Source organism: Eucalyptus grandis, chromosome 1 (assembly GCF_016545825.1).
Source record: "Eucalyptus grandis isolate ANBG69807.140 chromosome 1, ASM1654582v1, whole genome shotgun sequence".
In the NCBI taxonomy this organism is placed as follows: Eukaryota; Viridiplantae; Streptophyta; class Magnoliopsida; order Myrtales; family Myrtaceae; genus Eucalyptus; species Eucalyptus grandis.
The window spans coordinates 42,646,093-42,764,682 of NC_052612.1; the positions used below are offsets into that span (position 1 = coordinate 42,646,093).

At 42.2% G+C, this 118,590-nt stretch overlaps 7 protein-coding genes and 2 pseudogenes across 8 annotated transcripts; 7 read left to right on the top strand and 2 right to left on the bottom strand.

The window, feature by feature from the left end:
- Nucleotides 1-25,797: 25,797 nt before the first annotated feature.
- LOC104414483 (BRASSINOSTEROID INSENSITIVE 1-associated receptor kinase 1) lies at nt 25,798-27,510 on the top strand. The gene has a single exon (XM_018868890.2). It carries the CDS (start codon nt 25,873-25,875, stop codon nt 27,253-27,255), a length of 1,383 nt encoding a protein of 460 aa, XP_018724435.1. The 5' UTR covers nt 25,798-25,872; the 3' UTR covers nt 27,256-27,510.
- Nucleotides 27,511-31,617: 4,107 nt separating this feature from the next.
- LOC120286828 (circumsporozoite protein-like) lies at nt 31,618-32,013 on the top strand. The gene has a single exon (XM_039299370.1). The coding sequence runs from the start codon at nt 31,618-31,620 to the stop codon at nt 32,011-32,013; it is 396 nt and encodes a 131-aa protein (XP_039155304.1).
- A 1,850-nt stretch (nt 32,014-33,863) lies between these two features.
- Nucleotides 33,864-35,141, top strand: LOC104444445 (BRASSINOSTEROID INSENSITIVE 1-associated receptor kinase 1). The gene has a single exon (XM_010058118.3). The coding sequence runs from the start codon at nt 33,864-33,866 to the stop codon at nt 35,139-35,141; it is 1,278 nt and encodes a 425-aa protein (XP_010056420.2).
- Nucleotides 35,142-45,257: 10,116 nt separating this feature from the next.
- LOC104414490 (LRR receptor kinase BAK1) lies at nt 45,258-46,633 on the top strand. Its single transcript, XM_039299379.1, has 2 exons — nt 45,258-45,725; nt 45,788-46,633. The coding sequence occupies exons 1-2, from the start codon at nt 45,258-45,260 to the stop codon at nt 46,631-46,633; spliced, it is 1,314 nt and encodes a 437-aa protein (XP_039155313.1).
- An 11,368-nt stretch (nt 46,634-58,001) lies between these two features.
- On the top strand, nt 58,002-59,689 carry LOC120292193 (LRR receptor kinase BAK1-like). Its single transcript, XM_039310323.1, has one exon. The coding sequence runs from the start codon at nt 58,265-58,267 to the stop codon at nt 59,648-59,650; it is 1,386 nt and encodes a 461-aa protein (XP_039166257.1). The 5' UTR covers nt 58,002-58,264; the 3' UTR covers nt 59,651-59,689.
- An 8,774-nt stretch (nt 59,690-68,463) lies between these two features.
- LOC120286839 lies at nt 68,464-70,579 on the top strand (annotated as a pseudogene).
- Nucleotides 70,580-76,892: 6,313 nt separating this feature from the next.
- On the top strand, nt 76,893-78,443 carry LOC104414518 (BRASSINOSTEROID INSENSITIVE 1-associated receptor kinase 1). Its single transcript, XM_010025668.3, has one exon. It carries the CDS (start codon nt 76,983-76,985, stop codon nt 78,357-78,359), a length of 1,377 nt encoding a protein of 458 aa, XP_010023970.3. The 5' UTR covers nt 76,893-76,982; the 3' UTR covers nt 78,360-78,443.
- Nucleotides 78,444-101,829: 23,386 nt separating this feature from the next.
- Nucleotides 101,830-102,856, bottom strand: LOC120286843 (annotated as a pseudogene). The gene is made up of 2 exons (XR_005545547.1): nt 102,739-102,856; nt 101,830-102,669 (listed from the first exon to the last, which is right to left on the bottom strand). The product of XR_005545547.1 is annotated as a probable calcium-binding protein CML36 (transcript).
- Nucleotides 102,857-108,980: 6,124 nt separating this feature from the next.
- On the bottom strand, nt 108,981-113,025 carry LOC104444463 (triacylglycerol lipase SDP1). The gene is given in 10 exon segments (XM_010058138.3): nt 108,981-109,480; nt 109,483-109,958; nt 109,960-110,168; nt 110,369-110,512; nt 111,038-111,342; nt 111,345-111,710; nt 111,713-111,757; nt 111,760-112,116; nt 112,119-112,582; nt 112,891-113,025. Coding segments are annotated over 9 exon segments (2,538 nt in total). The 5' UTR covers nt 112,453-112,582; nt 112,891-113,025; the 3' UTR covers nt 108,981-109,178.
- Nucleotides 113,026-118,590: the final 5,565 nt, after the last annotated feature.

The window sequence follows — 118,590 nt, forward strand, 5'->3', positions numbered from 1 at the left end:
TGGCGAGGTCTTGCTCTTTCTAGTCGCTTTTGCTATTCTCCATGGCTTTTCCTATGTTTTCCATCTCTAATGCCTACACCATTTCTATTATGACTTTCGAACCCTCTTTTATTACTAAAAAAGGCACTTTCATCCTTTTTAACCGAGACGTTAGATATATCTTTATCTAAGCCCTCTTGATTGGCTAATATATTAGTCAACTCTGTTAGAGTTGGCTTGTTTGCCCATCCATGACTTGTTTGCCCATCCATGATTGGCCATAACAATAACATTATACTTCAGCCTTAAGCCGTGAATTGTTATCATTCTCATTCTTGTCTCAGAGATAGCATTATGAGGATCTAATTTTGAAATTTCTTCACATATAGATTTAACTTCGGAAAAATATTGACTTACCGTCATATATTATTGCGAAATTAAGAGGAGCTCATTTTCCAATCTTTATAACTTAGCATCATTCATCCTCACGAATAGTGAGGCCAAATTATCCCAAGCCTCTTTCGAGGTCGTTGCCATCTTTATGTGCTGCAATAACTCATCTTCAACAATTACAGCAAGAACGTAAAGAGTCTCACCTGATTTGATGTTCCATTTCCTCAATTCGCAGTCACTCATGGGTGGTGTGGTGTTACTGCCACCAACGATATCTCATAAATCTTGATCTAGTAAGTAATATTGCATACATGCACTCTAATTATTATAATTGATGTTGTTGAGCTTCTTGACACTGTTTACTGAACTCAAAAAATCTGCCATCACGACTTTGTAATGCCTAGCACTAGACTCAAGGGGCAAGAGCCCCCATTTATAGGAGGCAAAGTCGGTACATTAGCCGGCTTCCACATTAAATATCTTTAGAATATTAATATTTTATAGCTGGCTTTAATAAAAAAATTACGGCTGGAAAAATCTAGAGAGAGAAAGCTAGAAAAAGAGAGAAAGATCTTAGACATGAGAGAGGCGATGCTCTCTAACATTTTAATCCTGCCTTTCCACCTACTCCATCATCATCACCCTCAGTAACACTCTGTCAGCCGTGCGAATACAATTCCACTTTCCCCAGAGCCCTTGTCAGCCGACTCATTGCTGTCGTTGCTTCTCTTATCTCAACTGCCCCAAGTTTTGAATTTGATGGTCATGAGATTCGAGACCGATGGGCAGAGACTCCACTTCAGAGTATCAGTTTGGATGTCCGACCAGAATTTCACCAAAGACAACTTCAAGAGTTTACTTTGAAGGGGTTGAAGGTGGCTACCCAAAATTTTAGCTACAAGAAACTTATAGGTAGAGGTGGATTTGGCAGCGTCTATTAGGGTCAGTTAGCTAATGGCTCTCCAGCGGCAATCAAACGATGCAAGGAACTCACTCCAGATCATATGCACCAGTTCGACATAAAAGTGATGATTGGTAACATACCCTCACATCACAATCTGCTTCCCATGCTCGGATTTTGCGGAACATCAAAATGCAGAGACATATTGCTGGTCTCCCCCTTCATGATCAATAAATGTGTGGCATCGTGCTTGAGAGAGCGACTCGAGACACAACCCCCTCTGGACCAGCCCACTCGCAGAAAAATAGCCGTGGGAGTTGCAAGAGGGCTCTCCCAATATTCTGTTGGATGAGGAATTTGAGCCTCACATTGGAGACTTTGGGTTGGCTAAGTTCATCAATCGCGAGCACGATGGATACTTGTGGATTGCATCGAGGAGGCACCCGTACTTCTAGGGAACGAATCTGAAGTAGGATACCACAGTGAATATTCTGATGTCACGATAGGGGTACGTGGCACAGTAGGACATCGCTAGAGTATCTTAGTACTGGAAAATATTCAGTGAAGCCCGACGTCTTTGCTTTCAGGATAACGCTTCTGGAACTCGTGACCAGACAAATTGCTCTTGATCTTTTAAGGCTTGCAAACGATGTGGACATGAGATTACTATATTGGGTACTAGGGCTTCTGGTAGGGCGTAGCTTGGAAATTCCAGTGGACCCCGATCTATAGGGTGAATATGACCTAGGGTGAATATGACCAGGAGCAAATGGAGAAGGTGATCTAGCTAGCTCTTTTTTGCACATAAACGGTGCCAAGAAGACGACCATCCATGGCATAAGTAGTCCGAATGCTTGGCCATAGCATCCAGGAGAGATGGGAGGAGTATCGTTACCGGAAGGGGTATCAGAGTTACTTGGAGGGTTTGAGTTACTCAGGGCAATTCCGAAGCCAGGAATGTACTCTAGATCACTCCTCTTCGCTATTCAGTCCTGAAGAACAATCCGGACCCAGATAATTTAGTTGACATAACAATCCGGTCTGTTCTTCGTGGATGAATCCCTCAAAAAGAGAGCTCTTAGTGATGAGGGTGGATTTTAACTTGAATAATTGTGCTTCTTGATTTGGTCAAATAGAGGGTGCGCTTAGAAAAAAAAGGGACTGGTCAACAAAAGAAAACGAGAAGTGGACTCTCATTATAAAGGGCAAAGGAGAGCACGCACAAAACAGAGGAAATGAAAGGAGGAGAAAAAGAAAAGAAAGAAAGGGAAAGAATAAGAAATGAAGAAGAAAAGAGAGAGGAATACACACCCTTGAAACCTCGCCAACAGGATCAACTTCATTTCGCCTAGGATTCAAGCCATTTTTCGTCATATCAGAGTAATTTTCAGAGTTATGCATAATTTCGAAGTTATGTCAATTTTGAAGTGCAGGATCCGATTTTCAAGCCGTCAAGCTATAGAATTTTGTGAAAATGATAGTTTAGGGAGTTATGGAGCTATGGGTTTGACAAAAATTGATTTGGAATTATGCTTTAGGCGCAGCCAAACTTTAAAGTTTCACGCTTGTGCTCCACATAGAGGATGGTTTTGAGTATTTACTTAGAGCAAGCGTTTTGTGGGTGCATAGAGGTCATTTTGTCCGGTATTAAGTTTAGTTTTGTTGATTTGTAGTTGAGGTAGTGTTTTCCTTTTTTGGTATTATTTCTCACTTATTTGATAGGATTATGAATTCTGAAATGATTTGAAAAATTCTTTTGTGAAAGGTATTTTGATTGATGACCTGAATTGTAAAAGCTCATGTTTTAGTTTATAAAGAGCATTCTAGTTTATGTATTCCAAGTATTTTGACGCCCATTATTGTTGTGAACTCGATTAGGGGGATGCAGCATGCATCCTTATTATAGGATATTCTTCAGGACTAAGCCACCCGGTTGATAATAGGTGAGGACCTTGCCTATGAGGGAATCTTTTCATTAGATGTTATGTTGTGAACACATGCATTGAGTTGTTATATGAGTCAATTATATTGAGTATATGGGTCACAAGTGGGTTTAAATATAATATTAGTGTTAAGCGGTTTATAAATGGGTTTACAACTTATTGAGCCCCAACTCACTAGATTCTCTCTTCGTTCTCTCTCGATCTCACACTCACGCACTTTGCACTATCACTTCAATTTGGATATGAGTTTTCCCACTTGGATAAAAATATGAAAGTGTTATATTAATATGGGTTGGCTTTGGTACAAGTCAATAGATTTGCATTATGAATAAATGGGTCATAAACAAGTTGACAGGTCAATTTAGATCAAATCATCATGACCAAACTCAAACCCGACCCGACCCACCAATTTGATAGGTTTAAGGCCGGGTTTTCTTTTTTCTTTTTTGACAACCCTAGGTAGTCTTCGCCTTTTCCTAAATCCACATTTTCCTTTTCATTTAACCCTAACTTTCTTGAGATACAATCTTCTTCAAACCCCAACAATGGCCACTTCTCTAAAGTTATACCTCCAGCACTTTTTGAATGCAGTGGTGTGTGGCCCGAGCCAAGTATGATAAGGCCGTCATTCAATCTCACCTCCAACACTTATATATGATGGAGTGAGTTGTTATATGAGTCAACTATATTGAGTAATAGGGTAACACATGGGTCGAAGCATGATATAAGTGTTAAGTGAGTAATAAATTGATGATAAATGGGTTTACAACTTATTTAGGTCAAAACTACCTTTATCACTCTCACTAAATTCTCTCTTGCTCTCATTCAATCTCACGCTCACTCACTCTACACTCTCACTTCAGTTTGGATATGAGTTCTCCTATATTGGGTTAAATATAGAATTATTTTAATAATATGAGTTAGGTCAAGTATGGGTCAATAGATTTGCATTATGAATAAATTGGGTCATAATTGAATTAACAAATCAATTTGGATCGAACTACTTATGACCCAACTCAAGCCCAATCTGATCCACCCGTTTAATAGGTTTAGTGCCGGGTTTTCTTTTTTTGATAGTCTTTTGTAGTCTTTGCATTTTCCTAAATCATCATTTTGCATTCAGCTATATTCCTTTCTCGAGATCCCATCTTCTTCAAACCTTGGCTACACTATCATTCCTCTAGCGCAACGCCTCTAGCACACTTTAATTGCGGTGGTGCGTGCTTGAGCCAAGTATGATGAGGCCGTCCTTTGGCTCACACCTCCACTGGAAAGGAGGATTGCGGAAATGCCACACAAGAACTGTGCTATGATGCGAAACATGTTCAGAACTTACTACTAGCAGAACTAAGCCGAGAATTTTTATTAGTACACGCCATTGAGCAGGCTAAGGCATTAACCGTTATTTAGGATAGGGAACTTGGTGATCACGGTCACCTTCGCAGAGCAAAAATAGTGAGTACCATGAAGGCAGTTGAGGTGAATATACATTGCACATTGATTCCTAATGAATTTTGAGTATGTTTTCATTGATTTTGTGGTTTTATTTGTGATTTTGAGTTTGTTTTGTTAGCTAGTTTTATTTATTATACAGTGAATATTACCTTCTGAATGATCTGCTTGTGCCGTAACAACCTAGGGCTGGAAATGATGGGAATGAAGCTGAAAATAAGAATGAGGCATAATAGATAGAATTAAACAAACTGAAGGTTACTTTTTTTAGTAGGCTACAATTTTTTTGCTGGATTAATTAGCTGATTTCCTACTGGATTAATTAGAGGTTTGACGATTGCTCATTCGAGGAATTACTTTCATTTTAACTTGCACTTAGTTAATTAATAATTGAATCGTAAACTGACAATATTACTCCGCTCTCTTTACTTTCATTCTAATATTACTTTCATTCTAATTTTCTAAGAGATGAACTTTCATTCTAAATAACATGTTTATAGAGACACTTTTTAGAAAAGAAAAGTTCAGTTATTAATGAACTAAATGCATTCTCTATGCAAATAGAATTAGAATAAAAGTAACATATATAATAAAACTACTTATAAGATCGCACACAAAATCACACCCAAAAAAAGGTGAAATCCAAAACAACTTACTGCAAATCACCCTTGATCAACATGCACCTCATATTCACCTCAACCTCTTCAAAGCTGAGCACTATCCATATGCTCCAAAGGTTACCATGGTCCCAGTTCCCTCCCCACAATAACCGTGAATGCTTGTGCTTCTTCAATAGTGTGTATTAGCAAAAACTCATGCTAGCACAATTTCGTCAATAAAAAATCCAAATAATGTTACGCCACGCAAGATAATCTTTATGAGGCACAACATTATTTGGTAGTATTGCGCCAACATCAGTTTTTGCCAATTAAGCAAGCACAAGTATTCACTATAATTATGGAGAGCAAACTAGGGGACGTAGCCTTCAAGGCACAAGAATAGTGCACCGCATTTGAAGGTTTGGAGGTGAATATAAAGCGCATGTTGATCAATGGAGAACTGCAGTAATCTGTTTTTTATTTCGTGTTTTTATATTATTTTTGTGTGTTTTTGTGTCTGATCCTTTAAGTGGTTTTATTTATTACGTACGCAATGAACATTTACTTGTCGATGATCTTTTTGTTGGGGCTGCAAATCAGGGGAATGGGCTAATGGGAATCAGGGATGGATGCTGGGAAGCAAGAGGCCACGAGGCTCCTGCTAGGAATAAGGAGAAGGGGCTGATGGGAATGGGATTGTATAGAAGGTAATACACATTGTATAATAAATAAAAACATTTAAGAATACTTACTCAAAATCACAAATAAAAACACAAAATCAAAGAAAACATACTCCAAAAAATAGATTATCAACATGCGCAATATGTTCACCTCAACTGCTTCCACGCTACGCACTATTCTCAGGGGGAGGTGACCAGGTCATCAAGTTCCTTATCCAAAATAATGGTGAATGCGTACTTATAAAAATTCTTGTTGGAGTGGTTTTATTAGTATTAAGTTGAGAGCATGTTCTGCATCATAATGCCTTTTTCGAGCAGCATTTCCCACAATCCTCAATTTTGGTGGAGTTACGAGTCGGAGGACGCACTCATCATATTCGGCTTGGGCACATGCCACTACATTCAAAGTGTGCTAGAGACACAACCCTAAAGAAGTGGTCATTACTTTGGTTTGAAGAAGACGGGATCTCGAGAATGGGTTAGAGTTAAACGAAGAAAAAATGAGGATTTAGGGAAAGGAGAAGACTACCTAGGGAGTAGGTTGCCTTGGGTTTAGGTTAGATAAAAAATGATGCGACCCAAATTGATCTATTAACCCGTTCATGACCGATTTATTTATGATGCAAATCTATTGATCCAAACCTGACCTAACCCATATTACTAAAACACTTCCATATTTAACCTATTGAGACCTACCGTTTGTGTCTAGAGGGGAAAAAGATATATTTAGGGATGTTGCCTAAAAGTCGAGCCTGTGGTCCTCAACTAGATATGAGCTCTCCCAAGCCAATATCATGCGCGACATTATGATGTTTAGTTATAGTTTCACTTATCCCCATGACAATTTGTAAATGGGGAATCGTCACTAACCCATTGAGGTCGGTTGGAAACCAATCGAAACGTGAGAGTATCATCTTACGCAGTCAATATATAAGTGGGGACTTGATTACATTAATTATCTAACTAATGCCCCTTTGGTACCTATTCTTGATCATCCAAACACTAAAGTGTCCAGTCAGTCTTTTTATCAATTATGAGCCCCAAGGTCCTCATCTACTAGGTTTCCTTATAATCATTGTTTATGTCAATCCTAGGATTTATCCTAACCACACCAAAAATGGAAAATAATAGCCAATGTATTGAAAATGCACACACAAATATATAATCAAAATAAAAATACGACCAAATAGAACAACCTATGCTTTGCCTCTAAGAACAAACAATAGCCTATTTTAAAACCCTATGAGCTTGTTCAATTTTGAGGTCAATTTTTTGTCCAAAGATTCACACTTTTTTTATATCATGCTAACCCTGAGTTGTTTATCAAAATCCTAAACTATGTAAATTTTAAATCGAGAAAAATCTAAAGTTAATTCTAAACTGGGATTAACACTAAAATTTAGGAAAACTACTCAAATCTAATTTCTAGATTTTTCCCTGATTTTTTTTAACATTTTCGATTTTTTAATTTTCATGTAAATTTTAAAAAATCTATTTTTTATTCCGAAAATAGGGACCTCGGGCTGGGCCCTAGGGCCCTGAGAGAATGAGGGCTGACATAGGCCCTCGGGATGGGCCACAGACACAAAAATGGGTCACTATATCAACCCCTCTCAAATGGACCTAACCTGTCAAGAAGCAAGCCCAATATAAAACTATCCAAACTTAATCAAGCCCAACGTTAACACTCATCAAAAAATTCTGAACGCCCATGACGCACCTTCTCCCAATTCGTCCCACAAAATGCCAACATACTCATCTAAGCCCTAAGCCCATTCCATTATTATCTTTTCCTCTTTTCTATTTCATATTCATTTTCTGCTTAAAGCCCAAGGTCTTCCTCAAGACAAACTAAGAACACACCAAAACCAGACCAACGCTCATCACTCCAGAATGTCATCAAACGCATCCCCCCACACCAAAGCACCAGTATATTGAACACATATACTACATTATCGATCGCTTGTATTCATCTCAGATTTCGCCCTCCATCTCCGACTGCTTCTGATTACCAGATCAATGCTCATCAACAACAACAATCACCATCGTTAACGGCTGCCGCAGGCGACCACTCCGAACGCCAATCTTTGAACCTTTATGAACACAAAAACAGTCCATCGTTCACTTCCACCAGCCACGTCAAACAAAATAGCAACTAGGAAATAAATATAAAAGACGACGTGCCGTTTGAATTTAAAAACAAGGATTTTAGCTGAAATCGTAGTCGTTTAATCAGTAGATTTTTCCTTTCATGAAAACAAACATGCTTGTAATTGCTCAAGATAGAGCAGAACCAGATTGAACCATTTGAATGTTTTAGCAAACACGTTGTGAGCACAGATTGAGGAGAAAGTATGGACGGCTCGAGAGCTTGAACTCACACCCGGATTTGAAGGGAATCGACAAACAAGGCTCGAAATCAACAGACGATGGCTAACTCAAACTCAAAACGCATATGAACTAGAAATAGCAAAGCCTCGGCCTCACGGCTCGGCCAAAACAAGGTAAGGCAACAACGATTCACAAGAATGAGTTTTGAAGGCTTTATTTGATTTGGGCTTAAGGCCCGTCCGCCCAAGTTGGGCCCAGAAAGCCCGGCCCACGGGAATAGGGCCCGTGGAAAGAAGGGGGTATAAAAGGGAGGAGAGAGAGAGAGAAAAGGTACCGTTTAATTAAAAGAAACGACGTACGCTTCTCTCCCTCCCGCTCTCGTTGTTTTCCTCCAAAGGCAAACAAGTGACTCCCGAAGGCGTTTTTCTTCACCGGATCAACAGGACTAAGATTTCTCTTCCTCCATTGGCGTCGGTGTTTAATCTGTGGCTAAAAGGTACGCTCGAATCCGTGGTGTGCTTTAGGATAGGTGATGCGTGTTCGTTTTCCCGGGCTTGTCTTCCGCTTGAGTTTAGGGGTTCGATTTAGTGTCGAATCTGGTTTTTCGGGATCGCCATTCCCAACATTGGTATCGAGCCCTAGTTCACGTTTTCCGATCAATTTGATGTTTTTTGTTTGAGTTTTCGCGAAGAAACTCTCGGCTGTACGGATCGGGACAAAAATCCCGACACCCGAGCGTTCTTCGGCCTTTTTGCAGTTTCGTATGTCGAAACTGTTTTTTGATTGCATAAGAAGAAGCGCGACGTCGAGACGAGTCCGGCGATGTGTCGACCGCCGCCGGCGCCCCGCACGCGCCCACACGCGCGGCCGGAAGGCGTTGCGCGTGGGCGCAACGCACTCGGCGCCGGCATTGGCCGGCGCGTGTGGTGCACGCGCCGGTCGGCGGCCGGCGCGTGCACGCCGCCCGTGGGCGAACCGGCACGCGCGGTCCGCGGACCGACCAACGTGCCGGCGTCACGTGATGACGTCACCGTGACGTCATCCAACGGCCGGTACCGCTCGATGACGTCATCACTGACGTCCCCCGCACACATGCGGCACGTGCGTCGGTCCGTGCGAGCGGTCCGACCGGCCCGACCGGTCCGATGACCGACGACCGTTGACCCTCTGACCGTTGACCGTTGACCACGTTGACCATTGACCATTGACTTTGACCGTTGACCGTTGACCCAAAAAAAAAGAGAATGTGTTTCTTTTTCAATTAAGTCTATGTGGATTATAATGTGATCCCTTATTAGTTCTGCATTTGTTGCGGGAACAATGCCTCCCTTGAGGTTGCGCACACCTATTCGCGCGCTTCTGGATGAACAAAAGGATAGGCCGTCTAAGTTGATAGCCGAATGACCGATCATCGATGGGAGAGAGGTGACTTAATTGATCATGTCCTTGAAGTCAACGGGAAAATTCAACAGGTCGTATGGAATGGTCGTCCTATGTCACAGTCAGAGATGGTGCGATTTTTCATAAACACTCTTCCACCTGAATGGCAAGATGTGTTGAATCGCATAAGGGATGTCAACGAGTCGCTTCCTATAAGAAAATTGTGATTGATTTTGTAAATGAATATTACTGTATTGTTTCAAGGGAAAAGATCAAGAAATTGAACAAAAGAGGATCTTTCCCGTTCGTGTGCTTTGACTTGGTGTTAGTTGTATTGGCTGATATGTGTTAAGTGTGATTTGTGGACATATTATGTAATGATTACTACCTAATTGTGTTAATTGAAAGCATTATTGTTTTTATTGGATGTTCTATTATATATTGCTTTCTATTATTGCTGGTTGCTGTGGGTAATTAGCTGTGGGTAGTTTTAGAAGTTTTTGTAGCTTCATAGAATTGATTTTGCATAAGACAATTATATTGATGATAGTTTAAAGTTAGGATTTTGGAGGATGATTGGAAACATAGTGACCTTTTGATTCTGAAATCTTACTTGAAATTATTCATTAATATGATGGGTTTATGTAAATAGGGATGCATAAATGATAGACATTAATAATTCGTGCATATTTGTCTGATTTGTTCGGATCAATGGCTTGACACAAAGAGCATAGTTGCGAGCTGAACAAAGGTGAAAAGCTCAATGGAGACAACTATGAAATTTGGCAAATGAAAATCCAAGATGTGCTGGAAGAGCAAGAAGCACTTGAGGCTCTTGTCATGACCATGGTAGAACCCGAAGAGGGAACCACTGCACGACACAAAAGAGACAAAGAAGCTTTTTCTCGTGGAAAAGAATGAACTCTAGCTCGCATCACGTTGCCGAGCAGCATGGAAAATGACGTCATGCGAGAATTTTGGCGTTTTGACAATGCCAAGGAAATGTGGGAGGCATTGGCAGCTAGATTTGGTCATACTTCGGTGACTAGACTGAGGCAGCTCACTATCAGGTTTGACTCTTATAAGAAACCTCATGGTCGACCATGAAGCAACATCTTAGAAAGATGTCAAACATGATAACGAGCCGAGAGATGCTGGCCATGTCCTCACGTATGAGCAGCAGTGCAAGCAAAGTGATTCGTTCCTTGCCTCGAGTTGGGAGCACATGAAGGTGCACCCGACTCACAATGAAAATATCAAAACCTTTGAGGATGCAATGCGTCATCTTGAGCTGGAAGAGGACCGCCCGTTGGCGGCTGCCGGATGCTGAACTTTATCATGCTAGTTCTAGCTCAAATGGAGCTTCGAGCTCTAAGCGCAAGCGCCCTAACCGGTTTGATAAAGGAAAAGGCAAGGAAGAAGCGGTCCTTCAGGGAAGAAACCCAAGTTTAACCAACATGAAAGAGGGAAGCGTCCCCGCATGAAAAAGCTTGCAAGGGTGAAATGCTACACCGTGACAAGAAGGGTCACTATGCTCGCGACTGTCGTGAGCCAAAGAAGGTATGCACCCTTGTACTTTTCAGAACTTTACTTTTGTATCGAGTTCTCGTATTCTTAACCGAGTCTAATCCTTTGTGGACTCGTGGATTCGGGAGCGACGGACCATGTAGCGAAAGATAGAGGATCCTTCGTGGAATTCCGACGAGTACCAACCGGAACTAAGTGGATCTATGTGGGAAACAACTCCCGAGCCGAAGTGAAAGGAATTGGCACATGCCAACCGAATATGCGTGGTGGACGCACTTTGTTCCTTCATGATGTGCTGTATGCTCCGGAGATTCGTCGGAATTTAGTGTCTCGTATTAGTGTTGGTTAAATTAGGTTTTAATATGAACTTCTGTAATAGAGGTGTGAATTTGTTTTTGGATACAAATTACTATGGTTGTGGTTATTTTCTGGATGGTTTTATTGTATTAGATATTGATTATGTTAATACCAATGTTTGTTATTCCCTTCTCACGTCTCCTAATAAATATGATAATGATGTGAATGTGTGGCATGCTAGACTTGGTCACATTGGCCAACAGCGTATGAATAGACTAGCCAAAGAGGGCTTGTTGGGCAATATTGAAAAAGTCGATTTTTCCATATGTAAGCATTGCCTAGAAGGGAAAACGACAAGGAAACCATTTGGAAAAGGAAAAAGAGCTGAATTTCCTTGCATTTAATCCATACCGATATATGTGGTCCAATGAATGTGAAAGGAAGGCGTGGGGCTGTTTATTTCATCACTTTTATAGATGATTACACTCGATTTGGATATGTCTATTTGATTTCTCATAAATCTGAAGCAATAAGTTGTTTCAAAAGGTTTATGAACCTTGGTAGAGAATCAATTAGACAAGAAAATAAAAGCATTGAGATCCGATCGAGGTCGAGAATATTTATCTAATGAGTTCAGAAAATTATGTGATGAAAAAGGAATAGAAAGACAGTTGTCTATTCCATATACTCCTCAACAAAATGGTGTTGTAGAGAGAAGAAACAGAACCCTACTGGAAATTGTTAGGTCCATGATGGCGCATGCTAACTTACCCATTACCTTTTGGAGTGATGCTTTGTTAACTGCTGCCTATATACTTAACCGTGTGCCTTCCAAATCGTTACTTCCACTCCATATGAGTTATGGACGGGTAGAAAACCGGACTTAAGTTTTCTTAAGCCATGGGGTTGTGCTGCCTACACACATGAGTCCTCTCACAAGTTTGGGAAATTGGGTCCCAGAGGAAAGAAGAGTATTTTCATAAAATACTCAGAACACTCAAAAGGGTATGTGTTCATAGGTGAGCAGGAAAGTGGGAGTATAACTGAGTTTGAATCACGAGATGTCACATTCTTAGAGGATGAATTTCCTAAGAAGGGCGAAATAGGGGAAGATTGTTCCCTATTTGAAACCTTGGATCAAGATAATGACCTTAGTGGACTTCGTCCATGTGGGAGTAATATGAGAAGTGATGAATTAAATTCAACTCATTCTCAATTGCAACCACGTGATGAGACGACATCATCATTACCAAATCCAAGTGGGAGCATGATGGGGGATGATGTGCAAAGTGTACAATCTCCCATACGACGAACAAGTCGTCAAAGTATTCCCCGTCAACGTTTTGACATTGAAGGGGAAACTTTTATGGTTGCTCCACAAGATGAGGATGAGCCAAGAAATATTAATGAGGCTCTGAATTGCCCTAGTAAGGAAAAATGGATTAATGCAATGGAAGAGGAAATGGAGTCAATGAAATCAAACCAAGTCTAGGAACTGGTTGATCTGCCAAAAGGACGCAGAGCTATTGGGAACAAATGGGTTCTCAAAATAAAGCGAAAGGCTGATGGCTCGATTGAAAGGCATAAGGCTCGCCTTGTGGCGAAGGGGTATAATCAACAGAAGGAATTGATTATGAAGATACGTTTTCTCCCGTAGTGAGATTTACCTCAATTCGCATTATTCTGGCAATAGTGGCTAGTCTGGATCTTGAATTACATCAAATGGATGTAAAGACTGCTTTCCTCAATGGAGAATTAGAGGAAGAGATATATATGGAACAACCTGTTGGTTTCATAGTGAAAGGCCAAGAAGAAAAGTATGTCGACTTTTGAGGTCGATATATGGTCTTAAGCGATCATCAACACAATGGTATATACGTTTTCATAATGCCATAATGGCATATGATTTTACGATGATTGATGAGGATCATTGTGTATATATCAAAAGATCAAAGGATCAATTTGTGATCATATCATTATATGTAGATGATATACTAATTGCTGGAAGCAATATGGAGTTTGTTAAGACTGTCAAGAGTTGGTTGTCTTCCAACTTTGAGATGAAGGATATGGGTGAGGCTGCATACATTCTTGGAGTTAAGATTTCAAGAGATCGTTCGAAGAGATCGTTGTCTCTTTCGCAAGAAACTTATATAAACAAAGTTCTAGAACGGTTTCGTATGCAAGATTGTAAACCCATAGACACTCCTATTGCAAAAGGTGAAGGGTTGAGCCATAGACTGTGTCCAAGGACTCCACAAGAGAAGGAACAAATGAAACATGTTCCTTATGCTAGTGCTGTTGGGAGCTTGATGTATACTATGATGTGTACAAGACCCGACATATGTTTTGCAGTTGGAATGGTGAGTAGATACCAATCCAATCCAAGTCCAGCACATTGGAAAGCCGTCAAGAGAATACCGAGGTATCTAAGGAACCGGCTAATTTCAAGTTGAATTACCAAGGAAAGGATCTGCGACTTGAAGGCTATTCGAGATGCTGATTGGGGAGGAGATTTAGATGAAAGAAAATCTACCTCGGGTTTGCTTTCTTACCGAGCAATGGCGCCATATCATGGAGTAGTAAGAAGCAAACATGCATAGCCTTATCCACGATGGAAGCTGAGTTCGTGGCATTATCGGCAAAGCAATACAAGAAGCAGTTTGGCTTAAGAGATTCTTGGATCATTTAGGTGTTATTGAGAAAGCTGCAAATCAATTATTGGTTAATTGTGATAGCCAAGCAGCTATAGCATACACCAAAGATCCAAAGTATCATGGCAAGACCAAACATATAGATACCAAGTATAACTTTGTCAAGGATATAGTTGCACGAAAGGATGTGAACTTACAGTACATATCTACGCATAGAATGGTAGCAGATCCTATGATAAAGCCAATACCTAGAGATGTGTTTTGTGGTCATGTAAAATCTCTAGGATTGCGTAGAGTCTGATGTACTGAATTGTAATTTCCCTGAGTTGTTCACATTTATGAACTAGTGTTGTTTCATTATTAATGCCTATGAATCTTTGTATGATCTTTATGCATCTTAATACTTAGTGTATTATTTTAAGTTGAGAAGTATGTCGGACAGATAAAAGATTAGCCCACTCACACGGGTAATCGCCTCATTTCTTGTGTGATAAATAGAGATGAGACTGATTTTAAGCTTATTATCTAGGTGATAATCGAGAGCTCAAGCTTAAAATACGTATGTCGCCTTAACTAAGTGTTAAGATGAGGACATAATACTTACGATGTCCGAAAGTAAAATACCCCACATATTTTACTTTATCTGTCTAAGATGCCAGATGTGAGTTCTGATGAATTTTGTAAAAGAGTAGGTACGTGAACTCAAGTTAAACATTGGGTATGTCTGAACTATCATCTGTACGGTATTGAAAGGTGTAGACATACACTCCATGGGAAAGGAGTAAATGCCGTAATACGTATTTCATACTACGTATGCATGAGACGACCAATAAGAGTGGCAAAAAGTTTGATCTCAACTTTTATGATGTGTGAGACTCTTGAGGAAAAGAGTTCCTCAATTTTTAGTCCCCTCAGGACTCTTACTTATTCTCAAGATTTCTATTTAGTGTTTGCTATCTTAGGATGTTGCCAATGGTCATGAGATGATTCGATCTAATGAGGCATTTCTAGAAAAGCAAGCTGGACTGAAATTGAGAGTTTGAAGGAAAGAGAAAGATCGATTTTGGAGAATCACATTGTAGTTTTTGTATTAACTGGTCGACCAATTATGAGTGTCTTTGTGATAATTATAATTGTGAATACAATATATATATATATATATATATATATATATATATATATATATCATGTTTAAAAGAGATCAAGGGAGATATAAATGTGATCAATCGATCTAGGGTACTGCATACTAAATCTACTCAAAGTGTGACGCCCAATTATGAGCTGCTACATATTCCTAACAGATGTATAGCAACGAGCTCTCAAAGTATGCTGGTCGCACGGATTATTCACCGGTATGAAAGTTGAAGAGAGGTAAAGAGAATCCTGTTCGGCCCACCATGTGCGAGTGGGAGATGAAGGCTTTATTTGATTTGGGCTTAAGGCCCGTCCGCCCAAGTTGGGCCCAAAGCCCGGCCCACGGGAATAGGGCCCGTGGAAAGAAGGGGGTATAAAAGGGAGGAGAGAGAGAGAGAAAAAGGTACCGTTTAATCAAAAGAAACGACGTACGCTTCTCTCCCTCCCGCTCTCGTTGTTTTCCTCCAAAGGCAAACGAAAGACTCCCGAAGGCGTTTTTCTTCACCCGGATCAACAGGACTAAGATTTCTCTTCCTCCATTGGCGTCGGTGTTTAATCTGTGGCTAAAAGGTACGCTCGAATCCGTGGTGTGCTTTAGGATCGGTGATGCGTGTTCGTTTTCCCGGGCTTGTCTTCCGCTTGAGTTTAGGGGTTCGATTTAGTGTCGAATCCGGTTTTCGGGGATCAGTCATTCCCAACAGTTTTGACTACGTATATCCCTACCCGGCTTGGAGACGGTGGCGAGAGGGAGAGTACGAGACGAATAGGACTATGGCCGACCGCCTCGCGATGTCTCCGAGCCTGAGATCCCTGGGAAAAGGGACTCGAACCGAACGATTCAATTGACTCACCAGAAATCCCGGGATACGGGAGTGAGAAGCCGTGAGAAGCCGCGAGAAGGGCGCGATGTCTTCCCTCGAGCGAGCGAGCCTTTTGGCCGAACGTCCTCTCCCACGAAAAAAAAGTCCCCCTTCCCTGCGTGTCTAAAAATGAGGTCTCTCAAGTGTGTGGATTTCGTGGTAGACGAAGATGGTGGGTGGAGATGGATGGAGGGGTCACGATGGAGATGATGGAAGAAGCTTCAAAGAGGAAGGAAGGAAAAAAGGAACAGGACGTTCAAGGTTTTTCTCTCACCCATTCCTCCTGCCCCGTGAAGAGACCCCCTATACGCGGAGAAAATACACGAAGAAGGTAATAGAAGGGGAAAAAAGGACTCGCGTTTGGAAACTACCCTTGGCCGTTCAAAGCTTTTAGGTCAAATAAAGGGTGTCGGTAAATTTTTTTTAACTCCATTTCTAGCCTTCAAAATGCTGAAGGTCAAGGCAGCTTTGGCATTCTCGGCATGCTGGTTGTGGTTGTGGAGGGAATTTTAAAAAAAAATTGAACCAAATTTCAAAATTTAAAAAGTTCGAAAATCGTGTGATTTTGGAGCTGCTAATTTGTTGAACGGTTGAGTGAATATCTCACCTGCAAAAACAAATTGGAGTTTTTCTCTATAAATAGAGAAAAGGGAGCTTCGGTTCATGGGGAGGAATTCGAAAAAATTCAGAGCAAAAAAATTCTGTCGTTCGGGAGGCTTCTCTTAGTTCGAAAATCAACACAAAAGAAAAGAAAAAAAGGGGCTTTTTGAGAAGAGAAGCAAAGTCAGCAGCGAGAAGGACAAAACTTGCTGAAGGTACAACATCACTGTGACCTGCAGAGAGAAGTGCCGTGAGGGAGAGAGAGAAAAGGTAAAGAAAAAGGAAAAAAAAAAAGTTACTGTTCATCTTGTCCGGAGCTTCCCCCATCCGCATCCGCTCGACCGGTCATCCGGACCTCCGCCGCCGCACGTCCCAGGCGTCCAGCCGACCGCACTCTCTGCCGGAGCGAGACGCCATCACCTCCACGTCCGCCCGGCGCCCGACGCCCCGCCGACCCGCGTCGCTCGCCGCCCGGGCCAGCCGCGACCGCCGCGCCACCCCGAGTTCCTCAAGTTGCAGCCCACCGTGACCCGCGACCTCCTCACTCACTCGCCACCGTGCCGGAGTGCCACCCGATTCACCTCCTCGCCGCGTCTCCGACCCGCGTCGCTCGCCGCCCCAAAGCCAGCCGCGACCTGCTGCTCGCAACCACCGTGGTCCGCCCCGCCTCTGCACCATCGTCATCCCTGAGGCCCGTCAGCGACGCCAGCAGACCACCCCGCAACCCGCGAGCGCACCTTCGTCACTCCGGCAGCCCATCCCGCGGCGGCTCGCCTCCCCGCCGTCCACCGCCGCAACGAAGCCCCGTCGCTCCGCCCGCACCGCATCCGAGGCTTGCTTCACCGCGACCTCCCCGCTTGCTCGTGCATCCGCAGGCACCGCTGCCGCTACCACGGCTCGCATCCTCACCTCTGCAGCAACCGACGCCGGCTCCACGCCCGAACAGACCATTTGTTGCCTCCTGTCGTTTTGCTTTGCGGGTCCGGTTATTACCGAACCTCGCCGGAGCTCCGACGGACAGCCCTTGTTCCGAACGGCGACCCATCACCCCCTCCAGACGCCGATCAAGCTGCCGGACTCCGCCACCAACGCCAGAGAAGCTGGTCCCGCTTGCCCTTGCTGCTCTGCCCCGACACCTGCAGTGCCTCCGCCGGAGTCCGATCCACTCAGACTGTTGGAGAAATCTTCGTGAAGTGTTTTGAAGTTGACAAAACGTTTCCATCGATCTAGTCGAAGGTCAGCGGACTCGTTGGTTAAAGTCGAAGACTTCCGACAGCCGAGACTCAAGACTCAAAGTCTATCCTCATTGTGAGTCTCTAATCCGTTGAAGAAAGGTTATCCCGTAACCGGATGTTTTGTTCGATTTAACCTTATCATCCGGAGAAGATCTCGTGGTTGGAGAAGACGTATAAGAATCCTTTGATTGATCAAGATTGATTCAATGACTGAAGATTCGATGATTATCTAAATATTATTGGAAGGTTCTACTTATGGAAACCGAGATCCCGATTGTATGGGCGAACGGGATTGATGGGCTATCAACACGTTCCTTTAATAGCTCGAACAATCTTCCTAATTGATTCCGTCCAACGGGTAGATTGGAGGAATTCCTTTGGTAAGTGCCAACGGGTATGATGGCATAAAGGAGTATATAAGGAAGACGTTCTTAGTTGTTCGAGGAGTGCGCGATAGAAGAATTCCAAAGTCCAAGCTCCTATTTGTTTAGATAAATCTTTTGAGCGAATACTTGTATACAAAAGAGAGAGTCCATATTTGTGAGAGACCTTGAGGAGGTGTGGTAAAACATCTACACCGTTGAATCAAGGCAAAGCATGTCTTTGTAACTCCTCTTTTGATCATAGTGAAATCCAGCCGGTGGGGCAATCGGTGCGGAAGAGTGGATGTAGGCTTGGAATAAGCCGAACCACTATAAATCCCGTGTTCAATTTTCTCTTCCTCACTCTCTCTACCTCAATCGTATTTCATTTTGCTAATTAAGAGAGAATTTACTTTCTATCATATGTTAAGAATCGCTTCCGTATATCGATAAATTGTTTAGGCACCTATTCACCCCCCCTCTAGGTACTCATACTAGCAATATCACAGACCCTGCGCCCCGGATCCGCTCGAGCACCAGCGGCACCCCCTCCGAGTGCCGATCTCGCCGGAGCTCCGCACCTCCGCAACCTCCGACCGCGACACCCCCGTTCCGCCGGTTGTCCCGCCCTCGGGTGCCGCCCCGTTCTGCTGTCGGTCCGCCTTCGCCGGAGTTCCCGGTGACCGGTCGCACGAGCCGCCGAGCTTTTCTTTTGGAAGCAAAGGAAAAAACAAAAACAAAAACAAAAGAAAAAGAGAAAAGCAAATTAGGTAGTTTGTTTTTCTTTATTTTATTATTTATTCATTTTAAATTTTGTTATTATTGTTTAAGTTAGAATATGGTTTGTCAATATTAATATTTGTGCATTTTGTAGGCATTATACGTCGGATTTTGTCCGAACTTATTGTAATTATTAATTTGATCCGAGACATCGGATCAATTTTTTAATTATATTAAGTTTCAGGCTTTTTGATGGTATTTTGGTTGTTAAATCAATGTAATTATTAATTTGATCTCGTAAGACTTCGGATTAGATTTTTAATTATTTTGAACTCTTTGTCGTGATAATTAGGTTTAAAATAATCATTAATTTGACCTGTGAGACAACGGGTTATTTTTTCGGTTATTTTAATCATTTATTTATTGAATATCTTGATTTTTTAGATTTAATGTTTAGTCGATAATTACTTGTTTTGGAAAAACGCTAAAACACTAAAAAAATCAAAAATCAAAATCTTGCATCAAAGCATGTAGGTTTAATAAATCAAACATGTAGGATTAGGTTTATGAAATTTTCATCATCTAGTAATTATTGTTAAGTTCATTTAGTTAGAAATTGCTCGTCATTAGAATTAGGTCATTTAATTAATTTAGATTGCATATTTAATCATTGCATTTCTTTAATTTTGAATTTCATGGAAAATACAAAAACAAAAATAGAATAGAATAAATTCATTTCATGCTTTAGGATAGATTGCATGCTTATTCATGTTATATATTTTAGGTCATATTGCCACGTCATATCATTTCCTTGGTTAGATAATATGTTAATTCATAATTAATCTCATTTCATATCATCATTATTTAGCATAGGTTGCATATATGCATTAAAAAATGAATCATCATAAAAAAAAATCATAAAAGAACGTGCATATAGAATTACCACGTCATACATCTCATATCATACAAAGATATGCATATTTATGGTTATATAAATTAGATTGCATATATATAGTGATAAGTTTAAGTCATACCATATGAATTGCATCTCTCATGTCATTAAAATAAATTCATGCATATTAAGTTAAATTAAGATTGCATATAATTAACATTTTTAAAAGAAAAAGAAAAATTAGGTGTCATGTCATTTAGAAATCATGTTTAGGGCATGCATTTTTATTAGCATTTTTTTTTATTGAATGTTATTTTATTGATTGTACACCCGCATGACCACCATTTGTATGTTAGTAGCTTAAGTTTAAATTAATCAACATTGCCTGCAAAATATTTTTTTAAAATTAAAATAAAAGGTACCGAAAGGGCGTTAAACTAATCTAGCGTAACCATGTCCCGAACCTATTGAATCTCTGGTTCGCAATAATAAAGTATTCTCCCATACTTTACTTGGGTTTCTAACCAGCCCTAATTGGTTAGTGGCGACTCCAAATTGAAATTGCAAGTTTAAATGAGTTAATTTCTATCAAGTTGCAATTGGTAGGACTTGGGAGGTTCCGTGCCAAGTCTTCGGACTTAGTAATCCATTAACTTAAACTTTAGAATTGCCCAAAAATTTTAGGTCGCGACACCGGCCTTGGGCTAGTGAAAAATATTTATCTAAAATTATTTTTGCTAATCTTTTGCTTTTTTTATTTTGCCCCGATAACTATTCATTTCCATTTTCTTCCCTTCTCTCTATTAAACCAGACCAACATCTACTCATGGTTGCTAGAGAAGGGTAAGTGGCCCAAGAAAGGGCAAGCAATTTGGCTAAAATCACGCAGCCTGGCAACCTCCGTGCACAGGTCGCGAGGTCGCAGTGCAGTGGGTTGTGCAATCATCCAACAGGGGTCACAACAACCTCGCAAGATTTGGGTCACGGCATCGTGCAACTTAATTGCGATCTAGATCACCATGACCATCGCATAACTTGCCATGCCATGAGCTCTAACTTGCGGCAACCCTAGCCGCACTGCGACCTTGCCGAAGTGCCACCCTTCACTGGACCGCCTACCAAGTCCTTGGCTGACCAACTCTTTTTTTTTTCTCTTTTTTGTAATGATAAAAATCTTTTATAATTTTAATTTAGCTAAATACTATTTTACTTAAAGTTATTTTATAATTGACTTTTATAAATATAATTTACCGAACATATTCTATATTAAAAAAAAAAAACATAATTTATATTTTAAAAATTTTCTTTAACTCAATGCTCTTTATATTTCTCCAAACTAAAAGTCTTTCCAAACGAGTCTGAGCCCTTGCCCCTTTCCCTTGTCCTTTGTCTTTTTTCTTGATTTTGCCTCCTCGTCTGCACTTGATTATCCGAATGGTACAATTATTGCATGGAGCAGGTGGAGGAATCGGTCGGAGAAAGGACGGAACGCCCATGTGATTGCCTATGAAGGTGAAATAGCCTCTTGGAGCTACTATTTTAGCAGCCAACTCTAAACCCTGAGAGGATAAGAGGAGGTTTCTTCTAGTGTTTTGTGCCATGGCGCCTCTTGGCGCGACAGTGAAAAGGCAAGCCTTACGATGTTAAGTCGATCAGCTGCCTAGGCTGAAAATTCTTTAATTGGATTCGAGATCTTCCAAAATTTATAGTTCTTAAGGCAAAGGTCTAAAACAAGATTAGCAACTAACGAAATAAAAATATTTTTTTAAATAATATTTTTCTTTTTCATTCCTTTATTTTTCTTTTAAAATTTGTAATTTGAAGGCCTAATTTTGCACGCCTATGTAAATCGATACCTGTGTGCAATTGTAATACGAAAACCTATCTAACAGGAAGCAGGGCCACAGTGCTTTGGAAAATTGGCTATACAGTGGGAAAATCGTGTTGCACGTCTAGGGCCAAACTCGAGTGGGCCAATTCTATGATTAATCCTTTCAGGTTCGCTCATCCTGTGCATTTTTCTTTTGAAGGATACTCAGATGAGTCTCACACAGCTGCGAGCAGCTTCATGGTCGGCTGCAGTTCCAAACAAAAGTGGAATCGGGGACGGGGATGCTGCCGCATCGGAATCCACTCATGGTCAAATGGATGCTTGTGTACCCACTCATGGTCAAATGCAAGAGGCCTTTCCCATACGCATGGGGACTCTCTCCATGGGCTAGAAAGCCCGTTTTGGCGAAAATTATGAACAGTGCCCCCGCAAGATCAGGTCTGAGGTTCGTGGGCCTAACACATATCCAAAATCCAAATAGCTAAAAAATATCTACAAATTCTTAAAATGCCATTTAATTTTCCAGTACATCAAAACATAAATTTTCTTCCGAGCCAGTTCAAAAATTGAATTTCCCAAATTCTGAGAGTTTGAATTTATTTTCCAGACCAACACCGGAACCTCCAAAACTCACTTTTAAGTAATTTTTACACTTTTTATAGAATAATAAGCATTTGAATCAGTAAACACATTTTTACATACGCAAATAGGTCCCGTTGATAAAAAGAAACTTATCAAAATTTGTAAGTTTTGAAATGAAGATACTTGAAGTATTTATTCTATGAGGATGGATTGATCTTCAAATATAAAGATACAAAGTAGAGTTAGGATAAAAACAAATCTCGATAAGTTGAGCCTAAGAGAGTGAAATATGAAAAAATCATCATGAGATGCGATTGTACAAAGATGCCAATCAAATTGACGGATTCTTGCATCATCGTGTGGACGGTGGTAGTCACGACATGACATGCCTCCTTGACCAAAGCAAGTTCAATAATCTACTATGTGTAACTTCCAGGAGGGTCCCAAGAAAAGCCAATTAGAGTACTTCTTAGATACTGCATTGCAGTTTCTACTATGTGTAACTTTCAGGAGAGTCCCAAGAAAAGCCAAGTAGAGTGCTTCTTAGATGCTGCATTGCAGTTTCCATTATGTGTAACTTCGAGGAGAGTCCCAAGAAAAGCCAATTAGGCTTGTTTGTTAACGTTCTTTATTTCTGTTTATGAACAAAATTTCTGTTTTTTTGTTTCAAGGAACAAAAAAAAAAAAAAAAACGCGTTTGTTTGCGTTTTTGTTCCAAATCTATTTTTTTTGTTCCCAAGAACACATTTGGAACAAAAACAAGAAATAAGAAAAACATGTTTCTTGTTTTTGGAATAATTTTTAAAAACAAAATTTTCTCTCTCATCTTTTTTTCTTCTCTTTTTTTTTTTCTTTTTTTTTCTTTAGCCGATTGCCGGCCTCGACCATGGCCGGCGACCTCGCTGGAGCATTGCCGGCCCCTGGCGAGGCTTGGCCTCGCCTTAGCTAGGCGAGCTCGGGCTCACTCAAATCCGGCGAGCCCGAGCTTGCCTAGCCACCGGCGAGGCTCGGCCCAGCCTAGCGGTGGCCCCCGGCGAGCCCGAGCCTCATCGGTGGCTGGGCAAGCCCAAGCTCGCCTAGCCAAGGCGAGGTCGAGCCTCGCCCAACCACCGCGAGGCTCAACCTTGCCATGGCTGGGTGAGGCCGCCGGCCCTCGTTGGCCCATCACCGATTATGACCGAGGCCTCGGCGACCGGCAAAAGAAGAAAAAAAGAAAAAGAAAAAGAAAGAAAATAAAAATAAAAATAAAAATATTAAAAAATTAAAAGAAACAAAAAAAAAACACAAATTTACAAAACGTGTTTCTGTTCATTTTTATTCTAGGAACAAGTTTACCAAACGCATTTTTTTTATTCAAAAATTGTTTCTCGGAACAAAAATATTTTTTTCTATTTCAGTTTCCTGGAACAATTTTTAAACAGAAATGTTACCAAACGCGTCCTTAAAGTGCTTCTTAGATGCTGCATTGCAGTTTCTACTATGTGTAACTTCCAGGAGAGTCCCAAGAAAAGCCAATTAGAGTGCTTCTTGGATGCTGCATTGCAGTTTCTTTTGTGCTGTGTTCGCGACCATCACTCTTGCCAAACATCCCACCATTCTTGTTCCAATTCCACGACATCCACATCAACCTGTCGTGAATAGCGGGATCACCGTCGCACTAAGAAGATAGCCATCGTCTGGTTTCTGGTCAATGCTTCTCTCATCTTAACAACCCCAACTGCACAGGGAGTGCAAAATCCAAAACAGCTAAAAAAATATCTACAGATTCTTAAAATGCCATTTAATTTCCAGTACATCAAAACATAATTTTTCTCCTGAGCCAGTTCAAAATTGAATTTCCCAAATACTAGAGTTTGAATTTATTTTCCAGACCAACACTGGAACCTCCAAAACTCACTTTTAAGCAATATTTTCAATTTTTATAGAATAATAAGTATTCGAATAAGTGAATATATTTTTACATACGCAAACAAGTTCTGTTGATAAAAAGGAATTTATTAGATTTTGTAAGTTTTGAAATAAAGATACCTGAAGTATTTATTCTACAAGGGTGAATTGATCTTCAAATATAAAGATACATAGTAGAGTTAGGATAAAAACAAATCTGGATAAGTCGAGTCTTACAGATTGAAATGTGAAAAAATCATCGTTAGGTGTGATTGTACAGGGATGCCAATCAAATCGACGGATTCTTGCATCGCCGCGTGGACAGTGGTAGTCACAACATGACATGCTCCCTTGACCGGAGCAAGTTCAATAATCTACTATTGTGTAACTTCTAGGAGAGTCCCAAGACAAGCCAATTAGAGTGCTTCCTAGATGCTGCATTGTAGTTTCTTTTATGCTGTATTCACGACCATCACTCTTACTAAAGATCCCACCATTCTCGTTCCAATTCCACGACATCAACATCAACCTGTCGTGAATAGCTTGGTCACCATTGCACTAAGGCGATAGCCATCGTCTGGTTTCTGGTCAGTGCTTCTCTCCTCTTAACGACCCCAACTGCACAGGGAATGCAACGGACAAGGGGAAGAGTGAACAAAGAGGATATTGTGGGAGAACTCGAAAATTTTGGACAAGACAAAGAGTTCAAGAAAGCTCTTCAAACACATGCAAAAAGAACTAATTACCTTTTGTAACGGAAAGGGAATTCCGCCGAATAACTTTCATTGTAGAAGATGGCACACTTACCGGTTTTATCATCTCAGTTCCTAACTAAAGTACTTATTAGCTCAGAAAATGAACATTACTAATAAATTAACATATCTTTATCTTAAATTCGCTTTGAAAAGGTGGGTTCCTCCACTGGAGATCCCGGAATTACGGTATTACCAAAATGCTTCTTTTAAGATAGAAAAGTGCTAATATTTATCTCACAGCAAGGGCTGGTGGATCGTGTGGGTTTGTTAGGATTCTTAAATATATCTACACCATCCAGGCAACACGCACTGGAAAAGCCCCTGATCAAACTATTGACTTGAAGTTGTTTGTGTGGGGAATTGCTCCATGGAGCCCAGGCCCATGCTTTGCTCTGCTCGTACCCGCAACCTGAGTCATCTTCTGGATTGATACCCCATTTGAACTCATTGGTCGCTAAAAGATGGATGTGGGATCCAAGCATCTGTTGGACCATTTTTCTTAGCAATAAAGCTGGAATTGACGAGGAGAGGGGCCCTTTTGTGCTTGGAAAGAGGCAATTACCGTTTGGGCACACCCGCGCACACCGCTTCCAGGGGACTCCTAATAATTTAAGGATAAGAGTCTTCTCTGGACTAACTGAGTGCTCACTGCTCACTTTATATAAAGCCATTTACACTGCCTCTTGGAAGCTGCCGTGGCAGTTTCCTCTGCAGTTTCCTCTGTCAAATTTCCAAGTTGATTCTTCAAACTTCTATATAAGGGCTCTCGCCCACAAGACGAAGGGGCACAGCCATCTCTCACAGTACGCATTCATTTATTAAGCTCGTGATTAATCAAATAGGGTTTGATTTCTAGGGAGAAGGGAAAAGGAAGGAAAATGGTGTTCAAATTTGCCACCTTCGATCCCAGACAAGATCCCGATGATTTCAACCCTGCTTTTCCACCTACTCCATCATCATCATCCTCAGCAACACTTTGTCAGCCATGTGAATCCACTTGCTCTTTCACCAGAGCCGTCATCGGCCGACTTGTTTCTGCCGGTGCTTCTCTTGTCTTGACATCTCCAGCTGTTGCAGTCGATGGTCATGAGATTCAAGACCAATCCCCAGAGACGCCATTTCATAGTATCAATTTCGATGTCCATCCAGAATTTCACCCAAGACAGCTTAAAGAGTTTACTCTGCAGGAGTTGAAGGTGGCTAGCCTAAATTTCAGCAACACGAAACTTTTAGGCAAAGGTGGATTTGGCGATGTCTATGAGGGCCAGTTAGCTGATGGCTCTCTAGTTGCAATCAAAAGATGCAAAGAACTCTGTCAGGTTCTTATGCGCCAGTTCAATGCAGAAGTAATGATTGGTAGCATCATACCCCCACATCGCAATCTGCTTCCCTTGCTCGGATTTTGCAGAACGTCAGAATCCACAGAGTTACTGCTCGTCTCCCCCTTCATGATCAATAAATGTCTGGCATCGTGCTTGAGAGAGCGACCTGATACACAACCTCCGCTGGACTGGCCTACCCGAGTAAAAATAGCCACAGGAGCTGCAAGAGGGCTGTGCCATCTTCATGATCTGAGCATATTGCACCGAGATATCAAAGCTGCAAACATTATGTTGGATGAGGAATTTGAGCCTTGCATTGGAGACTTTGGGTTGGCCTTGTTCATCGATCGCAGGCACGATGGATGCTTTGAGGATTGCGTCCAGGAGGCACCCGTACTTCCAAGGGACAAATCCAGAGCAAGATCCTACCAGGACTATTCTGATGTCACAACGGCGGTACGTGGCACATTTGGACATATTGCACCAGAGTATCTCAATACCGGGAAATGCTCAGTGAAGAATGACGTCTTTGCTTTTGGGGTAATGATTCTGGAACTCGTGACTGGACGAAAGGTGCTTGATTTTTTAAGGCTTGGAAAGAACATGGATCTGATGTCATTCGATTGGGTAAATAGGCATCTTGAAGAGCGTAGTTTGGAAAATCTAGTTGATTCCGATCTGAAGGGTGAGTATGACGAGGAGGAGATAGAGAAATTGATCCAGCTGGCTCTTTTGTGTACACAATTAGCCCCAGGAGAACGACCATCCATGGTACAAGTTCTCCAACTACTCGAAGGACATAGCATCGAGGAGAAATGGAAGGAGTATCAGCTTAAATATAGGTCTCAGGAGCCGTCTCTTCATAATATACACAGAGACTGGATTATACCGGACTCCACTTCGCATCTTAGAGCTGATGAGTTATCTGGACCCAGATAATATAATTGTTAAGGGAACAACTTGGCCCATTCTAAGTAGAGCGAGCTCCCATTCTAAATAGAGCGAGCTCTCATATATCTCAATAAGGTGTCCCACCTGATTCGGGATTTAAGATGATGTCATTGTTCATATGTAGCTAAGCTAAAAATCACCAATGACGAGAATGTCATCGCTTATAATGAGAAGAAATTTATACCGACAAGCATGTAATCTACCTGCCTGAGTTACGAGACTCCACAAATTCTGTTGTTTTTATATATTTTTATTCTGTCTTCATGAAAAACTCATCACAGTGAGGATGTTGTACAATACTATTATCTTCCTTGGTAAAAGTTGTCAAACCCTAGATTCACATAAGTAAAAGAGGTTGACACAACTGTCCATTAAGAAAAGGATAAGGTCTCAGAGTAACTATACCTAACAAAAGGCCAGCAAAAGTTGATCACAAGGTCTCAAGATTACAAAATCTATACAAAAGTCCATGCTCGAGCGAGCTACCATCATTAAAAAAAACGTAAAACAACTAAACCAAAAACACGTATCTTTAGCCATTATCTAATACCAGAAGAATACCGAAAAATCCCATGTCGAAGCGCTCCTCCTAAATGTCACCTCGTATGGAACATGAAATGTTGAAGGGCTGGAGTGAACGTTCTCAGCACAATAAATGATGCTTATCTCTGTGGGAACGAAACCCAACTATGCACATTTTATAAACATCATTTTCACTACGAAAACATTTAACAAAGTCCATGCTTAATACTTAAAATCACGCATTTTGTATTCTAGAACATATAACTAACATTTGAAGCGTGAACAAAGAAAACACAGTCTATGGTTTCTCAGCTACAACATTACTATAGCTCGAGCTGGAATTCCCGTAGCAGTCTTTCGGAGCAAGGACCTCTGTTTAGACACGGAGAGTTCGAGAAGGTTCTTGACTTGCGCTTGCAAAAGATGTATTCATGGGAATGAAACCCAATTTGCCAGCTTCCCCGTTTGAAGTCTTCAAATAAGGTTTCTTAACACAATGGAAGTTTTTTAATGGGAGGCGGTGATCAACAATGTTGACACCTAATTTTAGAAAAATAAAATTGTATTTTGAACAAATAAAAAGAAAAAAAATGAAAATGGATTGATTTGATTGAATTACATAAGAAAATATGAAATTTTGATGGATGTCCGGATTTTGTTAAATACAGTAATAATTTTAAAATCAAATGAAAAATGGATAAGAGTTAAGCTAATTGTCAAATTATACAGATTTGATTTAATGTGATTAGAAATGATAATTCGGAAAATGCTATATAAAGATATCGTTTTGAATCACTATAAAAGAGAGGCTCATTTTTCATAATTGGGGACGAGAAAAAAAATTGGAGAGAAAATTCGTTCTTCGTTTTTCTCTCAAGTCAAGAGAAAATTAAAAAAAAATATATAGAAGACAAGAGGGATTTGACTTCTGCAGAAAAGGACACCAGCAGAGGGAGAGAAGACCTACGAAGGGACGTGAGAGTGAATAGAAGAGAAAATTAAAAATAAAAATAAAAAAGAGAAAAGAAGAAGGTTCTTCTTCTTCCTCGCGGGGTTTCATCCGCCGAGCCCGACATAGCCGCCGCGCCTGCATCAGCCACGCCTTCGGCCGCTCGCCACCGCGCGTCCGTTCTTCGCCAGCCCAGCCGGAGCCGCGCCGACCATCGCCGCGCCACCGTGACACCAGCCGCCTCCGCGACCCGAGCGCCCCAGCTCCGCCTCTGCCGTCGTCGATTTGCAGCACCGGAGACCACACCGCCCCTGCTCGCCTCCGCCCAACGCTCAGCCGCCGCCGCGCCGCTGTCCCTGCCGCGACCCGACGCCACCGGAGCCCGCACCGCCGCCCGACAGCCAGCCTCGCGCCCACGCCGCCGCTGCAAACCTCACCCGCGTCTGCACCAGCGCCCGTCGTCCGCGACCCTCCTCTGCTCCGACGCCGTAGCCTCCCCGCGATGTCCCTCGCCGTCGCCCTGCTTCGCCGGAGTCCCTCGCCGGTAGCTACCCTTGCTGCTCTCGCCGGACTTGCTGCTTGCCGTGAATCCCCTCACCGGAGCAACCATCATCTTTGCTTGGAAAAAGAAAAAACAAAAAAGAAAACACATTAGGTAGTTTTTTTTTTAGTTTATTTTATCTTATTATTTTTAGTATAATTATTCTTTAATATATGATTGGAAATTCCAACATTCGCAGCCGCATAAAAAACTCTATAAAGCTTTAAATGAAGAAATTAATCGCGGGAATAAAATTGATATTTTGATCTTTAAGGCTTAAGATTAATTTATTGATTTTACTAGCAAAATATTACCCTATGATTTGAATGATGTGTGATATTTTCGATAAGTTTGGATGATTTGTTTTGTCTTAATTGCTTTAATTATCTTTAAAATATGTTTGAGTCCGAATATTGCATGCTTTAAGATCATTTGCATATTTAGACTAAACATTTCATTTTCGAAAAAAATAAAAATAAAAGACATGAATCTAGGATGTTAGATTTTTTGTTTCATTAGCTTAAATTACATGTTTAATTATTTGACCTTTTTTCGAAATTAATCAAACAAAAACACAACAAAAAATAATCATGCATATGTCATGTAGATTTAGGGTATATTTTGTACGTCACTGCATATTAGGGTAAAATTGCACTTAGTTTAATTCTAGATAATAGTTCTCTTAATTTATTATAAGTTTAGATATTAGATAAATTGCATTTTAGGATTATTTGGGTTAAGATAATATTTTAGTTTAAATTAGGATTTGGCTTAACTAATTCCTAATGCAAATTAAATATAATCTTAATCTAGTTAAATAATTTTCACATTTTTTCTAATTCCGAATTTTCATGAGAAAAATACAAAAATGACTTAGGATAAATTAGTTTTAATCCCTAGGATAGATTTGCATTTTTTTTTTTTTTAAATGTCATAGCATGTCATTTAGAATTAGATTCATGAAACGCATGCCATTTAGTGGAGGTTGGGACACTTGGAGTGTCATAACTTGGCACGGAGCGACAATGCTTAAGTGCGTCGTAACTTTAAAATGATACTTAAATGCCAATATCGGAGTAAAATGTGACACTTAAGTGCCACTCCGGCGAAAATCCGACCAAATAGCTGACGTGGCAATTTTTCGGCGAGTTTGGTCCAAAACGGCGTCCTTTAGCATGCTGATGTGGTGGAGAAAACGCAAAAACGACGCCGTTTCGTGTCTACGTGTAAATAATTATATATAAATGAATTAAATTAGATTTAAAATATTCAAATTTTAAAGAAAAAAAAAGAAAAATTTTAAAAATTTTAAAAATTAAGAAAATTTTAAAATTTTAAAAATTAAGAAAATTTTAAAATTTTAAAAATTTTAAAAAATAAGAAAAATTTTAAAATTTTAAAAATGAAAAATTAAGAAAATTTAAAAATTAAAAAATTAAAAAAAAAAAAGGGGGATCGAACGGGCGCTCCCTCATCGTCGCCGCCGGAAGGGCCGACGACCCGTCGCAGCCCTCGCCCGGATCCGGCGAGGGCTCACGGCCCTCCCGCCGCCGGGGAAGGCCGGCCGACCCTCCCACTCCGTCGCCGGCCTTCCCGGCGACGGCGGGGAGGCGGCGGCGGCGAGGGAGCCGCCCGTTCGACCTCCCCCTTTTTAAATTTTCTTAAACTTTTTAATTTTTAATTTTTTTTTTTTAATTTTTAATTTTTTAAAAATTTTGCTTAATTTTTAAATTTTTCTTAATTTTTAAAATTTTAAAATTTTTCTTAATTTTTTAAAATTTTAAAATTTTTCTTATTTTTTAAAATTTTTTGAATATTTTAAATTTAATTTAATTAATTTTTATATTATTATTTACACGTAGACACGAAACGGCATCGCTTTTGCATTTTCTCCGCCACGTCAGCGTGCAAAACGACGCCGTTTTGGACCAAGCTTCCGCCGAAAGTCGCCACGTAAGCCATTTGGTCGGATCTTCGCCGAGTGGCACTTAAGGGTGCGCATGAGAACATTTCTTGGCTGGGAACAATTTCTTTTCAAAAATAGTTCTTTTCTATTTCTATTCGGGAACAATTTCAATGTAAAAAACCCGTTTGATAACTACATAAAATTTTTACTCTAGAAATAGAAAAAAATAGAAATGCGTTTGGTAAAAAACAGTTTTTTTGTTATATTTATTTGTTTTTTTTTTTTTTTGTTTTAGACCGCCGGACGCCGCCGCCGCCGCACGTCCGCCGGTCGACCGCCACCGGCCGATCCGCCGCCGCCGATTGTCGCCGCACGGCCCATCGGCCCGCCGTCGACCGCGGACGCCGTGCGGCAATCGGCGTCCGGCGGTCGATGGCGGGCGATGGGCCGTGCGGCGGCAATCGGGCGGCGGCGGCCGGTCGGCGGCGGTCGGCCGGCGAGGACGTGCGGCGGCAGCGGCGTCACGCGGCGTCCGCGACGGCGGCGGCGATGGCGTCCGGCGGCATCCGGCGACGACTCGCGGCGGTGCCGATCGATCGGCCTCCCGGCGGCAGCGACGGCAACTTCGCCGCGCGGCGACCGGCGGCGGCGGGCGGCGCGGCGTCCGGCGGCGACCCGGCGGCGGGCGGGTCAATCGGCCTCCGGCGGCGGCGCGGCCGCGATCGGCCGGCGGCGGTCGGTCGGCCTCTGCCCGGCGGCGGCGGCGGCGACGTCGGCCGGCGGTGGCGGCGGTCGGCCGCGGCGCGGCGGCGGGGCAGCAGCGAGTAGCGATCAACATCGGTCAATGATAGTCAACAAGAGAAGAATAAAAGAAAAAAATTAACTTATTTCTTAAACTTGTTCCGGGAACAAGAAGCAACTTTTTTACTTCTCATTTCTATTCCAAAACCATTCCCGGGCTAACTTTTTGTTCCCAACAAAAACTAACTTGCAGTTATCAAACAGGTTTCTATTCTTTTTTGTTCCAGGGAAGAGAAGAATAGAAATTTTGGGCTGGGGAAGGTTACCATGCAGACCCTTAGTAGTTAAGACTTGTGCTACTCTTTATATAGCACATTATCTCACCACATCTAGGCAATGTAGGACTCAATTCATTCCTGCCTCCAAGCCATCCTAGAGTTGGAACCGCATCTTATCCAAGCCCTCTCTAGCCCTAGCAATGACTCCCGCCCTCGTCGGATCGGATTGTTACACAAAGTAGCCCAACAGCGGGATGTGCTGGGTGAAGAGCGATATCCATAGTTATGGGGTGACCACCTCGAATTCATCAGCGGTAAGGATCAGTTCTCCGGGGCTGCTGCTACCTAAATTGGCACGCGTGCTTTTCGAAGATAAAGAATTGGAAAGGCGGAGTTGGAAAGGCTAGTCGATGCTGAAAAAAGGAGCGGAAAGCGAAGTCAAGAAAACCATCCAGCTAGCTCTACTTTGCACGCAACTCAACCAGAAGGACAACCTAATATGGTTGATGTAGTCCAAATTCTTGAAGGGGCTGTTAGCTCGAAGAAGAAGTGAGAGGAGTACCAAAATGATGGCAGCCCAAACTTCAATATGGACATGGCAGACTCCGCATCTTCTCTCTGCAAGAAGACTTACCAATACCACATCCCCGAAAATTGTTTCGTGGAGTTGTTGCTCAGCTAAAAGATCACCGATGAGAGTGTCCTGATTCTAAGAATTGCACCTTCTATTGTAACCTAGATAATGATTGTGCTGTTTTTATGCTATTCTAATTATGTTCATTTGGTAGTTCTTTGGTTGTTACACAGTGAGACACTTCGTCCATTTTCTTTGACTGTGTTAAAAATTTGGGTGTGTGTGCATGCAAAAGCATGATTTTGATATTAATTATAGTTTTTTATTAGTGATGTGTGCAAGTGTATAATATAGTTTGTAGTGAATGGATAAGGAACAAGATAGGATAATTGAAGGATGCAGAACATGGGATATGGGAAATTATTTTATTAAATGAACAAAATAGTTTGATGGAGGTATTGGTGCTCACCCCAACATGATTCATGGTGGAGGTTTAAGACCTCTCACGGTGGAACCACATAAGGTGGAGGATTCACCTCACACCAGGTGCATGAATTATTCTAGGCTCTTTTTAAAGAGCAACGCCACCTACTACAAGCATGACAATTTGACTTTTTCACCGCCATAGTACAACTGCAAGACATTAAACGTGTGGAACGCCACTAGGCTTGTTGTGTCTGAATGCAATTCAGCCCATTTCATCGGATGACGCTGGCATGACAATTTTGACAGAGTCATGAATCCAACAAGTCGTACATCATGCCTGTTATCTCCCGCCGACCCCTTGGACAGAGTCATGAATCCAACAAGTCGGCCGTCTCCACAAAACGTGTGGAACCCCACTAGGCTTGTTTTCATTGGCTTGGATAAGAGCAGGCGTGCCTCGTTTTAGGATTTTACTAAGAAGCATCCTCTGCAGGCTTGACAGACCACCAAAAATAGAATTCTGAATATCCAGACTCACCTCAGGCTCACCTCTGCAGCTCTTCTTCCGTCCTTCTTCTGTTCCCGTCGGCAAAAAAATAAATTCGAGCAATCCAAGCTTAATTTCGGAGGAGAGTGGTGTTTCAGAAGGGCGACGAACCATGCCGTTCAAGTTTTCAACAATCAATCTCACTGAAGATCCTCCCGATTTTGATCTGCATTCGCCACCTGCTTCTTGGTCATCAACGATTTGTCTGCCACTTAATTCCGCTGGCTGCAGTTTCATCAAATCTAAAACATCCTGCCAGGTCGCTGCTGGAGCTTCTCTGCGCTTGGCTAAGCCAGCTTCCAACTTTGGTTGCTGGAGTCCAAGCGAATCGATCCAATGTCCCGAGGAAGGACGCCTTAAAAGGTTCACTGTCCGTGAGCTCAAGGTCGCTACCAACGACTTCAGTGAGACAAAGAAGGTAGGCAAGGGTGGGTTTAGTTGTGTGTACGAAGGACTCTTGGGGAACGGCTCCAGAGTGGCGATAAAAAGACTCACTAGACATCCCGCTCTGGGATTGATACTCCGTGCTGAAGTGAAGTTGGGGAATATGATTTGGCATAGGAATCTGCTTCCTGTTCATGGCTTTTGTTTGTCATCGAAACATGGAGAATACACGCTCGTGTACACTTTCATGGTGAATGGAAGCCTAGACTCCCTTTTAAGAGGACAGTCAACGAAGAAGCCCTCACTAGATTGGCCCACCAGGAAGAAGATAGCAATTGGAGCTGCGAGAGGGATTTCCCACTTGCATGATCTGAGAATCATTCACCGGGACATTAAACCAGCTAACATACTGTTGGATGAGGACTTTGAGGCTCGTATTGGAGATTTTGGATTGGCCTTGTTCATGGACGACCACAAGGAGAAGGCTGTTTCCGTAGGAGAACCGAATGGTGAAGACGCTTATTTCATCTCCAGCACAATGGGGACAATTGGTTACATGGATCTAGGGAGCTTTAGTGGAAGATACTCAGTAAAGAGCGATGTTTATGGGTTTGGCATGACGCTTCTTGAACTGATAAGTGGTCGAAGTGTTTGCGAAACAACCTGCCTCGATGGAAATGAACTGGTGCTGCCTCAATTGGCCCATGCCCTTCTGAAGAACGAAAAGCTGGAAACGCTAGTTGACACCAACATGCCGGGCGGCTATAACGAGAGTGAAGTCGAGAAAACTGTTCGCCTGGCTCTACTTTGCACGCAATTCAACCCCATAAAACGACCTTATATGGCTGAAGCAGTCCTATATCTTAGAGGTATCATTAGCTTGGAGGAAAGATGGGAGGAGTATCAAACTGATGCCACGATGCAATCTGGGAAGCCAAACTTGGATTCGAGTTCAAGCGACTCTACTTCTTGTCACAGTGAAGAAGAATTATCTGGTGGTGGATGACCCTTCCAGGAACATCTTACTTGAGATTCACCCGTAAGATTGTGGTTGCCTCAGCTTGAGCATCGGACAGATTAATCTGTTGGTTCATGGTTCATGGTGACTATATATATATATATATATATATATGCCACGGATTTCATTTCGCTGTTCAATTAATGTTAATAGTTTTAATATCAATTCATTATGTTCAATCAAGAATGAAATAATAACACACATGCGTGCATGAAAAATAATTGGGATAAGGGCATTATAAGTTTTAAAATTTGTTACAAAATTGCAATATAATTTTAAAATTTTAAAAAAAATGCAATCAAGTCTAAAATTTGTCATTCTTCTTGAACATTCTCGGCTTGAGCATCAGACAAATTAATCTGTTTATTCATGGTGAGATGGTGACTTTTTCGCTTTTCATTTCCTTTTCTTCCCCTTAAGGTGGAGCGATCGTAACTTGGAATAAGGTACTACGTTTATACTGATCTAAACCTTTTCAATGAAAGCAAAACGTTTTATTTTTTTTTTTGCACATTCAACTTGAATAAAATTTAATAATTAAATTGTCCATTTCGTATTCTTGAACACAGGACCAGAATTTTAAGCGTCAACAAGAAAACAGTCGCACGGTTTCACAGTTAAGATATTACTTAAGCTTGAGCCGGGGCTACTGTAGCAGTCTTTCAGAACAAGAACCTTTTGCTTAGACGTGGAGAGACATTGAGGAAGTTCTCGAGTTCCTCTCGGGGATGAAACCCAATTTTGCGGCCTTCCTTGTTTGATTGAGGTTTCTTCTACGCCAAGCAATTCCAGTATTTTTCATCCCTAGGGCAACACTCCCCTGCTACAACCGGAGTTGAAAGCCTCTATAAGATTCAGGAATATTTTGCTTTCCTGAGAAGCAAAAGAAAAGCAAAAGGCTTCATTAGGCCTGTCTTTACAACACCCCGTTGACCCACCTACCGCTACACATTAGATAAATCCTTCCTTGTTCTCTGACCGATTACGCTTGCTTGAAGCCGACTTGATAGATACTTCCTGGGACTTGTGAGGCAGTTTCCATGAAATCGCACATCCTAAAAAGCCAATGGAAATGTTTGTCTTCTACATTGAGTTAATCAATTATTTCATCGCTTGAGGTTTCTTGTTATGCTAAGGGCCTGTTTGTTTGTATTTCTTTTTTGTGTTTTTAAACACTTTTTCTGTTTTTTTGTTCCTGGGAACAAAAAAGGAACAGAAACACGTTTGGACGCGTTTCTGTTCCTTTTTTGTTCATTTGTTCCTAGGAACAAAAAAGAAACAGAAACAAGAAACACAAAATTTGTGTTTCTTGTTTCAAACACTTTTGAGAAACACTTATTTTTTTTTTTTTTTCTCTTATTTTCTTGTTCTTTTTTTTTTTGGCCGGTGCCGGCCTCGCCCGCCACGGCGAGGCTCGCCGGCCCCCCGGCGAGGCCGAGGCTCGCCGAGGCTTGCCCCGGGCGAGGCCGAGGCTTGCCGTAGCTCGCCCGGGCGAGGCCGACCTCACCCGGCCGGCCGGCGAGCCTCGGCCTTGCCGAGCCACCGCCAGCGGCGTGACGCCGCCCGGTGGCTGGCGGCGAGGCCGAGGCTCGCTCGCCGGCCGGGCGAGGTCGGCCTCGCCGGATCTGGGCGAGCTCGAGCTCGCCCAGCCATGGCGAGGCCGACCTCGCGCCGGCCCGGGCGACCTCGATCTCGCCCGATCCGGCGAGGCCGACCTCGCCCGCCGGCCGGCGAGCCTCGGCCTCGCCCGGTGGTGGCCCGGCGAGCCGCGCCTCGCCCGCCGCTAGGCGAGCTCGGCCTCGCCGGATCAAGGCGAGGCCGACCTCGCGCCGGCACCGGGCGAGCTCGATCTCGCCGGATCCGGCGAGGCCGAGCTCGCCCGCGTCGGCCTCGCCGGATCCGGGCGGTGGCGGTGGCCGGCGAGGCCGCGCCTCGCCCGCCGCTGGGCGAGCTCGGCCTCGCCGGATCAAGGCGAGGCCGACCCTCGCCCGACGCGCCGCCGCCAAGGCCTTGGCCAAAAGAAGAAGAAAAAAAAAAAAGAAAAAAAAAAAAAAAAGGAAAAATAAGAAAAAATAAAAAAATAGAAAAAATAAAAAAATTATCCAAATTTACCAAACATGTTTCTGTTTATTTTTTATTCCCGAATAAGTTTACCAAACGCGTTGTTTTGTTCAAAAATTGTTCCTCGGAATAGAAACATTTTTTCTATTTCTTCCCCTGAACAATTTTTAAACAGAAACGCAAACAAACGCACCCTAAGCAATTCCAGTATTTTTCATCCCTAGAGCAACACTCCCATGCTACAACCGGAGTTAAAAGCCTCAATAAGATTCAAGAATATTTTGCTTTCCTGAAAAGCAAAAGAAAAGCAAAGGGCTTCATTAGCCCTGTCTTTGCAACACCCCGTTGACCCACCTACCACGACACATTAGATAAATCCTTGTTCTGTTTGCTTGAAGCCGATTTGATAGACACGTCCCGAGATTTGTGAGGCAGTTTCCATGAAATCGCACATCCTAAAAGGTCAAATGGAAATGTTTGTCTGATACGTTGAGTTCATAAACTATTTCACCGCTTTCGACCAAAAAAAAAAAAAAAAAAAAATCAACTATTTCATCGCTCGCCAAGCGAACAAGAACGATTCTACAATGCATTTGACGTATATGATATAGATGGCCCCTTTTATCAGAACCCAAAAGTGATATTAAATTAACTCATTTGGGATATTGTCCATTTTAACATGTCTCATACCGAGTCTCATGGTTTTATCCTTTAACATACCGTCAGACACTTTCAAAGGAGGTCACCCATCTTGATGGTACTCTAACCTAGGCTGTCTTAATTTTGGAGTTTCAAAATAAAGCTTGCCGTTACGTTAAAAGATTTCTTTGTGAATTAATTCTAATTTTCACATATATATTCTAGAATCGTTTTTCCCTTATCTAGTGCATAGTTCGGTTTATTCTTACCACATTCGCCATCTTAGAAGCCTATTAGGAGCTACTCTTTGTCTAAGCTCTCTAGTCTCAACGACCACTCTTTGCCCTCATCAAACTGGGCCGTTACAGCCCACCAACTTCTGCCTAGGTCGTCCCCGAACCACACATCTACTGGAGGGGGTCTCGCTCTAATACCAACATATGTCACACCCCAAAACCTTAAAAAAATGGGAGATGATGCAGCCGTTCTTTCACCCAAAGGACACAACCACAAACCACCAAAATTCACCTTCCAAAAATCTCCTCATCGATAATGCTCTCGTATTATTCATCACTAGCTAAAGAACCTGGAAAAATATTGGAAGTAATAGAGTGAGCAACCATGGCTCAGTGACAATGAGTAATGCATTTTATAAAACATTTCACAAATCCATGCCTATATGTTATGGCAATTCCTTCACGAAGCAATTAATCGAGTCATTCAAACTTTTCAAATAATGGCATTTGCAATTCCTCATAAACCAAAACGTATAATTAACAAAAGAGTTCTTTTCATAAAGAATATCCTCAATTCATTTCACAATAATCAACTTGTAAGCCATTTCCAAAAATGTTGTACCATACCTTTTTAAAATCAACAGGTAAGTAAAGGCCCGATTCAAATTTATGCAACAATTATGCATTAAAAATCATTTTTTCCACTTTATAAATATAATGTTGCGACATGTCTTTCATACTCATAATATTTACAATTATTACTTGTAAATGTGAGTTTACAAATTTATAGAAGAGAAGGCACCACTTACCTAGAAAAGCTGAAAAGCAATTGGTTTTTCGAGCCAACGTACTTGTAATCCTAAAAATTACTTGAAAAATAATGTCAAAATCCGAGTAAAACACTATTGCAAACGAGCAACTCAACTAAACCACATTCAACCATCAACGTGTTGATTCCCAAGCAATACAAAGAAGCTCGTTTGTAGCGTATGTTTGTCTTTCGCCGTTACGTGTATTATCTGTTACGCATAACTCGCACGTAAAACTTCAAAATTTCATTCCAAACAAACCATAAATGGAAATCGAGTCTCATCATACTCCTCCACTTCTCAACGTCCTAGACAACTATTTCCACAAAAATAAAAACTCCAGAAACTCTTAATAAAATCTCATAGTTCAAAATTCACATAATTCTAAATTTGTGCCATAACTTCCAGAATTACTCTTATTAGACTTATAATCGGTTTGAATACTTATCAAGTGTTATGATTCGCAATTGATTTGGCTAGTCAAGGTGTTCGGATCAACTACGCGTGCCAATTTCTCAAGAACATGGGCTGGGCTTATAGAGCCAAAATTACAGATATTACCCGAATCTTACACGGTCTTCAGATATTCCACCTCTTTTGGGCCAGAGATTATGTGACAATGATAGGGGAACAAAAAAATGTATTATGGCGTCCTTTTCTTCGACAGTTACATCCCTAGGTTTCCAGCCAAACATAAGAGCGGGACACAAATATGCTCTAGAACTTTAAAAATTGCAGCCGGCACGACACGTAACTGCTCGGAAAAAGTGGCTATACCGTGTGGAAAAACCGTGTTATGTGCCAAGAGCGAAAATTTGAGGGGGACTAATTCTATCCTTAATCCTATTCTGTTTACTCACCCTGTGCATTGTTTCTTTTCAAGGATAGTAAGATGAGTCTCCCAGCTTCAAGACTGCTTCGTTGATGCTTCTTGGAAGCCATTGAAGCCCAATTGCCATGAATGGACCCCAGAAATGAAAAAACTTGTCCAAACATAGCTCTCAACAGCAAGATGGGGTCATCAACACCCACTTAGTGGTAATACGATAATTTTCTGTCCTTGAAAGAGACTATTTTTGCTGTGTGAGAGTGGTTAGTTTAATAATAAAAGTTAATCATAGAATTGGGCCCCATCAAGTGGAGGTGCATAAGACAGATTTCTCCAATCGGTAAGGCAAGGATCCCAGTCCACCTTAGTTGGCGTATTCAGAAGAAAATAGCCGTGGGAGTAGCGAGAGGGCTTTCCCATTTGCATCATCTGAACATAATGCATACGGACATCAAAGCTGCTACAATTCTGTTGGATGATGAATTCGACCCCCACAAACGGAGACTTTGGATTAGGTAAGTTCATCAATCTCTAGGCAGACTGCATTGTGGAGGCACCAGGATTCCCACTAGCAAACAAAAAGCGGAATCCAAGAATGACTATTACGGTGTGAAAATATATGTACACGGAACTATTGGATAGTATTATACATGTGATATGGTTTCCATTTTAGCGAAAAAGGAAATAAAAAGGATCTCTTTTTCTCCAGTCCTTTATCGTGGAAATGCTCTGGTTAACAGGAAGAAGGGTCTTTGTGCTTGGAAAGTGGCCATACTGAGTGGGAAAATCTTCACCCACGCGGTTGGCCCAATTCTATGAATTCCTTTCATCTTTAGACTATGACACTCGTTCACATTAAGAATTATCTCTAAATTCATCTTTAGACTATGACACTCATTCACATTAAGAATTATCTCTTTCAAGGCTAGTGAAGTTACTCTCAACTTCTAGTCTGCTTCTTTCGTGCTTCTTCGAATATCGCTACCTCCCTCTTTCCCAGCTCTTAGCCACAATCTGAAGCAACCTTCTTGGTCCATATCCTGGATCAACTATAGCGATGCGGAGGAAGATATGCTTGAAAAAAAATTCCAAAAGATAGTGTTTATTTTGAATCATGAAATGCAAATTACAATATCTGAGGTCCCTATTTATAGGGAAGTCGACATTTAGGAAATAACTAAATAACTGAAATCAAATAACAAAATCAAGAAAAAGATATTGATAAAAGGGAAGGTTTTCAAAAGGCGACTAGAAAATCTGCATAACACATCTAAAATCTTTGACGTCCCCAAAGTCAAGGAAAACATGTGAATTTCAAATCAAACATTATAACCCATTTGTAACTTTGAAGATTCCACAATCCTCTTTGATTTGTGGAACACATGCTCTTATGACGCTTCAATTTTTTCCATATAAACATTTGCCTATTGTTCTACCATCATATAGCCATTGTTTAATATGAAGTATAACAAAGTCGCTGCTTATTCTCTAATCCTAAGCTTTTTTAAATGGAAGCAGAGCCTTTGTGCTTGGAAAAGTGGCTACCATGTGGGAAAACCGTGTTGTGCGTCAAGGGCCAAACTTGTGGGACTAATTTTACGATTAATCCTATCACGTTCACTCACCTTGCACATCTTTTTATTGAAGGATAGTAAGATCAATCTCCCACAGCTCGAGTCTTGCCGCAAACCAGCAAGACTCGAGCCTCACCATTTTTGGCAAGCTTAGGGCTAACGAGGCTCGGGCTTGGCCAACTCACTTGTGGTTGTTGCTAGGCAGTCGCAGTGGAATAAGGAGGAAAAAGAGAGAGATAGAAAAATTAAAAATTCAAATTTTTAAAAATAAATAAATATTATTTAAAAATCTTCTTTTCCTGAGATAAAATTATGAAATTGAAATCATTTTTCAATAAGATCCAAATATCAAAAACGCTTTTGATCATATATTATCGATAAAAGAAAACTAACTGTATTTTTAGAAAATATTTTTCTGGAAAGTATTTTTCTTTGTTATGAAATTTTTCACAAAATAAATGCGCCAATAATAGCAATCAAAAGTCTCAGTTCCAAACGGAAGTAGAATCGAGACGGGGATGCCTCCGCATCGTAATCTGGTTCAGGTCCGCAGGTTTGAACGGATGCGTGGGGCTGCACTCATGGTCAATGCAATAGGCCTTTCCCATGTGCGCGTGGACTCTCATGGCCTAAAAGACCGTTTTGCCGAAAATTATTAAACTGCCCCCCAAGATTGGTCCCCACCCAAAATATTTACAAATTAGTAAACTCCCATATAATTTTTCCAGAACATCACATAATGATTTTTCTCATGGAACAGTTGAAAAAAAAAATACAAGAACACTAGTTGTTTTTCAATATCATTTAAATCGTTTACAACGATTGTTCCTAGTATTTATACCTTAGATTTCTTGCCACTGATGTTCTTGTCTAAGAATTAATAACGGACCATTCGCAGCCTTCGGCGAGTCATATCCATCAATCCATGATCTGAAAGGTACTCCATCATTTAGTGAAACAACCCCACAACATAACTTAAACCAAAAGCATTCTCAGTTTCTTAAAAAAAAAAAAAAATCTTGTATTACAACTGCCTTGGAAATCTGTTGGTCAAAAGCAGGTTGTCCTGGAAATTCAATATAATGTCTGCTTGTGGGAATTATCTATATATATGGGCCTACGTCGCGACTGTGAAGAGCGCGTTTGATAACGCTTTTGTTCTCGATAACAATTTTTTTATCGAAATGATTCTTTTTTATTTTGTTCCCGGAAACAATTTCTAAGCATTTTAAGCCATTTAATAATTGTCCAAAATTTCAATTCCCAAAATAAAATTGTGTTTAGTATCGTGCTCAAAATTTCTTCTCCAAATCATTTTTTTTAATTTTTAAATAATTTTATTACTTGTTTTCCTTTTTTTCTTTATTCTTCTTTTCTTTTTTTCCTTTCTTTCTCCTATTCTTCTTCTTCAAGTGGCTGGTCGCCGGCCTTGGGATGACCGGCGATCGGCCGGAGGCCGACGACCTCACCGGAGCGTCATCAACCCTTAGTGAGGCCGACCCTCATTGGCCAAGCCTCACCGCAGCTAGGCGAGGCTTAATCATGGCTCGCCAAGCCTCGCCGAGGCTGGCCAAGCCTCGCCGATGGTTGGGCTTGCCTCCGCGAGCTCGCCAAACTAGTTGCTAGCAACCGGTGGCGATGCGCAGCGAACGGCAACCGCGGCAGTGGCAACAGATGAAGAAGAAGAAAGAAGGAAGAAGAACAAGAAAAAAGAAAAGAAAAGAAAAGGGGAAAATAGGTACTTGATTATAGAATTGTTCTCGGAACAAAGAATCAACTTTTTTTTATTCTCGATTCTGTTCCAAATCTACTTTCAGGAACAAAAAAATATAAATTTGTTCCCGAAAACAAAAATTTTACCAAACGCATTTATATTCTAAATCTATTCCCGGAAACAAAAGAACAGAAACAAACATTGTTTAGCAAGTTGCCAAACAACCCCTTGTGAATTCATCGATCCTTTTTCTTTTATCTTTTTCTTTTTTTTCTTTTTTTTTTGGCTCGGCAAGATTGCAAAGAGGAAGAGCTTATACAGAAGTTGCTTGGTAGTTACGGGTAGGATAAATTGTCAGACGATGTCAGTATGATAAACATTGTTTCTTTGGTAAGCTGAAGTCATAAAATAGGCCACTCTGTTGTGCTTTCTCGAAAGTTATATAGTAGTACCATGCAGTCGCAAATTCCATGTGGTGACAAAATTATAGTTCAAGTATCATACAAGAATCATAGTTCAACATCAAATCTACTGCATTGAGGTAGGACTCGTAGGTCACTCGATTTTTTCACGTTAAATAAGTATTTTTTGGTAGTAAAGGTTGTTCCTCATACACTATGATATGCTTTAGTTTGAAGTCAATGTTGTGCTTACAAGGACATGCTTTGATGAATGAATGGCTAGGAAGTGCAATGACTCAATTACAAATAAGAAGAGTGTTTTTTTTTTTTTTTTTTGGTGGTTGTACCATAGAGGATGAGTTATGAAAAAGAATTAGCTTGAACATGTATCACTAATTGGAAAGTCATTTGTTCTATATGACCGGATTGAAATTCCTATCCATTTATCCAAGGCAGCAAATTTCAGCTAAAAGATCATTGCTTGGCCAAAAAATATATAACAAAATGATAAAACAGACCTTTTTGATGTGCATTCCATTTTTGAACAAATTTGGAAATCAGCTATTCTAGCCTCTGGTTTCTTTTTTGCCTCTTCTAACGTTTTGGGCCAGTTGACCTTGAGGCCACTGTCTTCCGCGCGAGAGGAAGTGTAGTTTGATTTGTCTCATGCACTCGTCACTCAACAATTCGAACTTTGATTAGTTATGAAAAATTCATTACCGCAAAAACGTAAGACATGCGAGCTTCTTCTCTCTTCTTGGTAATTAGATGGGTCAATCAAGAAAAAAATGATAGCTCAATCGGACATGAGAGCTCAGTGCAAAGCGCGAATACCATATAGTAGCTTTTCTGCAATTTTTTACTAGACCGGTAGCACTGAAGTTTAGTCAGAGAGAAAAAAAAAAGTGCGAAAGTATCTTATATCGTTTTTCTATGGGGTTTGAATGGGGCCTTATATTCATGTATAATGAGAAAAGAAAATAAAAACAAGATTTAAAATCATTCTCTTTAACATGGTTATCAACCAATGAAATCACATATATGAAAATTGGATCATCTCACGCTTTTCGTTTTCAATGGTCACAAGACTCACGGTAGAAGAGATTTATTTACAGATATTGGCATGTGAAGTTTCAAGGAAAGTTGGAAATGCTTGGAAAGAAAGGCAAAAATCCACAAAAATATCTAAACTATATTCATTGTTGTGATAAATTTATCTTGAACTATTTTTATAACATAAAAATATAAATTATGCCTATTATGATGCATTTAGTCTAAATTTTTTCTTTCGACATAAAAAAAACTCCAAATTTGTATAAGATTCTCATCAAATGATTCTTCGTATTGTACCTAATGACATTAACTATTATTAAAATTTCTGGTATTCGTATTAGTCGGCAGCCTTCGCTATTACGAAAGAAAAGGGGCTTTTTCCCCGTCCGTTCACTTCCCTCAAAACCGCCAATTTTCCATTAATTCAATGCTGGAGACAATTCATGTCAAGTCAATCTCCATCGCTATTGACATTACGTGGGGGACTCCTAAAAGTCTTCTCCGGACTGACGAAGTGCTCACAAACCATTCGCACTGCCTCTGGAGCTGCCGTGACAGTTTTCTCTGTTAAAACTTCTGAGTTGGTTCTTAAGACTTCCCTATCAGTGGCACCTTTCTCTGCAAATTCCTTTGTTAAACTTCCGAGTTGGTTCTGAAAACTTCTCTATAACAGCTCTCACCCACAAGAGGAAGGGGCACAGCAATCTCTCACAACACACATTCGTTTATTAAGCTCGTGATAAAGCAACTCGGGTTTGGTTTCTAGCGACAAGGGGAAAGGAAGGAAAATGGTGTTCAAATTCGCCACCTTCGATCCCTCCCAAGATCCCAATGATTTCAACCCGGCTTTTCCACCTACTCCATCACCATCACCCTCGGTAACACTCTGTCAGCCATGCGAACACACCTACACGTTCACCAAAACCATCGTCCGCCGACTTGCTGCTGCCGGTGCTTCTCTTGTCTTGAGAGCCCCAGCCTTTGCAGTTGATGGTCGTGAGATTCAAGACCAATCCGCAGAGACGCCATTACATAGTATTCATTTCGATGTCCATCCAGAATTTGGCCAAAGACAGCTTAAAGAATTTACTCTGAAGGAGTTGGAGGCAGCTACCCAAAAATTTAGCGACAAGAAAGTAATAGGCAGAGGTGGATTTGGCGAAGTCTATGAGGGTCAGCTCTCTGATGGCTCTCTAGTGGCAATCAAAAGATGCGGTGCACAAAGCAATCAAGGTATCACAGAGTTCGAAAGCGAAGTAATGGTGGGCAGGATCCTACCCCCACGTCACAATCTGCTTTCCATGCTCGGATTTTGCAGAACATCAAAGTGCAAGGACTTATTGCTCGTCTACCCTTTGATGATCAACAAAAGTGTGGACCTTTGCTTGAGAGCGAAGCCCGAGACACGACCCCCCTGGACTGGCTTACCCGCAGAAAAATAGCCCTGGGAGCTGCGAGAGGGCTGTCCTGGCTGCATGATCTGAACATTGTGCACCGAGACATCAAACCTGCAAACATTTTGTTGGACGAGGAATTTGAGCCTCACATTGCAGACTTTGGGTTGGTCAGGTTCACCAATCGCAGGCACGGTGAATACTCGGTGGATGGCATCGAGGAGGCACCTGTACTTCCGAGGAATAAATCCGAAGCAGCATCCCGCATTGAAGATTCAGATTCCTATTTCACGAATAGGATATGTGGCACATTTGGATATATGGCGCCAGAATATGGGATGAAGGGGAAATACTCGGTGAAGACCGACGTCTTTTCATATGGGGTAGTCCTTCTGCAACTCGTGACCGGACAAAGAACTTCGGTACGTGCAGCGAGTGCAAAGGAGAACGACATGTTGTTACCCGATTGGGTAAAGGGGCTTCTGGTAGAGCGTCGATTGGAAATTCTAGTCGATCCCAATCTGCAGGGTGAGTATGACGAGGAGATGGAGAAAGTGATCCAGCTGGCTCTATTGTGCACCCACACGCTCCCAAGAGGACGACCATCCATGGCACAAGTAGTCCGAATACTCGAAGGCGATAGCATCGAGGAGAGATGGGAGGAGTATCGTCACTCTGAGGAGTATCTGGTGGACTCTGAGGACGTCTCTTCGCTAAATCTCAAAGAGTCTTCCGTGCTCAGTCCCGAAGAGTTATCCGGACCCAGATAATCCATTTTTGATGTAACAATACAATCTTTATTACATGGATCAAGCTCTTAAAAAGTATACTTAAATGTTTGGGGGAGAGTTACCAAAAATGTCATAAATCTATTATAATTATGTTAATTCAATACTAAACATTTTTTGTTAATTTAGTCATAAAGTTTTTTTTTTGTCAATTTGTGTCAATTTAATCCATCTAGCTAGGCTGGACGGCACTAATGTAACGCTGCGAGCGTTAACTTGGACTTTATTAATAATTTTTAAATAAATTTTTAAAATTTTTCTTTTTCGTCTTTCCTTTCTTTTCTTTAATTTTTTTTCCTCACGAACAAGCATCGCTAGCCAATCCTCACCGCTCACAAGTGAAGGCTAGGATGCCCTCGCTGGCAATAGGTGAGGGAGCTGACAACCCTCCCCAAATCTAGCGAGGGCATCATTTGGGTGAGGGGCTACGACACCCTCCTTAGATCTTGACAAGCGAGGGTTGAGGGTGCCACGGTCCTCTCCTAGTTTGGGCAAGGGCTGTGACAGCCTCACCCAATCTAGGCGAGCGAGATTATCATGGCCAACACCCAAAGTAGGCAAGGGCTGCAACACCCATGCCAACTAGGGGGAAAAAACCTAAAGAAAAGAAAAGAAAAAGGGAAAAATAAAGAAATTAATAAATAATTAAATTGTTATTAAAAATGTATAAGTTGGTGTCAACCGGTCAAAATTGGTCGGATAGACTAAACTAACACAAATGCAAAAAAATTATGACTAAATTGGCACGTTTATAATAGGTTTAAGACTTTTTTAGTTATTCTTCCCACATTTTGTAAACATCACTTTTGCTAAAGAAAAACAATTAACAAAGCTTATAGAGCCAAAAAAGTGCATTAGTAGCAAATAATCCAAATCTGTGCTCACGAGATAGCATTTTAATATGAAAAAACAAATTTGTGTCAATTGTCGAGTTCATTAACTAAGCTCTGCCCCATTGTCATCCAATATGGCCACGTTTGTCCTCGTGGCAAGCCTCCTAACGAAATTTCTTCCTTGATGTAGGTCCCTCCTACTTATTATATCCTAAAAAGCAATATACATACCAAATACCCACTACCCAACTCAAGGTTCGACATAGCAACAAGAGCATGGAGTCAATACTACTTTTAATCAACCGTATGAACTATCGAACTTATTTCATGACGAGAGTTCATCATATAACACTTTCACAAAGCATTTCACATTTCCAATTCATTTGAGAAAGCAATCATTAAACTAAGTTCACAATACTTTAAATATCAAAAACAACAAATCATAATGCAAATCCTAGCAATGAAAATGTAGTCAATGTCCCGTCCCCATTTAATAAAACAAATGCTGCTCCAAGCACTAGCACTTTCTTTTCATAAACCATGTCATCCAATGCTTATCTTTTAAAAATTCATAGGAAATAAAAGCACCACTCACCTGCAACCAAAAACCATATCAGAAGCTATGCCGTTTCGAAAAAATTGCAATCTTATCCGAGAAACATTAACCAAATGTCAAACTTACGGACGAACTTTGACTAAGACTCTATTAAGTGACTCTACTTTTGCATCAAACATCCTTTCACTTTGTGAAATTTATTAGAAAGAAAATTTGATATTTAGAGTATATTTTTGTATAAAGCTAGATTGGGCATTTTCTACCCTTTGGGCTATTTGAATTGACATAATAAAGCATCTCTTGAAATAGTTTGTGGGTTATGAATTGTGAAATGATTTGAGGAATGTTGTGTGAAATGTGTAGAGGTCACAGGTTGCTTGATTTCTTCACATTAAATTAAGTACTTTTGGTAGTTAAGGTGGATCCACATACCTGATGATTTGCATGAGCTGGAAGTCAGCACCGTCCTTACGAGAGCATGCTTTTACTCTATGAACGGCTGGGAAGTGCAATGACTATTCAGAATAGGATGAGTTAAAGAGAAAAATTTAAATTGAACATGTATCACTAATTGGACAGTCATTTGCGTTATTTTATACTGGATTGGAACTCCTATTGAAGGTGGAGAGTCTCAGCTAAAAGATCGTTACTTGGCCACAAAAATAAATAAGAAATGATGGAATAGACCTATTTGAATATGCTTGCCAGATTTGATCAAATTTGGAAATCAGCTATTCTGGCCTCTGGTCTTCTACAGCTTTGGGCCTGTTACCCGTAGTCCTTGAGGCCATCAGGGTCGAACGGAACAAACAGTTGCTCCGGTTAAATTCGTGCTGGGCTTGATCCGACCAGACAAAGGGGAGGGATCATCAGTCATGTTCCCAATCCAACAACATCCTTCGTTACCAAATCATTCACGCGAGCAGCAAATTGCAGTAGTTCATAGATATGCCCAAGCCAAATTCAACATAACTTGCGCGTGCACTTCCTGTCCGCTTAAGTTCCAGTAACAAACTGTTCGATAACATGAAAGCAAGTGTAAGTGTTATCCGATATGCTCTGTGTGTTTAGGAACACATATCTTTAAAGAGAAAAATAGAGAAGAAAATAAGTAAATTTTTATGTGGAAAAACCCTTTGAAAATAAGAAATCATGGTGCCACACTAGGCAATCTTTTCACTAAGTATTAGTATCGGCATTGCTATGACAAAAGATATTACTTAAGTATACATCATGAATCTAGGGCATATATAGTTGTGATAAATTTTTTATAAATATGCCATTAGCAGCATTAAAACTCTATTATTTGCTTTAATATGAAAATTACATGTATGTCATTAGCAATAAAAGTTGTGCACTTAAATATTACTTTCCTCTCTTAGATTTCGCATCTTCTTCACTATGCACCCGTATAGCATCAATTCAAGTTTAATATCAAACATAACAAGTGTAATGTCTTAAGTACATAAAACAAATGCCAGTTTCTTCTCTCCACTTGCTAAATTCGAAATTTTCTCGATAGCTCAATTAGACATGAGAGATCGATGCGAAACGTAAATATCATGGAGTTGCTCTTCTAAAGTAATTTACTAGACTGGTAGCACGGAAGAATGTATAAAGAGAAAAATTATAAATTAAAATGTGAAAATATCTTACTTCAATTATTCATAAGGTGTGAGCGGGTCTTATATTGAGAAAAGCAAAAAAGCAAAGTGCTCAAATCCATCTCTTCCACGTGTTCATCCACTAATGAAATCTCGTACGCCATCAAAATCATTCGGATTGCAAAATTGGATTCGTCCCACGCTCAGTCGTGTCCAATGGTCCCAACTGAAACGATTCATTTATGGACCGGCTCAGTGGATTTATTGAATCTTAGGTGAAGGTCGTACGTCAAAACTCAAAAGGCGCCACACGTTGCAAGTGCCGATTTAACTGCCCGAGCATGCAATTGACCATTGCGCCGTCGTCCGATTCGCGGCCACAAAAGCCCGACCCACATCACCACCACACCCCCACGACACATTTTTTTTCTCTTTCAGACAACAACCCACGAAGTTTCCAGGAAAGTTCGAAAAACTTAAGATACGTCTCCCCAGACTTCAATATTAAAGGAGAGAACCGCATTGCACGAGAGCTCGCACTCGTACGCAGTCGTATACAACAAAAACGAGACGTTGGAAAGATCCACCGCACGTTATCGGTTTTCCCAGATTGACTAATCTTTTTATCTTGTCCCGACAAACTTATCGACCCAATTGATTAGCGACTTCTATTATTTTAGAGGTGAAAAAAGTAATCGTTTGCGCACTTGGCGTCGGTCGCAAGACGCCATTATAATCCCAAAGCGAAGAAGAAAACCACTGTTGCTGCGTCGCGTTGAGTGCGGCTCGTGTTGGGATGCATGTTCCAGCCTCCCCCCATCGGTCTCCTCCTCTGAATTTCTGATGTATCGTGTTAGTCGTAAGCCCGTCGCTATCAACTATTGAGTAAAGAAAGAAAAGGGTGCTTGGCGTGCTCTGCTCTCTTCCTGCCAAACCGCCCGTTTTCGACGACTTCCTCCGGTCGTCGCGTATAAAGTCCGAAGCCATATTACGCTACGAACGTGCTGGAGATATGCTTTAGGTTGAAAAGTGTTGCTACAATGGCATGGCTACTGAATTTATTAAGAAGAAAAGGCAAAACCCACTTGTTGACACCTAATTTGTCTTTTCAAATACATATTTTAAAAAAAAATTAAATTATTATTAAAAATAATAATATGACACGGGACACCCGATAAAGGAGTCGAAAAGAAAGCCGTGACCGAGGAGGAGACAAAGCAATTCTCGGCTGTGATAAAGTCCAGTGAGTTCAATGTGATAGACCAACTATAGAAGTTGCCGACTCAAATCTCTCTTTTAAAGCTGTTCAAATCTTCCGAAAAACACAAGGACATCTTGCTAAAGGTCCTTAATGATGTACACGTGCTAGAAACAATCGATGAAGTCCGGTTGGCTGTTTGCTGCTCCGTTGTTGGCCGCGGTGACTGCATAGCTGGTGCGTCTCTCCTAGTTTAGGTTTGCCTTTTCCTTTGTTCGTAGCCGTTGGTTGGCTAGCTAGTTGCCTTTGTTTTTTCTCTAGTTGGCCTTTCTGTTGCCTTGTTTGGGCGACTATTGTTGTTTTGTCGGCACCCTTCTACTCATTTATGACTAGTTTGTCATTATGAGTGTTAAGTTTTTTATGCCGGAACGTTTTGAATAGTCTTGGTTAAAGCTCAATATATTCTTACTTTACCAAAAAAAGAAAAAAGAAAAAGTGATCTGACTAAAACCTTTGGTACTAAAATGAGTATTGTATACAACTTTTAACATTTCTAGTGTTCTTTCTCTCTTGAAAGCCATAGCATCGAGGAGAGATGGGAGGAGTATTACCGCTCAAGGAGTATCAGATTCCATCATATCAACTTCCAACCCAGTACCAGAGTGGGGATTTCTCCTCTTCGTCACTCAGTTTCGAAGAATTATCCGGACCTAGTTAACCTACTTTTGATGTAACAATATAACCTATTTTACACGGATCAAGCTTTTACAAAAAAATAAGAGTTGGTGGTGGAACTTAATATGTCATGAGAGAGGTTTACTATGCTAAAGACACCAGCCACCAGAGAAATGTCATCGCTTATAATGGTTAGAAATTATCACCGGCAAGGACATAACCTAACTGCCTAAGTTGTGATGCACCACAAATTCCGTTGTTTTTCCTTTATTTTATTATGGCTTCATTGAAACCCCGCCGTGGGGTGAGTGCTATGCAATAAAGTTATCTTCCATGGTCAACATTTCTCACCCTAGGTTCACATAGGGGGAATGGGGTCGCACAACTATTTTAGGAGAAGTACGAAGTCTCCGAGTAACGATACATAACAAGAGGCCAACAAAAGCTGGTCAAAACGTCTCAAAGCACAGAATTTACACAAAAGCGTGTCCTCAAACCAAATATCTCCATAAAAATGAGAAACAACTGCACAATCGAGTGACAACCGTAAACTCCCTATGTCGAATTGATCCTCCTAAGCATCACGGGGCAAGGAACCTGAATGTTAAGGGAAAGGGATAAACAAACATATCTAAATGAGTGATACTATACTCATCAGGGGATCCAACGCCTACTATGAACACTTTGTCAACATCACTTTCGCTAAAAAAGCAATAAACAAAACTTATAGAGCCAAAAAAAAAAAATGCGCATTTGTAGCAATAAAGCCAAATACGTGCTCACAAGATATCAAAACAAAACTGGGTCAGTTGTCAAGTTCATTAACCAAGTTCATTAACTAAGCTCTCGTTTCCGACCAAAAAAAAAAAAAGCCTACTAAGCTCTCGCCCATTGTCATACAATACAGCCACATTTATTTTCATGGCAAGCCTCATGACAAAGTTTCTCCCTAATATAGGTCTCCACCTATAATTAGCCGGTGGCTTAGCTCCCATGCGATATCCTAAAATGCAATATGTATACTAAATACCCGCTACCCAACTCAAGGTTCAACAAAGCAATGAGAGCACTGAGTCCAACAATACTACTTTTAATCAACCGCGTGAATTATCTAACTTACTTTATCATGAGAGTTGACAATCCAAATCATATAATATTTCTGAATAGCAATTCACATTTTCAATTCATTTTAGAAAGCAATCATCAAACTAAGTTCACAATGCTTTAAATATTAAAAGCAACAGATCATAATGCAAACCCTAGCAATGAAAATGTAGTCATTGTCCCGTCCCTATTTCATAAAACAAATGCTCCAAGCACTAGCACTTTCCTTTTAAATACAATGTCATCCCATGCTTATCTTATATCATAACATATACAAAAGTTTTCAAGGAAAAAAAATATGTTGTAAATTCCATAGGAAATAAAGGCACCATCACCTGAATTCGCAATCTTATCAAAGAAATATTAACCAAATGCAGAACTTCCTCAACGACAAATCTCGACTAAGACTCTACTAAGAGATTCTATCTTTGGGTCAAACATCAACTCACTTTACGATATAATTATTATAAAAAAAATGGTATTTAGAGTACATTTGTTGTGTAAAGTTGGGTTGGGCATTTCCTACTATTTTGGTTATTTGAATTGACATAGTAAGAAATGGTTTGTGGGGGTATGAATTGTGAAATGATTTGAGGAATGATGTGTGAAATGTGATAGAGGTCATAGGTCGCTCAATTTCTTCACGTTAAATTAAGTACTTTTGGTAGTTAAGGGGAATCCACATACATGATCGTTTGCACAAGCTTGAAGTCAACACTGTCCTTACAAGAGCATGCTTTTACTAATGAACAGCTGGGAAGTGCAATGACTCAATTTCGAATAGGATGAGTAATGAGAAGAAATTAAATTGAACATGTATTATTAATTGGATAGTAATTTGAGCGCTTTTATAAGTGGATTGGAACTCCTATCCAAGGCGGGGAGTTTGGGCTAAAAGATTATTACTTGACCAGAAAAATAAATAAGAAATGATGACACAGACCTAATTGAATAAGCAGATTTGATCAAATCTGGAAATCAGCTATTCTAGCCTCTGGTCTTCTACAGCTTTGGGGCCCGCTGTCCTTGAGGCCCGCTGTCCTTGAGGCCATCAGAGTCGAACAGAACAAAGAGTTGCTCCGGTTAAATTCGTGCTGGGCTTGATCCGACCAGACCAAGTGGATGGGACTGAGTTCTCAATCGAGGGATGATCAGTCATGCTCCCAATCCAACAAGATCCTTCGCTACCATATCATTCACACGAGCAGCAAATTGCAGTAGTTTCCCAATCTCTCTACCCATCTTATTTCGACGCATTTCAGCTTCTTTCCGGGGGTAAAGATTCAATCTTTGCTAGTTTTTCGGGGTTATCGTGAGCTTTAAGATCTGAAATTGAAAAATTCGAACTGAGGGCGCGAGATTCTGGAGATAGAGAAGCGCCATAATTTTGGAGATGCGTGTGAATGGCGAGATGTGTTCGTCCAGCTAAAATTGACCTTGGTTAAAATTGATTCAGCCCCAGAGGATTAGTGAACGGTTTTTATTTTACGTCCCCGTTTGAAATGAGAGAAATTGCGAATTTTATATGGTTTTTGTAGTGTCATTTAAGCTTTAGGCTAGGGCTTTTTCACTGATTGGGTGCGATTGATATGTAAAGCAGGTCAATTTGAAGTTCAAACCGCTGAAGATGCAAGCAAAAATGTCAAATGTTTGAAGTGTACCATTCGAATGACAAAATCAGCGTTGAAAGACAGCTCCAATTAAGTCTTTAGACATAACCCCAATGGCCGGCTGGCTCGATTTCAGGCTGGTTCTAGGTTCTTTAAACTAGGTTTTTTTTCTTTCCCAATTTATTATTTTATTATTGTTTTTTTTTATTTTTTCACATATATACATTTTAACATGTCATTTATTGAAAAATTTTAAGATTAACCTCGCATATGAAAATCATGTGTCGGCATGTTAAAATTTCGACTCAAATGTCGAAGTGTTTAACTAAGTATTGGATATTCTCACACATGTTTTTAGAATGTCAAACATGTGTTGAACATATATCAAAGTGTCCGACATAATACAAAAACTCTTGGAGAGTATTGGTACTTCCTAGCCTGGTAGTTCTCGCCACATGGAAGGTAGAGATGGACTTGGCAAAGACCATAAAGGCATGTTGGCTAATGGCTCAGCTTAGGGTGCATTTATTTGGGGGAAATTGTTTTTTGAGAATTGATTTTTTTGACTTTCATTCATTTAGTTCATGAAAAATGAATATTTAGCATAGTGAATTCCTAAATCTTAAGAGGTGAAAACACTTTCCAAAATTGTTCATATCAAATATTTTAGTAATATAATATTTTTTATTGTACTATATTTTATTTTATTTTCTTTTATGTTCATTCTACTTCAACTAGTCACCAGCCACGACAAAAGCTAGCAACAGCCACAGTTAAGCTTGAGCCTCACCATTTCCTCGACCTCACTAGCCTCTAGCAAGGCTCAAGCCTAGCTAGCTCTATTGTGGTTGTCACCTAAATAGTCACAGTGGAGAAATGAGAAAAAATAAAATAAAAAATTAATTATTTGAATTTTTAAAAAGAAAGAAAAAATAGAAAAAGGAAAAAGGAAAAAAATTAAAATATTGATTTTTTAAATGAACATTATCAAAAAAAAAAAAATCTGTCTTTGTTTCTGTGAGAGAGAAAACCAAATGCCAACCCTGGAATTAGAAGCAAGGTATCTAGATGAGAGAGCAAATTTCCATAATTTCCTTTCCCTTATTGCGTCTTGCCTTCTGCACAAAATTCTAGATATCCACTTCCTACTTTCTTTTCCGAATTTTATCCTCTTTCTTTCTTTTCCTTCTTTTTTTTTTTTTTTATACGAGATATTACCAGCCCTTCAAAAAATTGGATATCGTCGTCCACGATTCGTTTGGATCCAAACTGTAATAGTTATTCTTTGTCTCAAGTTTCAGACTTGTAATCAAATGTAAAATCTCGAGTTTCTGCTTCTTATTGCGACACCTCGGCTCCTTATGTGTAGGGGAATTGACATGCATACCGATCTCAGATTGACACTCCATACGTGCATAAAAAGAAAAATGACGATGGTGATTGCACTAAAAACCGAAGCAACTTGAAATTATATTAGGCACATGGGCAGTCTACCAATATCATTCTTCAAGTTAAACGAAAGAATCACGAGCCTATTTATACATTTTATTGGAAAACTACTTAAAGTTAACAAGATAAGTATAAAACGAACTCTAATCAATCAAGGACATTCCCCACTGGCAAATCTGGAGTGCAATCCAAGAATGATGATTATGCTGTGAGAACATACGTACGCAGAACAATTGGATACGTCGCGCCGGAGTACCTCCCTACCAGGAAATGCTCGAAGAAGAATGACGTTTTGGTTTCAGGATTATGCTTCTCGAATTGGTGGGTGGACAAACAGCCTTTCATCTTTTTTGCGGCTAGCGAGGAAGAAGGCATTCGTTGGTTTGGGTGGAATGGTGGCTGAACGACAGCGAGTTGGAGCGGGAGAGCGATCCCAATATGCAAGGAAAATATGATCAAGAGGAGGTTGAGAAGCCCAATCGAGCTAGCTCTTGTGTGCACTAGAAAATGACCCCCCGGGAACAGCCTCGCGTGGCGAAAGTAGTCTAGACATTCGAAGGCGGTAGCATCGAGAAGAGATGGGCCGAGTCTCGGGATGAGTGCTCGAACCAATCAATAAACCAGGAGGTCCAGGACTGATAAACGAGCTGCGAAACCCCTCTCACACCCTTTGACACCACCAATGCACGCAAAAGCTCAACTGCCACCATCGGCCGGCATCACTTCTATCATACGCCACCAAATCACTAATGTGCAGTCGCAAATTCTGCATAGCGGCAAAAGTGAGGCTAAAGTGTCCCAGAAGATATCACACTCGAACGATCAAGATCTGCTGCATCAAGCTAGGACTCAAACGTCGCATTGAATTGGGTACTTACTTGATAGTTAAGTTTGATCTGCGCACGTGTTGATTTGCATAAGCTTGAAGTAAACATTTTCCTTCCAAGGACGTTGCTTTTTATGAGTCGAATGGCTGGAAATGCATTGATTCGGATCCCACACAAGATGAGTTAGGAGAAAGAATGAGCATGAACATGCATCACTAATGGGTAAGTCACCTGTATTGCATAACTGGATTGAAATTCCCCCACAAGGTAAGGGAATCAGCTAAAAGATCATTGTACCTCTTTGAATATGCTTTTCAGTTTTGATCAAATCTGGAATCAGCTATTCTAGCTGCTGGTCTTTTCCTTTTCTTTTTTGGCAAATATCAAAAAAAAAAAAATCCCAATTATACCCACTGTGATATAAATATCCTCAACTTTTCTTTGTGTCGCAAAAAAATCCAAAATTATACATATGTGACAACATCATTTTTAATTCACTTAAGCCACGTGAGCATGTCCACAATGTTTGCTTTCCGGGGTTAATGTAGGCAAATTGTTAATGCATCCTCATTGACAGAACTTTGACGAAGGATGAATATATTACTAAGATACAAATTTGAGATTTTTTGTATCACATAAATAAGCTTATTATGGTATATTGAACATACTTTGAGGTTCTTGGTGACTTTTTTCCCATTAAAAAGAGACCACATTGCACTAGAGCTCGTATTTGTAGCAACAAGAGAAGACATTGACAAAATCCACCGCACATCGTGATTTTCCCAAATTTTTCCCGATAGATTAATCAGTTCAATTATTTATTCATTATTAATTATTTTAAAGGTAAAAAGTAATTGGCTGTGTGCTTGGTGTTGCTCACTAGACGCCATTTCCGAGCCATTGTAATCCCAAAGCAACCGGCGGTTATGTTGTTCTGTGCGTATCTATCGTATGCATGGTTGATGTTGCTATCTGTCCCATGTTCCGCAGGAAAAATGCCAATGACATCAATTTTTTCTTCTGTTATCAAAATCTCTAAACTTGTACTGGTATGATAAAATATCCTCCATTTATTACCAAAAATCATCATTTCATTTACTTTGACATCTATACCTCAAATTTTCTATCATGTTACCAATATCTCAAACATATCATCATATAATAAAATTTTGAATAATGGTGTCAGTGTTGACACATTTAAGAGGTATTTGATAGCCAATAAAAAAATAGAGTATTGAACCTATTAGACATAATTTAGAATTTTTAATGGCGATAACTTTCATTAAATTTCTGATATTCGTATTAATCGCAAGCCGTCGCTATCACGTAAGAAAAGGGCCATTTTGCCCTTCCGTTCGCTTCCCACCAACCGCTCCACGACTTCAATGCTGGAGTCGAATCATATCAAGTCAACCTCCATCGCTATTGATATTATGAGGGGGCTCTAAAAGTCCTCTGTGGACTGACTTAAGTGCTCGCAAACCATTTGCACTGCCTCCTGGAAGCTGCCATGGCAGCTTCCTCTGCAGTTTCCTCTGTTAAAACTTCCGAGTTGGTTCTTAAGACTTCCATATCAGTGGCACCTTCCTCTGCAGTTTCCTCTTTATAACTTCCGAGTTGGTTCTCAAAACTTCTCTATAACAGCTCTCACCCACTAGAGGAAGGGGCACGGCGATCTCTCACAACACATTCATTTGTTAAGCTCGTGATAAAGCAACTCAGGTTCGGTCTCTAGAGAGAAGGGAACAGGAAGGAAAATGGTGTTCAAGTTTGCCACCTTCGATCCCGCCCAAGATCCCGATGATTTCAACCCTGCTTTTCCACCTACTCCATCATCGTCACCCTCAGCAACACTCTGTCAACCATGCGAATACACCTACACGTTCACCAAAACCTTAGTCAGCCGACTTGTTGCTGCCGGTGCTTCTCTTGTCTTAACAGCCCCCCCAGCTTCTGAATTTCACAAAGATGAGATTCGAGACCGACACGCAGAGACGCCATTTTGTAGTATCAATTTGGATGTCCATCCAGAATTTCACCAAAGACAGCTTAAAGAGTTTACTCTGAAGGAGTTGAAGGTGGCTACCCAAAATTTCAGCAACACGAAACTTTTAGGCAGAGGTGGATTCGGCATCGTCTATAAAGGTCAATTAGCTGATGGTTCCCTAGTGGCAATCAAAAGATGCAGTAGAGGCAACGCTCAAGGTGTAAGAGAGTTCGAAAGAGAAGTAATGGTTGGTAGCATCATACCTCCACGTCACAATCTGCTTCCCATGATCGGATTTTGCAGAACATCGAAATGCAGGGACTTATTGCTCGTCTCCCCTTTGATGATCAATAAAAGTGTGGACTACTGCTTGAGATCGCAGCCCAAGACACGACCCCCGCTGGACTGGCTTACCCGCAGAAAAATAGCCCTGGGAGCTGCGAGAGGGCTGTCCCTTCTGCATGATCTGAACATTTTGCACCTAGATATCAAACCTTCAAACATTATGTTGGATGAGGAATTTGAGCCTCACATTGGAGACTTTGGGTTGGTCAAGTTCACCGATGGCAGGCATTGTAGATACTTGGTGGATGGCATCGAGGAAGCACCTGTACTTCCGACGAATGAATCCAAAGCAGGATCTGTCAATGAAGATTCCTATTCCACGTATGTGATATGTGGCACAGATGGATATCTGGCTCCAGAATATGCGAAGAGGGGGAAATTCTCGGTGAAGACCGACGTCTATGCATTTGGGGTGGTCCTTCTGCAACTCGTGACAGGACAAAAAGCGCGTTTACCTGCAGCGCGTGCAAAGGAGCAAGAGATAATGTTACCCGATTGGGTAAAGGGGCTTCTGGAAGAGCGTCGTGTGGAGATTCTGGTCGATCCCCATCTGCAGTGCGAGCATGACCGGGGGGAGATAGAAAAAGTGATTAGGCTGGCTCTTTTGTGCACACATCCAGTCCCAAGAGAACGACCATCCGTGGCGGAAATAGTCCAGATACTTGAAGGCCATAGCATCGAGGAGAGATGGGAGGAGCATCGTCGCTCGAAGGAGTATCGGATCCCATCATATCCACTTTCAACCCCTTACCGGAGTGGGGATTTCTCCTCTTGGTCACTCAATCCTGAAGAATTGTCCGGACCTAGATAACATATTTTTGATGTAACGATATAACCTGTTTTAAATGGATCGAGCTCTTACAAAAAAAAATATTCAATGTGTTGGAGGCGGAACTTGATATGTCAGAGGAGAGGTTTCCTATGCTAAAGACCATCAGCCACCAGAGAAATGTCATCGCTTATAATGAGTAGAAATTATCCCCAGCGAGGACGAAACCTAACTGCCTAAGTTGTGATACACCGCAAATTCCGTTGTTTTTCCCTTTATTTTACTCTGGCTTCAATGAGACACCACCGTGGGTTCGATTCACATAGGGTGAATGGGGTGGCACGACCACTTTAAGAGAAGGACGAAGTCTAGAGTAATCACATATAATAAAAGGCCAACAAAAGCAGGACACAGTGTGTCAGAGAAGAATTTACACAAAAGCATGTCCTTAAACCTTATACCTCCATAAAAATGAAAAAGAACTACACAAATCTCTACATCGAATTAATCCTCCTAAGCATCACGACGTAAGGAAACTGAACGTTAAAGGAAAGGAACAAACAAACGCATATAAATGAGTGATGCTATACTCGTTAAGGGATTGAACGCTTATTATGTACACTTCGTAAGCATCACTTTCGCTAAATAATAAAAATTAAAATTAAAAAAAAAATCAATAAACCAGGACTGAATTTGCGACTCCTCTTCGCAACTCTATCCGGGAGAATTATCCTGACACAGATAAACTTCTGCTGGTATGTAGATACGCAAGAATAATATGGAGGGGCAGCAATAAAAAGAAATTCCCGATTGTTTAGGATTACTATCCGGAGTTTCTTATGTAAAAGGAAATATGATAAGGCGATAGCCAATTGCTGACTTTTCACTCACCTAAAGGAAAGGCACTCCTTCTTGTTTAGGATTTCTTGGAGTACTGTCCCGTGTTATTCCCCTTGTTTTCTCAATGAAGATATTACAGTTGAACGCTCAAGATCTACTGCATCAAGCTAGGACTCATACGTCGCATTGAATTGAAGAATTCTTGATAGTTAAGTTTCATACGCGCACATGATGATTTTCATAAGCTTGAAGTCAACATTGTCTTTCCAAGGACATTGCCATTATGAGTCGAATGGCTGGAAATGCGTTGATTCGGATCCCAACAAGATGAGTTAGGAGAAAGAATGAGCATGAACATGCATCATTAATGGGTGTTGTGCTTTAGCTAGGTACGTTCACGATGGGGTGCGAGACATTATTGAAAGGGTATGAAGTGAGAGGTATAAAAACCTCTTAGAGGACAACCGTTGGTGGTGGTTGTTGGCAAAAAAGTACGTTTAGAAAGAACGTACGCTCATTTCTCTTCCATTTCCATCGAAGGCATTCCATTTCACTTTTACAAAAACGATTTGCATTTACGCCGTGGAAATCGGGTGCTTTCCTTGTGATTGCATCCAGACTAACGTGAGGAAGTGACGTTCGTGTTTCATCGGCAATTCAATGTTCGTTCCGGGGCCATTTGCTGTTTGCGCATCGGAATCAGGTAAGTCGTCTTCTGTCGACATGAATTCCAACATTGGTATCAGAGCCCGGTCGTGATTTCTGCCTTGTTTTTCATCGAGTTTTCTCATCTACCATTTGATATTGAGATTGAGAGTATGAAATCTACACTGTTTGGATCTCTTATAGTCGGAATTGCCATGTGAAAAACTCGAAATTGAACCGGAGCAAAGAACGGGTTTGGGGTAGCGTGCATTCGTGAGGTTTTGACCGTTTTTCAAAATAATTTTTTGGCCAAAATTAATTTTTGAATATGCATGGTAAAAGAGCTCGTCGAGACGAGTCCAGCGATGGGTCGAGTGCCGCCGGAAGACGCTAGACGCGCCCACACACGCAGCCAGAAGCCGCTGCGCGTGGGCGCCACGCGCCTGAAACGCTAGCAAAGCCAGCGCGTGCGCCACACGCGCCGGTCGGTGAACTGGCATGTGCGCGACGCGTGCCAACCGGCGAACCGGCGCGTAGTGACGTCACCGTGACGTCATCCAACGGTCGGTCGCCGATTGGCGTCATCGATGACGTCACCGCCGACAATAGTTGGCCGGCCGGTAATGTTCAGCAACAGTTGGCCGGCCGGTCGCCGGTCACCAGCCGGCAACCCGACCCGACCTGAGACCCGACCCGACCTGAGATCCGACCCAATTGACCTGACCCGACCGTTGACCGGTCAACCGGTCCGGCGGTCAAATCGGTCGGACCGGCCAGGAGCCGTTTGGCTCGCTGGCACGTGCGACACACGTGCCGCACACTCAGGCGGCGCGTGGGGGCACATGCGAGCTTCGATCGAAGCATGGTTAGCGGCGTTTGGTTCGTATGAATGTTTTCTACACAGTGGTATAATTATTTTATACTTTTGAATTTTATAAATGTATGAAAATGCGTAGGAAACCCTATGTACACATATTTTTTGGGGTTTAATGCAGTTTATTCATTTGTAACTTGTATTCTTTTATAATTTAAGAAATACAGTAGCTAGCTTGAGTGCAAATGATGTTATATATGTTGTGTAGAGCTTGGTTCAATGATATGATGTATATATTTTAATATACTGGCAATTCTCTAGTTGTTAGAAAATTAGAACAATGGTAGGAAATCCATTACACGTTGAATTGCATTTTTTATTATAGTTGAAGCATGATTGTTGTTATGCGTTGGTTATTATCATGCTAAGTTTTTGTGTTAAGAAAAAATGTAGAAATTACATAAGGTCATGTAATTATTTTTCCTAGTGGGAGTTCGTAGGTTGGTAGAATTGAAAGAAGTTCTAACCTAGAACTTAAAATTTGCCCAAATTAAACTAATTAATGATAATAGAACAATTGTACATAAAAGTTGATTGGGAACATAGTGAACTTTTGCTTTGGTGTCTTTTGTTTAATTATCATTAAGTTAGTTTGTCTTTGCTGCAAATTAAATATGTGTGTTACTCTGTAAAGTGTGCTAGTATTGATTTTGCGTTTGTTATGTCAATGTGTTATAGCAATTAATTATGGCTTCGGCATCTAAGATCATTGTGGCTGACCTCAATAAGGGTGAGAAGCTGAACGGTGACAATTAAGATATTTGGCACCGAAAGGTTCAGTACATCCTTGAGGAGCAAGAGGTTTTGGAAACCCTCAACCATACCGTGGATGAACTTGAGTATGGAACTTCAGCTCAACACGGGAGAGATCTGGAAGCTTATCAAGCTTGGAAAAAGAAAAATAGCATTGCTCGCATCACGTTGCTGAGCTATATGCAAGATAATCTCATGTGTGAGTTTGAAAGTTATGATAAAACTCAAGTTATGTGGGTTGCCTTGAAAGATAAGTTTGGGGGTACATCTACCACTAAGCTGAGGAGACTCACTATCAAGTTTGACACATTCCAAAAGCGCCCAAATATAACGATGAGGCAGCATCTTTGGGAGATGCCAAACATGATCTGTGAGCTAAAGTCGGTAGGTCACTCCCTTACTGATGAACAGCAAGTTCAGGCTGTTATAAGGTCTCTTCCTGACAATTGGGAGTATATGAAGATCAATATGACGCATAATGAGAATATTGTCACTTTGATGATATTGCATGTCATTTGGAATTAGAGGATAAGCGCCTAGAGGCTGCGAGATCCTCTACCCATGCTTATGTTGCTGAATTGTGTTCGCGCAAAGCTTCGGGCTTCAAGCGCAAGAGGAATATTCAATTCAACAATAAAGGGAAGAGGACTGATTAGGCACCCAAGAGGGCTAAGACCTTTCGACGCAAGAAGCGTGGTGGGAAGAAGGACAAGGCCAAGATGGAATGCCACAATTGTGGCAAGATGTGTCACTTTGCTCGTGAATGCACTGAGCTGAAAAATGTACCTTATTACTCCATTACTTTGAGTAATGCTTTTGTTTCTAGTACTGTAATGCTTGCTGAATCTCATCCAATGTGGACTGTAGACTCAGGAGCAACAGACCATGTAGCTAGAGACTGAGAAGCATTTGTGGAGTATCGTTGGATACCGCCTAAAAGAAGATGGATATATGTTGGGAATAACTCAAGAGTTGAAGTGAAGGGAATCGGTACATGTAAATTAATCTTACGTGGTGGTCGAAACCTATTCCTACATGATGTCCTTTATGCTCCAGATATTCGACGAAACTTTGTCTCTGTAGTTATTCTTCTTAACTTAGGTTATGTATTGAATTTTCATGGTGATTGTGTTGACATTTTGTATGGAACAGTTTATTATGGTTCAGGTAATGTATCGAATGGTTTTATGGTGTTAGACATTGACTATGATCAGTACAGTGTTAATGTTGATGGTTGTTTTTCTTTAATGGCGTCTTCTAATAACGTTGAGATTGATGCAAGTACTTAGCATGCTAGATTAGGTCACATTAGATTGCAAAGAATGCAAAGATTAGCTAGAGAATGCCTTTTAGGGTCACTCACTAATGTTAGTCTATCCGTATGTGAACATTGTATGGCGGGAAAAACAACTAGAAAATCATTCGGTAAAGGGACTAAAACTGAATTTTCATTGTATCTCATACATTCTGACATTTGTGGTCCTTTGAATGTGAGGGCGAGGCATGGAGCCTCATATTTCATCACTTTCATAGATGACTTCACATGTTTCGGTTATGTCTTTCTGATTTCTCATAAGTCAGAAGCATTAGACTGCTTTAGACGATATATAGCGATGGTAGAGAATCAATTGAACAAAACAATAAAGGCATTGAAAACCAATCGTGAACGTGAGTATCTATCAGAACAATTCAAGGCTCTTTGTGATGAAAAGGGAATTGTACGACAATTGACTATTCCTGGTACTCCACAACAAAATGGGGTAGCTGAAAAAAGGAATAGAACTCTATTAGAAATGGTTAGGTCTATGATGGCGCGAGCAAATTTACCTATCTCCTATTGGGGAGATGCGTTATTGACTGCTGCCCATATACTTAACCGTGTGCCCTCAAAATCGGCCACTTCCACCCCTTATGAATTATGGACTGGTAGGAAACCAGACTTGAGCAGTCTACGTCCATAGGGATGTACAGCTTATGTTCATGATTCTTCCCATAAACATGGCAAATTAGGTCATAGGGGGAAGAAATGTATCTTTATAAGATATTCCGAACACTCCAAAGGGTACGTGTTCATAGGTGAACAAGCTGATGAAAGTGTGACCAAAATGGAGTCACGAGATGTCACGTTCTTGGAGAACGATTTTCCTAATAGAGGTGAGATTGATAAGGACTTCCAATTATATGAGATGGAAGATCCTGATAACACACCCACTGATATTATAGAGGGAAATGAAGATTTACCTCAACACACAAGACCTAGTGGGAGTGTTGCATCACCTGATGAATTGAATTCAAGAGAAATTCAATTGTGTAAAAGTAATCGTAAAAGTATTCCCCGTCGTCATTTTGAGATTGAAGGGGAAGCTTTTATGATTGCTCAAAAAGACGATGCCGAGCCTAAAACTGTTCAAGAGGCTCTCTCGTCCTCTGATAAGGAAGAATTGAGAAAAGTTTTGGAAGATGAGATGGAGTTAGTGAGGGCAAACCATGTCTGGGACTTTGTTGATGTACCACCCAATCGTAAGGCCATTGGAAACAAATGGGTCTTTAAGATTAAGCATAGGGCGGATGGATCCATTGAAAAGTATAAGGCTCACCTTGTGGCAAAAGGTTATACTCAACAAGAGGGTATCGATTATGAGGAAACTTTTTCACCAATTGTAAGGTTTGCCTCAATACGCCTTATTCTAGCCATCGTTGCACATTTGGATCTTGAATTACATCAAATGGATGTAAAGACGGCATTTCTCAATGGAGAATTAGATGAGGAAATCTATATGAAACAACCAATAGGTTTCATATCTAAAGGTCAAGAGTATAAAGTTTGCAAGCTTCATCGCTCAATATATGGCCTTAAGCAATCATCTAGACAGTGGTATCTTCGTTTTCATCGAGCAATAATAACTTTTGGTTTCACGATGATCGAAGAAGATCACTGTGTATATGTCAAGCGGTCCAAAGATAAATTTGTGATTTTATCACTTTATGTGGACGATATTCTGTTGGCTAGAAATGAAAAGGTTTTGGTTATCACCATAAAAGAATGGTTGTCCTCCAATTTTGAGATGAAGGACATGGGATAAGCTGTTTATATATTAAGAGTTAAGATCGAAAGAGATCGATCGAGGAAACTCCTTACTTTATCACAAGAGCCTTATATTATGAAGATTCTTGAGCGTTTCAATATGCAGCATTGTAATCCCATTGATACCCCTGTCATGCAAGGTGAAGGCTTAAGTATTGAGATGTGTCCTAAGACTCCAGAAGAAATCAAAATGATGGAAATTGCTCCTTACGCTAGTGCGGTCAGAAGTTTGATGTATGCTATGATGTGTACTCGACCCGACATATGTTATGCCGTGGGATTGGTGAGCCGATATCAATCAAATCCTGGTCAAGCACACTAGAAAGCAGTGAAGAGGATCCTGAGATACTTGAAGGGCACCATGAACTATCGACTTTGTTACCAAGGGAATGATTTACGCCTATTGGGTTATTCAAATGCCGATTGGGGTGGAGACCTAGATGAGCGCAAATCGACTTCTGGATATGCGTTCTTGCTCAATGGAAGTGCGATTTCTTGGAATAGCAAGAAACAGACAGCACGGCCTTGTCTACGATGGAGGCAGAATTTATTGCACGTTCTGCCGCAATGCAAGAAGCAATATGGCTAAAACGTTTCTTGGAAAATTTAGCCACTGTCACTGAAGTTCCAAGACCGGTGACAGTTTATTGCGATAGTCAAGCAGTCATTGCCTATGTGAAAGATCTCAAGTATCATGGAAGAACAAAACACATTGACATAAAGAATAATTTTATCAGAGATATTATAGCGCAGAAAGAAGTGATCCTGCAATACATTTCAACTAATAGAATGGTTGCTGATCCATTTACGAAGGCTATTCCTAAAAACATATTCTTGACCCATAGGATGTCACTAGAATTGCGTAGAATGTGATATCTGTTATTGTAGAGGATCATTGGTTTATGTATTTATGGACAGATGTATTGTACTTATTTGTTTATTAGTGATTTGATATTTTATCAATAAGTACAAATCCACTATGAGACTAGCATAAACACACACATATTATTGAAAAGTATGTCAGCAGGCAATGATTGGCTCACTCACACGAGAAATCGCCTCAAGTGTTGTAGTTAGCACGTTGAGATGAGACGTTATGTACAAATAAATGCTGAAGAGCAAGTTTGGTACATAAAATATGTCGCCTTGATTGGAGTCAAGATGAGGTATGTGATTTGTTTATAATAAGACCGAACATGATAGTCCCACAATCATGTATGCCTGAAAGATGCCGGATGCGAGTACTTAATTGGGCGCTATAGAAAGCGAGCTGATATAGCATTGGGTCTAAACATGAGTACGTGATAAGCACATGACTATGTTTAGGCTAAGATCTGTATGGTGAATATATTTGATAAATGACATACGCTTTTATAGAAAAAGTAATCCACTATAGCATGTAATTCATACTACATGTGCATTGTACGACCAATAAGGGAAGATGAGTAAAATTATCTCTATTTACTTATCGTGTGAGCCCTTGAGGTAATTTGTATTTTACCTCAATTTTGTGCCCTATGTTACTTCTGATTATGTTCTTAAAGTGAAAGATCAATGTTGCTACTTTAGTATGTTACGGGCGGTCATGAATGGATATGGCCTATGGGACGTGTCTAGGAAAGCAGTTGTTCTGAAATTGAGAGAGACAGGAGTGCGAAGGAAGACTATTGTTATTTTACATCTATCACATGTATTTATTGGTTGACCAATTATATCGCCCTATGTGATTGCGGATGTAATTGTAAATACATGGTGTTTTTGAGAATAATCGAGTATAGCCTTTAAGGGATAGGTATACTTGGACTGATGTAACAAAATATGGGGCAATGTGAGACATCAATTGTTTATTTCTTTTCGGGGTTGTAGCCATTATGTTATACAGGTGCATAATTTGAGCTCCTAAGTGCAGGTATACTCACTGGCCGCACGGCTTATTTGCCAGTATGAATTGTTTTGTAAAGTTGATGAATGTTGAATGCCTTATATACTTGATAGAGCGCTATCAAGCCCATCATGTCCGAGTGGGAGATGTTGTACTTTAGCTAGGTACGTTCATGATGGGGTGAGAGACATTATTGAAAGGGTATGAAGTGAGAGGTATAAAAACCTCTTAGATGACAACTGTTGGTGGTGGTTGTTGGCAAAAAAGTACGTTTAGAAAGAACGTACGCTCATTTCTCTCCCATTTCCATCGAAGGCATTCTATTTCACTTTTACGAAAACGATTTGCATTTACGCCGTGGAAATCGGGTGCTTTCCTTGTGATTGCATCCAGACTAACATGAGGAAGTGACGTTCGTGTTTCATTGACAATTCAACGTTCGTTCCAGAGCCATTTGCTATTTGCGCATCGGAATCAGGTAAGTCGTCTTCCGCCGACATGAATTCCAACAATGGGTAAGTCACTTGTATTGCGTAACTGGATTGAAATTCCCACACAAGGCAGGGAATTTCAGCTAAAAGATATATCATACCTCTTTAAATATGCTTTTCGGTTTTGATCAAATCTGGAGACAGCTATTTTAGCTGTTGGTTTTTTCATCTTCCTTTTTGGCAAATATTACAAAAAAAAACCTCCAAACTATGCTCACAGTAACTCAAATATTCTCAAATTTTGTTGTATCTCAAAAAAAAAAAAAAAAAAAAAAAACAGAAGTAATGATTGGTGGCATCATACCCTCACATCGCAATTTGCTTCCCATGCTCGGATATTGCAGTGCCCCATGGCATTTGCTCGTCTACCCATTCATGATCAATATAAGTCTAGCATCATGCTTGAGTAAGCGAAACGATAATCAACCCCCGCTGGACTGGCCTCCCCGCATGAAAATAGCCGTGAAAGCTGCGAGAGGGCTGTCCCATCTGCATGATCGGAACATAGTGCACCAAGATATCAAAGCTGCAAGCAGTATGTGGATGGGGAATTTGAGCCTCACACTGGAGACTTTGGATTGGCCAAGCTCATCGATCGCTATCACGGTGAAGACTGTGTGGATCTTATTGAGGAGGCACCCGTACTTCCGAGGAAGGAATTCAAAACAGGATCCGACAATGAATTTTGGAGGTTGGGACACTTGTAGTGTCATAACTTGGTACAGAGGGACACTTAAGTGTCAATATCGGAGTAAAATGGGACACTTAAGTGTCACTCCGGCGAAAATCCGGCCAAATGGCTGACGTGGCAATTTTCCAGCGAGTTTGGTCCAAAACGGTGTCGTTTTGCATGCTGACATGACAGAGAAAACGCAAAAACGAAGCCGTTTCGTGTCTACATGTAAATAATAATATATAAATTAATTAAATTAGATTTAAAATATTCAAAAAACATTTAAAAAAATAAGAAAAATTTAAAATTTAAAAAAATTAAGAAAATTTAAAAAATTTAAAAAATTTAAAATTAAGAAAAATTAAAATTTTAAAAAAAAAAGGGGAGGTCGAACGGGCGGCTCCTCGTCGCCACCGCCTCCCCGCCGTTGCCGAAGGGCCGGCGACGGAGGGGGGGGTCGGCCGGGTCGCCGACCCCGGCCAACCGACAGCGAGGGCCGCGACCTCGCCCCAAATTTGGGCGAGGGCTCGCGGGCCTCGCCGCGGCCGGTCGGCCGGGTCGCGGCCCTAGCAAGGGGCCGGGCGAGGCCGGCCGAGGGTGGCGGGGCCCGCGAGCCCTCGCCCGGATCTGGGCGAGGGTCGCAGCCCTCGCAACGATCCGGCGAGGGTCGCAGCCCTCGCGAGCGATCCTAGGCGAGGGCTCGCGGCCCTCGCCGTCGGCCTCACCGGGGCGCGACCCCACCGACCCTCCCCCTCCGTTGCCGGCCCTTCCCTGGCGACGGCGGGGAGGCGGCGGCGGCGAGGGAGCCGCCTAGTTCGACCTCCCCCTTTTTTTTAAAAAATTAATTTTTTAAATTTTTAAATTTTTAATTTTTCTTAATTTTTAAAATTTTTAAAATTTTTCTTAATTTTTTAAAATGTTTATATTTTTCTTATTTTTAAACTTTTTTGAATATTTTAAATTTAATTTAATTAATTTTTTATATTATTATTTATATGTGTAATACACGAAATGACGTCATTTTTGCATTTTCTCACCACGCCGCCGTGCAAAACGACGCCATTTTAGACCAAGCTCGCCGGAAAGTCGCCACATAAACCATTTGACCGAATTTCGCCGAAGTGGCTTTTAAGTGTCCCATTTAACTTCAAAACTGGCACTCAAGTGTACCATTTTAAAGTTATGGCACTTCAATGTCCCTCGGTCCCAAGTTATGGCACTTACACTGTACTTCTGCCGTGAATTTTGTCTAAGTCACGATAGAGCTACGTGGCACAACAGGACATATTGCGCCAGAGTATCATTGTGCCAGGAAATGCTTGGTAAGGACAGATGTCTTTGCTTTTAGTATAATGCTTCTGGAACTCGTGACCGGACAAAATGCTTTTCATCCTGGAAGGCTTGCCGTGATGTTACTCGATTGGGTAAAAGGGCTTCTGGTAGAGCGTGGGTGGGACACTCTAGTGGATTCCGATCTGCAGGGTGCATATGACGAGGAGGACATAGAGAAAGTGATCCAGCTGGCTCTTTTGTGCACACAATCAGCCCCAAGAGAACGACCATCCATGGCACAAGTAGTTCCGAATTCTCAAAGGCCATAGCATCAAGGAGAGATAGCGAGGAGTATCAGACGAGGGAGCCAAATTGGCAATAAAGCGATAAAGTGACTGGATTGGGGTGGACTCCACTTCACGTCTTAGAGCTGAAGAATTATCCAAACCTAGATAATCTATTTGTTGATGCAACAACCTGGCCCCTTCTAAACAGCGCAGACTCCTGCAACGAGTGTTCTGACCGGTGAACGTGGATCTTATCATATATTTTTAAACAAGTCTTCCTACCACTGCGGAATTTATCAACTATGACGAGATATATCATCGCTTATAATGAGATATTATTACCAACAATGACATAATTTACCTACCTGAGTAGCGAGACACCACCAATCTATATATATCTTTATGGAAAACTCAGCCATGGTAAGGATGTTGTACAATACTCTATCTTCCTTGGTCAACGATGTCATTGAATATCTTTTCATTGAATACCTTTTCATTGATCAATTTAGTGCTTAATATCAAACTATGGCCACATTCAGTACACCGTGACTGGGCCTAACAAGATTCCCCTTGTGGTAGGTCTCCACCTATATCAGTTAGCAGCTCGACTCAAACAGAACGTCCTAAGAACGATATGCTTATTCACAACCTCTCAATGAATATAGATCATAATGCCAATGAGCATAGAACCCTAACTTACTCTCAAATCACAAACAAATTCATAGTCCATTTCAGAGATTAGGTTTACACATATATACATATAGCTTTTCATAATCCATTAATCAAGCAAAATACATTTCATGTAGCATTTTTCTAGCCATTTCACAAATTATCAACCCATTAATGAATTTCAGAACGTAATGTCTTGAAAACTTAGTACGTGTTATCATATCAGGTAAGCATGGCATGACATGGTACTTGAAAAGAAATGAATAGTGCTTTTTAAGCATTTGTTTTAAGCGATGGTATTTAAAACCCAGGTTGGTCATTGAAAACCTCAGCCATGGTAAGGATGTTGTAATGAATAGGTATTTGAAAAGTTACCTTTTGTCGTGTTTTGTTTGGTAAGTCGCTGGAGAAATATAGCATAGTACGATCTTTTGAGTTTTATGGTTAGCTGGAGAGATGTATGTGTCCATTTTGACAGACCGCTTGTAATTTGCTTGCCATCTTGTCAGATATGTTTATATTCTGGTAAACGAGTACCGATCAGATGAAATTGTTGGAGCAAGTTCAGTGGTGCAACGAAAAAGACATTAGGAGATCAAGAAAGCATTTTATTCCGTCACAAATATATCGTCTCCAACGTGAGGGCCACCAATTTGATCTTCTTGATGCTCATACCCCACGGGTACCGGTGCCTGCAGGACTGAGAATCCAACTGAAAATCATATGGGGTAAAATTGTTGACCTCTTGCCTCTCATCTCCTGAGAAATACTAAAGTATAATGTAAATAATAGAAAAAAGAAATGGGATTAACATCAAAGATGGTTCATTCTATTTATCATATATTGACATGGAACTTACAATGGATCATTTCTTTTTTGTCCCTTGGACTGTTTGTGGAACTGAAAGACCATGCATTGAGCACACCGAACTGTCCAGTACCAGCATTGAACTAAGGCTAATCACCAGATCCGAGGATGTTTGACCACTTCCTACCCAAGCTAAGAAGGACGATTCTCCATCTACAGCTGTATTGTTCAGAGGAGGATGAGAGTAGGAAAATGCGAAGCAACCGATAAGGGCCTCATAGGAATTTGCTTTGTGAGCTCGGCTTCTGAATCAGCCTTTCTCCCTAATCGTTAGCTTTTTGTAAATTGGAAGCAGGGCCTTTGTGCTTGGAAAAAGTGGCTATACCGTGTGGAAAAACCGTGTTATGTGCCAAGAGCCAAAATTTGAGGGGGACTAATTCTATAATTAATCCTATACTGTTTACTCACCCTGTGCATTTTTTCTTTTCAAGGATAGTAAGATGAGTCTCCCAGCTTCAAGACTGCTTCGTCGATGCTTCTTGGAAGCCATTGAAGCCCAATAGCCATTAATGGACCCCAGAAATGAAAAAACTTGTCCATACATAGCTCTCAACAGCAAGATGGGGTCATCAACACCCACTTAGTGGTAATACGATAATTTTCTGTCCTTGAAAGAGACTATCTTTGCTGTGTGAGAGTGGTTAGTTTAATAATAAAAGTTAATCATAGAATTGGGCCCCATCAAGTGGAGGTGCATAAGACAGATTTCTCCAATCGGTAAGGCAAGGGTCCCGGTCCCCCCCAGTTGGCGTATTCGGAAGAAAATAGCCATGCGAGTAGCGAGAGGGCTTTCCCATTTGCATCATCTGAACATAATGCATACGGACATCAAAGCTGCTACAATTCTGCTGGATGATAAATTCGACCCCCACATCGGAGACTTTGGATTGGGTAAGTTCATCAATCTCTATGCAGACTGCATTGTGGAGGCACCAGGATTCCCCACTAGCAAACAAAAAGCGGAATCCAAGAATGACTATTACGGTGTGAAAATATATGTACATGGAACTATGGATAGTAATATACATGTGATATGGTTTCCCTTTTAGCGAAAAAGGAAATAAAAAGGATCTCTTTTTCTCCAATCCTTTCTCCATCGTGAAATGTTCTGGTTAACAGGAAGCAGGGACTTTGTGCTTGGAAAGTGACCATATTGAGTGGGAAAATCTGCCCCCAAACGGTTGGGCCTGATTCTATGAATTCCTTTCATCTTTAGACTATGATACTCATTCACATTAAGAATTATCTCTTTCAAGGCTAGTGAAGTTACTCTCAACTTCCAGTCTGCTTCTTTCGTGCTTCTTGGAAAATCGCTACCTCCCTCTTTCCCAGCTCTTAGCCACAATCTGAAGCAACCTTCTTGGTCCAGATCTTGGATCAACTATAGCAACGCAGAGGAAGATATGCTTGAAAATAAATTCCAAAATATAGTGTTTATTTTGAATCATGAAGTGCATATTATAATATCCGAGGTCTCTATTTATAGGGAAGTCACCATTTAGGAAATAACCAAATAACTTAAATCAAATAATAAAATCAAGGAAAAGATATTGATAAAAGGGAAGCTTTTCAAAAGGCGACTAGAAAATCTGCAAAACACGTCTAAAATCTTTGACGTCCCCAAAGTCAAGGAAAATATGTGATTTCAAATCAAACATTGTAACCCATTTGTAACTTTGAAGATCCCGCAATCCTCTTTGATTTGTGGAACGCCTACTCTTATGACGCTCTAATGTTTCCATATAAACATTTGTCGGTTTGTCAACATCATATAGCCATTGTTTAATATGAAGTATAACAAAGTCGCTGCTTATTCTCTAATTCTAAGCTTTTTGTAAATGGAAGCAAAGCCTTTGTTTGTGCTTGGAAAAGTGGCTACCATGTGGGAAAACCGTGTTGTGCGTCAAGGGCCAAACTTGTGGTACTAATTCTACAATTAATCCTATCATGTTCACTCACCCTGCACATTTTTTTTTATTGAAGGGTAGTAAGATTAGTCTCCCATAGCTCGAGTCTTGCCGCAAACCAGCGAGGCTTGAGCTCACCAATCTGGCGAGACTCAAGCCTCATCATTTTTGGCAAGCTTAAGGCTATCGAGGCTCGAGCCTGGCCAGCTCACTTGTGGTTGTCGTCAAGCAGTCGCAATGGAGGAAGGAGGAAAAAGAAAGAGATAGAAAAATTCAAAATTCAAATTTTAAAAAAATATATTATTTAAAAAAATTCCTGAGATAAAATTATGAAATTGAAATCATTTTTCGATAAGATCCAAATATCAGAAAACGCTTTTGATCATATTTATCAAATAAAAGAAAACTAACTGTATTTTTAGAAAATATTTTTCTTGGAAGTATTTTCCTTTGTTATGTGAATTTTTCACAAAATCAATGCACCGCTAATAGCAATCAAAAGACTCAGTTCCAAATGGAAGTAGAATCGAGGATGGGGATGCCTCCGCATCGTAATCTGGTTCAGGTACGCAGGTTTGAACGGATGCATGGAACTGCACTCATGGTCAATGCAATAGGCCTTTCCCATATGCGCGTGGACTCTCATGGCCTAAAAGACCGTTTTACCGAAAATTATTAAACTGCCCCCCAAAGATTGGTCCCCACCCAAAATATTTACAAATTAGTAAACTTCCATATAATTTTTCCAGAACATCACAAAATGATTTTTCTCATGGAACAGTAAAAAAAAAAAAAACCAAGAACACTGTTGTTTTCCCGGTATTCATACTTTAGATTTCTTGCCATTGATGTTCTTGTCTAAGAATTAAAAACGGACCATTCGCAGCCTTTGGCGAGTCATATCCATCAATCCATGATCTGAAAGGTATTCCATCATTTCCAGGGAAACAACCCCACGATGATAACTTAAACCAAAAGCATTCTAAGTTTCTTAAAAAAAAAAAAATCTTGTATTACAACTGCCTTGGAAATCTGTTGGTCAAAAGCAGGTTGTCCTGGAAATTCAACATAATGTCTGCTTGTGAGAATTATCTATACGCGTGGTCCCCTACGCCGGCCGTGAAATCATCGATCCTTTTTCTTCTTCTTTTTTTCCCTTTTTTTTTTTTTGGCTCGGCAAGATTGCAAAGAGGAAGAGCTTATACAGAGGTTGCTTGGTAGTTACGGGTAGGATGAATTGTCAGACGATGTCAGTATGATAAACATTGTTTCTTTGGTAAACTGAAGTCATAAAATAGGCCTGTTGTGTTATCTCGAAAGTTATAATAGTAGTAATGCGCAGTCGCAAATTCCATGTGGTGACAAAAGTAAAGTTCAAGTATCACACAAGAATAATAGTTCAACATTAAATCTACTGCACTGAGGTAGGACTCATAGGTCACTCGATTTTTTCACGTTAAATAAGTATTTTTTGGCAGTTAAGGTTGTTCCTCATACACTATGATATGCTTTAGCTTGAAGTCAATGCCGTGCTTACAAGGACATGCTTTGATGAATGAATGGCTAGGAAGTGCAATGACTCACTTCCAAATAAGATGAGTCTTTTTTTTACTTTTTTTTGTCGTACCAAAGAGGATGAGTTATGAGAAAGAATTAGCTTGAACATGTATCACTAATTGAAAAGTGATTTGTTCTATGTGACTGGATGGGAATTCCATCCATTTATCCAAGGCAGCAAATTTCAGCTAAAAGATCATTGCTTGGCCAAAAAATATATAACAAAATGATAACACAGACCTCTTTGAATGTGCATTCCATTTTTGAACAAATCTGGAAATCAGCTATTCTAGCCTCTTTTTTTCTTTTTCGCCTCTTCTACCGTTTTGGGCCAGTTGTCCTTGAGGCCATTGCCTTCCGCGCGAGAGGAAGTGTAGTTTGATTTGTCTCGTGCACTCGTCACTCAACAATTCGAACTTTGATTAGAAATGAATAATCCAACGCTGCAAAAACGTAAGACGTGCGAGCTTCTTCTCTCTTCTTGGTAATTAGATGGGTCGGTCAAGAAAAAAAATGATAGCTCAATCGGACATGAGAGCTCGGTGCAAAGCGCAAATACCATATAGTTGCTTTTCTGCAATTTTTTACTAGACCGGCAGCACTGAAGTTTAGTCAAAGAGAAAAAAAAGTGCGGAAGCATCTTATATCGTTTTTCTATGGGGTTTGAATGGGGCCTCATAATCATGTATAATGAGAAAAAGCAAAAAACAAGATTTAAAATCATTCTCTTTCACATGGTTATCAACCAATGAAAACACATATACAAAAATTAGATTCATCTCATGCTTTTCCTTTTCAATGGTCACAAGACTCACGATAGAAGATATTTATTTACAGATATTGATGTATGAAGTTTCAAGGAAAGTTGGGAAAGCTTGGAATTGAAAGGCAAAAATCCATAAAAATATCTAAACTATACTCATTGCTGTAATACATTAATTTTGAACTATTTTTTGTAACATAAAAAATATAAATTATATCTATTGTAATGCATTTATCCTAATTTTTTTTTCTTTCGATATAAAAAAACTCCTAATTTGTACCAGAATTCTCATCAGATGATTCTTGGTACTGTACCTAATGACATTAACTATTATTAAAATTTCTGGTATTCGTATTAGTCGGGAGCCTTCGCTATTACGAAAGAAAAGGGGCTTTTTCCCCGTCCGTTCACTTCCCTCCGAACCGCCAATTTTCCATTACTTCAATGCTGGAGACAATTCATGTCAAGTCAATCTCCATCGCTATTGACATTATGAGGGAACTCCTAAAAGTCTTCTCTGGACTGACGAAGAAGTGCTCACAAACCATTCGCACTGCCTCTTGGAAGCTGCCATGGCAGTGTCCTCTGTTAAAACTTCTGAGTTAGTTCTTAAGACTTCCATATCAGTGGCACCTTCCTCTGCAGTTTCCTTTGTTAAACTTCCGAGTAGCTTCTGAAAATTTCTCTATAACAGCTCTCACCCACAAGAGGAAGGGGCACAGCAATCTCTCACAACACACATTCGTTTGTTAAGCTCGTGATAAAGCAACTCGGGTTTGTTTTCTAGCGACAAGGGGAAAGGAAGGAAAATGGTGTTCAAATTCGCCACCTTCGATCCCACCCAAGATCCCAATGATTTCAACCCGGCTTTTCCACCTACTCCATCATCATCACCCTCGGTAACACTCTGTCAGCCATGCGAACACACCTACACGTTCACCAAAACCATCGTCAGCCGACTTGTTGCTGCCGGTGCTTCTCTTGTCTTGAGAGCCCCAACCTTTGCAGTTGATGGTCGTGAGATTCGAGACCAATCCGCAGAGACGCCATTACATAGTATTCATTTCGATGTCCATCCAGAATTTGGCCAAAGACAGCTTAAAGAATTTACTCTGAAGGAGTTGGAGGCAGCTACCCAAAAATTTAGCGACAAGAAAGTTTTGGGCCAAGGTGGATTTGGCAAAGTCTATGAGGGTCAGCTCTCTGATGGCTCTCTAGTGGCAATCAAAAGATGCGGTGCACAAAGCAATCAAGGTATCACAGAGTTCGAAAGCGAAATAATGGTGGGCAGGATCCTACCCCCACGTCACAATCTGGTTTCCATGCTCGGATTTTGCAGAACATCAAAATGCAAGGACTTATTGCTCGTCTACCCTTTGATGATCAACAAAAGTGTGGACCATTGCTTGAGAGCGAAGCCCAAGACACGACCCCCGCTGGACTGGCTAACCCGCAGAAAAATAGCCCTGGGAGCTGCGAGAGGGCTGTCCCGTCTGCATGATCTGAACATTGTGCACCGAGACATCAAACCTTCAAACATTTTGTTGGATGAGGAATTTGAGCCTCACATTTCAGACTTTGGGTTGGTCAGGTTCACCAATCGCAGGCACGGTGAATACTCGGTGGATGGCATCGAGGAGGCACCTGTACTTCCGAGGAATGAATCCGAAGCAGCATCCCGCATTGAAGATTCAGATTCCTATTTCACGACTAGGATATGTGGCACGTATGGATATATGGCGCCAGAATATGGGTTGCGGGGGAAATACTCGGTGAAGACCGACGTCTTTGCATTTGGGGTAGTCCTTCTGCAACTCGTGACCGGACAAAGAACTGTGGTACCAGCAGCGAGTGCAAAGGAGTACGACATGGTGTTATCCGATTGGGTAAAGGGACTTCTGGCAGAGCGTCGATTGGAAATTTTAGTCGATCCCAATCTGCAGGGTAAGTATGACGAGGAGATAGAGAAAGTGATCCAGCTGGCTCTATTGTGCACCCACACGCTCCCAAGAGGACGACCATCCATGGCACAAGTAGTCCGAATACTCGAAGGCCATAGCATCGAGGAGAGATGGGAGGAGTATCGTCGCTCTGAGGAGTATCCGATGCACTCTGAGGACGTCTCTTCGCTAAATCTCATAGAGTTCTCCGTACTCAGTCCCGTAGAGTTGTCCGGACCCAGATAATCCATTTTTGATGTAACAATACAATCTTTATTACATGGATCAAGCTCTTAAAAAGTATACTTAAATGTTTGGGGGAGAGTTACCAAAAATGTCATAAATCTATTATAATTATGTTAATTCAATAGTAAACATTTTTTTTGTTAATTTAGTCATAAAGTTTTTTTTGTCAATTCAAAATATTTTACATTTATGTCAACTTAATCCATCCAGCTAAATTTGGCCGAATGGCACTAATGTAACACTGTGGGTGTTAACTTGGACTTTATTAATAATTTTTAAATGAATTTTTTTAAATCTTTCCTTTTTTCTTTCCTTTCTTTTTTTTTCTTTATTTTTTTCCCTCACTAACAAGGATCGCTGGCCAATCCTCACCACCCACAAGTGAAGGCCAGGATGCCCTCGCCAGCACTACGTGAGGGAGCTAACAACCCTCCCCAAATCTAGTGAGGGCATTATCTAGGTGAGGGGCTATGACACCCTCATTAGATCTTGCCAAGCAAGGGTCAAGGGTGCCACAATCCTCTCCTGGTCTGGGCAAGGGTTGTGACAACCTCACCCAATCTAGGCGAGCGAGGTTATCATGGCCAGCACCCAAAGTAGGCAAGGGCTACAACACCCTTGCCAGCTAGGGGGAAAAACCTAAAGAAAAGAAAAAGTGAAAAATAAAGAAATTAATAAATAATTAAATTGTTATCAAAAATGTATAAGTAGTTAGTGTCAACCAGTCAAAACTGGTCAAATAGACTAAATTAAAACAAATGCAAAAAAAAAATATGACTAAATTAGCACGTTTATAATAGATTTAAGACTTTTTTAGTTATTCTTCCCACATTTTGTAAACATCACTTTTGCTAAAGAAAAACAATTAACAAAGCTTATAGAGCGAAGAAAGTGCATTAATAGCAAAGAATCTAAATCTGTGCTCACGAGATAGCCTTTTAATATGAAAAAGCAAATTTGTGTCAATTGTCGAGTTCATTAACTAAGCTCTGCCCCATTGTCATCCAATATGGCCACCTTTGTCCTCGTGGCAAGCCTCGTAACATACCAAATACGCACTACCCAACTCAAGGTTCGACATAGCAACTAGACCATGGAGTCAATACTACTTTTAATCAACCGTATGAACTATCGAACATTTTTATGACGAGAGTTCATCATATAACACTTTCACAAAGCATTTCACATTCCAATTCATTTTCGAAGCCAATCATTAAACTAGGTTCGCAATACTTTAAATATCAAAAGCAACAAATCAGAATGCAAATCCTAGCAATGAAAATGTAGTCAATGTCATCCCATGCTTATCTTTATATCATAACATACACTAAAGTTTTCAAGACAGAATATTTTAAAAATTCATAGGAAATAAAAGCACCACTCACCTGCAGGCTGCAACCAAAAACCATGTCGGAAGCTACGCCGTTTGGAAAAATTCTCAATCATATCCGAGAAACATTACCCAAATGGCAAACTTACGGACGGACTTTGACTAAGACTCTATTAAGTGACTCTACTTTTGCGTCAAACATCCTTTCATTTTGTGATATTTATTAGAAAGAAAATTTGATATTTAGAGTATATTTTTGTATAAAGCTAGATTGGGCATTTTCTACCCTTTGGGCTATTTGAATTGACATAATAAAGCATCTCTTGAAATAGTTTGTTGGTTATGAATTGTGAAATGATTTGAGGAATGTTGTGTGAAATGTGGTAGAGGTCAAAGGTTGCTCGATTTCTTCACGTTAAATTAAGTACTTTCGGTAGTTAAGGTGGATCCACATACCTGATGATTTGCATAAGCTGGAAGTCAGCACCGTCCTTACGAGAGCATGCTTTTACTCTATGAACGGCTGGGAAGTGCATTGACTCTATTCAGAATAGGATGAGTTAAAGAGAAGGATTTAAATTGAACAAGTATCACTAATTGGACAGTCATTTGTGTTATTTTATACTGGATTGGAACTCCTATTGAAGGTGGAGAGTCTCAGCTAAAAGATCGTTACTTGGCCAGAAAAATAAATAAGAAATGATGGAATAGACCTATTTGAATATGCTTGCCAGATTTGATCAAATTTGGAAATCAGCTATCCTAGCCTATGGTCTTCTACGGCTTTGGGCCTGTTACCTGTAGTCCTTGAGGCCATCAGGGCCGAACGGAACAAACAGTTGCTGCGGTTAAATTCGTGCTGGGCTTGATCCGACCAGACAAAGGGGAGGGATCATCAGTCATGTTCCCAATCCAACAAGATCCTTCGTTACCAAATCATTCACACGAGCAGCAAATTGCAGTAGTTCATAGATATGCCCAGGCCAAATTCAACATAACTTGTGCGTGCACTTCCTGTCCGCTTAACTTCCAGTAACAAACTGTTCGATAACACGAAAGCGAGTGTAAGTGTTATCCGATATGCTTTGTGCGTTAGGAACGCGAATCTTTAAAGAGAAAAATAGAGAAGAAAATAAGCAAATTTTTATGTGGAAAAACCCTTTGAAAATAAGAAAAAATCACAGTGCCACACTAGGCAATATTTCCACTATCAGTATTAGTATCGGCATTGCTACGACAAAAGATATTACTCCAATATACAGCACGAATCTAAGGCGTATATAGTTATGATAAAAATTTTATATGTATGCCATAGCAGTATTAAAAATTCTATTATCTGCTTTAACATGAAAATTACATGTACGTCATTAGCAATAAAAGTCGTGCACTTAAATATTACTTTCCTCTCTTAGACTTCACAACCTCGCCACTGTGCACCTATATCGCATCAATTCAAGTTTCAATCAAACATAACAAGTGTAATGCCTTAAGTACATAAAACAAATGCGAGTTTCTTCTCTCCACTTGCTAAATTCGAAATTTTCTCAGATAGCTCAATTGGACACGAGAGATCGATCTGAAACGTAAATATCATGGAGTTACTCTTCTACAGTAATTTACTAGACTGGTAGCACGGAAGAATGTATAAAGAGAAAAATTATAAAACTAAAATGTGAAAATATTTTACTTGATTAGTCATAAGGTCTGAGTGGGTCTTATATTCACGTACAATGAGAAAAGCAAAAAAGCAAAGTGCTCAAATCCATCTCTTCCGCGTGTTCATCCGCTAATGAAATCTCGTACGCCATCAAAATCATTCGGATTGGAAAAATGGATTCGTCCCACGCTCAGTCGTGTCCAATGGTCCCAACTGAAACGATTTATTTATGGACCGGCTCAGTGGATTTATTGAATCTTAGGTGAAGATCGTACGTCAAAACTCAAAAGGCGCCACACGTTGCAAGTGCCAATTTGACTGTTCGAGCAGGCAATTGATCATTGCGTCGTCGTCCGATTCGCGACCACAAAATCCCGACCCCCCCACGACACATTTTTTCTCTTTCAGACAACAACCCACGAAGTTTCCAGGAAAGTTCGAAAAGCTTAAGATAAGTCTCCCCAGACTTCAATATTAAAAGGAGAGAACCGCATTGCACGAGAACTAGCGCTCGTACGCAGTCGTATACAACAAAAACAAGACGTTGGAAAGATCCACTGCATGTCATCGGTTTTCCCAGATTGACTAATCTTTTTATCTTGTCCCGACAAACTTATTGACCCAATTGATTAGCGATTTCTATTATTTTAGAGGTGAAAAAAGTAATCGTTTGCGCACTAGGCGTCGGTCGCAAGACGCCATTATAATCCCAAAGCGAAGAAGAAAACCACCGTTGCTGCGTCGCGTTGCGTGCGGCTCGTGTTGGGATGCATGTTCCAGCCTCCCCCCATCGGTCTCCTCCTCTGAATTTCTGATGTATCGTGTTAGTCGTAAGCCCGTCGCTATCAACTACTAAGTAAAGAAAGAAAAAGGTGCTTGGCGCGCTCTGCTCGCTTCCTGCCAAACCGCCCGTTTTCGACGACTTCCTCCGGTCGTCGCGTATGAAGTCCGAAGCCATATTACGCTACGAACGTGCTGGAGATATGCTTTAGGTTGAAAAGTGCTGCTATAATGGCGTGGCTACTGAAGTTATTAAGAAGAAAAGGCAAAACCCACTGACCTAACTCAATGTCATTATCTCAGATCTATATCAACGACGTCGTCCCCTGTTGATAATTTCATTGAATCGTGGCCTACTCCAATCCTTCGACACAAGTCGTAAAGTACAAAACATATCGCACCTTCAGCGCACGACGAATCGCCAAATAAAAGGTCGAACGCCGAAAAAAGTAAGCAGACAAGCGAGGTGCCAAGAGATAACGATGGACATTCGATGTGTTCAAAAGTGTATGCTTATCTGAAAGCTGGATGAGCATAAACAGCTCATTCGGCGCTTGATTGCGACCTCTTTTGTTGGGAGAAAGATCGAGACTTCATAACTAGGCCTGTTCATACGTTTGATTGCGACCTCTTTTGTTGGCAGAAAGATCGAGACTTCATAACTAGGCCTGTTCATACGTTTGATTGCGACCTCTTTTGTTGGCAGAAAGATCGAGACTTCATAACTAGGCCTGTTCATACATTCGGCGATTTCAACTAAGTTCCTTTTTATATTCTCGAGTATTCAAAGAAAGCAGCTCCGTTTCGTCTTTTTATTCCAGTTCCAATGTACCAAAACGTTTACTCCGTACTCATTTTTGCAGCGGGGTGCAATGGAAGTCGAAGCTTTATGCGCGCATGTGACTTGTTTTCTCCATGGACGGAGAGAAAAGACGGAAAGCTGTACTGCGCTTTACAGCTTTCTGCGACATGGAAACAAGGACATGTCCCTCACGTCTTAATGGAACACAGCCCACAAGTTTCAATCATGGAGGTGAGAAAAGGATGTAAGAACATGAATTGTCAATTTCGTTGGCAGAAGACAGCATTCATTTGGTTCTAAGGCGTGATTTAATCGTCCCGTCTCCATGGAACAAGAACAGTTTTCGTAAGATCGCCGGCCGGCGATCTTCCCCGTCGGAATGGGGAAAGATTTTTTCTCAAGAATGGCAGGAAGAGAAAAGTGTCCTGAATCTAGAAGGGTGTGCTGGAAAATTCAGCCGGCCTTCCGAATTAGGAAACCGATTTGAGAGTTTGACTTAGGACCATGACAATAATCGACCGGGTAAAAAAGAAAATTAAGAATACATCCGATTTGGGAACTCGGTTGGGCCACACATAAGCCCCTCCCCACGTCGTTGATGAATGCTTCCCCTCATCTCCAACGAAACGTACTTCGGAAAGCATGTTGGGATCGCAGATCAACACTGCAGATCTGGGTCGCTGACAGATTCGATCGAGCGAGCGAGCTTCGATCGATCCGAGGAATCGTTTCTAGTCCTAAATTTCGTGCCCGCAAATGGAGAGTCAATCATCAAGTCGAGCAAATAATAAAACAAGTGAATGGAGATTCGATCGATCCGGCACTACTCGATGGTGCACTGCTCATCCCCTAGCACCGCGAACGCCCAAGGAGGAGAAAAATAAAGAAGAAAACAAGTGAAGTTTTACGTGGAAAATCCTTTCAAAATAGGGAAAGACCAAGTGCCACACTAGATAATCTCTCCACTATCAATATTAGTATCAACGTAATAAATTTCAACGTTACAATAACAAATGATGTTGTCCAAATGTAAAGTAGAAGTCTGAGACATACATAGTTATGAGAGAAATTACATATATGCCATTAGTAGTAAAAGTTCTATACTTTAATATTATTTTCCTTTATCATACTCCACAATTCCATTACCGGGCACTTGTGTCACAACCATTCGAGTTTTGATCAAAAATAACAAGTGTAATGCCTTGAGTACATGAAACATGTGAGTTCATTCTCTCCATTCACTAAATTCGAAATTTTCTTGGACAGCTCAATCGGCTTAGTAAGGGAGAGGCTTGAAGGAGGCTGAAGGAGCTATTATTAACCCAATGCAACAGGTGGTTATGTTGTATTGTGCGTCTCCATTGTATGCATGGTGGATGTTGCTATCGGTTTCGTGTCCCGTGGGGAAGATACCAAGCACATAATAAACTTTTTCTTTATATCATTAAAATCTCTAAATATGTACCGGCGTGGTTGAAAATATCTATTTTATTTTCTGTGACATTAATACCCTAAATTTTTCATGGCGTTTTTGAATATTGGTGTTGATGTAGACATATTTAAGAGGTATTTGATAGCAAAAAAAAAAACCTTGAGAATATTGAACCTATTAGGCATAATTTAGAATTTTTAATGGCGTTAACTATAATTAAAAAATTTGTTATTCGTATTCTTCCCCCTCCGTTCGCTCCCCGCCCAACCACCAATTTTCCACGACTTCAATGCTGGAGAGATTCATGTCGAGTCAACCGCCATCGCTATTGATATTATGAGGAACTCCTAAAAGTCTTCTCTGAACTAAGTGCTCGCAAACCATTCGCACTGCCTCTTGAAAGCTGCCATGGCAGTTTCCTCTGTTAAGACTTCTGAGCTGGTTTTTAAGACTTCCATATCAGTGACACCTTCCTCTGCAGTTTTCTCTGTTAAACTTCCGTTGGTTCTTAAAACTTTTCTATAACAGCTCTCACCGACAAGAGGAAGGGGCACAGCAATCTCTCACAGCACACATTCATTTGTTAAGCTCGTGATGAAGCAACTCAGGTTCGGCCTCTAGAGAGAAGGGAACAGGAAGGAAAATGGTGTTAAAATTTGCCACCTTCGATCCCGCCCAAGATCCCGATGATTTCAACCAGGCTTTTCCCCTACTCCATCATCGTCTCCCTCAGTGACACTCTGTCAACCCTAAGAATACACTTGCACTTTCACCAAAACTATTGTCAGAGGACCTGTTGCTGCTGGTGCTTCTCTTGTCTTGAAAGCACCAGCCTCTGAATTTCATGATGATGAGATTCAAGACCGATACGCAGAGACGCCATTTCATAGTATCAATTTTGATGTCCGTCCAGAATTTCGCCAAAGACAGCTCGAAGAGTTTACTCTGGAGAAGTTGGCGGTGGCTACCCCAAATTTCAGCCACACGGAACTTTTAGGCAGAGGTGGATTTGGCGATGTCTATACAGGTCAATTAGCTGATGACTCTCTAGTGGCAATCAAAAGATGCGGAAGAGGCAGCGCTCAAGGTATAAGAGAGTTTGAAAGAGAAGTAACGGTTGATAGCATCATACCTCCACGTCACGATATGCTTCCCATGGTCGGATTTTGCAGAACATAAAAATGCATAGACTTATTGCTTGTGTCCCCCTTGATGTTCAATGAAAGTGCGGATCGCTGCTTGAGCAAACGGCCCAAGATACGACCCCCGCTGGACCGGCTTACCCGCAGAAAAATAGCCCTGGGAGCTGCGAGGGGACTGTCCCATCTGCATGATCTGAACATTTTGCACCTAGATATCAAACTTCAAAAATTATGTTGGATGAGGAATTTGAGCTTCGCATTGGGGACTTTGAGATGGTCAAGTTCACCAATCGCAAGCACGGTGGATACTTGGTGGATGGCATCGAGGAGGCACCTGTACTTCCGAGGAATGAATCTGAAGTGGCATCCCGCAGTGAAGATTCAAATTCCTATTTCACGAATAGGATATGTGGCCGTATGGATATATGGCGCCAGAATATGCGATGGAGGGCAAATTCTCGGCAAAAACCGACGTCTTTGCATTTGGGGTAATCCTTCTGCAACTCGTGACAGGACAAAAAGCGCATTTACCTGCAGCGCGTGCAAACGAGCAAGTGATAATGTTACCCGATAGGGTAAAGGGGCTTATGGTAGAGCGTCGTTTGGAGACTCGAGTCGATCCCCATCTGCAGTCCGAGGATGGGCAGGGGGAGATAGAAAAAGTGATTAGGCTGGCTCTTTTGTGTACACATCCAGTCCCAAGAGAACGATCATCCGTGGCGCAAGTAATTCAAATACTTGAAGGCAGGTAAGTTCTAAAGTTGTGTACAACGCTTACTTTAGTGCCAAAAGTTTATTTTGATCACTTAAGTATCAAAAAGCTTAGAAAATGATCATTTCAGTGTCAACGCCAAACTGATTGGCCAGAAATCCGACATAGCACTTTTTTATTAAGTTTTGAAGCCGATGTGGCTCACCGGAAAGTACAGTCAGTATCCAAACAACAAAACGACGTTGTTTGACTCTTTCCCCTAAGTAAGAACCCTAAATCCCCAATTGAAAGACCAATAAAGAGAGGGGGGGTAGAAGGCAAGCAAATGGGCATACTAGTGATGAGCAAGGGCAGGAGCAACGATCAGAACTCGTCGGGCATGGGCTTCCTCCTCGTCTTCTTCCCTAAAGAACAACACAAGCACCAACACTAGCACCGCTCTGCCTACAGTTCGTCAACAAGCCCAAGCTCCTATCCTCCTCCTTCCCCCTTCAAAAAGACCCACTCTGGCTGCCTCCTGAGCAGAGTCCAAGCCACCATCTCCATATGTGCCCTCCTCGTCTCCCTCACCCTCTTCTTCTTTGCTCTCTCCACCTTCGACCCCCCTTATCCCCAAGCCCTGAAACGACTGACACCTCCGTCGTTCTGGTCATTTCCCACCTTCTCCTGGCGGCCCAAGCCCAAAAACAATAGCTCCAAGCACCAGTTCAAGCTACAAGGGATGGGCACCCTGTACAGGAGGGGCACACACGCCATGAACGACCTCATCGTCGCTCACTTGGTCAAGCAACTATGACAGTGGTTGAGTGATGGCGACTAAGTGACAGTGGGCAAGTGATGGTGGGCGAGCAAGCTACGGTCAGCGTCGGGCAAGGATTGCGGGCGAAGAACCTAATTTCAATCCATGTATGATGGCAAAACAGCGTCACTTCTTAAGGAGGACAAAAAACAACATCATTTATGCTATTCTACATTGAATGCATTTTTAAATTTTTGTTACATCAACTTCTTTTTTTTTAATAAAAGCCACGTAATCAATTTAGTTGGAATCTCTCGCCGATGGCATCAAAGTGATCATTTTTCCTCCAATTTGGCACTTAGATGATCCGACTAAAACCTTTGGCACTAAAGTGAGCGCCGTATACAACTTTTAACATTTTTAGTGTTCTTTCTCCCTTGAAGGCCATAGCATCAAGGAGAGATAGGAGGAGTATCGCCGCTCAAAAGAGTATCAGATTCCATCATATCAACTTCCAACTTGGTACCAGAGTAGGGATTTCTCCTCTTCATCTCTCAGTCTCAAAGAATTATCCAGACCTAGGCAACTCACTTTTGATGTAACAATATAACCTATTTTACACGGATCAAGCTTTTACAAAAAATAAGAGTTGGAGGTGGAACTTAATATGTCATGAGAGAGGTTTACTTTTGGAACTTAATATGTCATGAGAGAGATTTACTATGCTAATTGCTAAAGACACCAGCCACCAGAGAAATGTCATCGCTTATAATGGGTAGAAACTATCACCGGCAAGGACATAACCTAACTGACTAAGTTGTGATGCACCACAAATTCCGTTGTTTTTCCTTTATTTTATTATGGCTTCAGTGAAACCCCGCCGTGGGCTGAGTGCTATGCAATAAAGTTATCTTCCATGGTCAACATTTCTCACCCTAGGTTCACATAGGGGGAATAGGGTCGCAAAACTATTTTAGGAGAAGTACGAAGGGGCTGTTTGGTTCAACATTCCCAAGGGGCTTTCAGGCTCGAAAGCCCCTTGGGGAAAATTTCAACTGTTTGGTTCAGCATTTGGAGCCATACTTGGGGGAATGCTAGCATTTGGAATGCTAGTAGAATGCTGAAAGCCCAAAGCAGGTCCCCACGTGCTTTGGGCTTTCAAAGATTTTCAAATGCTTTGAAGAGGGATTAATGAATTTTTTTCTTCCAATATTGCCCTCGCCGATAATTACGTTTTCCTATTATACCCTCAAAATCTCTTTGTTCATCGTCTTCCTCGTTGAACTTATTTCTTCAACGAGTGAAGCTTAGCCGGCGGAGCTCGGCCCGGCCGGAGCCGATGCCCACGCATCGCCGTCACGAAGCACCGCCGTCGCGTGGGTCGCGGCCTCGGGCGACGTCGCCTAGGTCGCGCGACCCACGCGACAGCCGAGCGGTGCTCGGCTGGCCAGATCTGGTCGCCATGCACCGCCGTCGCCAAGCGCCGCCGTCGCCACGCGCCGCCGTCGCCAAGCACCGCCGTCGCCACGCACCATCGTCGCGTGGGTCGCGGCCTCGGCGGCGTCGCTGGGTCGCGCGACCCACGTGACGGGCCGAGCACCGCCCGATCCCGGTCTCCACGCACCGCCGTCGCGTGGGTCGCGCGGCCCCAGCGTCGACGCTGGGGCCGCGCGACCCACGCGACGGCGGTGCGTGGCGAGCGCGGCCAGCGGCGTCGCCCGAGGGCGCGCGACCCACAAGACAACAAAGTGCGTGGGTCGCGCGACCCGAGCACGCCGCCGAGGTCGCGACTCACGCGACGGCGGTGCGTGGGTCGCGCGACCCACCGCCTCCCCACCACCACAGCCACCGGTCGCCTCCCCACCATAGCCACCGGCCGCCTCCCCACCACAGCCACCGCCTCCCCCACCGGCTCCGGCTGCCTCCCGAACGTTCCCACATCTCCTTCTCCTTTCTCCTTTTCTTTTTTTTCCTTTTTCTTTTCAGCTCAAAGCTCCTTTGTGAAATGCACAAAAATAAAAAGGGTTCCCAAACACTTTAGCATTCACAAAATGCCCATTTTCTTAAAGATACTTGGGGAAATGCAAAGGCATTTCCCCAAAGTTGAACCAAACACCCCCGAAGTCTCAGAGCAACCATACATAACAAGAGGCCAACAAAAGCTGGTCAAAACGTCTCAAAGCACAGAATTTACACAAAAGCATGTCCTCAAGCCAAATATCTCCATAAAAATGAGAAACAACTACACAATCGAGTGACAACCGTAAACTCACTATGTCTAATTGATCCTCCTAAGCATCACGGGGCAAGGAACCTGAATGTTAAGGGAAAGGAATAAACAAACACAGCTAAATGAGTGATACTATACTCATCAGGGGATCCAACGCCTATTATGCACACTTTGTCAACATCACTTTCTTTAAAAAAACAATAAACAAAACTTATAGAGCCAAAAAAAAAGCGCATTTGTAGCAATAAATCTAAATATGTGCTCACAAGATAGCAAAACAAAAATGGGTCAGTTGTCAAGTTCATTAACTAAGCTCTTATTTTTTCGAACAAAAAAAAAAAAACTAAGCTCTCGTTTCCGACCAGAAAAAACTACTAATCTCTCGCCCATTGTCATACAATACAGCCACATTTATTTTCATGGCAAGCCTCGTGACAAAGTTTCCCCTTGATATAGGTTTCCACCTATAATTAGCCGGTGGCTTGGCTCCCACGCAATATCCTAAAATGGACACAAGGATACTAGGAGTGCCAAAATTTGGCACAAATGGACACTTAAGTGCCAAAACTTAGAAAAGTGACATTTAAGTGCCAAAATCAAAGCAAAATGGATCAGTTAAGTGCCAACGGCGAGAAAATTCGGTCAAAATGCTGACGTAGCGATTTCCGATGAGCTTAGTGCAAAACAACGTCATTTTACACGCTGATATAGCTAAACGGTGACAAAACAACGTTGTTTTGGTGCTAACGTGGTAAATAATTAATATAAAAATTAATTAAATTAAAATTAAAACAAATTATTATTATTATTATTATTATTATTATTATTATTATTATTATTATTATTATTATTATTATTATTATTATTATTATTATTATTATTATTATTATTATTATTATTATTATTATTATTATTATTAATTATTATTATTATTATTATTATTATTATTATTAACAACAAAAAACAAAATACAAAAACAGGGAGGAGGAGGAAGGCAACCGACGGTTGAGGGCTTAGCTCTCGCCGTCGCCGCCACCTCCCGTCGTCGGCGGAAGGTGGGGGAGGGTCGGCCAAGGCCACCGAGCCTTGGCCGGGGCCGGTGACCCCACTCGACCCGGCGACAATGGGCGCGGCCCTTAGCCCCGCCGAGCAGGGCCGGCGACCTCGTGATAGGTCGGTTGGGGTCGCCGACCCCCAACCGGGCTTGGTGGCCTCAACCAACCCTCCCCCACCTTCCGACAACGGTGGGGAGGCGGCGACAACGGGCCGAGCCCTCGGCCACCTGCCTTCTTCCTTCTCCTGTTTTTTTTAATAAAATAAAATTAATTTAAATTAATTAATTAATTAATTTTTATATTAAAATTTGAATTATACCAAAACGACTTCATTTTTGTGTATATTGGCTGAGTCAGCCTTCTAATGAGCCACGTAAGTGAAAAATTAGTAAAAAATTGTCACATGGGACTTTTGGCAGGATTCGCCGGATATGATACTCAAGTGTTTCATTTTTCATAAAAAGTGGCACTTAAGTACCACTTTCGTAAGTTTTGGCACTTAAGGGGTGCATAACAACTATTTTGTTCCAAAATAGTTTGGAACAAAAATAGATTTTTCTATTTTTGTTTCTAGAAGAATTTCTAAGCAAAAATAACCATTTGATAATAACACAAAATTTCTACTCTAAAAATAGAAATTCGTTTGATAATGACACAAAATTTCTTCCTTTCGAACGGCGGTAGACCGGCGATCGGCGAGATGGACGACCGGCGACCGGCGATGGGCGACGGGCGGCGGCGGCAAGCGACCAACAACCAACGGCGGCGACCGGCGATCGGCGGCGGCGGCGGCAGCAGGGCAGCAGCGGGCGAGCAGCAGCGGCAACGGCGACGGCAACGGCGGTGGCGACTGGCGGAGGCGACTGGCGTTGGCGGCAGCAACGACCGACGACGGTCGGCGGCGGCGGCAATGAGAGACCGACAGATTGTGGTCAGCAGCAATAAATGAAAGACCGATTGACGAACAATGAGAAGAATTTTTATTTCTGATTTTTATTCCAGAAATAGAGAAGTAGAAAACTTTAATTTTTATTTCTCTTCCAAACCTATTTCTAGAATAGAAATCTATTCTAAAATAGAAATCTATTTTAGAAATAGAAAAACTGAATAGGTTTATCAAACGGATTTCTCTTCCAAAAACAGGTCTAGAACAGAGAAACTATTTCTGGAACATAAATTTTGGTTATCATGCACCCCCTAAGTATCCCATTGTGCCAAATTTTGATACTTTGATGTTTTTTTCCCTCCTAAAATGCAATATGTATACTAAATACCCGCTACCCAACTCAAGGTTCAACAAAGCAACAAGAGCACTGAGTCCAACAATACCACTTTTAATCAACCGCGTGAATTATCTAACTTACTTTATCATGAGAGTTGACAATCCAAATCATATAATATTTCCGAATAGCGATTCACATTTTCAATTCATTTTAGAAAGCAATGATCAAACTAAGTTCACAATGCTTTAAATATGAAAAGCAACAGATCATAATGCAAACCCTAGCAATGAAAATGTAGTCAATGTCCCGTCCCCATTTCATAAAACAAATGCTCCAAGCACTAGCACTTTCCTTTTAAATACAATGACATCCCATGCTTATCTTATATCATAATGTCACGGCCCGAAAGTTAGCATGTCCAAGAGGTTTCCATGGCACGGGCGTAACACGTGATGACCCTCGACCTATGTTCCCGAGATGTACAGTATTCTCCTGGGGGCGGGTGATACCGTATTTGTAGGCATACGATATAAATGCGAGTAGCTGGTAATTGGCAATGAATGCCGGTAGTTGGTAGATGGGGAGGTGCAATCTCCACCGTTAGATCTAAGGGAGATCTACGGATAGGGTTTGCCTTATACTTGTATATAAAGGGGTGTCCTCCCTCATTGTAACTCATTCACAACATATATGAAAATCCAGAGCTTCTCTCTCATCAAGTGTTTCTCTCTCTAGAAGTTCGTTGTGAGTCGAGTGTGAAAGGCTGCTTAGGGGTAAAACCTTAAGGCCGCACGGGTGAATCGAGAGTTGATCGAGAGTTGATCGATCGGCCCGTGACAAGTGGTATCAAAGCTGATTTGCGATCCAAGCGCAAGTGCAATGGCTGATCCACGATCTGATGAGGCGTTGGTCTTGGGTGACGACTGCGCTGATCGTGGGCGGAACGCCGAGAAGGGCGGTGTCCGATGGAAGAAGAACCGTGGTGGTTCAAAAGAGCCTATGGGGGATCTTGCACAACGGATGATGAAGCTAGAGTTGTTCGTCTCCGATGTCCAAGGATCGGTCGATGACCTAACCCAGACCGTGGACGGAGTTGACGCCGGAAGGGAGGAGCTGGTTGCGGAAGTGCAAGAGCTCAAGACCGGCATGGGAGAACTCCGCCACGAGTTGCTGGGGACCTTACAGGAGGAACTCACACAACGGTATGAACCCTTGGAGGCTGCAATGGCGGCCATGTGCGCGGAGATTGCGAAGCTTACGGGTAAGCTCGCGGAAGCACAAGCTGCACGCATGAACGGTGTCATCACGGTGCAAGGTCCACGGGTGGACACACCAAAGCCAAAAGAATTCCGAGGCTCGCGGGTGGCCAAGGACGTGGACAACTTTCTGTGGTACATGGAGCGATACTTCCAGGCCATGGGAATCAACGACGACCAGACTCGGGTAAACACTGCATCGATGTATTTAGCTGATAGTGCATTGTTGTGGTGGCGTCGTCGGTCGGATGATAGGTGTAGGAATCCTATCACGACCTGGAATGGTTTTGTCGAGGAGTTCCGACGGAACTATTTCCCCGCTTACGCGGAAGAGGAAGCTCGTGACGAGCTGAAGCGTCTCGAGCAGAAGAGCGGTGTGCGCGACTACATCAAGCGGTTCTCGGAGTTGCTACTCCAAATCCCCTCGATGAATGAAGTCGAAGCGTTTCACCAGTTCATGGGTGGACTCAAGCCATGGACGAAGCAAGAGTTAAAGCGGTACAACGTGGGAGACCTCACTACGGCCATGACCGTAGCCGAGTGGCTCGTGGAGTACAAGGCGTCGCCTTCCACATCCCAACCGGACACCCGTCCAAGGGACAAAGACACTGGTGGGGGAGATCGGGGTAGATTCAACAATCGCCCGACTGGAGCTAGACCGCCGAATGGTCCTCATCCTCACCGGGCTAATGCGGGACAAAACGGAGGTGGGCAAAGGAAGGTACGCTCATATAGCTGTTTCTTTTGCGACGGTCCGCACATGGCGCGGGATTGCCCGAACAAAGCCAAGCTGGCTGCTCTTTGCAAAGAGGACGAGCCTAGGGAGGAAGCGCGGTTGGGATCGTTGCGCCTCCTTAGCACGATCAAGGCCAAGAAGGCCAAAGAACCTAAGGGTTTGATGTTCGCGTACGTGAAGATCGGAGTGACTACGGTGAGTGCGCTGGTGGACACGGGAGCATCCGACATCTTCATCTCAGAGGAGGCCGCGAAGAAACTTAACCTACGGGTTGAGAAGGGAGCCGGTTGGCTCAAGACCGTCAATTCAAAGGAAGTCCCTGCGATCGGGGTTGCAAGGGACGTGGAGCTACAACTCGGATCATGGAAAGGCAAGGAAACTCTAGAGGTAATTCCACTTGACGACTACGATCTTGTCGTTGGAATTAAATTCCTAGATAGGATCCATGTCTTTGTTGTAGTTCCCTTTGCGGAATGTATATGCGTGTTGGACAAGAGTAGCCAATGCATGATTCTGGTCCATCGTGAGTCGGAGCGTGATCGGAAGATGATCTCAGCCATACGACTCACCAAAGGAGCAAGGAAGGGAGAGGTGACCTTCCTGGCGGCCTTGAAGATTGAGGACGACGAGGGTAAAGGAAAGAAAGTCCCGACGGAAGCAACCCAAGTCCTCGACTCGTTCAAGGACGTCATGCCTTCGGAGCTGCCGAAGAAGCTACCGCCCAAAAGGGAGGTGGATCACCGGATCGAGCTTGTGCCTGACGCTCGACCGCCTGCCACCTTACCGTATGGCGCCACCCGAGTTGGAAGAGTTGAGGAGGCAACTCAAGGAGCTGCTCGATGCCGGCTACATACGGCCGTCAAAAGCCCCGTTCGGTGCACCGGTCCTGTTCCAAAAGAAGCACGATGGGTCACTCCGGATGTGCATCGACTACCAGGCGCTGAACAAGCTGACCGTGAAGAACAAATACCCGATCCCGCTCATTGCGGATCTCTTTGATCAACTTGGGGGAGCTCAGTGGTTCACCAAGCTGGATCTTCGATCGGGATACTACCAAGTTCGGATCGCTGAAGGGGACGAGCCGAAAACAGCCTGCGTAACGCGGTATGGATCCTACGAGTTCCTGGTGATGCCGTTCGGCTTGACCAACGCTCCGGCCACTTTCTGCACAATGATGAACAAGGTACTCCACCATTTCCTAGATAGGTTTGTAGTGGTTTATCTAGACGACATTGTGATTTATAGCTGAACGTTGGGAGAGCATGTCGAACATCTAAGGCAAGTCTTCCAAGTCTTGCGCGAGAACGAGCTGTTCGTCAAGCGCGAGAAGTGTGCCTTTGCACAAAAAGAAGTTCCGTTCTTGGGGCACATTGTCGGGGGTGAACGTGTGCGGATGGACAAGGCGAAGATTCAATCGATTGTCGAATGGGAGCCACCGACGAAGGTACCTGCGTTGAGGTCGTTCTTGGGCCTCACCAACTACTACCGACGGTTCGTGCGGAGCTACTCGAGCATCACCGTGCCACTCACGGACCTACTGAAGAAAGAGAGGGCGTGGGAGTGGACGGATCGATGCCAAAGAGCCTTCGACCGATTGAAGACGGCCATGACCGAGGAGCCGGTGTTGGTATTACCCGACCACACCAAGCCATATGAGGTGGAGACCGACGCATCGGATTATGCCATAGGAGGTGTCCTTATGCAAGATGGCCATCCGGTGGCGTTCGAGTCTCGATAGCTGAACGATACCGAGCGACGGTATACCGTTCAAGAGAAGGAGATGACCGCGGTGGTCCATTGCCTCCGGACGTGGAGACACTATCTCCTGGGATCGAAGTTCGTCGTGAAGACGGATAACGTAGCCACGAGCTACTTTCAGACCCAAAAGAAGTGGAGTCCGAAGCAAGCTCGATGGCAGGATTTTCTGGCGGAGTTCGACTACGCGCTGGAGTACAAGCCGGGGAAGGCCAACTCCGTAGTAGACGCGTTGAGTCGAAGGACGGAGCTGATGAGCCTCACGGTGAGTCGACCGAGCTGCCCTTGGGTCGAGCGCATCAAAGAAGGGCTGGAACATGATCCAAGAGGCCGAGCTCTCATTGGGTACACCAAGGAAGGTAAGACCTGACAGTTTTGGTGTGAGGACGAGCTCCTCTACACCAAGGGAAGGCGGTTGTATGTGCCTTTCTATGGGAAGCTAAGGAAGGAAATCTTGCGCGAGTGCCACGACTCGAAGTGGGCGGGTCATCCTGGGATCCACCGCACGTTGGCCCTCGTCGAAGATCGGTACTATTGGCCACAAATGCGCGACGACGTGGAGGCGTATGTGAAGACTTGTCTGGTTTGCCAACAAGACAAGCTGGAGCAACGGTCGTCGCCGGGCTTGCTGGAGCCACTTCCCGTCCCAACTCGTCCATGGGAAAGCATTTCCATGGACTTCATCGTCAACCTACCGAAGTCCGAAGGGTGCCGGACTCTAATGGTGGTGGTTGACCGGTTTTCAAAGTATGCAACCTTTGTGCCTGCGACAAAGGATTGCCCGGCCGAAGAGGCGGCCAAGTTGTTCATGAAGCACGTAGTGAAGTACTGGGGAGTGCCAAGAACGATCGTGAGTGATCGGGATCCCCGCTTCACGGGACGTTTCTGGTCCGAATTGTTCAAGTTGCTGGGGTCGGAGCTGAACATGTCAACGAGTCTGCATCCCCAAACCGACGGTCAGATGGAGCGGGTCAATGCACTCTTGGAGATCTACCTCCGGCACTACGTGAGCACGACGCAAGTGAATTGGGCGAAGTTAATCGACGTAGCCCAGTTCTCCTACAACTTGCAGCGGAGCGAGTCAACCGGCCAGAGTCCGTTCGAGGTTGCAACTGGGCAGCAACCGAACACCCCGAGCACCATTGCTTCGGGTTACCGGGGGAGTAGCCCGCCCGCGTACAAGTTCGCCAAGAACATGCAAGAAGAGGCGGACTTGGCCCGGGCGTGTCTACACAAAGCCTCCAAACGCATGAAGAAATGGGCGGACAAGAAGCGACGGCACGTGGAGTTCCAAGTTGGAGATCAAGTGCTGGCCAAGCTGCACGTGGTTCTTCGATACAAGGACGTGCACAAGGGGTTGATCCGTCACTACGATGGGCCATTTCGAGTGCTACAACGGATTGGAAAGGTCGCATACAAATCGGAGCTACCACCAAAGCTCAAAGTGCATCCGGTGTTCCACGTAAGTATGCTTAAACCTTTTCAAATTGATGAGGAAGACCCGGATCGAGGGAAGTCACAACGAGCACCGCTCGGGGCAAAGACCTCGTATGATCGAGAAGTCGAGAGCATCTTGGCGGATCGAGTCATACGGAAGAGGTATTGTGCGGCCAAGCGCGAATATTTGATCCGATGGAAAGGTCTTCCGAAGAGCGAAGCCAGTTGGGAGCCCGAGGAGAGTCTTTGGCAGTTCAAGAAAGAGATAGAAGATTTCCATGCCGAAGACGCGACGAGGGCGTCGCCTGATTAGGTGGGGGAGAATGTCACGGCCCGAAAGTTAGCATGTCCAAGAGGTTTCCATGGCACGGGCGTAACACGTGATGACCCTCGACCTATGTTCCCGAGATGTACAGTATTCTCCTAGGGGCGGGTGATACCATATTTGTAGGCATACGATATAAATGCGAGTAGCTGGTAATTGGCAATGAATGCCGGTAGTTGGTAGATGGGGAGGTGCAATCTCCACCGTTAGATCTAAGGGAGATCTACGGATAGGGTTTGCCTTATATTTGTATATAAAGGGGTGTCCTCCCTCATTGTAACTTATTCACAACATATATGAAAATCCAGAGCTTCTCTCTCATCAAGTGTTTCTCTCTCTAGAAGTTCGTTGTGAGTCGAGTGTGAAAGGCTGCTTAGGGGTAAAACTTTAAGGCCGCACAGGTGAATCGAGAGTTGATCGAGAGTTGATCGATCGGCCCGCGACAATAACATATACAAAAGTTTTCAAGAAAAAAAATACGTGGTAAATTTATAGGAAATAAAGGCACCATCACCTAAATTCGCAATCTTATCAAAGAAACATTAACCAAATGCAAAACTTCCTCAACGACAAATCTCGACTAAGACTCTACTAAGAGACTCTTTTTGGGTCAAACATCAACTCACTTCACGATATAATTATTATTAAAAAAAAATGGTATTTAGAGTACATTTGTTGTGTAAAATTGGATTGGGCATTTCCTACTATTTTGGTTATTTGAATTGACATAGTAAAGCATCTCTTGAAATGGTTTGTGGGGTAGGAAGATTTGAGGAATGATGTGTGAAATGTGATAAAGGTCATAGGTCACTCGATTTCTTCACGTTAAATTAAGTACTTTTGGTAGTTAAGGGGAATCCACATACATGATCGTTTGCACAAGCTTGAAGTCAACACCGTCCTTACAAGAGCATGATTTTACTAATGAACAGCTGGGAAGTGCAATGACTCAATTTCAAATAGGATGAGTAACGAGAAGGAATTAGATTGAACATGTATTATTAAGTGGATAGTAATTTGTGTGCTTTTATAAGTGGATTGGAACTCCTATCCAGGGCGGGGAGTTTGGGTTAAAAGATTATTACTTGACCAGAAGAATAAATAAGAAATGATGACACGGACCTAATTGAATATGCTTACCAGATTTGATCAAATCTGGAAATCAGCTATTCTAGCCTCTGGTCTACTACGGCTTTGGGGCCTGTTGTCCTTGAGGCCATCAGGGTCGAACAGAACAAACAGTTGCTCCGGTTAAATTCGTGCTGGGCTTGATCCGACCAGACGAAGTGGATGGGACTGAGTTTTCAATCGAGGGATCATCAGTCATGTTCCCAATCCAGCAAGATCCTTCGCTACCATATCATTCACACGAACAGCAAATTGCAGTAGTTCGTAGACATGCCCAAACCAAATTCAACATGTGCGTGCGCTTCCTGCCCCCTTAAGTTCCAATAACGAACTCTTTGATAACATGAAATTTGTCCTCCGCACGAGTGTAAGCGTTATCTGATATGCTCTATGTGTTAGGAACGTGAATCTTTGGAAAGAAAATAGAGAAGAAAATAAGCGAATTTTTACATGAAAAAACCCTTTTATAATAGAGAAAAATCACCACTAGACAATCTCTCCACCATCAATATCAGTAACAAGTTTTGGCATTACAGTTACAAATTATATTGCCCCAATTTAGAGCAAGAGTATAGGCCATAAATTACATATATGCCATTAATAGTAGTTAAAACTCTCTTCTCTACTTTAACACGAGATTACATATATGTCATTACTAGTAAAAGTTTTGCGCTTAAATAATATTTTCCTCTGTCAGACTTTGCAACCCTATCACTGTGCACCTGTCTCACATCAATTCGAGTTTTGATCGAACATGACATGTGTAATGCCTTAAATACATAAAACAAATGCGAGTTTCTTCTCTTCTTTCGCTAAAATCATTATTTTCTCGGATAGCTCAATCAGACACTAGAGATCGATGTGAATTGTAAATACCATGGAGTCACTCTTTCACAATGATTTACTTGACTAGTAGCACCAAAGAATATCCTAAGAGAAAAATTATGAAATGAAATGTGAAGATATCTTATTTCGATTATTTCTAAGTGGGCCTTATATTCACGTACGATGAGAAAATCAAAAAAGTAAAGTGCTCGAATCCGTCTCTTCCACGTGGTCATCCACTAATGAATTCGCATACGCCATCAAAATCATTCAGATTGGAAAATTTGATTCGTCCCACGCTCATCGTGTCCAATGGTCCCAACTGATAGGATTTATTAATGGACCGGCTTGATGGATTTATTGAATCTTAGGTAAAGATCGTACGTCAAAACTCAAAAGGCACCACACGTTGCAAGTGCTAACTTAACTGCTCGAGCGTGCAATTGACCATCGCGTCGTCGTCCGATTCGCAACCACAAAAGTCCGACCCCCGACACATTTTTTCTCACTTGGACAACAACCCACGAAGTTTCAGGAAAGTTCGAAAAGCTTAAGATAAGTCTCCCAGGCTTCAATATTAAAAGAGATCCGCATTGCACGAGAGCTCGCGCTCGTACGCAGTCGTATACGCCAAAAACGAGAAGTTGGAAATGTCCACCGCCCGTCCCGGTTTTCTCAGATTGACTAGTCTTTTTATCTTGTCCCGACAAACTTATCGACCCAATGGATCAACGATTGCTATTATTTTAGAGGTGTAAAAAGTAATGGTTTGCGCACTTGGCGTGGGTCCCATTATAATCCCAAAGCGAAGAAGAAAACAACTGTTGCTGCGTCGCGTTGCGTGGGACTTGTGTTGGGATGCATGTTCGATGCTCCCTCATCGGTCTCCTCTTCTGAATTTCTTATGTATCGGGTTAGTCGTAAGCCCGTCGCTATTAACTATTAATTAAAGAAGAAAAGGGTGCTTGGCGCGCTCCGCTCGCTTCCCGCCAACCGCCTGTTTTCGATGACTTCCTCCGGTCGTGGCGTGTTAAGTCTGAGGCCATATTGCGCTACGAACGTGCTGGAGATATGCTTTTTGGTTGAAAAATGCTGCTATAATGGCAAGGCTACTGAATTTGTTAAGAAGAAAAGGCAAAACCTTACCACCTAACTTGATGTCATTACCTCAAAGCTGAACTGACAACGTCGTCCCCCGATGATAATATTATCGAATCTCTGCCTATTCTAATCCTTCGACCCAAGTCGTAAAGTACAAAACATATCGCACCTTGAGCGCACGACGAATCGCCAAATAAAAGGTCGAACGCCAAAAAAGTAAGCAGACAAAGCGGGGTGCCAAGGGATAACGGTATAAAATCGATGTGTTCAAAAGCGTATATGCTTATCTGAAAGCTGGACGAGCATACACTGCTCATTCGGCGCTTGATGGCGACCTCTTTTGTTAGGAGAAAGATCGAGATTTCATACCTTGGCTCCGTTCATATTTTTAGCGATTTCAACTAGACGCCTTTTTATATTCTCGAGTATTCAAAGAAAGCAGCAGCTCCTTTCGTCTTTTTATTCCAGTTCCCATGTATTAAAATGTTTACTTTATACTATCCACCCCATTGGTGGTCGCGTAGTTTGCATCAAATCCTCGCGGTCGCTTGTGCGACTCACCCGTGATCCAAGAGAGGTGGATCCGCTCGGGTCGCCCCGAGTTTTCGCCGTCGGCTGTATGGGAGTTTCTGAGTCACCAAAAACTCATTTCAAACCTACACAAGTCCTTAAACTTCTCACGGAAGGTAAAGGCAGGAGAACCGCTCAGGGGTGAGTGCTCCCGTACTTGCCTTCCCCAGCCTCTCAGTCGGCTGATAAAAACATCGACTGGAAATTAGGGAGGTTCATTGTGGTGAAGATAAACACCACGTCTGGAGCAATCTAGGCTACGACTGGGCTGGCATGGGTAACCAATCCCTATGCTCGCCCGGCGTGAATGGGTGAGGGTGAAATACCCTCTGCTGGCTGAACATGCCTAACGGCACTGTTCCAAAACCAACAGGTTCAGTCAATACTCCCGGATTTTGGAACAGTGCCGCTTGCAGCGGGATGCAGTGGGAGTTGAAGCTTTATGCGCGCATGCGACTTGTTTTCTCCATGGACGGAGAGAGAAGACGGAAAGCGGTCCTACTCTTTACAGCTTTTCGCGACTGTCGTACATGGCGTGGAAACAAGGACATGTCCCTCGCGTCCCGATGGAACACAGCCCACAAGTTTCAATCATGGAGGTGAAAAAGGATGTAAGACCATGAATTGTCACTTTTGCTGCAAGAACACTGGCAACAGACTTTCAAGGCGTGATTTAATCGTCTCGTCTCAACGGAAGAAGAACAGCTTTCGGAAGATCGCCGGAGAGGCGACCTCTTCTTCCCCGGCGATCTTCCCCGTCGGAATGGGGAAAGATTTTTTCAAGAATGGCAGGAAGAGAAAAGTGTCCTGAATCTAGAAGAGTGTGCCCGAGACTTTCAACCGGCCTTCCGAATTAGGAAACCCATTTGAGAGTTTGACTTAGGACCGTGGCAATAATCGACCGGGTAAAAAACAAAATTAAAAAGAAAATGAAGAATACATCCGATTTGGGAACTCGATTGGACCACATTTAAGCTCCTCCTCACGTTGTTGATAAATGGTTCCCCTTATCCCCAACGAACGTACTTCGGATAGCATGTTGGGATCGCAGATGAACCCTGCAGATCTGGGTCGCCGACAGATTCGATCGAGCGAGCGAGCGAGCGAGCGACCTTCGATAGATCCGAGGAATCGTATCTAGTCCTAAATTTAATGCCCGAGAATGGAGATTCAATCATCAAGTCGAGCAAATGGGGTCGTAGAAAATCGCATCCGGATATAAAGAACCCAAAACACAGAGAAAACAAGAGTCCCAAGTTCCATTTTTTAAGTTCACTCGCGTATGTACGGCAGTGAGAGAGACACAAAAAAATTACAGATCCTCCCATCACAAAACAATCCTGGCCGTTGATCTCTTCCTTACCCAAAGATCTCAACCCTCGCCACCCGACCGAGTTCCGTCGACATCATTTTAAAAAGAGGGGGAAGAAAAAGCACGTAAAAGAAGAAGGCAAAAATAACAACGGCGTACGGTACGATCATCAGTAGCAGGAAATACCGACCGACTGACTGACTGACTTCAGATCCTTATCGACTCTATAATATGATGCATTGGATCGCGACGGTGATGACTACGATCGTCATCATCATCTCGGCAGCTCCATCATCCGAGTGAAGTCCTCGAAGCACACGAACCCGTCCCCGTTCTTGTCCACCTCCGAGATCATGCGGCGGCACTCCTCGAGCGTGCACCGCTCGTCCCCGAACGCCGCGAACACCCCGAGGAGCTCCTCCGCCGTGATTTTCCCGTCGTGGTCCGCGTCGAAGAACTCGAACGTCTCCCGCAGCTCGGCGTCGTCGCAGGCCGGCCCGCACGCCGGACCCACCCGGCTCAGCAGCTCCTCGATGCTCACGGCGGCGTCCTCCCCTCGCCGTGGCACCCCACCTCGCTCAGCATCACCGCCACCTCGTCCCGGCTGCCGAGCCGGCTGAGCAGGGCCTCGAGCTCCTTCCGCGAGAGGATCCGTCGCCGTCCCGGTCGATGAGCCCGAACGCGCGGGCGAGCTCGAGGTTGCTGCCGGCCCAGACCCCGCCCCCGCCGCCGCCGCCGCCGCCGCCGCCGCCGGCCGAGGACGCTGGTCGGGGTCAGGGACTCGCCCTTGAGGACGGAGGAGGAGGATTCGTCCGAGGAGGAGGAGGACGACGAGGCGGCGCCGAAGGAAGGCGTTTCGGGCGGGACGCGACGGATCGGCCCTTCCGGGACCCGAAGAGGTGCTTAGGGCTGAGCTTGAGCGCCTTGGAGGTGATCTTGACGAGCCTCATGGCGAGCTAGAGCTAGAGAGAGAAAGTGAATGCGACGGTAGTTGAGGAGAGAGAGAGAGAGAGAGTGGAGAAAAGAGAGAGCGGTGGTGGAAAGTGGTAGGAAGGTGGAGGTGCTTAAATGATGGAGTGGGGAGTCCGGAGACTGCAATGGCAGCAGCTTCCGCGAAGCTTCGTGTAGATAATTTCTGAGAGGTATTTATAGGATGTGAATACTGCCCTGGGCCCCACCCTGGAAGGACAAAAAAAAAACTCCAATTTGGGTATTAGTAAATTTTATCTCTCTTTTTTTTTTTTCTATTCCTTTTCGTAGTGGGACAGTTGGACTTTAAGCACCTACTTAATTTTCATTTATTTACATTAACAAGTGTCCGCAATACTTATTAGGTACGTTCCACATTAGGATATTAATTAAAAAATGGTATGAAAAATGCCGATATAATGCAAATTATATTTTTTTCATTACCCTTTTGCTGCGGACTAATGATCATAAAAATATATAAATCGATTGTACGTTGAAAATGCATCACTGTAATAATTTGTTTATGAGTTTTTCATTTTTTCTCTCTCTTTTATGGTTAGACAAAACTTGTAGTGATTCACGATAGACGACTCCAATGATTGGTTTGGCCTCCGACATTAGGAGGAAAACACTTCGAACCACGGATATCGCCAATTAATTATCATTATATACGTGTTATCAATCTCGTCACAGTTGATTCGATACATACAAACATACATTTTGCTTTTATTTTCTATTGCTCAATTACATCGCATTTCGCTATCATGCCCCCGGCATAAAATAACTTCTGCAATGTTCGAAGGTGTTCATTAAAATGCGAGCAAGGTGGTTGCCTGCTTTCTTGCTTTCACCGCGAAAGCGACGCTTCTCGGCGTCGGTTGCCACCTGGAAAGTGGCTTCGGATGTTTTTGCCACACGGGATGGGATGCCCTTGAGAAGACACTATGGTTGCCAGCGCCCTTCTAAGCAGAATTGTGAATTCAGATTGGAAAATTACCCAAAAGGAAAGGGCTCTTGAGGAATCCTCAGGAATCTGATTTCCTCATGGTTGCCAGACAATGATTTGGATGAAGAGGTGGGTGTTTGGACTTTGCTGACCCAAATAATTGGCATGCCTTTCTAGGTAGAAAGAATAAGGAAATTTGTCAAAACCAAAAAAATAATAATTATAAAAATTAGAGGAGGAATAGGAAAATGATATATATATATATATATATATATATATATATATATATATAAGTATGTATGTATATATGTGTGTGTGAATCATACTGGTTAATTCAATAGAAGAGATAAGATACTCGTGTCGTGATTTTTCACAACATGTTAATCTTTTAGATAGTAAAATGCCATGGTTGATAGAGCCAATCGAAGTCGATAATTAAGAGTCCCTCGTCTTCTAGAAAATAATAAAGGCTAGATAGATAGACTCTATTTGAGTTTTTCTGTGTCACGGAATTCTTTATATTTTAAGTAGATGGTTTAAAGGTAAAAAAAAAGAGAGAGAAAAGAATGGGAGATCCAATTTCAATTTCAGGGAACGCATGTTTGTAGCATGAATCTAATTCTTTATCATGGGTGTTCTAAGCAACAAAGATACATTGATTCCTCGCGTTAAGCTTCAAGGAGTGGAAATAAAGAATCCAAAGATGGCATGATTCACATGGACTAGACTTCTAGATTTGCCCACCAACTTGGAATAAATTGATCCATTTTTCTTTTTAAATTCCTTTTCATTCTTATCTTTGTAATCACAACAATATATTATTTGTGATCGAGAATACCGTCGTGTGAGCGTTGAAATAACATGTATGCCGTGTATAGTAATAAATCTCACTAAACTTTTTTTCACTCGATGACATGATGATGCTATGTGAGATTTCTCAATAAATTAATTACAGAATGTGGGAGTACGAGTCTCGCGTGTTTCAATACTATCGAGCTCATATGATTTCACATGAATTAGAATGAGATTGGATCAGATTCGTAAGAACCGACCTCTACCCCACTTACCAAGTATATGGTCCGCTTTTTGGTTACATGACTCATCTACTCCATGTCCTCATGATTTTGTTCTTATGGATTTCGCTCAAAAAAAGGCCTCATTGTTTATTAAGACCGATGCTACTCTTTATATAGTACATTACCTCACCGTCTTCATATGATGTAGGATTCGATTCATTTTTATCTCCTTCACCATTTTCGAGGTGAAGCCGCACTCCCATCTCTCGTAAAATCGGGTCATTATAGGATTAGTAAGGAATGGGGTTGAAGGCGAGTAAGGTGAATGAGTTGACATTAGGCTAAGCCAAGAGGCTACTAATCCACCTGATATTTTTGGTGAAAACCCCTGTTGAATACGTGTGCATATTCCAAGCATCTTCCAAGGTGCTCTTCAAGTTTTATCGAAAGGACATTAGTGGCAATGTCGACGGGTCCAATTTCTCCATTTTTCGTCTGCTCGGTGGTGGTGGGGTTGTGCACGTCTAGTTCATCGACCCGATCACTTGTGGTCGAAAATCATTATCTGTGCACCTCCTTATGATAAATCTACGACGCCGTCCACTTCGTAAACAGGAACATTTCTTGAGATTGATGGAGACATCGGATTACACGACGTTGCGAGGACGTAAAAAAAGAGTTGGAAAATTCCGAGAAGGATGTTTCGCGATGCCGTCTTGAAGATTGCAATATCTCCTATAGAACTCGCAGGCCGACACGATAGACACTAGCGAAAATCCCGTCAACACGACACCATGTCTATGCTCTAATCTTCCACGCTTAGTTTGTCTACTGGGCGATGGATGAGCACGATTCAAGCCTTGAAAATGCTCAGGTTAGTGTGGTTGGACAATCACGAATCAACTTCAATACGCGTCCCAACCCCAGAAGGTGCACATTTGCCATAGAATGGAGGACGTGTTCACGTGGATTTCGAATTCTGTGCAAACACCATGTCGCTGTATGGACCATCGGAGTTTTATTACCAATACTAATAAAATAGAGAGCAAACTTCAATATAATTTCTTTTTTTGGAAAAAAAAAAAAACCCTAATCGTATAAAAATACGGTAGATCTTCTTCAATCGAGACGAACAAAAGACGTGCGTTGATATAAATAAACGAGCCTAATACACATGCATTCTCTCGAAACTTTTCTAATTATTATATTCGGATGTGCACAATTAACCTGCCCCTTTAATTTCTTCGATTAAGTACTATTTAATTTCCCTAAAGCTACGACAGCATTGTACTTGTTTGAAACGACATAAGACGAGGTCGTCTTTCTAGAATAACAGGAAACAAGAGAAAGCGAGAATGGAAAAGCAAAGAGGAAAAGAGACGACAAAGGGTGGTTTAAACCGTTCAAAGCGAACGCACGTTCCGAACAGCGTCGCTTGGGAATTTTGAAGGTGCTGAACAGCGCGACGCCCTCAAAACCTTCGCCTCCTGTCGCCGACAGGAAACCGCACGCCGAAAAGTTTCGGCCCACAGACTTAAACTACTATTCTTCGTCTTCTTCTTTTTCTTCTGAAGTGCCCGTTTTTCATGGATTTGTCTAGAATCTCATGACCCTTTTGCTCGATTTTCTACCGAAGTTATCGATTCGATGATGGAAATTATCAGCATAGAGTTACTGGTATACTGGTATACGTAGAGGACAAAGCCCGTGCATCGTGGATGTGTAGCTATTGCGACATAATATATGCACATTGTCTATTTCATAGGATTGTAGATGAATCGATTTTCTCTGTATTTTTTTTTTTTTTTTGAAGAGAAGTAAAATGTACGTTCAAGTTTAGAATCTCGAGTATGAGCAAGTGATTTTCAAGAAACATGGCTACAATGGCAAATCTTATTCTTTATGACTGTTTTTGGTTGGTTATATTTTGACGTCAGCGAATGTTAGTAGAATGACGGAAGTCCCTGACGTAAAAGAGAAATGCATTAGTTGGTGAGGGAGGATGCAAAAATGGAACTCGAGACCCGTTTTGGTTCTGAGTAAAAATTGAAATGCAAAACTATATGATTCGATCCACCCATGAGCAGCTGCATTGCTATTTGTTCTCTCCTACTTCGATGCGGTCAAGACTTCGAATTCCCGCATTACTATCACGATTTAAGTAAGTGGATTGCTAAACCAGCTTCCTCCAAGATATAGTCATCTAAATAGTAACAGCGAGATCCGACGGTGCCACCGGGCACCGGCGGACCACGTGACCTGATTAGCGTAAGTGAAAGAAGGCTCTGACGAATCCTCGATTACAAAAAAAAAAAAAAAAAAATATATATGATTTGAAACTCTATCTAAACAAGATAATTAAGAAATTTACGTCCTTCCTTCGTTTTCTCACTCATTGTATGAGCAAGAACAGCTGGTCAACCTAGTCTCGATCCTAATTTTGAAGTCATCAAGATCGTTGTGGAGTTTAACTCAAATTATACGTTTCTTTTTCTTTTTCTTTTTTTTTGAGCAAGAACTCAAATTATACGTTTCAACTTGATATTTTGTAAGCCGACTACTGCTCAAAGTTCTTCGTACACACGGCCTAAACGACATAAGCCAGGTGTCACTCACAGGCCCATATGCTCATCTCTGATCTAGTACTGACTTGTCGTGTTCGAATTCTTTCCTTGACTAGAATCGAGATATTTTTTCACCATAGCTGCAGTAAGTCAAGCCAAAGTCTAATGTGACAACTGTTCATCACAGTACCAAGTTCGACAAAGTTTAAAGTATGCACGGAGCCCGAAACAATGAAAGTTCATGCAGAGTCAAACGAGGGGCGAAACCCGTCTTGCAATCCGAGACCCGTGAAAGCAAAACCCATCATTAAATAAATGCGTTTGTCCTTCTCCGAAAGCTGTAAAGCGCGAAAAACCAGTCGATCACTTTAAGCGTGTAAGTAATTTCGTCGATTAAAACCAGTTTAGCCAGGTACCGTATCTTATCGATTGCCCGTGCTGTAAGCTAAGACAGGCTACAGCACTGGTTGGAGCCACAGACGGGCCCACTCAAGGAATTCCCATTCGAAAAAGAGGTAGCATGATTGATTGACGGATTGGTGTCCATTCTTTTTCACGGTCGTTTTCAGATACTAGCTGGTAGATGGGGATTTTGCTTGAGCTAGTGCGCAACCTCCAAACGAGGCGATTTGGACATTTCCCACAGAAAAGCTGTCCCTCCCTTGGACTTGGTCCTGTGAATCTGCACGATATGGCTCACCATTCCGCACTCAGAAAAGGCCCTCTCCTTTCCAGATACTCCCAAGTCGGCATGGAGAACCACCCTTTTCTGCAACCGAACCGTATATAAAAAATAAAATAAAAGTGCGGTCCCGCCCTGTGCTGAGCTCATTGTATGCGACGGCATTCGTATCTCTAGCAGTATCTTCGTACACCTCAAAGATTATGTATTGATGGGTCGCTCTCTATGTAATGCTCTCTACGACGTATCCCGCTGATGCTCAGGTAAAGGGAAACGTAGAGACAAGATATGCATATATGTATACATCGCACGCATTAGACGACAGTTACTTAGACATCGCATGAATCCATAATGACGACAGCTTGAAAATGATCCGAGTAGGCGTGTTTGATCATCAGAGCCTTCCCACTCGTGAAGCTGAGATTACCGATTAATGGCTTAATTCATAGCTACTTGCACGCTAGAAGTTGAAGCAGCAGCACCGGCCACTGTGTGAAAAGGTGAGATAATCATTTATCTATTCAGTCTCATGCAGATTAGACATGCCCCGTGAGAAATTTTTGTCCATATACTTCGAATTTCTGCATCGCAGCCTTCAGTTAGATCATAAAATATACAGAAAACAGTCAAAAAAACGCGGTCAAGTCTGGTATCATTTCACATGGAACCCCTTCATCCGCCTTATCAGTAAAATGATGGCTCACTTCTGGTAACATCATCGTGATGAACTCATAATTATCCAGATGCATCATCTAAGCTCTCTCAACATGAGCATGAAATCCTAAACATGACGGCAGGTGATATTGAATGACTTGAATCAAAATGACAAAATGTGCATACCACTAAACATTCCTAATTTTTAACAAGCTACCTCATGAGCAAGAGAGAGAGAGCAATTTCTAATTCAAGAACAGAAAAAAATTCGGAGTTACTGACTTCTCGACCGCAGATTGCACCACCTATTATGCAACTCGACTCACTCTAATGCCGAAAAGCAAAAACAGCATGAGGAAATTCCTATGCAACCTCAACTGTTCAAGTTGGCTTTGATTGGTGAGCAGCATATGCAAACGAGAAATGAGACTCAGAGTCCACTCATTGAGGTCGTGAAGACGCTCCATCTGCATGGATCTGTTCATTTCTGTAATTTGCATCATCAGCATGACCTGAGATGTTATTGCCATCTAGAGTAGTAAGATTTGAGCCGCTTTCACCGTTTGTATCGTCATCGCTAGATTCGGATGCCGAACTCACATCCATCTCCTTCTCCGGCGAATCCAGTTGCAAGCATTCAGGGACTTCGCAACTGCAGTCCCCACTTCTATTTGGCGATGCCAGATCCTCCCTTCGCACGACGTTGAGCACGAACCCATCAGGAACCCTTTCTGCCTGTAAAGATCACCTTCATTGACTGTTATGCTCGAGCTGTTTCTAGTCCCTAGATCCCTCTGGTCAAACTCCATTCCCTCTGAACTCCGGTCTGGTGTGGTCACCCGCGAGGTTTGGACAAATGGGTCTCTTCCCATCTGAGCATTGATGGAATTTGGACTTGGCAACATCTTCAGTTCAAAGTCAATGTCCAAATTCTGGACATAATCGATGAACTTATTTGCTGATGCAGTCCTCATCAATGGGCCACCTGACCTCGTCCACGAATTCAAATCAACATTCTCCGATTCGCTGTCGCTTCCGTCATGCCTGTGAGCCAGTATATTTCTGCCTGACAATCCTCCTGATGCATGAAAACCACTTCCCTGAGGATGTAAGGAGGAAGTCACATCATTGAGGATATATTCCTCCAGGGATCCTGTTGAGTTTTCTCGAGCAAGGCAATTCCATGAAGGGATTCTCCTAGAAGCATTGAACCTGACTGTTGGCTAAACCGTGAGAAGAAGCAGCTGCTGCTCTCTCGGCGCTTCTTTTGAGCCTGCGCATGTGGTTTAGGACCGCAACACATTCATCAAGAGCAAGTTCAATGCCACAATTGGCTTTTATGGCCGAGAGCTTCTCCCAAGTGCACCTCCTCCCCTGATTGACCGCCTTTTGCAGTTCCACAACAGATGGATTTTGTAGCATCTTTGAGTACTGGCCATAAGGAGAGGAATAAGAATGAGCAACCACTCACCAACCCACTATAGCTAAAAATATGTAATACTTCCAGAAGAATTAAGGACCCATGTTACGATACAATGATATGCTGTTACAGCTGGTTAAAAATTTCCAAACACTTAAAGAGCTTCTGCACAGAATGCAGGACCTCAACAATACCAACAGTAGGCACATACCTGAGCAAGTGTTGCAGGCATAACAACCGTGACATCACCCTCCCAATCTTGAGCAAACAGCTGGGCTATTCCTCCCAGAGGAAAACCAAGTTCCAGGACCTGGTTGCATCTATGTTTTACCTCCATCTCAGCAAGGTGAGCAAGCTGCACAACCAACCATGGCATGTCATTTTCATCTTAGGACAGACTAACTTTGATAAGCAAACATGAGCGCATCAAGTCAGGCTGAGAAAACATGCTCAAGCTCAAAAGGTCCTGATTGTTAGGAGGTGAAGCACAGATTATATTCAGTAAAACTAGTAAAGCAGTAGATTTTTACAATGAAACATGACGTTTGAAATGGCATGTCTGCAGCTCTATTATTTACTACTGACACAAACTGAACACATCACTCAAAAGATTAGGAATTGATGTGCCACTTTTAGTGAATCTGTCGACCGACTACTAAACTTAAGCGTCCACAATTAGGTGAGGTATGCATATGCCGGCATGCCCCCAGAGGACGAAGATAAAGGAATGCAGTGTCCCCTGATAATGGTCGGAAAAAGAACATATCAATCTGCACAAGCAACTCAAGCAACAAATAACACAAGCACTGTGATCCAAATCGAGAAGAGGAGTTCAGATAAGAACACCACAGGATGCATGTTGCACCCCATGGAGACATACCTTGGCTGCAAAGTTTCCTCCATAAGCTCTAACAAGTTCCTTGAGCCTTAAAAGTGGTGCAATATGAGGGTTTGCCTGACTGACGATGAAATGATTGACGTTGAACAGCTCTTTCAGCTGCATCATTGGCAAATCAATCTCCAAGCTACCATCCCTCCACCGACGCATAGATGGGCCTGAACCCTCCTCTGGTTCTAAATTAAATGGCGGATGGTATGGAACAATTTCTCCGCTCCGATCCTTCGCCATTAGTTCCTGAGCTTCAAAAAGACCAGGGAAGGCACAAGAGGCGGTCACTGCACTCATATCACCACGTGAGGCGAAGTCAAGTAATTGAGGCATCTAGGGGGCTCATGCTTCCTTGGCGAGCACACCGTTATCCCAAGAACTCGTCCAGTCATGTCATATGCTTCTTGAAACGTAAGATTGCTGGTGAGGTGCCTCAACATCCATTGCAAGTGTCTGATCTCATGAACGGCTCCTTGTGTCATAACCCTTTTCACAACTGTAAAAATGCCACCTAATTGATCGAAGAACTGCAACGAGTGCAAAGAATCCTCAAAGAAACTCTGGAGCTCAGGCCAAGACCTAGTTGCAACGACGGCGCACATGACGGATCCAACACTGGAGCCTGCAATTATTCTAGGTAAAAGCTTGTGCTCCACCAACGTTTCACCACGCCAATGTGAAATGCTCCGAGGGACGCTCCTCCACTCAAAGCAAAGCCGTCCTGCCAAAGGCATGCCTAGTTTCGTGCATGAAAGAAAGCTTCTCTTCCAAAGAGAGCTCTTCAGAATCTGATTCGCACACCATTCTTAACTGTGTCGACACCTCATCGATGTAGTCCTTTATGAGCTTCGGCACTTGAAGCCTCCCTTTGTGAAGCTCGGGATTGCACATGTTGCCAAGATTTCTCACTAGATCGGCTCTCATGCAAAAGATGATATCTCGCATAGATCCCTCCTGGCGACGATGGCGGAGCTCTTGAAGCTTATTCCTCACCAGTTCTTCATCATAAAGGTCACAATCATTCATCCTTGGCGTCTCCTTATCAAGCATCTTCGCAGCATGAGCCCACCCTCGTAGGTCAGCGCGGTTCTCATCATATTCCTCCAAAACTTCCTCCGGTAGGCCATTTCGGCCCTCACTTTTACATTGGTGTACCGTTTCAACAAGAAAGCAACTATGGTCACCATCGCTAGGATTCCTTGCGGATTTCTTGGATGCAACCAAGAAAACACTGGGGCCACCATGGCTCTTATCCTATGGTAGTAAGCCAAAAGTACACGCAAGATTTCGTGTTGCAGATGGAACAGGGATTTACAGAACAGAATCCTAAAAGCAATCGTTCGCCCCATGATTGTTGAAGGGCCGATGGAGAACCGATCGACAGTCGCCTCATTGCTTATATCCATGCCTCAACGCATAAACTCTAAACCCTCTATTTCCTGATATGTCGAACTAAACTTGCCAAATGAACGGAACGGGGAATAGTTTCGTAATTCTCCAAATGGCTCAGTTGTGCTGGGAAAGGTGGCGGCTTTCCTGAGAAATAGATTTCTTTTCTTACGCAGGAGAGGGGGGAAATCTATAAAAAGGAGAAATTTGCGAACTCGCGCTTCTTACAGAATTTTAATGAGGCCAAAACAGGAACCAAGCGATTAAACTGGATTTCATTCCTAACCTATAATCGCCAACTGATCAAACCTCAACCTAAGACCACACGAAGATAGCAAACAAAAGGCAATATCAACAAGCGTTCTTTATACGTAGGAGGAACTCAAAACAGAAAGAAACGTAGTTCGCAAATTCGTTAAAGCCCAAACAAGAACGGAACCACGAGCCAATCTGACCTCAAAACGCTCGAAACCTTCAGGACCCAGCATCCAGGATCAATGCCATCCGCATCCAAGATCCCAACCAGCTATCGAACCGATCCGCAAGAACCCAGATCAGCACCCTCCGAGGCAAATGCAAAAATAAATAAATAAATAAAGTCTTTTTTAAAATGCGGAGTGGCAGAGAAGGGATGGGGTTGGCATCGGTGGGGAAGATGCAGAATCTCGGGAACGGTGAAGGAAGAGATAAACATTATGGGAGTGACGTAGAGTCGAATAGGCAGAGACGTGGGGCGACGACTTTGGATGGATTGAAGTCGACAAAACTGAAAGCTCCTCCCCATCCCGGCGATTCAATCCAAAGGGGGAGCGGAAGCGGGAAGAAAAGAAAGAGAATAAAGGAAGAAAGCACTGCGGATGACGAAAGGGACTCTCCCTTTTTTCCTTTCTGGCGTGCGCTGCGAGTCAAAGAGCGGTTAAATCTGGGAGCTTTCCATTTATGGCATGCGACGCTTGACAATGATGTCCCCGATGTTGCGGCTCCGTGTCGGGAAAAAGTTTAATGATGTAAGCGAGGGTCCGATCTCAAAGTTTTCGCCGAAGAAGAGACAGAATTCAACAAAGACGACATGGCGAGCGTAACTGTAAATAAACCGAAAATGGGTGGCGATTTACCCCGGGAGGAGATGGAGGGATTTGTGTATTTTCCTTCTTCTTTTTTCGAATTCTGTGTGGATTGTATATATTCCTGTGCGCCACATCTTATGAAATGGGACGATAGTTTCAACCCCCTACAATTACATCCATCCGATTTTTACTAAGAGACGAAATTACCCTCTGTTATTCAGTTGAAACGCTTTAAAGTGATGAATTCTAAATTAATTTCAAATTCATGACCAATTTATTAAATATAATTAATCCATATAATAACTCAACCGGTCATATATGATTTAAAAATAAGTTTATCATCTATTTTGACAAGTGAAGATGTCCACTTATTTTTATAAGTCAGCTCATCCGAATAAAAAGTACTTACGAAAGCGTGGAAAATGAAACATGAGCACTGGCTCAAGATATTTTTTGAACCGATCTTACATACATTATACAACTCAGTAACAATTTTTTTTATTATCCAGTGTGCTCTACTTTCACGGTGGTCATTGTTTGAGAGACTTTTCATACAAGTAATGACACTAGAAAATAAAGAGAAAAAATGACAAAATAATTGTTATAACTTCTGTTATAAACCCTTAATAAAGCAGAGAAGCAGCAGAAAATGCGAGTGTTGTTTCGAAGCTATTGAGCCCAGACCAGTAGACAGTAGATACGAGGAAAATTTGGCATTACATTATCTGGGCCATGGCCCATCAAAAGTGATATTTGGGGAATTGGATACTTGGATTGAAGAAGCTATCGAGCCTGTTATTCGTAACCTGGTCCAATAGAGATGACAAACATAGAGTCTTAATAATAAAATAATTTTCCATCCCCTAATAGTATTGTTAATGAAATTCATTCATTTTGAAGATCTAGACAATATACGGATTTCTCGATACGATTTATATAGATTTCCAATAAACCAATTCTAATTTTCAAGGGTTAAGCACGTCCAATTTTAGAATGGAACGTAGATTTTGTTAATAGAAGTAACATGATATTTCATAATTTAGACAACATATGAGTTTCTTGTTATAATGTATGAAGATTTCTAATAAATCAATTTTAATTTTGTTCTCCCAGAGATATTCGTCATCTATCCGTACCATTTATCAAGAAACCCGCATCAAGCGAACAGGGAAAATTAATAAAACACAACTGCTGGAGACGAACTAATGCATCAAATTCAAAGCCCTAATTCTGCACCCACAGGATCTTGAAACGAGCCGACTGATTTGTATTTTCGGACCAGAAACTTCGTTTTGCGAAAAACAAGGCATGGGCAGAAGTAATTTCAGAATAGGAAGCTTGTCTTTCCTAGTACTTCATATATGGAAACCCAATATTACAAGTCAATATGCGCAACGCCGCACCGATTGACGTACGAACGTGGAAGCCAAGTCACGTATTCCGCCTGTTTCGTCTCCTATAAACTCCGCCGCCGTCTCCGAAAAGCCCCAAAACCACACGGGCACACACGAAAAACTACAGTCCAACATCGATCGCAGCTTTCATGGCTGGCCTTCAATACTATTTTCCCACCGACTTCTACTACCCTCGTCCGAAGCCCGTCGCCGGGACCAACGCTGCAGACGGCAACGTCAATGTCGATGTCAATCCCCGCGTGGTCCCTAGCTCTCGCGATGACAACCCCGATAACAAGACAGAGGAGGAGGCGGCGGCGGAGGCATGGCAGCGGCCACTGTCGATTCGGACATGAAGGGGGTGCAAGAAGCCTCTTGGAAATCTTCCTTCCAAGGCCCTGGCGCTTTCCCCGCACCAGATTGGCGAGGTACGTCGCCGTCTCGAGGCGGTCGTCGTGGATTCTAGGAACAAGTCGGATCGTAATCTGTGAAGATCTCGTGCAATCTTGATTGACGAAAGACCTCTCATAAAATTTCAGTTCTTTCCTCCTAGGGTTTTTAGAATCATCGTACATGTGATAAATATTTTTCTCTTGTATTTTGTTCTTACAAATCGAATCTTCCTATTTTTGTTATGCCAACATGGGTTTCTCGCCATAAGCACAGGGATGTGGATGAATTAACTTCATGCTCTAGTTAACGCAAGTTTGTCACATAATTATTGTGACGAGTGTTTATCGAGGAACACGTTGTATTGACACACACAGATTCTTGGCTCGTTTCCCAAAAACGACTTGTTAAACATGATACTCGAGCACAAGTCACGAATTCAAATCAAGACATCCTTCCTTATATTTATTTTATCCGCCATACCCTACTTACATTTCAATGTTTGATCATATGTTCCACGTGGTTACTTTGTGTATATCCAATTTCTGAGGTCTAGTTTGTTTGGCTCGATATTTCATATGAGTTTATGGCTCTAAGGCCCTTAAATAAATATAAATAGCGATTGGTTCGTTTTTCACAAGTTTGGGTTATGCAAGGCTTTTAGCGCAAGGCAAGTCCAAAAGTCTTTTGAGAATGAACATTCTCAAAATGCAAGTCTTGACCCTATTCATTATTTATCTACTTGCGGTCCGCACGATTCATGTGACCTTGACGACCACCGCCTGAGGTCACGTGACCTCAAGGTGATGTGTCCTACAGTTGTTTTGGCCCACAATAGTTAAGCTCCATCAAAAATAATTTGAAATTTAAAAAATAAAAATCCTTTATAAAATGTATTTTTTACTAAACAATACTTAAGTCAAAATTATTTCCTAATACACTTTAAAATTACAATTTACCAATATTTGCATTCCAAAACCCATTTATCCCAAAGATTTTTGCATTTTCTCAAGGACATGTCTCCAAAACCGTAGCAAATATATGTGTGGTGCGACATATATGTCGAAGTTGAACATTCACATATGCTTGCCTACAAGTCACTATGATAGCCTTCCAAGGAAAATTCATAACTAAGATCATAATATCGTCTCTCCAGGAACATGTACTATGATTACAAAGTAGTCCTACTCTCTTTACCTAACAGCTCCTCTTTCGTAAATCCTCGGACAACTAGTACATACTTACCTAGAAAGAAATTTCCCTAGCAAAACCTCGAACAGGCATTTCCACATGCGCCCCATCCACCCGATTCCTACTACGCTGGAGTCCACATGATCAATGATTCTCAAGTACTCGATCTTTATGGTCTATACGATATGTTTATGATAGTGAATAGACTTTTCGGGCAACTGGTTATCACCAAACCAACGGCCACGAAAAGCACGCAGTAAAAGGTGGAACGCGCTTCAATGGCTTGAGCCTCACGTCCCACCGACCCTTCTTCACTCCATCCGTCTCTCGATCTCCGCCTCGCTCGCTCTCTATAAATTGCCCATTCTTCACGTGTCTACCTGCATCAACAAACCCCCCCTTGGCTGACGGCACTCCCTCCCCTTCTTAATCGCAGAATCTTCTCCTCCTCCTCCTTGCTGACGCTCCTTGCTTCTTGCTCCTTGCTTCTTGCTCCTTGCTTCTTGATCCTTGCTTCTTGCTTGCTTGATCTTGCTCCGGCCCTTCGAATGGCGGGCCTCCAGTACAGTTACTTTCCCACCGACTTCTACTACCCGCGTCCCAGCAAAGCCGCGGCGGCGGCGGCCGCCAACAAGAACCTGGTCTCTCTCCGGACGCCGAAAAGAGACGCGGAGGAAGAGGATCTCGAGCGGCAGCCCAAGAACTTGGCCCTTCGCAGCGCCCCGAATTCGGCTTCGGCTTCGGCTTCGGCTTCGATCGTCTTGAGCAACAAGAAGGAGAGGAAGGGTACCCAGAGTCAGAGCAACGATCTTGCTTAGCGCCCCGTTTTATTCGTTTCGTATGAAGATCGGCGGAAGATTTCCTATTTTTGGCTGAATAATGTATATCGGCAGGTGTTTGATATGTAAAGCAGAGCACCGCGCGACTCTGTTTCTGTAAAATATCCTAAATTATGTATAAAAATTGGATTCCCGTTCATCAATTTCGAAACTTTATATAGCGATGTTCGCAGGATTTCTTTTGCTGGGTGAATTCAAGAGACTAATCATCAGAAAGATGTTCCTCCAGCTATGGTACAATTCCGTGGGGTCAGTTGACTTGCTCTGTTTTTCTGCACCTCCCAATATTCTTTCTTTTCTGTCTTGTTTATATTGAATTGGAAGATGGAAGAACGCAGTGCTTGATCTTTTCGTTGTTCTAAGAGGCACGGATGCTGAAACCTAACGTGGAAAAAATCATATTCGACGAAAGCAAAACAAAATGAAGAAGACAATCGGTGTGTTAACAAATTATAAGAACGTGACCATATTTCTGAGGAAGCACGACACAAAAGCATGGCTGGAAATACGCGTTTGAATCCGTCTCTGATAAGCAGTTTCTCTCTCTAGCGATTCTATTCTTCTCTGTTTATTCTTTGTCGTATTCTTTTCCCACTTCCTGGGGATCTTCTCCTGCCGTCAAAAGCCGAGTTTTTTTCTTTTTTTTTTTTTTTTTTTGGTCGAAAGCCAAGTTCGACTGGGCAAAAATGAAGGGCCAAAGCGAAGTCCAACCACGAGGGAATTATTCCTGTTTGGATGCGTGCAGGCGAAGGACTGCTTGGGGAGCAAGCAGAGAATGGAGACCCATCAAGGAATAATGACTTGGTGAAGGAATATGCGGTTTGAATTTCAGGCAAATCTGCGCTTTACCTGCCTTAACAAACGCTGAACGCTCTTCCTAATAGACGTTATTCACATGTTAAAGGCGGCAAGGTCTCGCTGTGTGGGCTACGACTGATGGATTCCTAATAGACGTTATTCTCTGCTTGGGGAGCAAGCAGAGAATGGAGACCCATCAAGGAATAATGACTTGGTGAAGGAATATGCGGTTTGAATTTCAGGCAAATCTGCGCTTTACCTGCCTTAACAAACGCTGAACGCTCTTCCTAATAGACGTTATTCACATGTTAAAGGCGGCAAGGTCTCGCTGTGTGGGCTACGACTGATGGATTCAACAGGGTTTGCAGCAACTTATTAGAGTGCCGCCTCCACGTTGAAAGCGACGTTTACGAGCCTCCTACTTTCCTAATTTTATGTTCCCAAAAGTCCACGAATCATTGAAAGTTTTCGGTGCC

Coding starts and splice junctions, on each gene's coding strand:
- LOC104414483 (XM_018868890.2), top strand. CDS start 25,873: ATGGTGTTCAAATTTGCCACCTTCGATCCCAGACAAGATCCCGATGAT.
- LOC104444445 (XM_010058118.3), top strand. CDS start 33,864: ATGCCGTTCAAGTTTTCAACAATCAATCTCACTGAAGATCCTCCCGAT.
- LOC120292193 (XM_039310323.1), top strand. CDS start 58,265: ATGGTGTTCAAGTTTGCCACCTTCGATCCCGCCCAAGATCCCGATGAT.
- LOC104414490 (XM_039299379.1), top strand. CDS start 45,258: ATGGTGTTCAAATTCGCCACCTTCGATCCCTCCCAAGATCCCAATGAT. Junction 45,726..45,787: donor TCACAGAGTTCGAAAGCGAA/GTAATGGTGGGC, acceptor CGGATTTTGCAG/AACATCAAAGTGCAAGGACT.
- LOC120286828 (XM_039299370.1), top strand. CDS start 31,618: ATGGCGGGCGATGGGCCGTGCGGCGGCAATCGGGCGGCGGCGGCCGGT.
- LOC104414518 (XM_010025668.3), top strand. CDS start 76,983: ATGGTGTTCAAATTCGCCACCTTCGATCCCACCCAAGATCCCAATGAT.